Below are 144,179 nucleotides of genomic sequence, written 5' to 3' on the forward strand. Positions count from 1 at the left end.
TATCACATTGAATGGTGGTGCTGGCTCGAAGAGCCGAATGGCCTACTCCTGCACCTATTGTCTATTGTCAATTATCTATTTATCACAAGCTGGTGTAAAATAAAATTACCGGTAATAACTATTTCTTAAGATTGTTTGAATACTATCCCTTTTTTTAATTAATAATAAAATAAAATTAATTACTCTTTCTTGTTTGAATACTATCCCTTCTTTACCACAAAACTGGAAGTGCGAAATGGTGGATTCGATGATGCTATGATACAGTCTTACTATTAAGAAACAAGCTACTATGAAAGCCAGGATTTTGGGTTTAAGATCGGTGTGTGCGTAATGTTGCTGGGGAACTTGAGCAACTTTTATTTCAGAGATGAATTATCCAGAAAAAAACGATTTGCACGGGTTTCTCCTTTAATAGGTTGTCCTGATGATAAAACAGCTACCTGTAGGAACTCCTTTGTGACATTAGGTATTCTCCAGGTGTATTGTACCTGGCAAACAGCAGAAGAAACAGGTCAGACACGTTGCAAGCTAACGTTTGCTGGTGAGGCTCTGGTAGCCTTGGCAACCAAACTTAGCAAGATCAACCTCTGTAACGTCTCTGAGCTGTTTGCATTAGGGGTTATTTTCCAGTGTTTGAACTGATGGGAGACTTCACAAGGAGGCATTTCTGTCTCGGAAGAAAGGAAGCAAAGATGTGAAATGGTTGAAAAATCCAATGATTTGCAGAGTTGAGATGATTTAGTTTGCAATGAAATCCAGAGAACAAACCCACAGGGCAATAAATGATAATCGCCTTACAAATTCCTTTCTCCTTGCATTCCTACCCCAAGCCTGTTGACTGAGGAACTGCCATTGTCTCATGGTACCCTGCTTGCTCCTCTCTTTGCTTGCCAGCCAATTTGAATCTGGATTCGAGAGCGTCAGTAGGTGGGGGGGTGGGGGGTGGGGGGGGTGCACTGTGGGCAAGTTGATCCAGCAACCATACATAGCATTTCAGGGGCTCCTGGTATACGGAGGGTTAGGCTAACTTATGAAAAGGGATCTTCCTTTCACTATTGACTCACAGAGTCAGCGCAGAGGGTTTGGATTCCACATCGGTATAAACAAGGAGTCGCAGAGGCAATGAACCAAGATACAGCATCACTCTACAACTAGGCAGGGCGATTCTCTATCGCCTGCTGGAGGCCACATCTCCTGACTCAAATATGGTATGGAATCAAACCACCCGGCACTGAAGCTGCAGGTATAACATAACGGAGGCATCTAGATAATCCTTTGCATTGTGGTAAACTGAAATCTGAAAATTGTGAAGAAATTGTGTTTAGGGTGAATGAGTATCGGACTGAAGGATTGTCTTCACTCTGTACCACCTGTACAAAATTACTTGGTTTTGTGGCTTCATATATTCTTTACGGCGAGGGGAAGGGGGGGGGGACACATCTGTGCTATAACTCACCAGTTGGAGGTACATTGGCGGTGCCATGCACTTGCTTGGTGGTCATAGCATGGCATGGCCTGTTGCTTTAGTTTGAAACCATCCCAACATCATCTGAGCTTGGTGACCCTGTCAATACGAGCGTGATACTTCTGTTTCCTACAGCAGTGCATCTCAGGAGCAGTTTGGCTATTGATGGACCTCCTTTAACTCTTTCCGTTCGAGGATTGTGAGCAGAGAGTTAAGATACATCCCCGGATCTGGGTTCAAGTCAGATCCAAGGATTAGAAGGACCCTGCATTTCTCTCTCATCAAAATTAAAATGGGCAGTAATAACATTGGAAAATTATAAATTATTAATTTTCTGCATCATAAAAGATCAATTTAAATTTTTTTTTTTAAAGGGAACCAGGTTTGCCGTTGCTACTAGAGGATATTTCCCTTTAAAACAAAAGAAATTCTCTGAATGTTGGGCTCAAATTGGGAGGAATGTCAATGATTCAATTTGTTTCCACAAGTTTCAAAACCGGTTTACAGTCACCAGCCCCTCTTTACATTGAACTAAAATTTAATAAAAGCAAAGCTTTTTCTGTACTTATTTCCAGCTGAGTGCGGACACATGCTGTAATCTCTCAAACATTCACAGTTTCATTAAAATAAGCGCACACACTCACACACACACACACACTCCATTGAATTATTATTAGTTTAAAAAGCTGTTATTGTCTTCTGTACTCAGGATAAAATATAACGGTTTATATTTTATTTTACATGTTCAAGGACACATTTTGTCAAATAATTTCTTTTTCCCCCTCACAGTTAAACCAAATCCATCTTATTTTTTGCTCGTTTTCCAGTTCGGAGGTCATGAAAATGCAAGATTTATTTTGTGTAACAGAACTTACGAAGGCTGGAAGTGACTGGTACATTTGACACGGGGGTTGGCACTTTGATTTCTAACATGCACCTCAACAAATAACAGACCATTTTGCCATGCACTGCATGGTCTTGGTTGAATTGCACCAGACATTCACTTGCATTTGCGTTCACAGCATAGAAACTATATATTTTTTTCTCATTTTGAAAACAATTAAAAACAGTGAATGTGTTGCATTTTTTTTGGGAACAATTCAGTTTGCACTTTACATTCCAACATTGTTTGACACTATGTCGATGTATCTCAGCTGGCACCGCCCAGCTGTTAGCTTGGTACGGTACTTCTTACGATGTGTGGCAGGTTGAATATAAAATCTTCAGCATCTCATCCCAAAGGCACGGACGGCAGACTGAAGAATTCAACCCAAATGATAATGCTTGACTTGAAATCGAGAAAAAAAGGCATTGGATCTAGGGATGCTTTGGTGTTTTATATATAGGCTGGGAAAACAAATCTCTTATCTGACAAAATTATTATTTTTTTCTTAATATAAATGTTCTGAAACAGAATTATAACTTTTTATACACTTAAGGGGCAGAGCTCTGTGAAGCACTTGATTCATTTTGAGTGTGTGACCTGCTTGTGTCAACTCTCTTCTGAGGTTTACGGTAATACGTGGTGGCTGCAAAAAGAAAAGAAATAAAAAGTTAGCGATTTATCGTTACGTTTTTGCACAAGTTGAATTATTCATGGTTTGCCGTGGGTTAGGATGGCACGGTGGCACAGCGGTAGAGTTGATGCCTTACAGCGCCCGAGACCAGGGTTCGTTCCTGACGGAAGGGCCAGTTTCCGCGCTGTATCTTGAAACTACACTAGACCTACAGTCCTTGCCTCGTGAACTAATTTCATTCACACCCTCGACCAACACGAGAGGAGATGATGAGGAGATGGTGGGTGTTGTACAAGGCTTGCAAAGTTAGGGTGACAGGACAATTGTTTCTCAGCGGGTAAGGGATGCGTATCTAACCTTGTGCATATCAAGCCTTGTAACTATTCAGCCTTGAGATTTGAGCAAGAACTACCTCAAAGGGGATGTAACTGATTTGGGATGACAGTATCGAGCTGGGACCTGCAGATAAAGGCAGAGTGATCCATGGACTGCCTGCATCCTAGTGCGTGTGTGTGTGTGTGAGAACCAATTCAGTGGGCAGTGCAGCACACATCTTCCACACGTTAGTGTGTCAGGTGAAGAAGTACATGAGAGCTGAAAGATCTTAAAGGCCCTGTCCCACTTTCCTAAGTTACCCACAAACTCTCCCGAGTTTTTCCCTTGATTCGAATTTGGGAAATGTCTGTAGGAGTCCATAGCGAGTCCGTAGCGAGTCCGTAGCGAGCCCGTGGATATTTCGTAGCGGCTCGTAATGCCAGCCGTAGGAACTCGGGGCATCAGGTAAGTCGGGACGTTTTTTCAATATGTTGAAAAATGTCCACGAGTTAAAAAAATAGCTATTACTGTAATTCTCCAAATTCGAATCAAGGGGAAAACTCGGAAGAGTTTGTGAGTAACTCGGTAAAGTGGGACAGGGGCTTTAGGCTTGTACCACGCATGTGATTTTCATTTCTCATTGAAATTTCTTCAATGAGGTCGTGATTGGGCCCAGCCAAAGACACTAACGGGACATTCAAACACCGAGCACATTTTATTTTACTGATGTGGACACAGCCCGGACCATCACACAAACCAACCTCCCTTCCAATAACTCCATTTACACTTGACGCTGCCTCGGCAAGGCCACCAGCATAAGCAAGGACCAATATCACCCCGGCCATTCCATCTTCTCCCATCTCCCATCGGGTAAATGGTATAGAAGTGTGCAAAAACGCACACCTCCAGATTCAGGAACAGTTTCTTCCCAGCTGTTATCAGGCAACTGAACCATCCTACCACCAATTAGAGAGCAGTCCTGAGCTACTATCTACCTCATTGGAGACCCGGGATGGGAGATTGCAACCTTCAGGTGGTCCGCCCTGTTTCAACGAATGCAATCAACCTGGCGTGCACAATCAAATAAGATCAAATAGAACAAGTTGTCCTACAACTTTAGGCTGTGCACCCCATACACAAGATGATTGGAGACCCTCGGACTATCTTTGATCAGACTTTACCGGACTTTATCTTGCACCAAACATCATCCCCTTTATCATGCATCTGTACATTGTGGATGGCTTGATTGTAATCATGTATTGTCATTCCGTTGACTGGTTAACACGCAACAAAATCTTTTCACGGTACCTCAGTACTCGTGAAAATAAACAAAATGCAAACTCAAATTTGTACATGAGCTTGAAGTGTGGTCCTGACCCATGACGCCACCTATGCATGTTCTCCAGAGATGATGCCTGACCGCTGAGTTACTGCAGCACTTTGTGACGAGGTTTTTACTTACTGTCTATGCAGACTATCCTTGGCTGCTCCCACTGGCCATTTGGCTGACATTTGATGTTGGGGAAATGACGCTGTAGGAATCCGTTTTTACACTGATATCGTATCAAGGAATTAATTTCAAAACGCTCTTTCTTCTTTCCAAAGCTCTTGGCGTGTTTCACCTCTGGAGGTTGACCGCATGCGACTGGTTGGGGGTGGGGGAGGAGGAAACAAAGATCATTACTTAAAGAACCACTGATGGTTGATACTGTAAACTGAACCCACCTTAACCCACCATAGCTCAACTGGCATCTGTGTGTGTTGTGCTGCATTGCTTGCTGGCATCAACTTTCAAAAGAACATCTAACAGACAATAGACAATAGACAATAGGTGCAGGAGTAGGCCATTCGGCCCTTCGAGCCAGCACCGCCATTCAATGTGATCATGGCTGATCATCCCCAATCAGTACACCGTTCCTGCCTTCTCCCCATATCCCCTGACTCCGCTATTTTTAAGAGCCCTATCTAGCTCTCTCTTGAAAGCATCCAGAGAACCAGCCTCCACCGCCCTCTGAGGCAGAGAATTCCACAGACTCACCACTCTCTGTGAGAAAAAGTGTTTCCTCGTCTCCGTTCTAAATGGCTTACTCCTTATTCTTAAACTGTGGCCCCTGGTTCTGGACTCCCCAACATCGGGAACATGTTTCCTGCCTCTAGCGTGTCCACGCCCTTAACAATCTTATATGTTTCAATGAGATCCCCTCTCTAAACTCTGGAGTGTACGTCATATGTCAGTTCTGATGGATATTCATGATTTTGAGGGTGTCACGGTGACACAGCAGTGAAGCTGCTGCCTTACAGCACCAGAGACCTGACTACGGGTGCTGCCTGTATGGAGTTTGTACATTCTCCCTATGACAGAGTGGGTTTTCTCCGGGTGCATCGGTTTCCTCCCACAATCCAAAGACGTACAGGTTAGTAGGTTAATTGGCTTTGGTAAAAAATTGTAAATTATTGCGAGTGTGTGAGATAGTGCTAGTGTACGGTACAGGGTTATCGCTGGTCGGTGTGGACTCAGTGGGCCGAAGGGCCTGTTTCCACACTAAAGTATGTATCTATAAAGTCTAAATCTAATGTCTAAACTAAATCCCTTAGCCTCCATTTAAAAGCAAAGAAATCAGTTCTTATGATATCCCACGAAAGAAAAATCAATTAGTTCCTAGTGTCTCTAGTGTGTGTAGGATAGTGTTAATGTGCGGGGACCACTGGTCGGCATTGACTCGGTGGGCCGAAGGGCCTGTTTCCGCGCTGTATCTCTAAACTAAACTAAACTAAACTAATCAATAAACTCATTCCTGAATGTAGGTGTGTTGCCAAGTTCAAAATTGAAGCTAAATCAGTCAGATTGACAGTAATTATTTTGCCGTGATATATTGTATTTTATGTGATGTACCTGCGAGTTGACATAAATAGTAAAATAATCTGGGCATCTAACATCATACTCCAGCGCTTTGTGTTTATTTGTAAACCAGCATTTGCAGTTCCTTGCGTCCACAAGAAAGTATTCCTGGTGCCTACTAATATAGCATTTGTTTCATTTATTTTTGCTTGAGAACATTTTTTTTACCCTATCAAGGCCTCTACCTCATCTGTAAATAGATTTCTATGACTGACTCAAAAAGGCAGACAACATCATCAAGGACCCACACCATCCTGGCCAAGCACTCATCTCTCCGCTACCATCGGGCAGAAGGTACAGGAGCCTGAAATCTGTTACATCCAGGTTCAGGAATAGCTGCTTCCCCACAGCCATCAGGCTATTAAACTCGCCAACAAACAGCCTATTGAACTTTATCTGCTTATTTATGTGTATATTGAACTGAACTGTTCTGTATTTTTGCTTACAATACTCTGTTGTGCTGCAGCAAGCAAGAATTTCATTGTCCTATCTGAGACACATTACAATAAACTCTCTTGACTTGACCTTGGATCAGAAAAGTCATAAAGCCTTGAAAAGAATTAATATTATTCGACTTTTCAGTTAAGTAGGTTGTAACAAGGGACGAGTCTTTTGAAATGGACTCAAAGTTTTGACAAACTTTATTTCTTCTTAATGGTCTCAAAAAGGAACAGCCAGCACAAAAAAAAGAGAAAAAGAAGGATCAGAATTGTTAAATTAGGCCATTTTAGTGCTGTCCTTGTACCAATTATGAAAGAGTTCCTGACACTTCAGGTTCCTCGATAGTTTCTTGAAAGCGGCATCACAGGAAGATAGGGTGGTCAAAAAGGCTTTCGGCACATTGGCCTTCATCAGTCAGAGTACTGAGAATAGAAGTTGGGAGGTCATGTTATTGTTGTATAAGATGTTGATGAGGCCACATTGAGACTATTGTGTTCAGTTTTGGTCACCATGTGTAATGAATTTTGTCAAGCTGGAAAGGATGTAGAGAAGATTTACGAGGATGTTGCCAGAACTCAAGGGCCTGAGCTACGGGGAGAGGTTATGCAGGTTATGCAGACTTTATTCCTTGGAGAGCAGGAGGGTGAGGGGTGAACGTATAGAGGTGTACAAAATCATGAGTGGAATAGATCGGGTAATGCACAGAATCTTTTGCCCAGAGTATGAGAAACAAGAGGAGATAAATTTAATGTGAGGGGGGAAAGATTTAATAGGAACCTGAGGGTTAACATTGTTACACAGAGGGTGGTGGGTATATGGAATGAGCTGCCAGTGGAGGTAGTTGAGGCAGGTACTAATGTTACGTTTAAGGGACATTTGGACAGGTACATGGATAGGATAGGTTTGGAGGGATATGAGCCATGGCGGGAAGTTGGGACTAGTGCAGATGGAACATGTTGGTTGGCGTGGACAAGTTGGGCCGAAGGGCCTGTTTCCAAGCTGTATGACTCTACCACTCTCTATGACTCTACGACAAGCATCAATCTGAAATGGAGACCCAAGAGACTGCAGATGCTGGATACTTGCATCAAACAGAGTGCTGGAGTAACTCCGCAGGCCATGCAGCATCTCTGCAGGACATGATGGGTGATATTTCGGGTCAGAACCCTTCTTCAGAAGGATCTCTACCCAAGAGGTCATCTATCCATGTCCTCCAAAGATATTGCCTGACCGGTTGAGATAATGTAGCACATTATAATCTGAAATGGGATTTGGCACAAGAAGGCAGATAGTGAAATTGAAGGAGAACAATAAACAATGAGCTAAATGCATCTGTCATTGTCATTTTCTGAATAATGTTAGGATCGGGTCTGTTTTATCAGAGTGCCTTCATAAGTTCATAAGCTCATACGTTCTAGGAGAAGAATTAGGCCATTCGGCCCATCAAGTCTACTCCGCCATTCAATCATGGCAGATCCATCTTTCCCTCTCAACCCCAATTCTCCTGCCTTCTCCCCATAACCCCAGACACCCTTACCAGTAAAGAATCTGTCAATCTCCGCCTTAAAAGTACACATTGACTTGGCCTCCACAGCCGTCTGTGGCAATGAATTCCACAGATCCACTACCCTCTGAGGTGGAGCACAGGTGTTACAGTGCAGGTATAGCCTCCAGCTTACCTGTTCCCTTCTTGCACGTGTAAGGCAAGTGGTAGTTGCAGGGGACATCATTCCACTGGCCGCCCTCATGCCATATCATCACCACACAATCTTCGCCAGTGCTGAAGAAACTATCAGGTTGATTGGGCCGCCAGTTCTCGTACAACTGTTCGAGAGAAAGAATGAGTCACCTTATCCGGAATAACTAATATAGGATAACACAACGCCTATTTGTGGCTAGCTTCTTCAGTGATATTTCAATTAAGTTTGCTGAGTTAAAGATTTGATTATTTATTCACTGCAGATTCTTGACTTTCATTTGCCAAGGTTCACCATTTTGTTCTCATTTCTCCTGTGGGTAGCTTACATTTACTTTATAATTGAAACATAGAAAATAGGGGCAGGAGTAGGCCATTCAGGCCAGCACCGCCATTCAATATGATCATGGCTGATCATCCAAAATCAGTACCCCGTTCCTACTTTCTTCCCATATCCCTTGTTTCCGTTAGCCCGAAGAGCTACTGCATATCTAACTCTCTCTTGAAAACATCCAGTGAATTGGCCTCCACTGTCTTCTGTGGCAGAGAATTCTACAGATTCACAACTCTCTGGGTGAAAAAGGATTTTCCTCATCTCAGTCCTAAACGGCCTACCCCTTATTCTTAAACTGTGACCCCTGGTTCTGGATTCCCCCAACATTGGAAACATTTTCCCTGCATCTAGCCTGTGCAATCCCAGACCGGCGGTCTGCAGAGCTCCAGCTGGTGCGGCATCTACAGCCCGGGATCTCACGTTGGGGACCCGGGGGAAGAAGAAGCCATCACTGCCGGCCCGCGGCCAACTTCTACCGCGGGTCCGGCATGGACTTACCATCACCCCTGGAGGGGAGCTTCGGCCGCCGGCCCTGCAGTCTACGGTGCTTCTGGCTGCGGCGGGGACTTTAAATCTTGACCGCCGGCCTGCGGCCTACAACAACTTAAAGCCGCGGTCTCCGGTGAGGAAGAGCCGATCCTGGACTGACTCTGGACTCTGGTCCTGACCACGGGGGGGAAATGGAGGAGGACTGGCCAAATTTTGTGCCTTCCACCACAGTGATGAATGCTGTGGTGGATGTTTGTGTTACAGTTTTATTGTGGTTGTGTGTTCTTTATTATTGTATCGCTGCAGACAACCCAAATTTCCACCAGCCTGGCTGTGTGGCAATAAATTATATCTAATCTAATCTTAGGAATTTTATGTTTTATATCATCAAGGATCCCCACCATTTCTGCTACCGTCGGGCAGGAGATGCAGAAACCTCAAGTCCCACACCACCAGGTTGAGGAACAGCTACTTACCTACACCCATCAGGTTCTTGACCCAACCTGCACAACCCTAACCCGCAATGCACAATCCGAACGCACAACATTTAAGAGATAGGTCATGAATCCGCAGTCAAAGCTCACCAATGGGCTGGAATCGGTCCAACGGAAATCCCCCTCGATTGTCTTGTCATTCAATCCAACCCATTGATAATCCTGGGCATAACCTGCAGAGAGACAGCAAAGGGCACGTCTTACTTTGGCCAGTATTCGGCAGAAGAAATATTATGGATATACCTTTTCTTTCACTCTTGTGTTTAAATACGAATGTGTTCATGTACAGTAAGATTTCACTGAACTGTACGCAAGAGAGGAATTTCACTGTGACAAAGTACCACTGAACGCCAAATTTAAGAGTCAGTGCACAGATACCTCTTGACAGTAAAACACAAAGTCCTGGAGTAACTCAGCGGGTCAGGCAGCGGCTGTGGAGGGAATGGAGAGGCGACGATTCAGGTTGGGTCGGAAGAGGTATTTCTGCCTATTCCCTCCACAGATGCTACTTGACTGTTGACTTATTCCAGCAGTTCGTGTCCTCTTAAAGATGTTACATCTATCCGAAGCAGCATTGACCAAAGTAATGCAGGTAAAATAGAATTGACAATACGATTGAAGGCAAGAAGGGAAAATAATCATTGTATTGGCCCTAAAAATTGGCAATGAATATTGGAACAACTTGCACACATGCAAGAACATTTATGAAGCGTTTGCAACCTTTTGTAAGGAATTGTGCATTGTTGATGGAAAGGAAGTGCTTGGTGTGTGACAAAGCTGGTTGGAAGCATGTTCATTGATGGAAGAGAAGCGGACATTTCATTTGAGATTGGAGACAAAAGGTTAGGAACATTTAGAAGATGGAGGAGGCCAGATGAGAAGGTGCCGTGATATTAACAGTTTGAACATCACACGTGATCCTTACGATGCGTCAAATACAATGCGGACAATCGGCGGCTGGTCGAGAGCGAGGATGGATCCTGTGGCCGAATGAAGACCCTATGGTCCGATGCCTAGAGGGGAAGCTCGGAAACCCCGCTGCTGGTGACTACGGATGCGAGGAGTGGGCCGGTAGGAGAGGGAACTAGGTATTGCCTCCAGCACCATCAAGGTCGGCTGTAGGAGGTGCCTCTGATACACAGAGGCGGTCGGACGAGGAGAGTAAGTTGGGCCATGGGCCTGCAGCAGCCTGGGGCCTACCTGGATCGGGGGCACTCCAGTACTTCCTGTGGACTTTGGACTTTTTCTTTGTAAACGGCGCCAGAATATGACGACTGTGCATTTGTGGGTTGTGCCAAAGAATTTTGCTGTAGCAATACGTGGCAATAAAGAACCATGGCACGATTGAAATACTACTCACTGTTGACAAAGGCCTGTTCCTCCGGAGTGATAAGACTGGCCAGGTGAGCTTCGTGCTTCCTGCACTGGTGCTCCGCTTCCTCCCAAGTCTGTCTGTCAGCAAAGTGCTTGTAGCAGTGACCCTGAAACTTAGCCCAACCAACGTCACACTTCTCCACATCTACGGAGCAAAACGAGTCTGTTACACACCGCCTTACAACCCTGGATCGCTGGAGCTCAGTTCCACACTGGAGCATCATTCAGGAATTTGCTTTCAAAAATCATCATCAACAACTGATTACAGCACACAAAGCTCTCAGAAAATCATCCCCTTAAAACCAGGAAGATTTAACACCATGCTTTGACCTATACTGTGCTTGCGGTGTCACCCATTAATCTATGACATTGCTGTGATTGTACATAGTGCAATGTTTAGTCATCGCTTAAACCTGTTCTTAATTGACCTGTGGTTCGTGCCATGTTAGCCTGAGGTTCATTCACTTGAACAGTTTGAACGTGACTCATTTTCCTACCATTGCAATCACAGTTCCTACTGGAGGCTGTAACCTATTTCTGTGCTGGTCTCCAGGCACCTCACTCAGTTGCCACCCTGCAGAATTCTGCTTCCTTACGGTGTCGCACCCCTCCCCTTGTTCATGGAGTTGTAGGCTTTAGGTGTGAGTTGCTGAGAAGTGCTGCAAATCTCTGCCCTCTGTTGGAGAACGTCCAGCAAAGGAAGCACCCAGGGCTCCAATGTGACAGAGGGGGGGAGGGTCGGGAGGGAGGAGGAGGGGGTCTACCTGTCAGTCTGCTACTGGGCCAGGCCAAGATGGCCACTCGCGGGTCCAGGCAGCGGGCAGTCGACGGCTGCACAGCGGTCGGCTGCCTGCCCCTTTTCCGGGGTTACGTCCGTGCCACATGTCCCTGGAGAGGGAACACACACGCGGTGTCCACGGGGACTGTGGAGGCCTTCCGTGAACGTTGGTCACTGCGGGGAGGTCGAATGTATTGTTGATAAAAATGTTAATATTTTAATTTCATAACTTTGTTTGTAAACTGCCAATATAGGCATTCTTTGATCGTGTTGCTACTCTGTATTTTTGTTTGTTCTGAATAAAAGCATTTTGTATTAAAAAAAAAGGGCTCTAATGTGGAGAGGCTCCCTATGAGGTGTGGTGTTGGGGGGGTTGGGGAAAGTGGTAGAGTTGTTACGTGGTGTTTAGAGCTAGACGCTGGCTTGCACAGTGTGGGAACCATGCTGCCATCTCCTTGATCCATACTAGCTTCCTCCTTGTCGCCTCCACTCAGAGATGATAGGAGTTGCTGTGTCTCCCTCCCGTGCTTGTTTTCACGGAGAAAGCTCACCGTCGAGAAGAGCTGTGCGGACAAAGAGCAGAGGAGACAACAGCTTCCTTTACATCTCAGAGAAGACCACTGGATCTGAACGGTCTGAGGGCCAATACTGAGCAACGGTTCACATCCAAGTGCCGAGGGTTCAGGCTCCTTCTCCTTTAGTTTAGGTTAGAGATACAGTGCGGAAACAGGCCCTTCGGCCCACCGAGTCCCCGCCGACCAACGATCACCCATGCACTGGTTCTACCCTGCACACTCGGGGACAATTTACAGGAGCCAATTATCCTACAGACCTGCACGCCTTTGCAACGTGGGGGGAGGCCAGAGCACCCGGAGAAAACCCACACAGTCTCAGGGAGAACATGCAAACCCCCTACAGCCAGCACCCGTAGTCAGGATCGAACCCGGGTCTCTGGCGCTGTAAGGCAGCAACTCTACCGCTGCGCCACTGTGCCATTCCAATCAACCCAGCAGTTATCCCACGTGACCAACACCAGCCTCATTAGCACCCTCCCCACACGCCCATGGCTGAGTTCATTCCTGGCACCCATGATCACATTGAATGGCGGTGCTGGCTCGATGGGCCGAATGGCCTACTCCTGCACCTATTGTCTATAGCAGTAATGCAGCTCTCTACACATAATGTTCTAATAACACTTTCTAACATTGGTTCCATTATTCCCCTTGCTCCCAGCAATGCAGCCTGAAAGCTGCGAGAGAAGTTAGTCCATCGTACATCACCATAGTAATCGACAGTGTATACAACGATAATAGACAACACCCAATGAACACAGAATATAATCAGTAAAACACTGGAGAAAGTTATGAATTCATAACGAGGAGAAGAACTTCAAAACGTCAAGGAGTTTAAAACTTCAAGGACATAATCAGATCAACAGAAGGTTAATGTATTCGGTTAACACTGTATACCAGGCGTCTGCAAAAGTTGTTAAGGTTTATGGCAGAATTTTCACCTTGTTATGGCCTGAATTCATACAGACGCAAGAACTTAGGAATGCCCCTGATTGTTGCTTCTTGAACCCTGAAGGGCTGATTGATAATATCCCATGTATATCCCATGTACTTTGTGTAATGAAAAGACTGCACTCAAATATTTAACTTGTCTCCACATGCTTACGACATGGATCATGTGACTGATCCAAACTCGAAGATTAGATTAGTGGATGAACTGGAAGGAAAAGTGTGGAGATGAATAGATTCAGGAGATGGCAGGAAGAACAGGTTAATAATCATTCTGGGTATAACATTAACATAAACCGAGTTGCTGTCAATAGATATTACAAGCTGTCTGATCTTCAATTCTACTCAAATAAATGACGATTGTCAGTAAAACGGATAAACTCCTAGTTTTCAAGTTTCTTGTAACAACAACAGCTAAAAGACATTTGGATAGGAAAGGTTTAGAAGGCTGTGGGCCAAACGTGGGCATGTGGGACTAGCATAAATGGGGCATCTTGGTCGGCATGGACAAAGCTGGGCCAAAAGGCCTGTTTCCATGCTGTGTGACTCTATCAAGAATAGTTCATACGTTCATAAGTGATAGGAGCAGAATCAAGTCCACTCCGCCATTCAATCATGGCTGATCTATCCCTCCCTCTCAACCCCATTCTCCTGCCTTCTCCCCATATCCCCTGACACCTGCACTAAATCTGGCCAATCTCCAGCTTAAAAATATCAATTGACGGTCTCCGCAGACGTCTGTGCCCCTTCAAAGGTTAAGTGAATGACTCCTTCAAAAGATAAATGTTATCTATCTATCTTTGCAACAATCCAGCACCTGTTCACTTAACAAATTAAAAGTTTATTTGCTAACATTAAAGAAAATTGGGAGGCATCACAAAAGTGGCCAACTGTTAAATCTATTAACAATAGCTCCCACCTGTTTGGCAAGATTCCCAGAACCTCAGTGCAGCATTTATCAAGGAAACAAAGTATTAACCCAGTTAGTGTAGGAAGGAACTGCAGATGCTGGTTGAAACTGAAGATAGACACAAAAAGCTGGAGTAACTCAGCGGGATAGGCAGCATCTCTGGAGAAAAGGAATAGGTGACGTTTCGGGTCGAGACCCTTCTTCAGACTGAGGGTCAGGGGAAAGGTATAGATATAGATGTGTAAAACAAGAGATATAGATAGTATAAACAAGAGATATAGATGTGTAAAAAAGAACTGCAGATGCTGGTTTAAATCAAAGGTAGACACAAAATGCTGGAGTAAACTCAGCAGGACAGGCAGCATCTCTGAAGAGAAGGAGTGGGTGACGTTTCGGGTCGAGACCCTTCTTCAGAACCTTCTTCAGTCACCCATTCCTTCTCTCCAGAGATGCTGCCTGTCCCGCTGAGTTACTCCAGCATGTTGTGCCTACCCACAAGAGATATAGATGCTGATTTAGAGAGATATGGAACAAATGCATGTAAGATGTGCTAAAAACTAACGATGATAAAGGAAGCCTGCCATCGTTAGATGTGGGCCAAGTGAAAACGAGTCACAGACAATGAAACTCATCAGGAAGACATTGACAATGACTTGGGTAGGGGAGGGACGGTGAGAGAGGGGTTACTTGAAGTTAGGGAAATCAATACTCATACCGCTGCGCTGTAAGCTGCCCAAGTTAACCCTGTCAGTGCTGGAGGGGAAAGGACAGATACCAGGGTTGCAACAATCAGGGTTGGGCAAAACAGAAATCAAAACTGTAGGTCATGCGGCATCAGTGGGAGAGAGTAAACTGCTCTGATGGAAAGCCAGCGAGCTGACATAGTTCATTCTGTTCCATCGATTCAGCATGTCCCGTTTATATCTCTGCTCTTATCTCAGCTATCCTGTGTCTGCAGCGTTTTGCTTTGCAGAGAAGATATGCAGGAAGTAATTGAATTGTGGTGAAAATTTTGCCAAAGGGTCAACAAGCAATATGAAATGGAAAAAAAAAGTCAATTGTTACAAAGGTTTAAATATAAGTATCATTACAAAGATCTATGTGATCTATAATAGTTTGTTCACAACACATGATGTGGAAAAGGAGACCACTTATACCATTGAGGTTAGATTTTCAGGGAGGATTTTATCCTTAATGTCTCGCGTCAAAATAGTGCAGAATATTGATTGATTGATTGATTGATTGAATGAATGCAAGATACAGCATGGAAACAGGCCCCTTGGCCCTGAAAGTCCACACTGATCATCGATCCCCTGCTCTATGTTATCCCACTCTTGAACCTACTCCCTGCACCCTTTACGGAAGCCAAATAGCCTACAAACCCACACATATTTGGGATGTGGGATGAAACCGGAGCACCTGCAGGAAACCCACACGGTCATAGGGAGAACGTGCAAACTCCACACTGTCAGCACACGAGGTCAGGATTGACTTGGGCTCCAGCGCTGTGAGGCAGCAGCTCTACCTGCTGCGCCACAGTGCTGCCCTCATGTTTGATGGAAATAGTCTTGACCTTACCTTGATATTATTCATATATCTAACTAATCTAATTCTCAGTTTAATACAGCATGGAATGCTGGTTTAGTCATCCACTTAGTGAGTAAAGTGTGGATTCTATCTCAAAGATGTCAACTCAAGAGTTGAATTCAAAGGGAATAAAAAAATCTAATTTTGCATACTATGAATGCCAAAGGAAAAAGGGGAAGAAGCTCTGGAATACCAAAGCTGTGAGCAGATACGAAGATGGATACAATGAGGGGTTTGTTGGATCATTGACACCATCTAACACCATAATTCCACCCACTTCCTTCTGGGCCGACTGATCCGCAATAATCACGTGACCATTCTTCACGTACTGGTTTTAATTTGTGATTTGACGGAAGAGTTGTCTCAGCTAAGCCCAACCTTACAACATGCTACTTATGCAATTTCGGATGGTTGTCCCTTTACCTTGTAACCAAGCACTTCTACCTGTAGAATTGGGCTGAACGACTTTGATTATATGGAAGTCGGCATAGAGCAGAGAAATGTTGCATTTCTGTTCATAAGTGCTTCGTGTAATAAAAGATTTGGCTACTATGAATCACTGACAATATTCCAGGAGCTTTGGGAGGGATATTGAGACCCGCTCATTCAATGCTAATTTGAGGACATCTCCATTGCAAGGTGATGGTGAAGATATTGAATTTGAAGAAGAATTCCCTATTCCATTGTCAAATCTGCAGAGGTCAATGATATAAAGTGCCATCGTATTGTATCGTATCATATCACTTGGATTATTCTTGGTGTAATCTTATAAATGCTTCTGTGCAACATCCATTATCTACCTGCAAGGCTATCATAATCTGCCCCCTTCTTGAGCCAAGATTTAAACTCACAAAATTTAAACCGTATTGGTTTGTAGCTGGGATCTTCAATGTATTCTTGGCCATAAACTGAGATTGACACCTTCGAAGAAAAACCCACCAAAATTAGCAGGGCAGCAGTTGAGAAGAGTACGGCATTTTCGCATCCATACTGAAGCACTTCTCAATATTGTTATCAACTCATTGCCCTCTCTTGATCAGAGTTAACACAAATTGGACCACCGAGGAAAAGCTGGGAGAACATTTTCCCTTTCAGATAAATAACTCAATAATGTGTTCTGGCCTTTTCCTATCTCCAGTTCCCTCCCCTCTACTTTCAGTCTGAAGAAGGGTCCCGACTCGAAACATCACCCATCCTTTTTCTCCAGAGATGCTGCCTGAGCCGCTGAGTTACCCCAGCATTTTGTGCCTATCTTCAATAATGTGACTGCACCTTTTGTGGACTGGCTCCTTCACGCTTACTCTGCAATCTAATCAGGTTTTGCTGCAGAAATATCTGGTTAACATCATGGACAATATTGTCCATTTGAGATAGCTGTCTGTTTCTCTTTAAAGGAAAATCAGATGCAGAAGATGAAGTGACTTTGAATTAGACATCTAGTCTGTGTTGGCTAATGTTGTCCCACACCATCCTGGCCAAGCACTCATCTCTCCGCTACCATCGGGCAGAAGGTACAGGAGCTTGAAATCTGTTACATCCAGGTTCAGGAACAGCTTCTTCCCCACAGCCATCAGGCTATTAAACTCACCAACAAACAGACTCTGAAATGTAACAGCCTATTGCACTTTATCTGCTTATTTATGTGTATATTGAACTGAACTGTTCTGTATTTATGCTTACAATATTCTGTTGTGCTGCAGCAAGCAAGAATGTCATTGTCCTATCTGGGACACATGACAATAAACTCTCTTGACTTGACGACTTGACTTGAACGTTGGACAACATCCCAAACTTCTAAGCAACTTTAGGCATGGAAATGGATCGTTGCACAGAATTCTGGAGATCGAGTGAAATCTTGGGATGTTGAGAATTTAATATTTAGTTTAGTTTATTTACAGCATGGAAAGTGGCCCTTCAGCCCACCGTGTCCACACTGGCCACCGATCACCCGTTCTTTTTCACACAGGGAGTTGTGAGTCTGTGGAATTCTCTGCCTCAGAGGGCGGTGGAGGCCGGTTCTCTGGATATTTTCAAGAGAGAGATCCATAAGGCTCTTAAAGATAGTGAAGTCAGGGGCTATGGGGAGAATGCAGGAACGGGGTACTGATTGGGGATGATCAGCCATGATCACATTGAATGGCGGTGCTGGCTCGACGGGCCGAATGGCCTCCTCCTGCGCCTATTGTCTATTGTCATGCTAGTTCTATGTTATCCCACTTTTCCATCTACTCCCTGCTTACCTGGGGCAATTTCAAAGCTTTTCACTGTACCTCAGTACATGTGACAATAAACTAAACTTAACTAAAAAAATCCACACGGTCACAGGGAGAATGTGCAAACTCCACATAGATAGCACCAGAGGTCAGAATCAAACCTGGGTCCCTGGCCCCGTGAGGCAGCAGCTCTACCTGCCGCATCGCTGTGCCACCCTGAAAGCTTCAAGCCAGCCTGGAGTCAAACCTACGATCAATACATATGATCCATTGCCCCACTGGCCCGATACATATCCCAATATTCCTTCGGGCATATATTGGTTTGCACTTTTAAGATGAACACGAAGACTCTTTGCCCCAGCCAGGTTGACAATGTACAGCAGCCTCACTGTAAGCTGACTAGTAAAGGAATGGAGTGCAATGTGGAGTCCACACTAATGGTAGGATAGACACAAAATGCTGGAGTAACTCAGCGGGACAAGCAGCATCTGTGGAGAGAAGGAATAGGTGACGTTTTGGGTCGAGACCCTTCTTCAGACAGGGTTAGGGCTACTGATGGCAGGATTCCAGGTTTAATTGCTGCTCCCTTTCTTACCATGGTGATCTTAATTTTAGCACTTCTGGAGAAGTTGGGCATTGCAATTGGTTCAGTGCTCTGGTCCGAAAAGACAATTCAAAGGAAATACCAGGCATGGTCACCGTTGACAAAAGTAGTCTAACAGAGCAGGCATGAATCAGTACCCTTGGGAGAAAAAGGGACAAGTGTGTATTTGGACTGAGCGGAGTGGAGACACAAGTTCAAAGTGCAGTAGCTTATCTCCTTGTAATCCACCCCATTTGTCCTGTGGGACAAGTTTACCAATGAGTTTGTCAGAACTTCATGGGAGTTAAACCAAAGCTCTTTACTTTCTCAAAAGCCCAATGCTTGAACCATGGTTGAAGAAGGGTCTCGACCCGAAACGTCACCCATTCCTTCTTTCTAGAGATGTTGCCTGTCCCGCTGAGTTACTCCAGCATTTGGTGTCTAGCTTGAACCTTGGGTTCAGGCTGAAAAATGTGACAATCTGGAGTTCACAATAACTTCACACGTCATAGGAGCAGGACAAGGCCATTCGGCCCATCGAGTCTACTCTGTCATTCAATCATTGTTGATCTACCTATCCCACTCATGTCTTCTCCTCATAACCTTTTTACACCATTATTAGTCAAGAACCTGACAATTTCCGCTTTAAAATCACCCATAGATTTGGACTCCATAGCTGTCTGTGGCAATAATTTCCACAGATTCACCACCCTCTTGTTGCCCATATTCATCATCACACAGAAACTTACATTTCACAAACTCAAACTTGATTTGTGACAATGTTTCAGTGAAATTTCTGAGATGGACTGTAGCGAGTTTCACAGAAAGGTCCAAGATATTCATGGGCCTATCATTTTCCCCCAGGCTTGGTGCTTCATTGGAAACAATGGATGGTGTCCTTGCAATGAATCTAACGTATTGGGAAGTGTTTAGTTTAGTTTAGTTTAGAGATACAGCGCAGAAACAGGCCCTTCGGCCCACTGAGTCTGTGCCGACCAGCGATCCCTGCACATTAGGACACCATCCTACACCAGGGATCATTTATATTTATACCAAGCCGATTAGCCTACAAACCTGTACTTCTATGGAGTGTGGGAGGAAACCGAAGCTCTCAGGGAAAGCCCACACGGTCACAGGGAGAATGTACAAACCCCGTACAGACAAGCACGATATAGTCAGGATCGAACCCAGGTCTCCGGCGCTGTGAGTGCTGTAAGGCAGCAACTCGACCACTGCGCCACCATGCTGCATTAGGGCAGCAAGTTTTCCCATTGTTGTGCACAAACTATCGAAAAATCACAGTCAAGTCCCTAAGAAAGGGAAGAAAATGTTAATCAGGAAACTGAAATGAAACACGGTGGAAGTCAGACCCAGAATAAGTTGCCCAGGCTAAGTTGGGCGCGAGTTTGTAAGCTGTTAGTAGAATTAGCTGAAGCCTCTTTCTCGTACCAATTTCACAGAGGTTTCCTCCGTAGCTGGGCAGGCACAAGCATTTGAAAGAGTCGATGCCATCCATACAGGTAGCTCCATTCAGACAAGGGCTCGAATGGCACTCATCAATCTCTGCAAGAAATCAAGTTCCGCCATTAGGATTTCAAGCAGGGAATTCTTGGACGGGGTTGGGAGAAAGAGAAAGGGGATTTCTCGGCACACTTATCTGGAGGCATCCATTTGCTGCCATGATCGACTGCAATGTCGCAACTACTCTAGAGAAGCATGCTGAGCAATTGAAACCTGACATTGCTTCAGTGAACTTCTGAATGGGTCTATTATCATCATTTAGCTTCATTTAGTTTAGTTTAGAGATACAGCGCGGAAATAAGGCTTTCGGCCCACTGAGTCCGTGCCGACCAGCGATCCCCACTATCCTAGCTATCCTAACCCCACTAACACTATCCTATACACACCAAGGACAATTTGCATTTACACCAAGCCAATTAACCTACAAACCATTACGTCTTTGGAGTGTGGGAAGAAACCGGACATCCCGGAGAAAACTCTCGGAGGTCACGGGGAGAACGTACAAACTCCGTACAGGCAGCACCCGTAGTCGGGTTCGAACCTGGGTCTCTGGCGCTGTAAGGCAGCAACTCTACCGCTGCCTCACCGTGCCGGACACTCTGTCAAACTTCCCTTTTGGTTCCCCTAACATTTTATGATCTTGCTTGAGTTGTCCATTACACTTATTTTGTAGGAATTTGAAATGGCAACATGAGACTCCAAGTAGTTTGTTATGGGATAACCTGGCAAGAACTAATCGGATTCCTGTCTTTCTCAATGGAATATATACTTGGAATGACTTCTGACCATGTCATAGTCATAGAGTCATGAGTTTAGTGTTTATAGGCAAAATGGTCAGTATGGACATGGTGGGCCGAAGGGCCTGTTTTACTGCTGTACAATTCTATAACTCTGTCAACGTGAAGCAAACAATGAAAATCATTGGGCCTTGTCAAAATTGGAGACTTATTTTGGGGATGATGTTTGGCTCATCCTGCAACATGTTAAAAGCTAAATAACCTAATTCTTTCCTTGTTTATGTTTCTAACGCTACATTCAGCATGCAACTCCTCAGCAGCTTCATCATGCGTGGTTCAAGATGGAGGCCTGTGGATAAGTGCTCCCCTTTCATTAGTACCTGCTATAAGCAGAGGGTTACAGTTTTTGCAAGAGTCCAGGGATGAGGAATGTTGGGGCAGGAGCGAACATCGCATTCAAAATGGCACCCAGGTTACTCAAAATGGCGCCCAGGTTACTCAGACCTTGTGGCACTTGGGGGAGGGGGGGAATGCAGCAGCTAACTAGCAGAGCAACATTGTTTGAAACTGTAAAACCTCAGTGAATGACTGAAGCAAACGTTCAGGACCGAATGCAAAGGTTTTACAAAGGTACAGAGAAACAGTTGTTGAGCAAACTAGAGCAACTAGTAAAACAGTTAGTCTTCACAAATGTCAGAGCATTACACTGTTCTTCACAAATAGTTCAATCAACTTTGCTCCTCCATTGTGACAATTGCATTGGGTTTAATTGACCACATCATACAGTCCTATATTTGCAGCCAAAAGATATTGTGGGCATTCCGTATTTCCGTTTCACACAAACCTTGGTGTCTTACCCTGTAAAAATAACTTCAGATACAAATGTTAGACATGTTCATAACTTCATGTAAATGGAATGGATTGCAATGGGAAATCCCAATTTTCTCTGCAAAGGCACAGTTCAGAGCTGCAATCCCCAACCCAGTTTTACACCACATCTCAAGGGGTGGGAGATTGCAACCTTCACGTGGTTTACACCCTGTTTCGACTAATGCAATCAACCCGACGTGCACAAACAAATAGATGTAGTTTTTCGTGCCACTTGATCTGCAACTTTATTTTGAAGAAGGAGACCACATCTCATTTGCTTTTCCAGGACAGTGCAAGCGACAGTAGGAGTGACCTTCGTGTTCAGAATGCAGTGAGTTTGCGTAAAAGGTATCGTGGCATTGCTCGTGTGTGATACAAACAATGCGGAAATGATGGGTGGCTTTTCGTTAGTCCATTCCTCTCGTAAATCAATCTAAAGCATTGTCAAGGAGATACACGGAACTGCAGATGCTGTAGATGTCTAAACTCCAGCGAATACAGGCCCAGTGCCATCAAACGCTCATCGTATGTTAACCTACTCATTCCTGGGATCATTCTCAGGAATGATACAGAACAGATAGTAACAGTCATCCAACACGGACTACGTCCCTTCGGCCCACCTTGTTGTACCTATCCACGTGGATCCCACTTCCCCATATGCTGGTCTTGCCATTGCATTTTGGAAGAATTTGAGATAAACACGTATGAAAGGCCACATTTTGTGCGATCGAACAACTTCCCACTTGGCTGGGTATAGTAAGAGTTGGCTCACGTACCTATTTCACAATGCGTGCCTATCCATCCAACTGGGCAATCACACATGGAGCTGCCGTCTCTCACCACGCACGTTCCTTGGCCACAGGGGCTGTCTTGGCACGGGTCAGGGACAACTATGGAGAGACCAGGAAGATCACAGAGTGACACAGGTACTCAATATTTGGCACAGGCAATAACCAGGAGATCCAGGCACGTAAAACACAACTGCAACCAATCTCTTTATTACATCCAAATTAATTTTATTTAGTTTAAAGATACAATATGGAAACAGGCCCTTCAGCCACACCAACTTTATTTTAGACTTTACTTTAGAGATACGACGTGGAAACAGGCCCTTCGGTCCACCAAATCCACATCAGTGATCAGATGTACACTAGCACTATCCTACACACACTAGGGGCAATTTACAATTTACAGAAGCCAATTAACCCCAAAAAACTGCATGTCTTTGGAACATGGGAGGAAACCGGAGCACCCGGAGGAAACCCACGCGATCACAGGGAGAACGTGCAAACTCCACACAGACAGCACCCATAGTCAGGATCGAACCTGCGTCTCTGGCGCTGCGAGGCAGCAGCTCCACCTGCTGCACCACTGTGCCACCAAGTTGTTTGTCTCCAAGACAGAGGATGATGTGATCAAATGATTTGGTTATATTGAAAAGATGAACAGTCTGTGTGAGGTTTTTGGAGAAATCTTTTTTTTTTAATTCGGGGGGGTGGGGGAGGGGGGTGGGGGAGGGGGGTATGCGGGGAGAAGTGCTCAGTATTTGCGGTTTAAAATACTTGAGGCTATACTCTAAATTGCAAGTTCAGTTCTCAGGCTTGGATTATAGAGCAGACCCTTACTTCGGGAATAGGGAACTTTACGGATTCTTACTTAGGTGGTCGGACATGTGGAAAAATAAGATGGATTTGTGTAGAGCATGGAGGAAGATATTAATCAGGTCCCTATGAGAAGAATGAGTTAGAATGACAGATGAAGAGTGTGAATGCCTTGAGTTGATATTACTGTTCCCAAACACAACTTTAAAAGCTTGAGAATAGACACAAGGAACTACAGATACTGGTTTACTAAAGAAAAGACACCAAGCTGGAATGGGTACGGAAAATATTTACGAGGATGTTGCCAGGACTCGATGGGTCTGGGCTATAGGGAGAGGTTTAATTGGCTGGGACTCTTGTGAGCGCATATGTGATCTTATAGAGATGTATAAAATCATGAGAGGAATAGATCGTGTAGGTGCACAGAATCGAGGACCCGAGGACATAGGTTTAAGGTGAAGGGAAAAATATTTAATTGGAATCTGAGGGGTAGCTTTTTCACACAAATGGTGGTGGATGAATGGAACAAGCTGCCAGAGGAGGTAGTTGAGACAGGGACCATTGCAACATTTAAGAAATTGTTAGACAGGTACATGGATAGGACAGGGTTTGGAGCGATATGCTCCAAATACAGGCAGATGGGACTAGTGTAGTTGGGACATGTTGGTCGGTGTGGGCAAGTTGGGACTAAGGGCTGGTTTCCACGCTGTATCACTCTATGACTAAGTGCTGGAGTAACTCAGCGAGTCAGACGGCATCTCTGGAGAAAATAAATAGGTGATGTTTCGTGTCGAGACCTTTCTTCAGACTGTGTATTCCAAGACACAATTCTTCAAATGGAATCCCGACCCGAAACGTTACTCACCCATGTTCTCCAGAGGTGTTGTCTGACCCGCTGAGTTACTCCAGCACTTTGTGTGTTTTTTTTTAAAGCTTGAGATTGTGTTGTGAGTTGTACCTGATGATTCAGAAATCAGTGGCCTTTGTTTGAAACCAGGAGAGAGGACACAAAAGAGAGGCCAGGGATCTGTAACTTGCTGAGTGTGGTGTTGGTTGGGGAGATGGTGGGTGGACTGTAGAAAGGAGGCATAAATAATAAATGTCTATGCCAGGCATTGCCTGATATAATTTAAAGTATCGCATAGGTTATACTACTCAAAAAACAAATTGAACAAGATCTTCCCAACTGTCTCTCCTCTTTGTGATAAATGTCACTTTCAAGAAGCCACCCTAACTCACACCTTTGTAACTTCTGGATGGAAATATTCAATATTATTTCTAAAACACTTAAACCTCCATTGGAGCCAGATCCAAAACGAATAATATTAGGAATGTCAGAGGGCTGCGCTAATCTAACATTATTTCAAAGACGCTTCCTTGACTATGGTTTAATAACCTCAAAAAAACTTATACTTAAATTCTGGAAAAAGATAACAGTCCCTACAGTGAAGATGTGGATCACAGAAATGACCAAGACACTACATCTAGAAAAAATACGGCTTGTCTTGACTGACAAACCAGATACATTTTCAAAAATATGGTCTCCTTTTATTGAATTTCATCAACAACATAATGGTTGAACACAAATTCAAAACCGATGGTAGGGTCGGGTGAGCGGGCGTGTACGGAAGGGCAGTTGGATATATCTCCGCTTCTTTTTCACCTTTTCTAGTTCTGCTTTTTTTTCCTTGCTTTTTTTCCTTCTCTTCTTTCTTTCCTTTTTTCTCTTTTTTATTCCTATCTAGTTAATAGTCTGTAAAATGTTTAAAACTGAAGCTGTACGAAAATTGTATAACTGCTATGTCGATCTTTTGTTTTGTACAATTGCTTCTAACAAAAAAATAAATAAATAAATAAATAAATAAGAAATGTCTGCGATAAGGTGCAGACTAAGAGGAATTGGACGCCACAGATTGTGTTGAATTAAACGTTAATGAAAAAACAAAACATTGCGGCATATTGAACTCACATCGAGATTAACTGGTTGGTAACTACCTGATCTATCTTGAGGAGCAGAGAGTTTAGAAGTTGTTTAATAATGGAAAAATTGTAATGATTGCAGCATGAATATGTGATACAAAGTGCTGGAGTAACTCAGTGGGTTAGACAGCCCTTCAGCCCACCGAGTTCACACCAGCCATCGATCACCCGTTCAATATTATTCTACTTTCCCACTCCACACATTATGGGCAATTTACAGAAGCTAATTAACCATCCAAACCTGCACTAACATCCACATCAATGATGTTTCAGACTTTGGACTTTAGAGATACAATGGGGAAACTTCTACCCACCTTGTCTGCATCGGCCAGCGATCACCCCATGCCCTACACACACTAGGGAACTATTTACATTTTTTACTGATGCCAATTAACCTATGAACCTGTACGTCTTTGGAGTGTGGGAGGAAACTGTAGTCCCCGGACAAAACCCAGGCGGTCACAGGGAGAACGTGCAAGCTTCACATAGACAACACAGAGGTCAGGATCGAACCCGGGTTTTTGATGCTGTGAGACAGCGGCTTTACCAGCTATGCCACTGTTGACTCCCTAATATATGATGTTAGACACGGAATTATCCTCACACCTACAGCCATGGACCCTAGAGTGCAATGACAGATAGGGATTTTATTACCACCTGCACAAAGATGGTGCAAATTCCGTGATCATTTATTGGGATATGTTGGCAGAGAACTGGATGGGTGGCACGGTGGCGCAGCGGTAGAGTTGCTGCCTTACAGAGCCAGAGACCCGGGTTCAATCCCGACCACGGGTGCTGTCTGTACGGAGTTTGTACGTTCTCCCCATGACCACGTGGGTTTTCTCTGGGTGTTCTGGTTTCCTCCTACACTCCAAAGACGTACAGATTTGGCTTCGGTAAAAATTGTGATTTGATCCTAGTGGGTAGGATAGTGCTAGTGTACGGGGTGATCACTGGTCAGCGTGGACTCGGTGGGCTGAAGGGCCTGTTTCCACGCTGCATCTCTAAAGTCTAAAGGTGAAGCAGCGGCTCTTCCAGCATTAAAGCTTGAGTGCACTAAAAGCAACGACACCAAACTTCAGTGGAACTGAGTCCCAGAGCGATTTCAGTGCATCTGGGCTAATATTGAGTGCATGCACCAGAGAATGCATTTCTATGCAGTGGGGCTTAGAGTACATGCGAGGACTTTGATGATTGAATGTTTTCATGATCCCACATTTGGATACATTGATTTCAAGGAACTGAATGTCACGATGGGAACAGAATGAGCAGACTCTCGTCTGGTAACAAGCTTCTCTTTTCCATCTCCCTGTCATTGTACAGGCACGAGAATGAAGAGGATAACTAATTACCTGTCACACACTGCTGATCAGGCAACCGACAATGAAATAAACCGGCATCCCTCAACAAAGAGTAAATAAAGACAGGCAGGATCAGGCAGCATCTCTGGAGAAAAAGGATGGGTGAGGTTTCGGGTCGGGTAACTCTTTTCAGACATTCTTTTTCTCTGAGATGCTGCCGGACCCACTGAGTTACTCCAACACTTTGTGTCTATCTTCGGTATAAACCAGCATCTGCAGTTCTTTGTTTCTACAAACTCTGACCACAGAACCAGGCCCTTCAGCCCACAATGTCCGTGCCAAACATGGATGCCAAGTTCAACTAATCTCCTCTGCCTGCACATGATCCATATCCCTCCATTCCCTGCATATTCATGTGCCTATCTAAAAACCTCTTAAATACCACTATCACATCTGTCGCCACCATTCAATGGAGGCCAATTCACTGGATGTTTTCAAGAGAGAGATTTAGCTCTTAGGGCAAATGGAATCAAGGGATATGGGGGAAAAGCAGGAAAGGGATACTGATTTTGGGTGATCAGCCATGATCATGTTGAATGGTGGTCCCGGCTTGATGGGCCAAATGGCCTACTCCTGCACTTATTTTCTATGTTTCTATGTTCCAGATACCCACCACTAAAAAAATATACTCTGCACATCTTCTTGAAACTTTGGTCCTTTCATCTTACAGCTATGTCCTTGACATAGAAACATAGAAAATAGGTGCGAGAGGAGGCCATTCGGCCCTTGGAGCCAGCACCGCCATTCATTGTGATCATGGCTGATCGTCTCCAATCAATAACTCGTGCCTGCCTTCTCCCCATATCCCTTGATTCCACTAGCCCCTAGAGCTCTATCTAACTCTCTCTTAAATCCATCCAGTGACTTGGCCTCCACTGCCCTCTGTGGCAGGGAATTCCGCAAATCCACAACTCTCTGGGTAAAAATCATATATCAGACTTCACCTCGGCAGTACACAAAGAATCGCCACGTCTCTCGTGCCAACAAAGATTCAGAAGCTCTTAGTACAGTCTTATCTTCTTGCAGCGATGAACCAGGCCGCACTGGGTCCCCCCTTGTTCTCAGCGGCCCGTCCGCCATTCAGCTCCGCAGCACCTCCCAGGAGTTTTTTTGCCACTGCGCGGAGCATCCCGGGAGTCTTCTGCCAAACTTGTCTCCCAAACCAGCCAACACAAACCGTTTCCTAATTGTCCATCCAGACAGCCATGAGCAACAGCATGGTCAGAACATCAAGCCGGGAATGAATGTGTCAATTTGTGCCCTTTAGACAACTTCAATCTTCTGTCCTTCGTCATTCCGTAAATGATAGCGTACAGAGACAAGTGCGCGGGGTTTATCTCCAGGTTTGAGCAGTGCTGTGGAAGAACCAGTGAAGCTCCTCCTTCGTGCAAATTCAGCAGCCAAGGAGAAAGTGTGGAGGACTTCATTTGGGCTTTGGGATGTCCACCTTTGTGCCTATTTCATTCTGGACACCTACCTACCACTGAACGAAGCTGTTTACTCCAAATGTGATGAGTTAACTGCTCAAAGGAATTGAATATGTTTTAATTTAGAAACTTTGTTCAGAATGTTTATTTGGTGGCAGTTTTATTTTAGCCTTTTGGCCAAGTGGAAAGCAACAGCCATGATGAAGGGAGAGGAAGGTGTGGGTGGGGCTGTTGATAACCGGAAAATTGAGGATGTCACATCTAGAAGAGGGAGTCATAGAGTCATAGAGTCTTACAGAGTGGAAACGGGTCCTTTGGCCCAACTTCCCCACAACGGCCAACATGTCCCATTTACACTAGTCCCACCTGCCCGTATTTGACCCATATCCCTCGAAACCTGTCCTATCCATGTACCTGTCTAAACGTTTTTTAAACGTTGTGATAGCACCTGCCTCAACTACATCCACCTGTGCTGGACTGTTCTATAAAAATAGTGCTAGAGTAACTCAGCAGGTCAGACAGCATCTCTGGAGAACATGGATAGATGGCATTTCATAGAAACATAGAAACATAGAAAACAGGTGCAGGATGAGGCCATTCGGCCCTTCGAGCCAGCACCGCCATTCATTGTGATCATGGCTGAACGTCCCCTATCAATAACCCGTGCCTGCCTTCTCCCCATATCCCTTGACTCCATTAGCCCCTAGAGCTCTATCTAACTCTCTCTTAAATCCATCCAGTGATTTGGCCTCCGCTGCCCTCTGTGGCAGGGAATTCCGCAAATCCACAACTCTCTGGTTGAAAACGTTTTTTTCTCACCTCAGTCTTAAATGGCCTCCCCTTTATTCTAAGACTGTGGCCCCTGGTTCTGGACTCGCCCAACATTGGGAACATTTTGCCTGTATCTAGCTTGTCCAGTCCTTTTATAATTTTATATGTTTCTATAAGGTTCCCCCTCATCCTTCTAAACTCCAGTGACATATCCTCGCTGGGACAAAAGGTTCTCTGTCTACCCTTTCTATGCCTTTTATAATTTTATACATTTCTAACAGGCCCCTCAAACTCCGGCATTCCAGAGAAAACAACCCAAGCTTGTCTAACCTTCCTTATGTAATACTCTCGAATCCAGGCATCATTCTGGTAAATCTCTTCTGCATCTTTTCCAAAACCTCTACATCTTTCCTGCAATGGGCAACAAGTCTATATATAATACTTCAAATGCGACCCAACCAAAGGCCTCCAAAGGTGCAACATGACTTCCTGACTCTTCTACTCAATGCCCCGACTGATGAAGGCAAGCATACCATGAACCTCCTCTACCACGCTATCTACTACTAGTGCTGCCACTTTCAGGGAGCTATGGACTTGGAGCCCAAAATCCCTCTGGACATCAATGCTTTTAAGGGTCTTACCATGAACTGTATACTTTCCTCTTGAATTCAACCTCTGAAAATGTAATTAGAGTATACAGATATCCCACCGGTTAAAACACAATCTATTCTCTATGTCTTTTGGTACAGAATTTGCCATGCTCCGATCATGATTGAAAACGGTACTCAGGAGGAGAATATGAATCAAAGTGCTTAGTACCTTCTGCTGTTGTGGGCTCATCGACAATTGCCACAGTATCCGGTGAGATTTGAGGCGGAATTGTTGAGAGGAGGACAGGTGCGGGAGGTGTAACTGCTAGGACCTCCACAGTCTCTGGATGTTCTTCAGCCGTTGAGCTGTCTATTGATACTGAAGAAACCTCCTCGCTTTCACGCTGACCTTCCTCGGGCAGTTTGACTTCTACATGGGTTGTTTCCACAACCGTCTGTCTTGCAATGGAAGAGTCCGTAACACCAGGTGCTATGGGGACGGGCATAACGGAGGGTTCAGCAGGAACTTCAGGAGCTCCTGAAGGCTCTTCATCCTCTTCAGGATCTTTGCTAATGTCTATGATTCTCGAAGTAAAGATTGTCTGGGAAACTCCGGAAGGTTCGCCGCTAACCTCGTCTGGTTTTCCAGTGACGTCCAGCTCTCCGCTCACAACCGGAGTCCCAGATGGTTCCCCACTTATGTCCGGAGCGCCAGACGCCACACCGCTGACTTCAGGAATACCAGATGGCTCACCACTAGTATCTGGAATACCGGATGGGATCTCATGTATCTCAGGAACCCCGGATGACTCCCCACTTATGTCGGGAACGCCGGATGGGATCCCACTCATCACATCAAGCCCCGATGACTCTCCGCTTATATCGGGAATGCCGGACGGACTCCCACTGATCTCAGGCAGCCCAGAGGGCTCCCCGCTTAGGTCGGGAATGCCGGATGCTTCTGCGGATATTTCAGGGATCCCAGAAGGCTCCCCACTGGTGTCAGGAATATGTTCTTCAATCGGTCCCTTCCCCAACTCCACAAACTCAGTGGGCATCGTTGGGTACTGTTGGTCCTCTGTTGTAATGAGGACCACCCAAATCCCTGAAGCTTCACCACTTACATCCACAGCTTCCAACTTCTCCCCACTGCTCTCCGGCATTCCAGAAGGTTCTCCACTAAAATCAGGCATTCCGGAAAATTCCCCACTGATATCAGGTATTCCAGAGGGTTCCCCACTTATATCCAATATTCCGGAAGATTCTCCACTGACATCTGGAATTCCAGAAGGTTCCCCACTAATGTCAGGTATTCCAGAAGGTTCCCCACTTAGATCAGGTATTCCGGAAGGTTCCCCACTAATGTCAGGTATTCCAGAAGGTTCTCCACTTGTATCCAATATTCCAGAAGATTCTCCACTTATATCAGGTATTCCAGAAGGTTCTCCACTAATATCTGGAATTCCAGAAGGTTCCCCACTAATGTCAGGGATTCCAGAAGGTTCTCCACGTAGATCAGGTATTCCAGAAGGTTCTCCACTTATATCCAATATTCCAGAAGATTCTCCACTTATATCAGGTATTCCAGAAGGTTCCCCACTAATATCTGGAATTCCAGAAGGTTCCCCACTAATGTCAGGTATTCCAGAAGGTTCTCCACTAATATCGGGTATTCCCGAAGGTTCTCCACTTACATCTGGAATTCCAGAAGGTTCTCCACTTATGTCGGGTATTCCAGAAGGTTCTCCACTTACATCTGGAATTCCAGAAGGTTCTCCACTTATGTCGGGTATTCCAGAAGGTTCCCCACTAATGTCAGGTATTCCAGAAGGTTCTCCACTTGTATCCAATATTCCAGAAGATTCTCCACTTACATCTGGAATTCCAGGTTCCCCACTTATGTCAGGTATTCCAGAAGGTTCTCCACTAACATCTGGAATTCCAGAAGGTTCTCCACTTATGTCAGGTATTCCAGAAGGTTCTCCACTTACATCTGGAATTCCAGAAGGTTCTTCACTTATGTCAGGTATTCCAGAAGGTTCTCCACTTATGTCAGGTATTCCAGAAGGTTCTCCACTTACATCTGGAATTCCAGAAGGTTCTCCACTTATGTCAGGTATTCCAGAAGGTTCTCCACTTGTATCCAATATTCCAAAAGGTTCTCCACTTACATCTGGAATTCCAGAAGGTTCTCCACTTATGTCAGGTATTCCAGAAGGTTCTCCACTTATGTCAGGTATTCCAGAAGGTTCTCCACTAACATCTGGAATTCCAGAAGGTTCCCCACTTATGTCGGGTATTCCAGAAGGTTCTCCACTTATGTCGGGTATTCCAGAAGACAGTCCACTAATATCAGGAATTCCAGAAGGTTCTCCACTTATGTCAGGTATTCCAGAAGGTTCTCCACTTATGTCAGGTATTCCAGAAGGTTCTCCACTAACATCTGGAATTCCAGAAGGTTCCCCACTTATGTCGGGTATTCCAGAAGGTTCTCCACTTATGTCGGGTATTCCAGAAGGTTCTCCACTTATGTCAGGTATTCCAGAAGGTTCTCCACTAACATCTGGAATTCCAGAAGGTTCTCCACTTATGTCGGGTATTCCAGAAGGCAGTCCACTAATATCAGGTATTCCAGACGGTTCCCCGCTCACTTCAGCTTCTGGCAGAGGCGTTACATCAGCAGATCCTGGAAGAAAATACAAAAGGAACCTTAAATCACAGGCAAAATGCAGAGCAAACATTGCTTGTTTGGACACCATTCTAGACCCTCATACTTGTGAAGAAATACCAACAACATTCTCACCTGCATCCTTCATGTCATAGATATTTTAAAATAAGGATTACTTGAACATACTTTGCAATGAACTATTCTTCAAGTCAAGTCACTTTTATTTCTACAGCACATTTAACAAACAGCTCTCGTTGACCAAAGTGCTTTACATTGGTGGAGGTACTAACGTTATACAACAGTGGTTCATAGATGCATAAAAGTACATGCATAAATACATACATATAGCCCTCCCTCAGAGGACGTCAAGAAAGGTTTGAGAGTAAAGATGAGTTTTGAGTCTCGACTTAAAAGAGTCGATGGAGTTCTGATGCGAAGAGGGATGCTGTTTCACAGTCTAAGAGTGTTCTATGTTCTATCTTATACCCTCCAGAAAGCAATTAGTGACCTGGTGCACACCAGCAATAACTTTCAGTGAGATTGAACCAAATGGCGTGAAATGGGACTAGCCCTGAATGATAACTTGGTTGGTAGGGACAAGTTGGGCTGAAGGGCCTGTTTCCATGTTGAATGGCTGTATGAATCAATTGATCTGATCCAACTGCAGGTTCAAGGCCACGCATCTGACTCACATCCTTTAGCACTTAGCATTTAGCACATCCTTCAGCTAAATCAAGTGATATGGGGAAAAAAATCAGGAACAGGGTACTGATTTTGGATGATCAGCCATGATCATATTGAATGGCGGCGCTGGCTTGAAGGGCCGAATGGCCTAGTCCTGCACCTATTTTCCATGTTTCTATGTTTCTCTGTTTCTATCCCCCTTCTCCTATCACGGTCTCTAAGACAAGATAAAACCAGCTTCTATACGATAGAACATTATTTATCCCTGGAGGGATCGCATCTTATATCGTTATCTTGTCTTGGTCTGGTGTCTTGTCTTATCTTGTCCGGTGCTATCTATGCCAGGGGCACTGCTAGTTACTAGTCCGAAGGGGGTATTGTCATATCCAGCCCAACTAAAAACAGGTTCTGTTATTTCTTGTCATCTGTTATCATCTGTCTATTTCTTGGCCCATTGTTCATGTTCATAAATGATAAGAATTAGGTCATTACGGAGTAGACTTGATGGGCCGAAAGGCCCAATTCTTATCATTTATGAACATGAACAATGGGCCAACAATGGGTCAATCATGGCTGATCCATCTCCCCCTCGTAACCCCATTCTCCTGCCTTCTCCCCATAACCCCTGACACCCGTACCAACCATAGGTTAGAGAGCTCCAAATCCTCATATTTCTACAGATATGCCGCAGAAAGCATTTTATCAGGATGCATCACAGCATGCTTTGGGTACAGCTCCATCCAAGACCGCAAGAAATTGCAGAGAATTGTGGACGCAGCCCAGACCGTCACGCAAACCAACCTCCCTTCCATCGACTCCATCTACACCTCACGCTGCCTCGGCAAGGCCAGCAGCATCATCAAGGACGTGTCTCACCCCCGGTCACTCCCTCTTCTCCTCTCTCCCATCAGGCAAAAGGTATAGAAATGTGTACTTCAGTATACTGTAGACGGCTCAATTGTAATCATGTATTGTCTTTCTGCTGACTGGCTAGCATGCTACAAAAGCTTTTCACTGTACCTCGGTACACGTGACAATAAACTAAACTAAACTAAAAAATATGGTGACAGTTCATGCTCCATCATTCTTTCAGGCACTGAGTTTCAGATACCTCAGGAGCAGAATTAGGCCATTTGGGCCATCAAGTCTACCCCGCCATTCAATCCTGGCTGATCTATCCTTACCTCTCAAACCCATTCTCCTGCCTTTTCCCCATAACTCTTCTCATCGGTACCAATCAAGAGTCTATCTTTCTCTGCCTTAACAATATCCATCGACTTAGCCTCTACAGCTTTCTGTGGCAATGAATTCCACAGATTCACCATCTTGTCTCAACCTCCCCTCATTTTAAGCACCTCGATTACATTCCCCTTCAGTCTTTAACATTATAGCTGGCGGGCACCTTTAAAAATGAAGGGATGGATTTGGAGATATATAACGTGCAGCGTGTTAATGGTGGACAGTTCAGTTCCTCTAACATTGAGTGCTTAGACAATAGACAATAGGTGCAGGAGTAGGCCATTTTGCCCTTCGAGCCAGCACCACCATTCAAACTGATCATGGCTGATCACCACAATTAGTACCCTATTCCTGCCTTCTCTCCATATCCCTTAACTCCACTATCCCTAAGAGCTCTCTAACGCTCTCATGAAAGCATCCAGAGAACCAGCCTCCACTGCCCTCTGAGGCAGAGAATTCCACACACTCACAACTCTCTGTGTGAAAAAGTTTTTCCTCATCTCTGTTCTAAATGGCTTACCATTTATTCTTAAACTATGGCCCCTGGTTCTGGATTCCCCCAACATCGGGAACATGTTTCCTGCCCCTAGCCTGTCCAAAACCTTAGTCTAGTATATATTACTAAAAGTCTGTTCTTGACCGGTTCTGGCCATCTGCGCTGCAATTTCCGAGAGAACGCCGCCACCTACGGCCGTCATTTTTGGCCACCTTGCTCAGAGCCCCCCTCCACCGCATGTGTGCCGAGGATTTTTCCCGTCGATGAAAAACGACAGAGATATTAATGTTTTTACAAAATTCCCCATTCTCTCTGCTGCAGGGGGGAGGGACTATAAAACCAGGAAGTGGTGTGCCTCACAGTCTCTTCAAGATGGAGGAAGGCAGAGGGTCACATTTCTCTGAGCTGTGAATAACACTGAACACATGTCTACTCAAATGTAAGTGCCCTTAGTGGTTCTAAAATGCTTGCAGAATGTGTCTATTGGTTCTAAAGATTGCAAAAAAAGTGTCTATTGGTTCTAAATCTTACAAAAAAATGTCTATTGGTTCTAAAGCTTGCAAAAAAATGTCTATTGGTTTCAAAGCTTGCAAAAAATGTCTATTGGTTCTAGAGCTTGCAAAAAATGTCTATTGGTTCTAAAGCTTGCAAAAAAAATGACTATTGGTTCTAAAGCTTGCAAAAAAAAAATGACTATTGGTTCTAAAGCTTGCAAAAAATGTCTATTGGTTCTAAAGCTTGCAAAAAAAAAGTCTATTGGTTCTAAAATGGTTCATACTAGCGCTCCAGAAAGCCCCCCCCCCCCCCCCCCCCACTGGTCAGCAATATTGGAAGTGGTGCAGAGGTGGAATATTGCATTGGGGGACCAGCCCTCCCGTGTGAAGCTGGGACCCAACGGGTCCCACTTAGTCTAGTAATCTTATATATTTCAATAAGATGCCCTCTCATCCTTCTAAACTCCAGAGGGTACAAGCCCAGCCGCTCCAATCTATCAACATATGACAGTCCCACCATCCCGGGAATTAACCTCGTTGATCTACCCTGCACTCCCTCAATAGCACGAATGTCCTTCCTCATGTTTGGAGACTAAAACTGCACACAATACTCCAGGTGCTTGGTTGTAATAGCCCTGTCCCATGGTATGAGTTCATTCCAAGAGCTCTCCCGAGTTTAAAAAAAAATCAAACTCATGGTAAGCACGTAGAATGAACGTAGCGGGTACGTCGGAGCTCGGGGATGTCTCTTAGCGGCTCGTAACGCCACCGGCAGGTACTCGGGAAACGCGGTAAGCTCGGGAATACTCGAGAAGGTTTTTCAAAATGTTGAAAATGTCCACGAGAGCCCCGATTACCGACGAGCGGCCATTACCGTAAATCTCCGAGTTCGAATCATGGCAAACTCGGGAGAACTCTGAATGAACTCGTACAGTGGGACAGGGTTTTCTAGCTCGATGAATACCATCACCCTGCCTTCTCCTCAACAAACTCACCGGGTTCTGCTGTGGGAGTTGCCGATGGAAAGACGGTTCCAGCCTCTTCGGTTGTGATGTACAGATCTGGGATGGCTCCTGTGGTGGGCTCAGTAGCCTGGGGTGCTATCGATGATTCAGGGGGCAAGACCGCCACATGCGGTGCCACCTGGGTTGCTATGGTCTCTTCGATCAAACCCATGGTGGCGGTGGGCGGCTCAGCGGTCTCCTTGATGAAGAGATCAGTTCTGCCTTGTTCCGCCTCCTCAGGCCGCACGGTCCTGGCAACCTCGGGAGTCCACGTGACTTGCTCCACCAGGATCACAGGCACCGTCAGCTTCACCACCGCTGGCTCCTCCGTCACCACAGGGACAACGGTCTCTAAAACAAGGACGGGGACAAGACAACAGAAATTCGGGAGATCAATAGTTGAAGCATTACCGCAGAAAAACAGGGTGGCACGGTGGCGCAGCTGGTAGAACTGCTGCCTCACAGCGCCAGAGACCCGGGTTCGGTCCTGACCAACTACATCACTGCGCCAGAGACCAGGGTTCGATCCTGACCTCAGGTGCTGTCTATGTGGAGTTTGCACGTTCTCCCTTTGAGAATATGGCAATAAAACACTCTTGACTCTTGACTCTTGTTCCATACACTCGCCACCCTTTGTGTGAAAAAGTGACCCCTCAGGTTCCTACTAAATCTATAATTGAATTGATCAGACAAGGCTCGCTATGTAGATTGTTGGGATGAAGAAGATGTTTAATAGGGAGAGACTGGGCAGAGTGTGGATTTGTGAAGAGGGCCTGGAGAATGATGCAAGGGTCATTGTCATGGTTCTGTGGCTCTGTGGAGAATGGTTCTGTGTAGCTCTGATTAACGGGCTGTTCGCAGGGACACACATGGAGACATATATCGTGCTGCTGGAAACACCTTCGACTCAGTGAAAGACGCTCTTTGGTCGGCTTGGACTTTGTTGGCCTCCCAGCGGAGCGAGATGTCCATTGGGGAATGTTGCCGACTGGCCCGCTCTAGACGGCAGGTGTACGTGCTGAGGGACGCGCTGAAGCTCGGTGCAGCCAACGCCAAGGCTCTGTGGGGGAGGACCACAGCCTAGGGTCCTTCTGTTGCTGGACATTGGGGGCAGGGTGTGGTGGAGACACCCCTCAAACAAGGGAAGGGATATCACCCAGGCATGCAGAAACAGGGCCACAAGAGTGGCAAGGGTGATTTGTGTAAAGCTAAAGGGAGTTGTTAACACTACTGAGTATGACATTGAATGTATTGAATGTAACAAAGAATGTGTGAAAAGTTTTGTTTCGTATAGATTTTTAAATTGAGAATAATAAAAGGCATGGTGGCGCAGCGGTAGAGTTGCTGACTCACAGCGCCAGAGACCCGGGTTTGATCCCGACTACGGATGCTGTCTGTACGGAGTTTGTACGTTCTCCCAATGACCTGCGTGGGTTTTCTCCGAGATCTTCAGTTTCCTCGCACACTCCAAAGACATACAGGTTTGTAGGTTAATGGGCTTGGTATAAATGTATCAATGTAGCATTGTCCCGAGTGTGTGTAGGATCACTGGTCGGCATGGACTCAGTGGGCCTAATGGCCTGTTTCCACGCTGTATCTCTAAACTAAACTCAACTGAAATAAAGTTTATTTTTGACATAATAAAGTATTGGTTGATGGGGTTCAGAAGAATAAGTGTTGATGTCCTTGAGACATGTAAGATTCTGTGGGGGCTTAACACTGAGAGGATGTTTCCATGAGGGAGCCCATGTAGAAATAGGAAGCACGGTCCCAAGGCAAGTGGAAGCCCATTCAAAGTAGGAATTTCTTCCATCAGAGGGCAAAGAGTCAAGGATCAAGAGTGTTTAATTGTTATCTGTTCTGACAACAGAACAATGATAATCTCACTGGCTTTAACTTAACAACACTGTAGACACAATACATGTAGCTAGGATATAAGAAACAAAAAAAATCAATAAGCTAACAGCCACTCTGCCACAGAAAGTAGTTGAGGCCAGTTCATTGGCTATATTTAAGAGGGAGTTAGATGTGGCCCTTTGGCAAAAGGGATCAGGGGGTATGGAGAGAAGGCAGGTACGGGATACTGAGTTGGAAAATGATCAGCCATGATCATATTGAATGGCGGTGCTGGATCAAAGGGCCGAATGGCCTACTCCTGCACCTATTTTCTGTGTTTCTATGTCTATACGAGTGTAACTGAACAGCAACCCAAGGCAGCCCATAGGATTTCACAGACACAAAATGCTGGAGTAACTCAGCGGGATTTCATAGTGTTAAGGGCCTGTCCCAAATTTCACGACCTAATTCACGACCTCTGCCGAGTTTGCCCTTAATTTATACTCGCAGCATGGTCGTCACGAGGTCGTAGGAGGTCATAGGTGGGTCGTGATGCTAGTCGTAGGTACTCGTGGCATCAAGTAGGTCGGGACATTTTTTTATCATGATGAAAAATGTCCACGAGTAAAAAAGGTTGTGAATTAGGTTGTGAAAGTGGGACATGCCCTTTACTTTAACATAGGTTAGTGTTGAGCAGTGTTCAAATAAATGATGGATTTTAGGAAGAAGCTATTCTTGAACCTAATGGTTACCTTTTTTAGACTCCCATACCTTCTTCCTGACGGCAGGAGTGGTGAGGGTGGTGTAGGTCTTTAATGATGCTGGCTAACTTTTTGAGGCAGCATCTCCTGTACCTCCCTTTGATGGTGGGGAGGTCAGTACCTGTGATGGACCAGGCCGCGTCTACCACTCTCTCCTTCGTTCCTGGGCGTTTGTGGAGTCATTGTGAAGGAGAGATATTTGGACTATTGGGCATTCAACAGAGACAGGGAACAGCATTGACTGATTGGGATGAAGCCAAGATCACCTCAGCAACAATCTTATTGAACGGCAGAGTTGCTTTGAGGCAGCACCTTGTTTCTTCTGATCTTATGCTTTGTCTCAGGATGGAGATGCCAAAGACTAGAGGGCATAACTTTACGGTGAGCGGGGCAAAGTTGTAAAGAGATGTGCAGGGCAATTTGTTCACACAGAGAGTGGTGATGGAGTCAGATACAATAGTGAGGTTTAAGAGACTTTTAGAGAGGTACATGGATATGCAGGGAATGGAGGGATATGGATCACGTGCAGGTCGAGGAGATTAGTCGATTCTGACATTGTGTTTGGCAAAGACATTGTGGGCCAAATGGCCTGTCCCTGTGCTGTATTGTTCTCCGTTCTATATTGACCCAGACACCTGTCCCTTGGCAGTGGCTTGAGGGTCAGATATAGGATCATGTAGAACAGACTGCCCCATAAACAAGAAGCATGGGTTGGATGTACGGCAAACCTCACAGCCGTGTACTTCAGTTCCAACTCTGAAGACAGAATTACATCGGCACGGTGGCGCAGCAATAGAGTTGCTGCCTCACAGCGCCAGAGGCCGACCTTCAATCCTGACCACGGGTGCTGTCTGTACGGAGTTTGTACGTTCTCCCTGTGACCTGCGTGGGTTTTCTCCAGGTGCTCCGAAGACGTACATGTTTGTAGGCTAATTGGCTTGGTAAAATTGTAAAATGTCCCTTGCGTGTGATAGTGTTAGTGTGCATGGATCGCTGGCCGGCATGCACTTGGTGGGCTGAAGGGCTGGTTTCCACACTGTATCTCCAAACTTAACTAAAACTAAAACTGATGATAATTTTTCTCATTTTATTGCTTTTCTGAGCCACTTTGCAATTTATGGGAGTTGATTCAGAAAGAACTGGTACTGCATCATTTACTTGGCAATGGGTCTTCATTCAATGAGGTTGGATGGGGTCATAATGCATCAATTCTACAACGTGTTGTTAAAAGGATGCAGAGAAGATGTATGAGGAAGTTACCAGGGCTCAAAGGCCTGAGCTATAGGGAGAGGTTGAGCAGGCTAGGATTTTATTCCTTCGAGCACAGGAGCACGAGAGGTGATCTTGTAGCAGAGTATAAGATAATAGATATTGTAAATACACAGTCTTTTACCCAGATTCGGGGAATCAAGAACCAGAGGGCAGAGGTTTCAGGTTAGGGGGGAGAGATTTATAGGAACTTGAGGGGCAACATCTTTACACAAAAGTTGTTGTATATATATGGAACGAGCTGTCAGAGAAGGTAGTTGAGGCAGTTCCTATCACGATGTTTAAACAAACATGGATAGGACAGGTTTATAGAGTTACGGGTCAGATGCAAGCAGGTGGGACTAATGCGAATGGGACATACTGGTTGGCGTGGGCAAGTTGGGCTGAAGGGCCAGTTTCCACGCTGTGTGACTATGATTCGGGGTGGCACGGTGGCACAGTGGTAGAGTTGCTGCCTTACAGCACCGGAGACCCAGGTTCGATCCTGACTGCGGGTGCTGTCTGTACGGAGTTTTACATTCTCCCCGTGACCTGAATGGGTTTTCCCCAGGTGCTCTAGTTTCCTCCCACACACCAAAGACGTACAGGTTTGTAGGTTAATTGGCTTGGTAAAATTGTAAATTGTCCTTAGTGTGTGTAGGCTAGTGCTAGTGTACAGGGTAATCGCTGATCAGCACGGACTCGGTGGGCCGAAGGGCCTGTTTCCGCGCCGTATCTCTAAACTAAATTAAAACTAAAATTTAGGCACCATTTTCTCATTCTAGTGTAGATGGGGTATGTTGTTCGGCGTGGGCAAGTTGGGCCGAAGGGCCTGTTTCCACACTGTATGACTCTATAACTCTTTGAGTCTTCATCTTCCTTGTATTGAGTAAAGTGAATGGCACTTTGGTCTAACTCACCTCTGAAGCAGTAAACGTCGTAGCGTGAATGGGGGTCGGGGTAGCCGGTCTGATCCACGTTCAGGTAGATGGTTCGGACTCCGGCCTGCCCATTGCCGCAGTAGGGCCTAGGGGTTTGGATGGGGTACCTCACGCTACCATCCGAGATCCAGCCCGCGCGGCACCTGTCCATGCCCTGCTTCCACGCCGCGTACAGCTGCCCCGTGGTGGCCATCTTAGCGTTGTGGCTGACGCAGTAGTCAACCGCTTCATCGTACGTGAACCCATCAGCCACCGTCGCGTGGAATACCTTCCCTGTAAATCGCATGCAGAAACGGTGAGGCAAACTCAACAGGGTTTGGTGGATTAAGACTTATTCTACCTTTCTAAGAATATTTAATATATAGCATTATTGGGCAAATAGCATGCATAAAACTATCAAGGGCTTTCTCTCAATGCTGTTTGGAACGTATCGGGCCCTAAAGTAGGAGTATAAATAATCACAACTCTCCTTAGGCCAAGATTTGTCAGAGTTTTGCAAGTTCTAAGATGGTGCCAGAACCTGGCAACCACCTGTGTGCTGTTCCAGAAGGGGATATATATGGGACATCTATATACATCAAAAGTAGGCTTTGACTGGATAGCATGTGGAAGAAGCATTTCACTGCAGAAGCAAGGAAGTGCAGAAAAGGACACAAAGTGCTGGAGTAACTCAGCGGGTCAGGCAGCATCTCTGGAGAACATGGGTGGGTGACGTTTCGTTTCGGGTCTGGAAGGGTCCTGAGGCAAAAGATTACCTATCCGTGTTGTCCAGAGATGCTGCCTGGCCCATTGAGTTACTCCAGCACTTTGTGTCCTTAAACATTTTACTGAATCTCTGAACATGTGTATAAAATTATGAGAGGCACAGATAAGGTGAGATAGACAGCCAGAACTTTTTTCTCAAGGTGGAAACGTTAAAAAACTTTGTAGTAAAAGGGGCAAAATTTCAAGTAGATGTGCAGGCCAGGTTTTGGTCAACAGAGGGTGGTGGGTGCCTGGACCACACTGCCAGGGGTGCTGGTGGAGGCACCTGTGAAAGTGGCGTTTAAGAGAATTTTAGATCGGTACATGGGTATGTTGGGGTGGAGACATATGGGCCACAGGCAGGCAGATGAGGATAGTTTAACTTTGCACCAAGTAATGGGCCTGTCCCACTGTACGAGGTAATACAAGAGTTCTCCTAAGTTTTCCCCTGATTCGAACTCGTACGAGTAAAAAGTAACTAATTTTTTCATCATAAATATTTTTTCACTCGTGGACATTTTTCACAGTGTTGGTAAAATGTCACGAGTTTACCGGATTTCCCGAGTACCTACCGTTAGCATTACGAGCCGCTATGTGACATCCACAAACTCCTACGGACCCGCTACAGACATTCTCCGAGTTCGAATCAGGGGGAAACTCGGGAGAACTCTTGAATTACCTCGTACAGTGGGACAGGCCCTTAAGGCATAGACATGATGGGACACAAGAATCTGAAGATGTGTAATGTTGAGCAAAACTCAAAGTGCTGGAGAAACTCAGCGGGTCAGGCAGCAACCGTGGAGGGAATGGACCGACGATATCTCGGGTCGAGATGCTTCATCAGACTGCTCTTGACTGCTTCAAATTGAAGAGTCCCAACTCGAAACATCTCCCCTGATCACCACCAACCTTTGTTCCCCCACAACCCCTCTTTCTCTGCAAGTTTAACTGCGCTATTTTCTATATTTTTTCAGTTCAGAAGAATGGCCTAACTTTTTAGGCATTCTGATTCTCCTCTCCACAGGTGCTGCCTGGCCTGCTGAGTGATTACAATGTTTATTCATTTTACTTATGTTTTCCAGCATCTGCATTCGCTGCAGGTTATAAGACGGTGTCAGAATGTGGCGGCTCTCTGCGTGCTGTTCCAGAATAAGATCAAGTCAACTCATCTACAGTAGGATTTGGCTAGTTAGCATGCAGAACAAGCATTTCGCTGTAGAAACAAGCAGTGGCGTAGGGTGGGTTTTGCGCGCCCGGGGCAGTTTAAAATATTGCGCCTCCTCATTAGCGGTTTTTGGTCTCTTCCTTCGGGGGATGCGACTTCTTTTGTCGTATCCCCCATCTCCGCCTGCGTCGAGGCCTAATGGCGGCTTCAGAGCTGGGGCAGCGGTAGCGGCGGCTGGGACAGCGGCAGCGGCGACCAGTACTCGGAGCTGGGCAGCGGCAGCGGCGACAGTGGCAGCGGCGATCAGAACTCGGAGCTGGGCAGCGGCAGCGGCGGCTTTGACAGCGGCAGCGGCGGCTTTGACAGCGGCGGCCTGGCCTCGGAGCTGGGACAACAGCAGCGGCCGCCCGGCATCGGTGCTGGGATGGCGGCGGCAGCGGCTGGGACGGAGGGGCTGGATGGGATGGCGGCGGCAGCGGCTGGGACGGAGGCAGCGGCAGCGGCGGCCTGGCCTCGGAGCTGGAGCGGCGGCAGCGGCGACCTGGCCTCGGAGTGGGGGCAGCGGCAGCAGCCACACGGCATCGGAGCTGGAGCAGCGGCAACAGCGACCTGGCCTCGGAGCTGGGACAGTGGCGACCAGAACTCGGAGCTGGGGCACGTTCCGGCGGCAGCGGCCACTCGACCCGACCACGGGCCCAGTGGACGACAGCGGCAGCAGGGACAGTGGCAGTGGCCTCGGCGCAGAGATCGCTGGTTGGTTAAAATTGTTGGATACATTTTTAGGGGCGCAAAAAAATTGTTAGATAAAAAAAATTATAAAATGGCAAAAAAATTTACATTTTATTACAATCATTCAGGGGAAGGCTGCTAAAGAGGTGCAGCGTGCCTTTAGAACAATTTTTTTTGCCATTTTATAAAAAAAATTTATCCAACTATTTTTTTGCGACCCTAAAAATTTATCGCCCCTCTGCCCCCCCCCCCCCCCCCACGCTACGCCACTGGAAACAAGGAACTGCAGATGCTGGTTTACACAAAAGTGCACAAAGTTTGTTCTTAAATAGTTTCTTATCAGGGTTGACCAGACACAAAATGCTGGAGTAACTCAGTGGGACGGGCGACATCTCTGGAGAGAAGGAATGGGTGATGTTTTGGGTCGAGACCCTTCTTCAGACTGATGTCAGGGGAGGGCGTGGTACAGTGATAAAATGTAGTCGGAGACAGTAAGACTGGTGGGAGAACTGGGAAAGAGGAGGAGATGGAGAGAGAGGGAAAGCAAGGGCTACTTGAAGTTAGAGATTAGGTAGGTTTAGGCGGACTGAGCGGTTGTTTGAGGGAAAACCAATTCCGAGGTGCATTGTACCGTTTAGCGCCTCAATGTAGCAGTAGACATCATAAGTTTCTTCAGGGTTGCGAACTCCGTAGCTCCTTACACCGGGAAAGCCATGTTTGTCTCCAAAGCAACGCTCCCGGGGGTCCACCATGGGGTACCTAGTCAGAAGATATTTGGGAGATGAAAACCTTGCAAAGTTAACTCCTGGACAATAATAGATCTACAGATAAAAATTAAAGAGCAGTAAGGCTCAGCGGTAGGGATGGCTGATCGGATGATTTACTTCAGGGCACCTTTTCAATCTCAATAATCAATTATTTCAACAGATGCAGCAGGGAGGAAGTCTATTGGAAGTTCGAAGGTACACAAAAATGCTGGAGAAACTCAGCGGGTGCAGCAGCATCTATGGAGCGAAGGAGACAGTCTATTGGAAGTTGTTTTACATTAATTTCTCAGAGTTGGTCATTTTATTCGCTATTCCGAATTCTGGAACTTCATTGACTCAAGGAGTCATTCGGCACGCACATAGTGGGCCACAGGGCCTGTTCTTGTGCTGCACTGTCTATGTTATATGTAATAAGCAGGCTCATTCTCGAGGACAATTGGGGACAGGCAATGGATGGTGGTCTTGCCAGCAATGTCTAGAGAAGGGCAGAAGGTAATTTAGTGCTCGTGGGAAGGCCCATTATCAGGGGATGCACACAATGGGATGAAAGGCCTCTTCTTTTCCCACAGACCTTTACAGATCATTCAATGCCATCAAGAGAGAGCTAGATAGGGCTCTTAAAGATAGCGGAGTCAGGGGATATAGGGAGAAGGCAGGAACGGGGTACTGATTGGGGATGAACAGCTATGATCACATTGAATGGCGGTGCTGGCTCGAAGGGCCGAATGCCTCCTCCTGAACCTATTGTCCATTGTCTATTGTCTGGTATTAAGACAATAGACATAACTCTGTTATTCAGTGAGATTTTAAAAGCACATGTCTAAATTGAGACCTTTGTCAGTCACCTGATGCACTGTTTACTGCTGTATGCTTCTATCAGGTACTGTTGAAGCGCTGGGGGTGGTGAGGCCTAGCATATTCTCTGAGACCTCTGCAAAAACTCCAGCCAGGAACAAAATGATCCAGAATTTATGGTGTGGAACACTAAAAATATTCAGAGCCAACTTGAGATCGAGTACCACAATTTAAGAAATAGTTCCTCATTCATTCAGCATCTTTTTCAACAAAATATCACTTAGCAGTTTATAGTCGAGTATATTTTTGAATGAAGTATTTTTAATTAAGTATTTTTTTAATGAACGGGCGGCCATCTCAGTGGCGCAGCGGTAGCGTTGCTGCCCTACAGCGCCGGAGGTGCTTGTCCGTACAGCGTTTGTATGTTCTCCCCGTGACCACGTGGGTTTTCTCCGGGTGCTCCGGTTTCCTCTCACATCCCAAAGACATGCAGATTTGTAAGTTAATTAGCTTTGATAAATTGTCCTTCATGTGTAGGATAGTGCTAGTGTATGGGGATTGCTGGTCGGCGCGGACTCGGTGAGCCGAAGAGCTCGTTCCCTCTGTATCTCTCCGAACTAAGCTAAACTAAACTAAACGATACTGACTCTTGTAATGTACAAAACACAGCAACCAATTTGTGTACAATGAGTACCCATAGCACATAATTTGGCAATAACAAGATACTCTGATTCAGTCTGAGAAAGGATCTCTTCACAAAACGTCACCCATTCCTTCTCTCCAGAGATGCTACCTGTCGCACTGAGTTACTCCAGCATTTTGTGTCTATTTTGATTCAGTTCATTGACATTGGATGTAAATATAAAAAGGTATATATTTAGTTCTCTTGATGATTTTCAAAACATGGGATGGAAATATATGTGAATGGAGGGACAGATCACATGCTGGCAGATGAGATTTGCTCATCTTGGCATCATGTTTGGCACCGACATTGTGGGCCGAATGGCCTGTTCCTGAGTTATATTGTTCTGTGTTCTATGGTCTAGGTTTTGAGGGCAGGTGGCTCAGAGGTAGAGTTGCTGCCTTACAGAGCCAGAGAGCCAGGCTAGATCCTGATTACGGGTGCTGTCTGTACGGAGTTTGTACGCTCTCCCCATCACCTGGGTGAGATTTCTCCAGGTGCTAGGTTTGTAGGTTAATTGGCTTGTTAAAATTGTAAATTGTCCCTAGTGCGTGTAGGATAACGTTAGTGTGCGGGGATCGCTGGTCGTCACAGGCTCGGTGGGCCGATGGGCCTGTCTCCGTGCTGTATCTCTACACTAAACTAAACTAAGTAAGGAAACCTCAGAGTAGCTTCTCAGATGCATGGAGTAAATGCTTGAGGGGCTCTATGAGAGGAGGCTAAATCTCCTCACCTTCTCCAAAGCCTCCAAACCAGAAGCAGAATCAAGAAATCCTTTACACTCAAAGTTAAGTAAAATATTGAGCCAAAGTCTGGTTGCCAAGATATCAGGCAATGAAGAAAGCTAATGGAATGTTGGCCTTCGTAACACGAGGAGTAGAGGGGTTCTTCTGCAGTTGTATTGGTAAGACCACATCTGGAGTATTGCATACAGTTTTGGTCTCCTAATTTGAGGAAGGACATCCTTGTGATTGAGGCAGTGCAGCGTAGGTCCACGAGATTGATCCCTGGGATGGCGGGACTGTCATATGAGGAAAAATTGAAAATACTAGGCTTGTATTCACTGGAGTTTAGAAGGATGAGGGGGTACCTTATAGAAATATAAAATTATAAAAGGACTGGACAAGCTAGATGCAGAAAAAATGTTCCCAATGTTGGGCGAGTCCAGAACCAGGGGTCTTAGAATAAAGGGGAGGCCATTTAAGACTGAGGTGAGAAAAAACGTTTTCACCCAGAGAGTTGTGAATATGTGGAATCCCCTGCCACAGAGGGCAGTGGAGGCCAAATCATTGGATGGATTTAAGAGAGAGTTAGATAGAGCTCTAGGGGCTAGTGGAATCAAGGGACATGGGGAGAAGGCAGGCACAGATTATTGATTGGGGACGATCAGCCATGATCACAATGAATGGCGGTGCTGGCTCGAAGGTCCGAATGGCCTCCTCCTGCACCTATTTTCTATGTTTCTATATAACTTGAGTCTATAGCGTCTGATAGATACATTTTTTTGTGACGTTAAGGGTTATGCAGTCATAGTGCAAAAAGGAAGGACCTTCATTCCTTCTTCTCCCTGCGCCTATCGGGCAGAAGATGCAGAAACTTGAAAATATGCGCTACAAGACTCAGGAACAGCTTCTTCCGCTTTGATATCAGATTTTGAATAGTCCTTCCATGAGCCAGGGTACTGTCCCAATTTTCCAACTTTCTTCATTGTGGGCATTGGACTTTTTGTCTGAAATGGTTTAGTTTAGTTTATTTTAAAGATACAGTGTGGAAACAGGCCCTCCGGCCCACTGACCAGCGATCCCCGCACACTAACACTATCCTACACACACTCGGGACAATTTACATCGTTTTATATACCAAGCCAATTATCATACGAACTTGCATGTCTTTAGGATGTGGGAGGTAACCAAAGATCTCAGAGAAAACCCACGTGGTCACAGGGAGAATGTACAAACTCCTTACACATAGCACCCATAGTCAGAATCGAACCCGGGTCTCTGGCGATGAAAGTCAGCAACTTTACCACTGCGCCACCGTGCTGCCCCAGTCTACAATGCTGAGAAACACTAATCTGTCCTGGTATGTTTCTCTTCACTCTACTTGTTGTACCTCTGTCTGGATTGATTGTGTTCATGTATATCATTACTTGATTAGATTAGATAGCATCCTTACTCTCCCTGCCACCCTCTCCTTCACATGGTCTGGAGGTACAGCATAGAATCTGAAGTCATTGTCAAATATTCTTGTTCTCCCTGCTCCTATTGTGCAGAAGATGAAGCTTGAAAGCGCACACCATCAGAGTGAGGAACAGCTTCTTCCACTCTATTATCAGGCTTCTGAATGGTCCTTCCATAGCTAGCGTACTGTCCGATTCACCCCGTACCAAAGACATTGGACTTTGCCTTACAGGGGCGCCGCACGATGGCTGCCTCGCCAACGGTCTGTCTTAGTCTTTTCCTTGTGTTTTTAGTTTGTTGTAAAATGTATGTTTTAGTTTATCTTTAGTTTTGTATTATGTGGGTGGTAGGGGGGTGGTGGGGGTAACTTTTCTTATCTCTTTCCTCGTCGGAGATGCGACTTATTACTTGACGTATATCCGTCCGCACTGCGGCCTAACATCGTGGAGCTGGCGGCCTCTTGCTGGGACTTTCGGAGCTCCAAAACCGTGGAGCCTGCGGACTTTAACGTCCCGGAGTGGGCGATCCCTTTGCCAGGGGTCGGCCTTTGGTGCTCCAACTTGCGGGAGCTGCGGACTTTAACATCGTGGAGCTCGCTGTCCCTGGTGAGGGACCGATTTCGGATACTCCAAGCCGCCGGAGTTCGACCGCCCCGATGCGGGAGCTTAGACCACCCCGACGAGGGAGCTCGATCGCCGGCTGCGGATGGTTTGGCTCCCCCGACCGCGGGAGGGAAAAATATAAGACTTTATTGCCTTCCATCACAGTGGGGAATGTGGGGAAGCTGCTGTGGTGGATGTTTATGTCAATTCTTATGTAGTTGTGTGTCTTGTTGCATTTTTGTTATGACTGTATGGCAAATCAAATTCCTCATACGTTGCAAAACATACTTGACTAATAAATGACGATTATTATTATTATGATTACGAACCGATGCGCTACAATTCTATATTCTGAACTCTGTATCTTCCCCTTTGCTCTACCTATTGTTCTTGAGTTTGAATAGACTATATTTATGTATGGTTTATCTGATCTGATTGTATAGCACGCAAAACAAGAAGCTTTTCACTGTACCTCGATACACATGACAGTAGTAAACCTGAACGTTAAAATGGCCGCTGGCCACAGGAATTTTAGTTTGCGCAGTATTTGATGGAAAGGGGTTTGGAAAGTGGGGGGTTTACCTGACGGTCTGATCTGAGAGCCACCCTGCGTCACACTGGTTGTATCCTCGCTTGTAGGCTGCCTGGAGTTGCTCGGGAGAGGCAATAAAGGCATTATTTTCCAGACAGGCAATCTGCGCCTCGGTGAAGTTGAGGGAGTACCTGCTCGAAATAGCACGGTAATGGAAAACAACCCCTGTTATGGAACAAAGAGACAGGCATCGTCAACACACCGAATGCTGAGTTTCATTGTCTGTGTAACTCGTTGTCACCTACCGCACAGCCAACAATGGACCCTTGTGGGCTCCACCTTTCCTTGATCATCATTACTTTCTTGCATATCTCTCATTCATTTGTTCTATATATCTCTATATCACCATCTATATCTCTTGTTTTCTTTCCCTTGACTCTTAGACTGAAGAAGGGTCCCGACCCAAAACGTCACCTATCCTTGTTCTCCAGAGATGTTGCCTGACCCGCTGAGTTACTCCAGATTGTTGAGTCTGGAAATACTCAGCGGGTCAGGCAGCATTTGTGATGAATGAAACACAGAGAAAATTTCACATTGATGACCTTGTATCGGAGCTAGAAATGTTGACAGTTTCCCTCCCCACAGATGCTACCTAACCTGCTCGATGTTCAATAGAGGGTCAAGAGTATTTAATTGTCATAAGAACCAACATCAGAACAATGACATTTTTACTCGCAACAGCTTAACAGGCCTGCAAACACAGTTTAATATATAATAAACAAAATCTGTGTCACTGTGCTGCCCCAATGGAGAATGAGATCTGAATACAATATCTGTACATGGACCACAGATGGTAAAATCAGATTAAAACACATAGAATGTATTAGAACAAAAAATGACTGAATTTGAGTCAATCACTATGTTTAAAAGAAAGGCAATACATAAGAGAGGTTGGAGAAAGGGCAGAAAAATATAATTAACATTGTATGTTTCAAGGATAACAAAATAATTTGGTATAGTTCATTTAGTTTAGAGATACTGCGCAGAAACAAGCCCTTCCCCCCACCGAGTCCGTGCCGACCAGCGATCTCCACGCATTAACACTACCCTACACACACAAGGGCCAATCTACATTTATACCAAGCTAATTAACCTACAGACATGGAGGTCTTTGGAGTGTGGGAGGAAATCAAAGCTCTCGGAGAAAACCCACGTGGTCACGGGGAGAACGTACAAACTCTGTGCAGACAGAACCCCTGGTCAGGATCGAACCCAGGTCTCTGGCGCTATAAGGAAACAACTCTACCACTGCGCCACCCTGCCACCACCGCACTTAAACAAAGTCACAGTGAATGGTTTGAACTCACCAGTTGGAGCCATTGGGCTGATGGGACACAGAGTCACGCTCTGGTCCAATTCGTCCGTAATTGGGGTTTCCACGGCAGGTGGAGCTGCTGTCAGGACATCAGGCCGCGTTGCCAGGACATCGGGAGCCGCCGTTGCCTTGGGAACAAGCTCTTCAATGGTGGCGGGGGTGTGAGGTGGAACCTCAGTGACGCCCAGTCCCGCTGTGGCTGTCAGGTCTTCGATGGCCACAGAGACGGCGACCACACTCACGGACACCTCTGGGCTGGAAATCTCTTCGGTGGCGTTGACTAGTTCTTCTGGTAGGCCTGAAACGTTGAGTAGGACCATTCCCTCGGTAACGACTTCTTCAGGGGCTGGAGATATGGTCACCTCGGCAAATGGCAGAGATATTGGAGTGAAAGGGCTAAGTGTGAAAACATCTCCCCTTACTTCTTTCTGTTCAGTAGTCTTCGTGAAGAACACCTCCACCTTATCAGGTATGGTTTGGATGGTAAAGGCACTTCCTTCATCAGTAAATGCCCCCTCCGGCTCTGTAGCTGGGTAGACGAGTGGAGTATCCGTGAATGTTTCAACACCAAACTTGCCTGTTGAGAAATAACAGTGTGTGGACGAGATTATAAATGGGGAGAACATTACAAATGGGGGAAGTTGCACACACAAAATGGAGGAACAGCACCTCACTTGGGCACCTTACAACCCAGCGGTATGAATATTGATTTCTCTAATTTTAAGTAACCATTGCATTCCCTCTCTCTCCTCCCCTCCACCACCTTAGTCATCCTGCCAAGTTCCACTGGTCGCATCCATATATCCCTTTGCCATCGCCTCCCCACATGCAACAATGGACCATTGTGGACTCCACCTTTCCGTGGTCATCAGTGCTGGCTCTGGTTTTCATACCTCTAGTTTCCCGCTTCCCCTGACTCTCAGTCTGAAGAAGAGTCTTGACCTGAAACGGCACCCATTCCTTTTCTCCATAGATGCTACCTGCCCTGCTGAGTTACTCCAGCAGTTAGTGTCTATCTTCGGTGTAAACCAGCATCTGCAGTTCCTTCCTGCACAGAATACTCCATTGATATTTATCTCTGGAACTGTTGCGCTATAATGCTGAGAACTATATTCTGTACTCTGCATCTTACTCTTCATTCTCCCTATTGTACTTGAATTGGAGTGATTGCATTTATGTGTAGTATTATCTGATTTGATGGGACAGCATCCAAAACAAAGCTTTCCACTGTACCTCGGTACACGTGACAATAATAAATGTAAACTTAAAGCCAAACCTCAGGGAAGATGCACTAACATCATAGGAAGCATAGACTAACATCAAATTTAATTCTCCATCAATCAGTGGCTGATCAGAGGACAACATGACTTGCTCCATGGACTGTTAAATCTTCCATTGAGGTAGGAACCCAGGCTTAAACTGAGTGTACTTTTAGTTTAATTTACAGAAACAGCGCGGAAACAGGCTCTTGGGTCCACCGAGTCTGCGCTGACCAGCGATCCTCGCACATTAACACTACCCTACACACTTTAGGGACATTTACAATTTTACCGAAGCCAATTAACCTATAAATCTGTACGTCTTTGGAGTGCGGGAGGAAGCTGGAGATTCCGGAGAAAACCTACAGAATTCATGGGGAGAACGTACAAACTCTGTACAGACAGCACCGGTAGTCAGGATCGAACCTGGGTCCCTGGCGCTGTAAGGCAGCAACTCTACCGCTGCGCCACCGTGCCACTGTACTTGTATATTTCCAATGCTTTTGGACTCATTGTGATGGGAATGGTTTTGGAGGGGATTATAATAGAGAATGTACACGGGACCAAACGTGATGGTTGCAACTTGTGTGGAGCTGTGGGCAGCATTGGGACCTCTTGGCTCCATTGGTGCCTGCCTTCACTTTTTGCTGGTGGTTGGTGCTTGGGCTGTGGTGGTCATTACAAAACCCTTGGTTGAGTAAGCATCAGGCCTGACCCATTCATCAGTCACCAAGTTGTTCCGCAGGTCGCTGTTACATGCATCTTCTTCAAAACACATATCGACTGCCCTGTACAAAATACGTGAATTACTTTATCTACAGCTTTATTACGTGTTGGGTTCAAAAATTCCTTGCTCCTAACTAAGTTTTGGAGAATCATGGAATCGATACCATTACTCCCATTAAATTACTTCTCGCATCAAACCGATGTCAATTCTTTGTAAAAACGATCCTGTTCAGTTAGCACGTACCCTCGTGTTCTGCAGTTACTTTTCTTTCATGGACTTAGTGATAGAGTCATCCAGCATGGAAACAGGCCCTTCAGCCCAAGTTGCCCATGCCAGCCCAGATGCCCCATCTACACTAGTCCCACTTTCATTTGGTCCATATCCCTCTAAACCTCTCCTATCCATGAACCTGTCCAAATATCATTTAAATCAAATTATTATCCAATTCCTTTTTGAAAAAAAAGGGACAATTTACATTTATAGCAAGCCAATGAACCTACAATCCTCTGAGTCTTTGGAGTGTGGGAGGAAACCGAAGATCTCGGAGAAAACCCATGCAGGTCACGGGGAGGATGTACAAAGTCCATACAGACATCACCCATAGTCGGGATCGAACCCGGGTCCCTGGCGCTGTAAGGCAGCAATTCTACTGCCGTTGAATGTTGGGGATGTCCCACAGTCTCACTATTAACATCCCATGATACAGACAAAGACGTATAATATGCCGATAACTCCCCCCATTACACAGATGCTGCCCGACCAGTATTTTCTGTTTTCACTGGCACTCTCGTTGGCTTACCACTGAAGCAGTAGGCATCATGACGATCGCTGGGATCAGGGTAGCCAGTTTGGTTGGTGAATCGGTAGACAGTCCTGACTCCTAAAAGGTTGCCACCGCAGTTGAGTCTTCGGTTTGATATTGGGTATCTAACACTGCCGTCCGCGAGCCAGCCAGTATTGCACTGATCCATGCCACCCTTCCATGCCAAGTATAGCTGCCCCGTGGTGGCTAACTGGGCACCTTTATCAAAGCACGCTTCCATTGCCTCCTTGAAAGCATATCTTTCAGTGGTGGTTATGTAGAAGACTTTGCCTGGAAACAGAAAGACAAAATATCGATCAGTTCATAAGTTCATGTTCATAAGTGGTAGGAGCAGAATTATGCCATTCGCCCCATCAAGCCTACTCTGCCATTCAATCATGGCTGATCTATCTCTCCTTCCTAACCCCATTCTCACCACAACCCCTGAATCTATCTATCTCTTCCTTAAAAATATCCATTGACTTGGCCTCCACAGCCTTCTGTGGCAGTAAATTCTACGGATTCACCACCCTCTGACTAAAGAATTTCTCCTCATCGCCTTCCTAAAGGAATGTCCTTTAATTCTGATGTTGTGACCTCTGGTCCTAGACACTCCCACTAGTGGAAACATCCTCTCCACACCCACTCTATCCAGGCCTTTCACTATTCGGTAAGTTTCAATGAGGTGTCCCCTCATCCTTCTAAAATCCAGCGAGTACAGGCCCCGTTTAGTCATATCAATTCATTTAAAATTGCAAAACATTATTAGTACAGTACTACAATCGTTAACCCGGAAAAATATAAGGACCTAGTTACTGGAAAGTTACTAATAAGTAAGTGTATGGCACCCACATTCATAAGGGCATGAGATGGTTCAGTAGTTCACATAGATAGAGGAGAAGGGATGGGGGAGTAGGGTTAGTGGGGAGCCAGGGTCAGAGACTGGCCACAATGATAAATAAGTAGAAGCAAAGGGGCAAGGTTTGCCTTGAGATGATGGTTTTGGGAGAGGCTGGGTAGTGGTCAGTGAAGGGTGCATTCAAGCAAGAAACAATGGTTATCTTCATTGCTTCTTACGGCAGCCTTACTCTGAGTAGACCTTACATGGTTAGATGTGACACCTAACAGGTTAAGGGATGCGAACATGATTCAAGATACATCTGTGTGGAAGGAGAATGCATACAGTCAATTATCACTTTTATATGGAAGTTGAAGTCTTTTTCTGAGTTTTTTAGTGTCACTTAGTCACAGAGTCAAGGAGCATGCAAACAGGTCCTTCGGCCCAACTTGCCCATGCCGACCAAGGTGCCCCATCTACACTAGTCATAAGGTCAGAAGGTCATAAGTCATAAGTGATAGGAGCAGAATTAGGCTGTTTGGCTCTTCAAGTCTTCTTCGCCAGTCAATCATGGCTGATCTACCTCTCCCTCCTAACCGCATTCTCCTGCCTTCTCCCCATAAACTCTGACATCTGTACTAATCAAAAATCTACCTATCTCTGCCTTAAAAATACCCACTGACTTGGCCTCCACAGCCTTCTGTGGCAAAGAATTCCCCAGATTCGCCACCCTCCCATTTCCCTGCATTTGGCCCATATCCTTCTTTCCTATTCATCATTTATGCCTCCAGGTTACAGCTTGGATTCCCTTGAAACCTTTACTATCCGTGAACCTCTCCAAATGTCTATCAAATATTGGTATATAACCTGTCTCAGCTACCTTCTCTGGCAGCTCATTCCACATACCCAGCACCCGCTATGTGGAACGGCATTCAGTGGAATTTCATGGACCGGGCAGTGCCACCATGTTTAAGTGGAGAAGGCACTTGTCCACAATGAAGTGCAGTATCTTAATTTTATCTTCGGATTTGGATTTAAGATGTCCACAATCTTCCAGTGGGTACAGTCAAAGATCTGTATGACAGGTTTTTAAAACTGACATTAAGAATTATTTATTTCCTTTGAGGGAGGTTGACATGGTGTAATTCATTGTCAGATAGATCGGCAGGAAAAGTTTAGAGGGAATGCAAGAAAATGGGATAAATTTAGATGGGGCATCTTGGTCAGAATGGACTTTGGACTGAGGACCTGTTTCAATGCTAATATGGCTCCGTGACTCTATGAGGTAACTAGCCCCATAAGAATTATCCAGGCCATATGCTGAGATGACAACAAGTACGTATTAGTTCCGTTTAGTTTATTGTCACGTGCACTGAGGTACAGTGAAAAGCTTTTGTTGCGTGCTAACCAGCCAGCAGAAAGACAATGCATGATTACAATCGAGCCATTCACAGTGTGGAGATACATGATAAGGGAATAACGTTTAGTGCAAGGTAAAGCCAGTAATGTCCGATCAAAGATAGCTTGAGGATCACCAATGAGGTAGATAGTAGTTCAGGACTGCTCTCTGGTTGTGGTAGGATGGTTCAGTTGCCTGATAGGAGCAATGTTATGTAACTTGGAGATGAAATGCGATGAAGGAGTTTGTTCTTCTCATCTCATGTACTAGTTCTACACTCTGTAGCCACCAGTAGACCACCGCCACCACCCAGAGCAAATTCTGTCTCCGCGACACACGGATTAAGGGATCTCTTTCGATCTGTTTGTTGGCCGGACCATGTCACGATCACCATTAACCACATCAGTTCCCAGGGCCTGATACGCTCCTTCGATCTTCCCATTCTCCCCAAGAATCAAGGTTTCCAAACTGTGACCCCTTGTTCGATTTCACCCAGTGCTCTCTCCTGCCCTGTATTCTGTATTGAGGATAGACACAAAATGCTGGAGTAAAGCCCCTGTCCCACTTAGGAGACCTAAACAGCAAGCCAAGGTTTCCATGAGGTCACCGGAGGTTTTGGTCACTCTCCCTAATGGTCGAAAGTGGTTTCCGCGTGGTCGAGGCTTCATCTAGGTTGCTGCTATTTTTTCATCATGATTAAAACTGGCCTCGACTAAAAATAGGTTGCCTTTTTAAATTATTTTTTTTAATGATTTTTTAGTCGCATGTCTAGTCGAAGCCGGTTTTCTCAATAGTGAGGAAGGTTTTCAACATGTGCGTCGGAGGTGGTAGGAGGTTGCAGGTCACCTCAACCTTGAATTTTTTTTGGGTGACTGGCAGGGTCACCAGATGTTGCTGTTTAGGTCTCCTAAGTGGGACAGGGGAATTACACTCAGCGGGTCAGGCAGCAACCAGCAAGTTGTGTCTATCTTCGATGGAAACCAGCATCTGCAGTGCCTTTCTATGCATCTCCCCTGTAACGAGGATATGAGTCTGGATTTCATCAGGGAACAGCACAGTTCTTACCTTGTAAGTCTTTAGCAAAGCAATAAACGTCATAGGTTTCATTGGTGTCTCTGATGCCGTAGGATCTGACTCCTGGGTACTCGTCCAAGTTACCGTAGCATCCCTCGCGCGGATCATGAATTGGATACCTGGGAAAAGCATTGCAGAAACATGTCTCAGGGATACTGTTACCACTGTCTGTTTATTCTCTGTAAATATTGGAGCTCGCTGTAAAAGGTTGAACAAGGACAAGCAGGAACTAACAGTCTGCGGCCAGACCAATGTCCCCGTACCTCAAATTTTGGATTAAGTTCACGATTTGGACGGGAATCAGCAGCCAGTTGACCACCACCGCCCAGGGTAAATGCTGGCTCGCTCAAACACGCATTTGGGGGATCCCCCTCGATCGTGATTCAGTCGGGCCGACCCAATGCCACCTCACACAGGAGATACACACAAAAAAGCTGGAGTAACTCAACGGGTCAGAGAGTGTCTCTGGAGGAAAGTATGTTGTCTGTCCCGCTGAGTTGCTCCAGCTTTTTGTGTCCATCTTCGGTTTAAACCAGTGTCTGCAGTTCCTCCCAAAACACCACCTCACACAGAGCACTTGTGCCACATCAGTCCAGTGTGGGGTACAATTAAGGTTGGGAAAGGGGGAAGTACAACGGGATCTGGGAGTCCTTGTACATCAGTCTATGAAAGTAAGCATGCAGGTACAGCAGGCAGTGAAGAAAGCAAATGGCATGTTGGCCTTTATAACAAGAGGAATCAAATAGAGGAGCAAAGAGGTCCTTCTGCAGTTGTACAGAGCCCTAGTGTGACCACACCTGGAGTATTGTGTGCAGATTTGGTCCCCTCATTTGAGGAAGGACATTCTTGCTATTGAGGGAGTACAGCGTAGATTTACAAGGTTAATTCCTGGGATGGCTGGACTGTCATATGCTGAGAGAATGGAGCAGCTGGGCTTGTACACTCTGGAGTTTAGAAGGATGAGAGGGTATCTCATTGAAGCATATAAGATTGTTAAGGGTTTGGACACGCTAGAGGCAGGAAACATGTTCCCGATGTTGGGGGAGTCCAGAACCAGGGGCCACAGTTCAAGAAAAGGGAGTAAGCCATTTAGAACGGAGACAAGGAAAACTTTTTCTCACAGAGAGTGGTGAGTCTGTGGAATTCTCTGTCCCAGAGGGCGGTGGAGGCCAGTTCTCTGGATACTTTCAAGTGAGAGCTAGATAGGGCTCTTAAAAATAGTGGAGTCAGGGGATATGGGGAGAAGGCAGGAACGGGGTACTGATTGGGGATGATCAGCCATGATCACATTGAATGGGGGTGCTGGCTCGAAGGGCCGAATGGCCTACTCCTGCATCTATTGTCTATTGCCTATTGTCTTTCTGATTGGAGGCTTGTGCATTGAATGGTTTTGTGAAGTATTGCTCCTTGATGTCCCCCATTCCGCAAAGGATAGACTTGGAGGAGTGTGTGGCAGACACTGCCCGGACCATCACAGGTACTGAACACCACAACGTTAGTGGACACTACCTCTAAAAGGCAGCCAGTGTCATTAAAGACCCAGACCACACTGGCCACACTCCCACTTCACTCCTACCATCGGGAAGAAGGTAAAAGAGTCAGAAAACTACGACCACCAGGTTCAAGATTAGCTTCTTCCCAGCGACCATCAGGCTCTTGAACACTACACAACACTAACCTCAACGATGATCTACGGACAGTCTTTGGTTGCACGAAGGACTTTGTCTTTCACATTACTATTGGGAATATTAAATTTTGAATTTCTGTTTATTATACATTATCTATGAGTATTGAGTTTACAAGCCTGTTATGTTGCCACAAGTCGGAATTTAATTGTTGTGTTGTCGGTACATGGTGGCACGGTGGCGCAGCGGGAGACTTGTGGCCTTACAGCGCTTGCAGCACCAGAGACCCGGGTTCCATCCCAACTACGGGTGCTGTCTGTACGGAGTTTGTATGTTCTCCCCCTGACCTGCGTGGGTTTTTCTCCGAGATCTTCGGTTTCCTCCCACGCTCCCAAGACGTGCAGGTTTGTAGGTTAATTGGCTTGGTGTAAGTGTAAACTGTCCCTAGTGTGTGTAGGGTAGTGTGATTGTGTGCGGTGATCGCTAGACGGCGCGGACTCGGTGGGTCGAAGGGCCTGGTTTCCGCGCTGTATCTCTAAACTAAACTTAAAACACTTCATTCCAGTCATTGTCACTGAGAGAAGTCCAGTGTCCAGTGTCTCTTCAGAGTTTCCTGCAAGTGGTTTTATAGACATATGATGATTAAACACTCGTGAGTCTTGAGGTTAGTGGGACAAAAGATGGAATTGGTCCAGACCTTACAGTTTGGTCAGCCATCCATCCTGCATCACATTGATCATAGCCATCATCGTAAGCTGCTTGCAGTTGGTCTGGGGTGGCGATGGTGGCAGTGTTGTCAACACAAGCCTGCTGGGCTTTGTAGAAGTTGAGGGTGTACCTGCTGGAGATGGCACGGTAATGGAAAATGATGCCTGGAATCAGAGCAGAAAAGACACGTCACAAACACCTTCTGGAGTTAAACCAATGCATTAATAAAAGGCTGCCTGCTGTTTATCTGAAGCGTGTGGCTCTCACTGTCCATTGTGCCTCATGTTGGGCCTGTCCCACTTATGCGATTTTTGGGGCGATTACAGGCGACTGCCACAATATTTGAAACATTTTCGGCGACATTGGCAACAGTTTTTGCTGCCGTAGGTTGTTGTTGGTTGCCGTAGGTTGTTGTTGGTTGCCGTAGGTTGTTGTTGGTTGCCGTAGGTTGTTGTTGGTTGCCGTAGGTTGTCGCCAGGTGTCGGAGGTGAATTCCATTAAATCTAGTCCCTGGCGGTCGCTAAAGAGTCGCCTTAAAAAGCCCTGTCCCACGGTACGAGTTCATTCCAAGAGCTCTCCCGAGTTTGCCCTGATTCAAACTCGGAGATTTACGGTAATGGCCACTCGTCGGTACTCGGGGCTCTCGTGGACATTTTTCAACATGTTGAAAAATCTTCACGAGTATTCCCGTGCTTACCCGCCATTAGCGAGTCTTCCCGAGTACCTGCCATTAGTGTTACGAGCCGCTAAGAGACATCCCCGAGCTCCGATGTACCCGCTACGTTCATTCTCCGTGCTCACCATGAATTTGATTATTTTAAAACTTGGGAGAGGTCTTGGAATGAACTCATACCGTGGGACAGGGCTTTAAGTGGGACAGGCCCTTAAGTATGCTTGTCAAATAGACCTGCAATTGATGCTAAATGATAATACCACAGACTAATTATAAACATTAAAACACAGTCGGATTAAATATAACATTTGTAATATTAGATTGTATGCCTTGTTGTCAACTTCCCCTCTGCTAACAATGAACCATTCTACATAAACTCCTCACATCGTGGGACAGGCCCTTAACAATAAAGAGTATTAAATAAAAACAAGATGTTTACCTTTGACAACCAGCTCTACGACATCCTGGCTGTCCTCAATCCCGTGCATCACCTCACAGCGGTACATTCCTGAGTCGCTGGACAGCACTTTATCCAGTTCCAAGGTGGCATCGTTGGGGATATCAAGGTAACTCGGGAGCTTGACTCGCCCTTTGTACTCTTGGCTGATCTTGACTTTGCCAGACGTCGCCACGACGATGACCGTCTCCTTCCCGCCTTTGGCGATCTTGGTCCATTTGATCCTTGGCTCCAGCAGAGATGCCAGCGGAGAGTCGGCGGAGAGCGGCGCGGAGGTGAGGAAGTAGCAGGGGAAGGCCACGGAGCTGGCGAGCACAGCATTCAGTGGGGACTGCGAAGCAATCTTCACACTCAGTGCCTTGGCATTATCTGGCAAACACGGGGAAAACAAACAGGACACCTTCTCAATCTGGGAATGGGCCGCATGATCACCATCACACTAATCACTCACACGTTGTAGGTGTAGAATCCGCCCATACGACCCATCGAGTCTACTCCACCATTCAAACATGACTGATCTCTGCCTCCTAATCCCATTTTCCTGCCTTCGCCCCCATAACCCTAAGGATTTGTCTACCCCTGCCTTAAAAATATCCACTGACTTGGCCTCCACAACCCTCTGTGGCAATGAGTTGCACACATTAACTACTCTCTGACTAAAGAAGTTCCACCTCACCTCCTTTCTGAAAGAGCGCGCTTTAATTCTGAGGCTGTGAGCTCTGGTCCTAGACTCTCCCACCAGTGGAAACATCCTCTCCACATCCACTCCTACAAGGCAAAACCAGGAGGCAGCTCGAATGCCGGTGTAACATCACTCCCTGACGAGCTCAATGCATTTTACGCACGCTTTGACAGGGAGAATACTGATGTGCCTTCCCGATCCCCCATTCGCTGCGATGGCATTTCAGTCTCAGTCACAGAGGCCGATGTCAGGAAATCCTTCAGAGGGGTGAACCCCCGAAAAGCACCTGGTCCTGATGGTATACCCGGCCGTGTTCTAAAAACCTGTGCGGACCAACTGGCGGGAGTTTTTACGGACATTTTCAATCTCTCACTTCTGAGGTCTGAGGTCCCCACCTGCTTTAAAAGGGCATCAATTATACCGGTGCCCAAGAAGAGTAAGGTGACATGCCTCAATGACTATCGACCAGTGGCACTAACGGCGGTGGTGATGAAGTGCTTTGAGAGGTTGATCATGGAGCAAATCAACTCCTACATCGACAAAAACCTGGACCCACTGCAGTTCGCGTACCGCCACAACAGATCAACGGTGGATGCGATCTCGCTGGCCCTCCACTCCGCACTGGACCACTTGGACAACAAAAACTCATATGTCAGGCTGTTATTCATTGATTACAGCTCGGCATTTAACACAATCATCCCCTCCAAACTGGTTACCAAACTCGCAGAACTGGGTCTCTGCGCATCCCTCTGCAACTGGATCCTCGACTTCCTCGTCCACAGACCACAGTCTGTTCGTATTGGTGGAAATGTGTCAGCCTCAATAACAATCAGCACGGGAGCACCTCAAGGCTGCGTGCTCAGCCCCCTGCTGTACTCACTCTATACCCATGACTGCGTAGCGAACCACAGTGCGAACTCCATCATCAAGTTCGCTGACGACACCACTATTGTGGGGCGTATCACTGATGGGGATGAGTCAGAGTACAGAAGAGAGATCGAGCAACTGTCCATATGGTGCCAGCGCAATAACCTGGCCCTCAACACCAGCAAAACCAAGGAACTGATTGTGGACTTTGGAAGGAGTAGGAGGGGGATCCACAGCCCCATTTATATCAACGGGTCGATGGTTGAAAGGGTCAAGAGCTTCAAATTCCTGGGCGTGCACATCTCTGAAGATCTTTCCTGGTCCGAGAACACTAATGCAATCATCAAAAAAGCACATCAGCGCCTCTACTTCCTGAGAAGATTACGGAGAGTCGGATTGTCAAGGAAGACTCTCTCTAATTTCTACAGGTGCACAGTCGAGAGCATGCTGACCGGTTGCATCGTGGCTTGGTTCGGCAATTTGAGCGCCCTGGAAAGGAAAAGACTACAAAAAGTAGTAAACACTGCCCAGTCCATCATCGGCTCTGACCTTCCTTCCATCGAGGGGATCTATCGCAGTCGCTGCCTCAAAAAGGCTGGCAGTATCATGAAAGACCCACACCATCCGGGCCACACACTCATCTCCCTGCTACCTTCAGGTAGAAGGTACAGGAGCCTGAAGACTGCAACAACCAGGTTCAGGAATAGTTACTTCCCCTCAGCCATCAGGCTATTAAACCTGGCTCGGACAAAACTCTGATTATTACCAACCACTTTCTGTTATTTGCACTATCAGTTTATTTATTCATGTGTGTATATATTTATATCATGGTATATGGACACATTTATCTGTTTTGTAGTAAATGCCTACTATTTTCTGTGTGCTTAAGCAAAGCAAGAATTTCATTGTCCTATACAGGGACACATGACAATAAACTAACTTGAACTTGAACTTGAACTCTATCCAGGCCTTTCATTATTCTGTAAGTTTCAATGAGTCCCCCCTCAACCTTCTAAACTCCAGTGAGTTCAGGCCCAGTGCTCACAAACGCTCATCATATGCTAACCCACTCATTCCTGGAACCTGTCGCATTCTCCTTCCTTCCTTTCACCACCAGTGTAGTGTTGCATTGTGCAGTGACTACAACATGCACAGTTGCAACTCACCAAAGCATTCTCCCCCACCACCCATTGTTTTATCTGTACTTTTTTACCCGGGAGTTCCCCCCCACCACGGGTACCATGTAATCCCGTGCTACCTGCTCCATGGTCGGATAGTCGGCGACTAAACCGTCTCCCCCAGCTGGTTTGCCAGGTGAGGAGGGGGCTGTGGACCCCCAGCAGGGCCAAAAACAAGACCTGTCAAAGGGTCTAGCGAGCCAACGGCCATCCACACTTCAGTAGAAGTTGCGATCGCTGTCGTACACAGCATTGTAGGGAGCGATGATAAAGCACACACACACCAAAATCCTACACTTCCAGTGTCGGAAGTCCGCAGGAAGTGGAGGACAGAGATGTGGGGTGCGTCCGTCACCGTTCCCGTCGGAAACCAGTGCCACAGCGTCGCTAATGTTTTCAACGATGTTGAATTAATGAATTCTCCATAGTTGTGACACTGCACTCTGTTTATTTTCTCTTTGGTCCGAGCTGATATTCTCGAGGGTGGTATTATTTGCATGGATAACACGCATAAAACTATAATGGACCCACTTCACTCCCATGCAGTAGATCTCATGCTATCCAGTTAACCAATAACATTACCAATGGCAACCTATTGAGGAGGACAAGAACACCAGTAATACCAAATAATGAAAATGCTGGATAGAGTGGATGTGGAAAGGATGTTTCCAGTGGAGTGAGAGTCTTAAACCAGAGGGCACAGTCTCAGAATAAAAGGACGTACCTATAAAATGGTGATGAGGAGGAATTTCTTTAGCCAGAGGGTGGTGAACCTATGGAATTCATTGCCACGGAGAGCATGTGGAGACCAAGTCCTTAGGTATTTTCAAAACAGTGATTGATAGGTTCTCGATTAGCAAGGGTGCCAAAGATTACGGGGAGAAGTTAGGAGAATGGGGTTGAGAGGGAATGAGCCTCATCGGCCATGATCAGACGTGATGGGCCAAATGGTCTAATTTTGCTCCTATGTCTTATGATCTTATGATGTCATGGACTATCCCGACTTGGACATGGATCGCAGCTTCCTCACCATTGCCGTGTCAAAGACCTGAGACCCCTTCTCCCATCAACACTGGGGATACTTTCACAACACGTGTGGGTAGGAAGGAACTACAGAGGCTAGTAGTTCATACACAGGTTCTCTACCTATCCTAGGTCATCTATTGCCAGCTCTGATTTATTCTGGCCTTTTCCTACCTCTAGTTCCTCCCCCTCTACTTTCAGTCTGAATAAGGGTCCCGACCCGAAACGTCGCCCATCCTTTTGCTCCAGAGATGCTGCCTGACTCGCTGGGTTACCCCAGCACTTTGTGTCTGTCTTTCACAACACAGATGGCCTCAGTGTAAAAAGTAAGTTCTCTACCAGCTTCTCAAGGGCAGTCGGGGTCGGTTAATCAATAATTGCCAGTGGCATTACTGATGCCCATAAATCATGTACAGAATGAAAAGATCTGGTGTGACAATTAAAAAAAACCATTTGCTACTAATATCCAGACACTTTCATGATGTATCGATTTGGAGCATCCTTATATTGGTTAAAGGTAGAACAGTGCAGCACAGGTACTGCCCTTCGGCCCATAATGTCTGTGCTGAACTTGTTGCCAAGACCAACTCTTATCTCCCTGCAAAGAACTCATATCCCTTCATTCCCTACATGTTCCTATCCAAATGTCTCTGAAATGCCAAAAATCGTATCTTTCTCCACCACCAACCTCAGCAGCACTTTCCAAGCACCCATCACCCTCTGTGTAAAAAAGCTTGACCCTGGACATCTCTTTTAAACTTTGCTCCTCTCACTTTAAAGCTACGCCCTCTAGTATTTGATATTTCCATCCGGGGAAAACAAGGCTAGTTCTGTCTCGCCTATCTGTGCCTCTCATTTTTATGTTATCTACTTCAATCTGGTCTCCGCCTGACATCCGGCAAACCAGAGAAAATAATTCAAGTCTGTCCAACCTCTCCCTGCAGCTAATCCCTCTTATCTCAGGCATCGCTCTGGTTAACCACCTCTGCACCCTTTCCAAAGCCTTCACATCCTTCCTGTAATGTGAAGGCCAGATCTGAGGGCAATACTCCAAATGTGGCCTAACCCAAGACCTACAAAGCTGTATCATGACTTCCTGACATTTACACTCGTTGCCCCAAGCAGAAAGCAAGTACACCATACATGAACACTACTATTAAGCAGGCCCTTCCTTAAAATGCTAAGAAGTTGGCAAAAATAAGTTGTACTGGTGGCTTCCCAGCCAAGGAATGCAAAAGGCTTGGCATAGGCCAAAGGCACCTAGGCTCCAGTTAAATATATATTGTGGCTCAGGATAGATTTATCATTAATCTACAGTCCGATCTAAAAAGGACATCGATGAAGTTTGAAATGACCCCAAGAAGTGTGAGGACTATGTGGTCGGTAAGTTTATTCGCAATGACATTTTTGAGGTACTTTGACCTCAGTGCTAGATTTAGATGTAACATTTATTACGGATTCAGTTAAAACAATAATGTAACAATTGAGTTGACGGTATAGAATCAGTAATCCATGACTTACCGGAAACTTCAACAGATATAGCTGCTGCGATCACCCGCAAACAGACAAACACTAAAAGCAGAGTGGTCATAATTTACCTGGAGAAAAGAAAGTTACAAAGTTAGTTTGTGTCATTATTGCAGAACAAATATTAATGAACGTCAAAGACGTTCTGGAAGGCTGGGAGAATTAGAAGATGTTGGCTACTTTAAGGCGTCATCTCATTGGCAATATACATCTAACGGGCGATAGATGGGGAGGGATACGGCATAGAAACAGGCCCTTCGGCCCACCGAGTCCACGCCGACCATCCATCACCCATTCACACCAGTTCTTTTTTTTTTAAATACACTCTTTTATTGCCATAAAATGGGTTTCAGGTATAATGCTATATGTATACATCATCCACATATGTTTGTCTTGAATTGCCTCTTTTTGCGATTTGGACAAACCAAATATAGAAACAGGAACACAGTAAAAACTACAACCACTTAGTGATCCTTTCTTTACCATATAATCAAAAATGTGTTCACACTAGTTCTGCGTTATTCTCCATTCCCGTCCGGTAGTTTACGGAGACCAAATGCACGTCTTGTGGGACGTGGGAGGAACCCAGAGCACCCGGAGGAAACCCACACAGTCACAGGGTGAACGTGCAATCTCTACACAGACAGCACCCGAGGTCAGGATCAAACCCGGGTCTCTGGGGCTGTGAGGCAGCAGCTCTACCGGATGCATCAGATGTCGGAGCACGGAACAAGATTTGAAGGAACCAAATACAAGATTGATTTTATAATTAGATTTCTTGAAAAAGGACACACAGTTTCAGAAGGGAACTGATAATGTCCCACTACATCAGTCACCAGTCATCAGCAACTTGTGATTGATTAATTTGTCAGAAACATTGTTTGCTTGAGGATTAAGATTATGAACGTCGCAGAATTAAGCAAGAACACCCACAGAGGGTCAATCAGTGCAGGTTTGGTATGTTACGTTTAACAACATGGAGCTGGGGTTTAATACTGGACCATGACTCCTGTGCACATGGTTTATGAAAGAACATTACACTAGTCGTATCTATTCCGGATGTGCACATTTGGAAGTTCTTCAGCAGTAGATGGACAGCACCATTGTCATTTTGTTTAAGAAGGAACTGCAGATGCTGGAAAATCGAAGGTAGACAAAAATGCTGGAGAAACTCAGCGGGTGCAGCAGCATCTATGGAGCGAAGGAAATAGGCAACGTTTCAGCTAAAACCCTTCTTCAGACCATTGTCATTTTGCTACGCTGAAGGCATTTACCAGCTTCCATTCATTGTTATTGAAACTATTTCATATATTGTTTAAATGGTTTACAAAATTCAGCATGAGGGATAACATAGAATAGTACAGCACAAGAACAGGCCATTCAGCCCACAATGTCTGTGCCAAACGTGATGCCAACTCTTATCTGCCTGCGCATGATCCATATCCATCCATTCACTGTATATCAATGTGCTTATCCAGAAGTGTCTTTAATGCCACTATCGTTTCTGCCTCCACCACCACCCCATGCAGCACATTCCAGACACTTACTACCTTCTCTGTAAAAAGATATAGTTTTAGTTTTTAGTTTTAGAGATACAGCGCGGAAACAGGCCCTTCGGCCACAGGGTCCGTGCCGACACTATCCTACAACCACTAGAGACAATTTTTACATTTACCAAGCCAATTAACCTATAAATCTGTACGTCTTTGGAATGTGGGAGGAATCCGAAGATCTCGGAGAAAACCCACGCAGATCTCGGGGACAACGTACAAACTCCGTACAGACAGCACCCATAGTCAGGATCGAACCTGTGTCTCTGGCGCTGCATTCGCTGTAAGGCAGCAACTCTACCGCTGCGCCACCGTGCCGCCCATTTGCACCACACATCTCCTTTAAAGTTTGCCCCTCTCACCTCAAAGCAGTGCCCTCTAGTGTTTGTTATTTCCATCCTGGGAGGAAGATTCTGACTGTCTACCTGATCTATGCCTCTGATAATTTTATATATTTCTCTCGTGTCTCCCCTCAACCTCCACTGTTCCAGTGAAAACATTCCAAGTCTGTCCAGCATGGGGTGAAAGCCGGAACTGGGTACTGATTTTGAATGATCAGCCATGATCATACTGAATGGCGGTGCTGGCTCAAAGGGCCGAATGGCCTACTTCTGCACCTATTTTCTATATTTATAACCTCTCCCTGTAGCTGACGCTCCCTAGACTTGGCATCAATGCCCTAACCAATGAAGGCAAGCTTACAACTTATTTACCCCTCTGTTTAAGAAGGAACTGCAGATGCTGGAAAATCGAAGGTAGACAAAAATGCTGGAGAAACTCAGTGGGTGAGGCAGCATCTATGGAGCGATGGAAATAGGCAACGTTTCGGGTTGAAACCCTTCTTCAGACTATTGTGAGGGCGGGCGAGAGGAAGAAAGGAAGAGGTGGAGCCAGTGGGCTGAGGGAGAGCTGAGAAGGGGAGGAGAAAGTAGGGACTACCTGAAATTAGAGAAGTCAATGTTCATGCATAAACATTTACCCCTCTCTTTACCCCTCTCTCTCCTTGTGTTGCCACTTTCAAGGAGTTATGGATTTGGGCCCCAACACCCCTCTGCACATCAATGCTGTTGAGGGTCATGCCGCTAATTGTATATTGTCCCCTTACATTCATCCTTCCAAGTTTCAATACATCACACTTGCTCAAATAAAACTCCATCTGCCAATTCTCTGCCCATTTCTCCAGCAGGTCTCTATCCTGCTGTACACTTTGACAGCCTTCCTCACGATCCACGCCCACAGCAATCCCGGTGTCCTCTACAGACTAACTACCCAACCCGTCTATGTTTACATCCTAGATAGATACACACACACTAATGATCTGAGCAAGTCACAGGGAGAGAGATGCTGAGTGACTCAATAGTGAGCAGAGGGGAAGCAATGGGGAGAATGTGCAAACTGCATCCGAGGTCAGGATCGAACCTGAATCTCTGGCGCTGTGAGACAGCAGCTCTACCAGCTGTGCCATCCTTAACTCTCCTCTTCTCTTCATCTATATCATCTGACCTGGTGGAACTCCAGCATTTTCTGTTTATATCCCAAGTAATTTAGTCAAAACATCCACTCACTCATTGCAAGGTTTTATTCAAACCTGTTCTTGGTATTCATCAGCTACTTTGATTCAAGTGTTCCTGTCTGAAGGTGCCCATTGACTGAGCACGGAATAGCATGCAGAAACTCCCTCTGGTGGCTGAGTATCTACACAGCAGGCGGGATGTCTTTAGCAGCTCTTGGCTCAGTCTGCAATAGCTTAGCTTAGGTTAAACAGGTAAATTAGCTCCCGGGGTAATGTTAGCTTAGAGATATAGCGTGGAAACAGGCCCTTCGGCCCACTAACTCCATGCTAACCATCGATCACCCATACACTAGTTCTCTGTTCAACACACTAGGGACAATTTACAGAGGCCAATTAACAATAAACCTACAGTTTGTGTGTCTCCCTGTGACCCCGTGGGTTTTCTCCGGTTTCCTCCCACACTCCAAAGACATACAGGTTTATAAGTTAATTGGCTTCTGTAAAGATTGTAAATTGTCCTTGGTACACAAAAATGCTGGAGAAACTCAGCGGGTGCAGCAGCATCTATGGAGCGAAGGAAATAGGTGACGCTTCGGGCCGAAACCCTTATTGTGTGTAGGATAATGTTGGTGCATGGGTCGGTGCGGATTCGATGGGCTGAAGGGTCTGTTTCCGCGCTGTGTCTCTAAACTAAAGTAAACTAAATATACATCAGTGACCCTTTCTCCATGCTGTTGGCAAGGGGCAGGCATCTGTGACAGCAACTATCAGCTCTGAGCAGCGCCTCACTCATCTACCTCCATTCCTTCCTCTGGCTTCACTTTCCGTGCCTCTTCTATCCTTATTGCCTCCTCTTACACTTTTCATCTTTGGCCTTTGTCCAGCCATTAGCCTATCACCAAAAAACCCTCACACCTGTATCCACCTATCACTCACCAGACTTTGTCCCACCCTTACCTCTTGTCCAGCTTTCTCCACCCACACCCCACTGCAATTGGTCTGAAGAAGGGTCCTGACTAAAAAACGTTACCTATCCACGTTCTCCAGAGATGCTGCCTGACCCGCTGAGTTACTCCAGCACTTTGTGTGTTTTTACAGTATAAACCTTCTACTATGCATTCACAAGAATTTCCAGACATTTCTTATTCAGGTACAAAATACATCACAGACTAAAGAAAATGTACTTCTCGCTGGGACGTGCCATTTGTTTTGGCCGACCTCGCAGTCTGTTGCAATAGAGTCATAGAGTCAAACAGCACCTACACCAGTCCCACCTGCCCGCATTTGGCCCATAACCCACAAAACCTTTCCTATCCATGTACCAGTCCAAGTGCCTTTTAAATGTTGTTATAGTACCTGCCTCAACTACCTCCCCTGGCAGCTTGTTCCATACACCCACCACCCTCTGAGTGAAAAAGTTGCTCCTCAATTTCTTATTAAATCTTTCCCCTTTCACCTTAAACCAATGGTCCTTGGTTCTTGCTTCCCCTATGGGTAAAAGACTCTGTGCATTCACCCTATCCATTCCCTTCATGGTTTTATATATCTCTATAAGATCACCCCTCAGCTTCCTGCACTCCAAGGAATAAAGTCTTATGCTGACTAACCAGCTGTTTCCAGTATTTTCATTTTTCTTTTATCTTATGGAAGGGCATATCTTTAAGGTGAGAGGGCCAACGTTTGAAGGAGGTGTTTGGGGGAACGTTTTTTGAGTGGTGGGTGCCTGGAATGTGCTATTAGGGATGGTGGTGGATGAATGTATCATGTACAGGCATTGGTTTAACTTGGCATTGTGTTCACATGGACATTGTGGGCCGAAAGGCCTGTCCCTGTGCTGTACTGTTCTATGTTCTCGTATTCAGCCCAGAGAATAAATAATGTCACAGTTTCCACTCTCATCTAAAGGGTGACATCTCCAACAGCACATCTCTCCCTTCGTATTGGAGTGTATGGGCGGCACGGTGGCGCAGCGGTAGAGTTGCTGCCTTACAGCGCCAGAGACCCAGGTTCAATCCTGACTACGGGTGCTGTCTGTACGGAGTTTGTACGTTCTCTCCGTGACCTGCATGGATTTTTTTCCGGGTGCTCCGGTTTCCTCCCACACTCCAAAGGCGAACAGGTTTGTAGGTTAATTGGATTTGGTAAAAACTATGAAATGTCCGCAGTGTTAATGTATTGTGTGCTAGTCCTAGTCGTCAAGGACTTGGTGGGCCGAAGTTTTTTTAGTCGGGACCCATCTCTAGGGTAGATAGGGTGAATGCACAGAGTATTTTATCCATAGGGGAAGCAAGAACCAAGGACCATTGGTTTAAGGTGAGAGGGGAAAGATTTAATAAGAAATCGAGGAGCAACATTTTCACTCAGAGGGTGTTCAAAAGGGAACTGCAGATGCTGGAATATCGAAGGTACACAAAATTGCTGGAGGAACTCAGCGGGTGCAGCAGCATCTATGGAGCGAAGGAAATAGGCGACGTTTCGGGCCGGTCTGAAGAAGGGTTTCGGCCCGAAACATCGCCTATTTCCTTCGCTCCATAGATGCTGCTGCACCCGCTGAGTTCCTCCAGCAATTTTGTGTACCTTCACTCAGAGGGTGGTGGGTGTATGGAATGAGCTGCCAGAGGAGGTAGTTGAGGCAAGTACTATAACCGCATTTAAAAGGCACTTGGACTGGTACATGGATAGGAAAGGTTTAGAGGGATATGGGCCAAATGCGGGCAGGTGGGACTGGTGTAGGTGCTGTTTGACTCTGTGACTCAATTGCAACAGACTGAGGTCAGCCAAAACAAATGGCACGTCCCAGCGAGAGGTACATTGCCTTTAGTCTGTGAGATATTTTGTACCTGAATAAGACATTTCTGGAAAGTCTTGTGAATGCATAGTTGAGGGTTTATACTGTAAAAACACACAAAGTGCTGGAGTAACTCAGCGGGCCAGGCAGCATCTCTGGAGAACGTGGATAGGTAACGTTTTTTTAGTCGGTACCCTTCTTCAGACCAATTGCAGTGGGGTGTGGGTGGAGAAAGTTCCACGCTGCATCTCCAAACTCTGAGCTCTAAATCTGGGCTATCACTCTCAAGCCTCTGCATATTCATACTTTGAGGCAAAACCTGCCTCATCAATGGATGTCAGGGGTTATGGGGAGTAGGCAGGAGAGTGGGGTTGTGAAGGAAAGATAGATCAGCCATGATTGAACGGCTGAAGAGACTTGATGGGCCGAATGGCCTAATTTTGCCCCTTTCACGTGAATATGGTTTACTGCCATCTTAACAGGCAGTCAGAGGGTTATAGCAAATGAACCAAGAGATGTCCAATGACCACTGAAAGAGGGATTGATGCATCGAAAGTGAACTTGCACCTCCCTTTCAAATCTTGCATCTACATAAGAAGGCTTTATGCAGTATCCTCAACCCAGAAGGAGCATGGCAAGACCGACTGCAAAATAAATATTTGACGGAGCTACTGTCAGCACCATTTCCGCACCTTGGTGCCCAGAGCCCAGACTCAGAGCGGCAAGGGAAGAGAGGTCCCATGCAGACGGACAGAGAGAGTTGGCATCACAGGAATCTAAATAAATACTTCTGTGTACTTTGTGTTTTTCCAGCTGTTTTAGGTGAAAAATTCCATTAAATCCTGATTCAGTTTTGGTCTCTTTTTAAATACTGGCCCTTTATGCAATTTGTTTATTGTTCAAAGCTCTGGCCAGAAGCATAAAATAAGAATTTAATGGTAAATGGATTGCATTTAACAGGGAATAAGGAACAGAGTGGTTTATTCAACCCTGTAAAATCTAACAGTAATTCACTGATGCTTCTTGCTAATACACTGGATGTGAAGGCGACTCTATCTGTACCCCTCTGCTTCTCCGTACCTTCCCTAACTCGGCTGAGATAGCCCCACGACTCCATCAGGGAAGGTTTCGTGGGAGATACAAGGAACTGCAGGTCACGCAGCATCTGTGGTGGGATTGGATAGGCGGCATTTTGGGTCGAGATCCTTCTTCAGGCTGATTCGAAGAATGGGAATTTGAAAACAGAAGACGAGTTCCAACCCAAAATGTTGCCTCCTCGGATGCTGCGTGACCCGCTGAGTTACTCCAGCATGTAAGTAACTTTGTGCTCAAGGTGCGGGTCAAACGCAAGCGAATGGGATTCCCTCTGGTTGACCACACGGTCGGCATGGACAAGCTGGGCTGAAGCGTTCGTTTCCGTACCGTATAACTTTACAGATTCAGATTCAGATTCAGATTCAATTTTAATTGTCATTGTCCGTGTACAGTACAGAGACAACGAAATGCATTTAGCATCTCCCTGGAAGAGCGACATAGCATATGATTTGAATAAATATTTACATTAACACTAGGGTTCATCCTTAAATACATTTTCCTGCCGGAGGTCCTCGGAGAATGACAAGCAAACGTTTATCCATCAAACAGGACATCCCATGCTCTCTCGCCGACCCAAAGGACACTGGGGACAACTTGGGGAACCAAAACACCACGGTGGTTGAGATGATGTGACTTGGCATAAAGCAGGAATGGAGTGTGGGATGGTTTGTCCTGGTGCTTTAGAACAGGGCAATAATGTGGATGGGTGGTAGATGTTTAGTGTGGACTCGATGGGCTGAAGGGATGATCTTTATGTACTGTATCTCCCTCTATCTCCCTATTGTAGGATAGAGAGAGAATATCTCATGGTATAAATGTGTAAGAAGGAACTGTAGATGCTGGTTTCATTCGAAATAAAGCTTGAGTAACTCAGCAGGTAAGACAGCATCTTTGGAGAAAAGAAATAGGTGATGTTTCGGCTCGAGTCCCTGTTTCAGACTGCGAGTCGGGGGAGAGGGAGACAACAGATATAGACGGTGACATAGAGAGATATAGAACAATTGAATGAAAGATATGCAAGAAATTAACGATGATAAGGAACCAGTTATATGTGGGCTTAGGTGAAAACAAGTTACAGACAATGAGACTAAAAAAATAAGGGGGGACGGAGAGAGAGGTTTGTAAGGGTTACTTGAAATTAGAGAAATCCATATTCATACCGCTGGTTGTAAGCTGCCCGAGCGAAATATGAGGAGCTGTTCCTCCAATTTGCGTTTGGCCTCACTCTGACAATGGAGGAGGCCCAGGACAGAAAGGTCAGTTTGGGAATTGGAAGGAAACTGTGCCCAACATGAATCAGAAGGTCGTTCCCTGACCGTTGCGGTTTGAGTGCTTGTAAACTGGAAACCTGAAGCAGTCTAGTGCAGCTGTTAAATACTTCTTGATGTACCAAAGGCTCCAGGCAACATTCGTACGTCAGCACCATTGATTTCCCCCTGTAATAACATCTAAAGCAAAATTAATCTGACACTAACAGGATTCTCTTCTGCTAAAGATAGGCACAAAGTGCTAGAATAACTCAACTGGTCTGGCAGCACATCTGGAGAAATTGGCTAGGTGACATTTTGGGTTGGGACCCTTCTTCAGACATGTTTGAACGTCACCTATTCCTTTTCTCCAGAGATGCTGCCTGACCTGCTGAGTTACTCCAGCACTTTGTGTCTATCTTTCAGAGTGTGGACAGTGATGTAGGGAGATATAGAACAAATACCAAACACAACCCATCCCACATCCCACATCCCACATCGTATGAAGCAGGGTCTCGACCTGAAACGTCACCTATTCCTTCACTCCAGAGATGCTGTCTGACCCGCTGAGTTACTCCAGCATTTTGTGTCTATCAGTACCTTCTCTCTAGCCGTTGATTTTGTAATTAATTTAGCAAAAAACCTTAATTAAAAAGTGCGTAGATAGTGCTGGAATAACTTGTTGAACTGTTTAAGAAAGAACTGCAGATGCTGGAAAGATCGAAGGTAGACAAAAAGCTGGAGAAACTCAGTGGGTGAGGCTGCATCCATGGAGCTAACTTGTTGAACTTGTATCTGATCTTTGATTTAGTGGGGAAAAAAATTAAATTCAAATTTGCAGTTGGAAATTAAAACTTGCAAAAAAAATAAATAGCAAATAAAGTTAACACCTATAACAGTGATCATAAATCTGCCAGCTTATTGTAAAAAAATCGCGTCACCTCTTCTCACCTGAGAGGCCTCTTCTCACCTCTGTGTGGGCTGCCTCTCAATTTAGCCTTCACTTTAGACTAGAGATGCAGTCCGGAGAGAAGCCTTTCGGCCCACTGAGTCCGTGCTGACCAGTGATCTAACACGAACACGGTCCTACACTGCCCTAACCGTGCGTCTTTGGCGCATCCGGAGAAAACCCACGCGGTCATGGGGAGAACGTACAAACTCCGTACAGACAGCACCCGCAGTCAGGATCGAACCCGGTCCCTCTGGTGCTGTGAGGCAGCAACTCTACCGCTGCGCCACCTTGATACCCCAAATGTGTTCTGATATCACTGATGGTCAGATTTCACGCAATTGAGGTTGTGTCTTGCCATTAAAATCCATGTCCTGACAGTGAATAACTTTGCTAAGTCTGAAGAAGAATCTCGACCCGAAACGTCGCCTATTCCTTTTCTCCATAGACGCTGCCTCACCCATTGAGTTCCTCCACCATTTTTGTCTACCTTTGATTTTTCCAGCATCTGCAGTTCTTTCTTAAACTTTGCTATACATATCTGCAACAGTTGAATTACTTTGATGAATGAACTGAAACACAGATTATTAATACATGTATAAAATAAAGGAGCTTTTAATAATATCGTAGTTATTGGGTCCCATAGGAAAGAGAGACCTCAGCGTTGTCGAGTTTCGCATCCAGTTTGAGGGTGACAAACTGGGGTTTGAAACTGGTGTCTGAAATGTAAATAAGAGCAATAACAATGACATGGAGAGAGCATTGGTGAATGTGGATTGGGAACAGAGACCTGTGTGTATGACGGTACATCAGCAGATTTCAATGATCTGAAATCTGATTGATCCCTGGGATGGCGGGACTGTCATATGAGGAAAGATTGAAAAGACTAGGCTTGTATTCACTGGAGTTTAGAAGGATGAGGGGAGATCTTATAGAAACATATAAAATTATAAAAGGACTGGACAAGCTAGATGCAGGAGAAATGTTCCCAATGTTGGGCGAGTCCAGAACCAGGGGCCACAGTCTTAGAATAAAGGGGAGGTCATTTAAGACTGAGGTGAGAAAAAGCTTTTTCTCCCGGAGAGTTGTGAATTAATGGAATTCCCTGCCACAGAGGGCTGTGGAGGCCAAATCGCTGGATGGATTTAAGAGAGAGTTAGATAGAGCTCTAGGGGCTAGTGGAGTCAAGGGATATGGGGAGAAGGCAGGCACGGGTTATTGATATTGGGACGTTCAGCCATGATCACAATGAATGGTGGTGCTGGCTCGAAGGGCCGAATGGCCTCATCCTGCACCTATTTTCTATGTTTCTATGTTTCTTTGAAGTGTCATCTATCCATGTTCTCCAGAGATGCTGTCTGACCTGCTGAGTTACTCTAGCACTATTTTTATAGAACAGTCCAGCACAGGTGGATGTAGTTGAGGCAGGTGCTATCACAACGTTTAAAAAACGTTTAGACAGGTACATGGATAGGACAGGTTTCGAGGGATATGGGTCAAATACGGGCAGGTGGGACTAGTGTAAATGGGACATGTTGGCCGGTGTGGGGAAGTTGGGCCAAAGGACCCGTTTCCACTCTGTAAGACTCTATGACTCTATGACTCCCTCTTCTAGATGTGACATCCTCAATTTTCCGGTTATCAACAGCCCCACCCACACCTTCCTCTCCCTTCATCATGGCTATTGCTTTCCACTTGGCCAAAAGGCTAAAATAAAACTGTCACCAAATAAACATTCTGAACAAAGTTTCTAAATTAAAACATACTCAATTCCTTTGAGCAGTTAACTCATCACATTTGGAGTAAACAGCTTCGTTCAGTGGTAGGTAGGTGTCCAGAATGAAATAGGCACAAAGGTGGACATCCCAAAGCCCAAATGAAGTCCTCCACACTTTCTCCTTGGCTGCTGAATTTGCACGAAGGAGGAGCTTCACTGCTTCTTCCACAGCACTGCTCAAACCTGGAGATAAACCCCGCGCACTTGCCTCTGTACGCAATCATTTACGGAATGACGAAGGACAGAAGATTGAAGTTGTCTAAAGGGCACAAATTGACACATTCATTCCCGGCTTGATGTTCTGACCATGCTGTTGCTCATGGCTGTCTGGATGGGCAATTAGGAAACGGTTTGTGTTGGCTGGTTTGGGAGACAAGTTTGGCAGAAGACTCCCGGGATGCTCCGCGCAGTGGCAAAAAAACTCCTGGGAGGTGCTGCGGAGCTGAATGGCGGACGGGCCGCTGAGAACAAAGAAGGACCCAGTGCGGCCTGGTTCATCGCTGCAAGAAGATAAGACTGTACTAAGAGCTTCTGAATCTTTGTTGGCACGAGAGACGTGGCGATTCTTTGTGTACTGCCGAGGTGAAGTCTGATATATGATTTTACTGGATTGTCTGCAAAAATAACGAATTTCACTGTACCTAGGTACATGTGACATTAACGTTTCACAGAATCGTTGAACCATTGAATCATCAAGCAGGAGTTCCATCCCGTCTGGCGTTGCAGATGGAGGGGGTGGTGGGCTGATCATGAGATGTGATGTGTAGAGGAGGACTGGGCAAGATGGAGCCACTTCCTTCAGCCCTGGCTCTTCGGCAATAAACTAGAGATGCTGCCTTACAGCGCCAGAGTCTCGGGTTCAATCCTGACTACGGGTGCTGTCTATAGGGAGTTTGCACGTTCTCCCCATGACCTGTGAGGGTTTTCTTCGAGTGCACAGGTTTCCTCCCACATTCCAAAGAAGTACAGGCTTGTGGGCTAATTGGCGTGGGATGGCCCCACACTGAAGTGTCCACGTCGTGGGGCTGGAAACTGGAAGTATCCTGAGCTCATTCTGCTACCACCATCATCTATTGCGACAAGTGATGGCTCCCACTGATTGTCGCCGGAAGCTTGAATCCTTTTCAGGGCGGACGATGACAACGAGGTCAACATTTGAAACATGGAAGATAGACACGAAAGAAGAGGAAGGCTTGGTATAATAGTAAATTATCCCTTGTATGTGTAGGATAGTGTTAATGCACTGGGATCGCTGGTCGGTGCGGATTTGGTGGGCCGAAGGACCTGTTTCAGTGCTGTATCTCTTAAACTATCTCCAAACTAAACTGAACTTCGATCCAGGGACCCCAGCAGTCCTTCCAACTGAGACATGCACCTCCTCCAACATCTACTGCATCTGGTGAGTCGGTTTTACAGGACATCTCTCTTCCATTCCCCCTCTAGTCTCAAGGCTTCCTGCTCAGCCTTTGAAAACCTTCAACCCTGGTCACTCCTTCTTCCACCTGTTTCCTTGACGTTAAAGGGCTTGTTAGTGGACATCCCCTTTAAGAAATGGGACTGGCCTTTAGCTGGGGGCTTTCCGCTCATGTTACTGCCCTTACGTTGAAGTAAACAGCTAGACAGGTGCATGGATGGGACAGGTTTGGCTGGATATGGGCCAAACGCGGGCAGGTGGGACCAGTGTAGCCAGGACACGTTGGCCGGTGTGGGCAAGTTGGGCCGAAGGGCCTGTTTCCATGCTGTATCACTCTATGACTGATGGGCGTTTGACGGCACTGGGCCTGTACTATCTGGAGTTTAGAAGAATGAGGGGGGGCCTCATTGAAACTTACTGAATAGTGAAAGGCTTGGATGTGGAGAGGATGTGGAGAGGATGTTTCCACTAGTGGTCATAATCTCAGAATTAAAGGACGTTCGTTTAGGAAGGAGATGAGGAGACATTTCTTTAGTCAGAAGGTGTTGAATCTGTGGAATTCTTTCCCACAGAAGGCTGTGGAGTCCGTCAATGGATATTTTTAAAGCAGAGATAGATAGAATACTGATTAGTATGGGTGTCAGGGGTTATGGGGAGAAGGTAGGAGAATGGGGCTAGGAGGGAGAGATAGATCAGCCATGATTGAATGGTGGAGTAGACTTGATGGGCCGAATGGCCTGATTCTGCTCGTGTCACTCATGACCTTAGGACTCTATGACTCTATGACTAGGCAGCTAACGCTGGCCAGACGACCCACTCCTCCCGATCAACGTGGGCCATTCGCGACTCACGATCACGCCACCTGTTTCCGGAGGTTGTTGAATTTGGCTCTGGGGATGCTTTTCCTTCGGAGAAAAGCATCTAGACATGCAGACATCTTGAATGGCTTTTGCTAAAAATATGAATTTGATTAGTTTATTCCAGTTTATTCAAAGGCTCCTGTGAATCAAAGAATGCCACTGAATGCCAAAACTTGTTTGGAAACATATTATTCTCCAGGGAAGTTTTCAAAATTAAATTCAAGATGGGAACAGGGGCTATTGGGGTGTTTCTGGGACGGGCAGCACAGTGGCGCAGTGGTAGTGAGGGTGTCTCACAGCGCCAGAGTCCCGAGTTCAATCCTGAATACCGGCACTGTCTGTATAGAGTTTGCACGTTCTCCCCATGGCTGTTAGGGTGCATCGGTTTCCTCCCACACTCCAAACACTTAAAGGCTAATTGGCCTGGTATAATTGTCCCGAGTGTGTGTCAGATAGTGTAAAGGGCCTGTCCCACTGTACGAGGTAATTCAAGAGCTCTCCCGAGTTAAAAAAAAAATCAAACTCGTGGTAAGTACGTAGAATGTACGTAGCAGCTACATCGGAGCTCGTGGATGTCTCGTAACGGCTCGTAACGCTAACGGCAGGTACTCGGGAATCGCGGTAACTCGTGAAGTTTTTTCAGCACTGTGAAAAATGTCCACGAGAGCCCCGAGTACCTACGAACGGCTATTACCATAATTCTCCGAGTTCGAATCAGGGGCAACTGGGGAGAACACTTGAATTACCTCGTACAGTGGGACAGGCCCTTAAGTGTGCGGGGATCGTTGGTCGGCGCGGACTCAATGGGCCAAAGGGCTTGTTTCCATGATGTATCTGTAAACTAAACAGACTTTTGATCCACCTCTCCAGGAGACACTGGATCAACTTGGTTCCTGAATGTGATTACCTCAGCCATGTCGTCTAGTCTAGATCTAAAGTCTAGTCTGGAGATACATTCATCAACATTAACAATTTGGACATGTGAACATCACAATTGCAACATTTAGACAGGCACATGGATAGGATAGAATTAAAGGGTTATGGGCCAAATGCAGGTGGTACTAGTGTAGATGGGGCATGCTGGTTGGTACAGGCAAGTTGGGTCGAAGGGCCTGTTTCCATGCTGTATGACTCTATGACTTTAACCAAGGGTGCATGCACAGTTAAATGGAGGATTCATGATTCAATGAGGTAATCGCCTCAGAATTAAAGGACGTTCCTTTAGGAAGGAGATGAGGAGGCATTTCTTCGGGACAATAAAATATTGACTATCAGAACTGCCTAGAGGGATAGATTTAATGCCGTTATATTTCCTTCAGATTTTGCCTCAGGATAATCGAAAATGCATCACAACCCATTAACTAATAATTTGTTTACTATTTTTAAATATTCTGCGGACAATCCCAGGGTAAACCATCCCAATTTTTTGTGATATGGATGATAAGGTGAAAAAATCTTTTGATCAGCCAACAATGCAACTGCCAACCATCAGTCTGAAGAAGGGTCTCGACCCGAAACGTCGCCAATTCCTTCTCTCCATAGATGCTGCCTCGCCCGCTGAGTTTCTCCAGCATTTCTTGTCTACCATTGCAAAAGAACTGCTGAGGTCCCTGGATGGAGGTCACTCTGTCTCGAGGTACTTTCCCTTGCAACCACAGGAGGTGTAACACCTGCCCTTGATACCCCCTCCTTCATCTCCATCCAGGGCCAACAAGAGTCCTTCTGCACAATGGCGAGACCAAGCGTAGACTCGGCGACCATTTCGCTCAACACTTTCACTTCCCAAGGCCTACGGGACCTCCTGGTTGCTCCAGCCACTTTAACCTCCCTTCCCATTCCCATGCTGGCCTTCCTGTCCTGGACCTCCTCCATTGCCAGAGTGAGGCCACACATGAATTGGAGGAACAGCACATTGTATTCCACTTGGGCAGCTTACAAACCAGTGGAATTAATATTGAATTCTCTAATTTTAACTAACTTCTACAAAAACCTCCCTCCCACCTCCCCCTCTTCCGCAACCCCCCATCCCCCCCTTCTCCACGAAACGTTGGCTAACTAGTTCCATTGTTCACAACCATGTATTCCTCGTGGGCTCAACCCTGTCTCTATTCAACAGTCAGCCTTTCGGGGAACCTCCTTGCCCAAGGACATGTGTTGCCGGCCCCGAATTGCCCTATGTTCCCCCCCAGTATCCCCACTACAATCTGTCTGAAGAAAGGTCCCGACCCGAAACGTCACGTATTCCTTTTCTCCAGAGATGCTGCCTGACCCGCTGAGCTCCTCCAGTGGTTCTCTTTTTATTAAGTACATTCATGCAAACTAATCACCAATCCCTCTGTGTGTGTTTGTAATTAATTGTTAGCCCATGACACCACTTGCGATTGAAACAACACATCGCTTGTTATTGCAGCTAGGATGAGGAGCAGGGATGACGAAGATTGTGTCAAATGGGAGCCTGGTTTCGGCAACAGGACAAGGAGGACGTTTCAGATCGGTTCCCTTCTTCAGACTGATTGTCGTGGGTGGGGGGGAGTGGGGGGTAAAGCGTAAGTAATAGGTGAACACAGGTGAGGGTGAGGGTATTTCTTGATAAGCAGATGGTTGGACAAAGGCCAGAGATGAAAAAATAAGGTGTGACAAAACCGTTTAAGAGTTGTAAATTGTGAAGCCAGAGGAAGGAGTATTGGTGATGGGGGAGGGATAGAGAAGAAATAGGTGCAAGGCAAGAGGGGGCACAGGGGAGGTGTAGGTGAAGATACGCGGGTGTGGGGGATAAAGGGGAGGTTGTTAGAGGTTACCTAAAATTGGAGAATGCAATGTTCATATCATTGGATTGTAGGCTTTCCCAAGTGGAATATGAGGTGTTGTGTTTCCTGGAAACATAGAAATATAGAAAATAGGTGCAGGAGGAGGCCATTTGGCCCTTCGAGCCAGCACCGCCATTCATTGTGATCATGGCTAATCATCCACAATCAATAACCCAGGCCTGCCTTTTCCCCATATCCCTTGATTCCACTAGCCCCTAGAGCTCTATCTAACTCTCTCTTAAATCCATCCACTGCCCTCTGTGGCAGGGAATTCCACAAATTCACAATTCTCTATGTGAAAAAGTTTTTTTCTCATCTCAGTTTTGAATGACCTCCCCTTTATTCTAAGTGTGGCCCCTGGTTCTGGACTCCCCCAACATTGTGAACATTTTTCTTGCATCTAGCTTGTCCAGTCCTTTTATAATTTTATACGTTTCTATAAGATAAGCCCTCATCCTTCTAAACTCCAGTGAATACAAGCCAATCTTTCCTCATATGACAGTCCCACCATCCCGAGGATTAGCCTTGCGAACCTACACTGTACTGTCTCAATATCAAAGATGTCCTTCCTCAAATTAGGAGACCAAAACTACACACGATACTCCAGATGTGGTCTTATCAGGGCCCTGTACAACTGCAGAAGGACCTCTTTACTCCTATGCTCAAATCCTTTCATTATGAAGGCCAACATGCCATTAGCTTTCTTCACTGTTTTGTGTGTGGAGAAGGCCCAGGATAGAAAAGTCAGTAAGGGAATGGGAAGGGGAGTTAAATCGTCATCATCGAGAGATCCAGTAGACCTTGATGAACCGAGCGCGTTTATTCAATCTACTGCAAATGGCTATTGCATTTAAAGGCAGACATACCTATATCATAGAGTCATCGCGTGATACAGTATGGAAACAGGCCCTTCATAAATACTGCTTTGCACTCACATAACATTCACAAATGTATGTAATCTGCATTAAAATAGCTCTTTAATATACAAAACAGGCATTTATTTTGGCTTTTTGAACATGTAGTAAGCGGCCGTTTCGGAACTCCAAGCCGCTGAGAGCATCCTTCCGATGCCGGAGTTCCATCATCCCGGCGAGAGGGCCTGAAACATCGGTCCGCCATTGCGGCAACTGCGAAGGCCTCAATAAGCCCCGACTATGGGGGAACATGGAGGAAGTGGACTGAACTTTGCTGCCTTCCCTCACAGTGGGAAACGTTGATCCCGCTGTGGGGGGATGTTTTTTTATGTTTAATGTTAAATTCTATAATGTTGTATTTATTTTATTTGTTTGCTGCAATGGCAACTCAAATTTCACTGCACCAATTGGTGCATGTGATAATAAATGTCTTTTGTCCTTTGAGTAAGGGCCCACTGTTTTGTGAAATAATGATATTAGACCTTTAAATTCCACCTGACAGGGCAGGCTAGACCTTGGTTTGTTGTCATGTACATTTGATGTGTAATGTTGTACTGATAATGGCACAATAATATGAAAAGGTGAACATATTCCAAGAAAATTGATATCAAAGGCAAGGTCGGACTCTCAAGGGTTGAATCCTACAGTAGACTACATTTCACGATCCAGTCTGATAACTTAGTGAATACTGTCTTGTCAAATGTACCACACCTCAAATAAAATGTTGAACTGTCAATGAAAGATACGTCTAGGGTCGTAGAGTCATATTGCCGAGAAACTGGCGCTCCAGTTCAAATAACCATGTTGACCATCACGTCTTGCCGCAACTACCCCACTTCCCAGCATTTGGTCTCCAGCTAACTGTGCCTCAACCCAAAGAAAAACTCCAAGCAACTTATGACCAGAAATATCTGCAAAGAAACTCCCGCTTTGAATAGGAGACTTCATTGACTTCCTCCAAAATTATGCAATGACATAGAGCAAATGCAATTCCAACAGCGATACCTTCTGTGGAACCTACTCTGCATCTAAGGCGTGGGTAGTATCAGTTAGTTAGCTTGCAATGATGAGATTTGTATCTGTCTCCTAGTGACACTTTGCTAATTTTTCAGTAAAACCTAATCTTAGTTTGTAATTTTTCTGTCAGGTACGAATTCAACTTAATGACTCTTGTGCTGACATCATAGGCACGGGTATCCTTTTATCCCTGCAGTCAGTTGTAAGAATGGAGATTGTATCTCTTGCCCAGTAACTAGTTTAAGCTTTGCAGATAACTTGTGTCAAGGGTTGTCAGCATGCCGCCCATCCTCAATTCAATCCAGTTGCAATGTCCAATCTATCCGTACAAAGACACCCATTTGTCTAATTCCACCGGGGTGGAAGATTGCAACCCTCACGTGGTCCACCCTGTTTCGACTAATGCAATCAACTCGACGTGCACAAATGGAAGATCAAATAGAACAAGTTGTCCAACAACTTTAGGCTGTGCACGCCACACGAAAGAAGAAGTCTGGTTCCACCCATTTTGATTGTGTTACATCTATATATTGAAGTTGGTTGGTTGATCGATTGATGGATTGATTGACCAATCGATTGATTGATTGATTGATTGATTGATTGGTCATTTGATTCATTGATGAATTGATTGACTGGTTGACTGATTGATTGATCATTTGATTGATTGATTGATTGATTGATTGATTGATTGATTGATTGATTGATTGATTGATTGATTGATTGATTGATTGGTTGATTGATTGATTGACTGACTGATTGACTGATTGACTGATTGATTGGTTGGTTGATTGAGCGAGCATGGAAACAGGCCCTCAGCCCACCGAGTCCATGCCAACAATTGATACCCCATTTTTACATCTAGTACCTTCAGACAAAAAACATTTACAGAGGCCAATTATCCAAGAAACCCATTAGTCTTTGGAATGTGTGATGAAACCGGAGCCCCTGGAGGAAACCCACACATTCAGAGGGAGAACATGTAAACTCCACACACGCAACACCCAAGGTGAGGATTGAACCTGGGTCTCGAGATGTGAAGCAACTACTCCACTCACTGTGTGGTATCTCATCCACATGCAAAGATATCTCATATATGTCACAATTTGACTGGCAAACTCATAACTCAACAAGACCAATGCTGACACACGAGTGTTTTATACAGATTATCAGTAGAAACTCTGGCTAATCCTTCCAATTTGACCAGCATTGCTTAGATCAATATCAATGTCCTTAATTTCATTGAAAACCCAATATTAATAATAAATTAAATTCACACTTGTACAATTTGGACCCATTATCTTCTGCACATGGAATTTACCTGTTGCATCAAGGGGCTTATCCCAAATTTACATATGACCTGATACTACGACTTCATATCAGTGTCAAGCCAACTATATATTCGGTCTGGCAGAAACATCCCATTGACAGGGAAAAATGAGATTTAGAATAGTTTTCATTGTACAGTTTAGAAGCGAAACAATACCCAACTCTAGTGTGTATTTCTTTGTAAGAAGTGTCCTGTGTTTAAACTTTGACTTTGAGAATTATGAAATGTCAAACAGTCTCGTGCCCAGAGTAGGGGAATCGAGGACTCGAGGACATAGGTTTAAGGTGAATGGGAAAAGATTTAACAGGAATACGAGGGGTAATTTTGTCACTCAAATGGTGGTGGTGGGTGTATGGAATGAACTGCCAGAGGAGGTAGTTGAGGCTGGGACTATCCCAACATTTAAGAAACTGTTAGACAGATACATGGATTGAACAGGTTTGGAGGGATATGGGCCAAACGCAGACAGGTGGGACGAGTGTAGCTGGGACATGTTGGTTGGTGTGGGCATGTTGAGCTGAAGGGTCTGTTTCCATGCTGTATGACTGTGACTCTAAAACCTCAAACAGTAGTAATTTGAGCAGATGTTGAGTTTAGTTTAGAGATACAGCATTGAAACAGACCTTTCGGCCCATCGACTCCATGCTGACCATCAATCACGCCCAAGGTACAGTGAAAAGCTTTTGTTGCATGCTAACCAGTCAGTGGAAAGACCAAACATGATTACAGTCAAACCATCCACACTGTACAGATACAGGATACAAACTACAAATGCACATGTCTTTGGGATGTGGTAGGAAACCAGAGCATCTGTTGGAAACCCACATGGTCACAGGGAGAACATGCAAACTCCACACAGACAGCACCCGAGCTCAGGATCGAGTCGGGATCTCAGGAGCGGTGAGGCAGCAGTTCTATCACCTGCAGTTCTATCACGTGTCGCCGATAAGCCTTCCCAAGCCAACCCGCGTGTCATCGTCAGACAGACAAAGACGTACATGTTTGTAGGTTAATTGGCTTGGGTTTGTATACTTGGTATACTTGGTATAAGTGTAAATTGTCCCTAGTGTGTGCAAACTTGTGTTAATGTGCGGGGATTGTTGGTCGGTGTGGACTGGTTGGGCTGAAGGGCCTGTTTCTGCGCTGTATCTCTAAATTAAACCAAACTAAACTAAACTAAAAAACGTTTCCTAGTATTCGGGAAATCTTATATTCATTTCCTAAATGTTGTCATACTTGCAAATAGTTATTTCAGACATTAGTGCCGAAAATTCCACGGCTTTAATCGCCTTGTATAACCCAGAGAGCAAGGCGATGATGACCTGTGCTTATGGATTGGAGTTAACTATCTAACTTCACCGGCATAATCATTTCAGAAGACATTGTGTTTGGGGTGGCGTGGTTGAGTTGCTGCTTTACAGCGCCAAAGACCGGGTTTAATCCCGACTATGGGTGCTGTCTGTACGGAGTTTGCACGTTCTCCCCATGACTTGCGTGGGTTTTCACCGAGATCTTCGGTTTCCTCCCACACTCCAAAGACGTACAGTTTTGTAGGTTAATTGGCTTGGTATAAATGTAAAATTGGCCCTAGTGTGCGTAGGATAGTGTTAATGTGCAGGGGTCGCTGGTCAGTGCGAACTCGGTGGGCCGAAGGGCCTGTTTCCACTCTGTATCTCTAAACTAAACTAAATGAAAAAAGATTGTCATATTGACTGAACCTTTGCATTAGGTCTGACAAGCTCATAAATTTGAAAACGTCAAGCAGACGGTGTTGAAGGCCGTTAGAAAGAAGTAGACAACTGGAAAAATGTGAGTCTTTTCAGTGATGTCAAATGGGTGTGAGGGAATCAGTCCTCACTTTAAACTCCACTAACTTCAGAGGGACCATATATGTAGTAGACGTGTTCACCAATGGCTAATGCCCAGTGGGAGAGACCAGGGGCAAATGTGAACCTTACAATGGTTGTTCGTACAGAGACTAGCTGACTCCTAGCCTGAAAATAATTCCCCCATCCCACCTCACTTGAGCTGTAAGGAGAGGTTGGACAAACTTGGATTCTTTTCTCTGGAGCATCTGCGGCTGAGGGGAGACCTGATAGAAGTATGAGAGGCATAGGAGATGTGGACAGTCAGAACCTTTGTTCCAGGCTGGAAATGTCAAAGGCTAGAGGGCATAGCTTCAGACTGAATGGGGCAATGTTTGAAGGAGATGTGTGGGTTTTCTTTACACAAGGGGTGGTGGGTGCCTATAACTAACTGGCTGGGGTGGTGGTGGAGGCAGATACGATTGTGGCATTTAACAGACTTTCAGGTATGGATCATGTGCAGGCGGATGCGATTAGTTTAGCTTGGCTTGATGTTCGGCACAGACGTCGTGGGCCCAAGAGCCTGTTCCTGTGCTATTCTGTTGTGGCAAAGAGTCTGTTTCCATGTTGAATGACTCAATGGTATTAAATGTTGTAGGTTTTGTTTATCCCGACTGGCACATTGCTAACGTTTGATCCTGACCATCAACATTCTTGCAGGGTTTGACAGCTGACTAAGCCACGGAGGGTGGTGAATCTGTGGGGTTTGTTGCCGCAGAAATGTGTGGAGGGGAAGTCAATGGATATTTGTAAAGCAGAGATAGATAGATTCTTGATTTGTATGGGAGTCAGGAGTTATGGGGCGAAGGCAGGAGAATGGGGTTAGGAGGGAGAGATAGATGAGCCATGATTGGATGACGGAGTAGACCTAATGGGCCGAATGGCCAAATTCTACTCCTATCACTTACGACCTTATGAGGGCGGTGGAGGCTGGTTCTCTGGATGCTTTCAAGATAGAGCTCTTAGGGATAGTGGAGTTAAGGGATATGGAGAGAAGGCAGGAACAGGGTACTGATTGTGGATGATCAGCCATGATCACATTGAATGGCAGTGCTGGCTCGAAGGGCCGAATGCCTTACTCCTGCACCTATTGCCTATTGCCTATTGGCCGTAAGATTTATCTGGTTGTTAAAGTGATTTTGATCTGTTTCGCGAGCGAGTTGAGCTCTGCTCCTTCCTTCTCCCGTTCCATCTCTGTGTACTGGTGTTTGCCTGCAGAAGTAGAGGCTTTGCTAATGTTGATCGGGACAGCCAGGAAGCTGTCCTTGGCCAATCCACAATCCTGGACTTACCGTGTCGGCAGCAACGTGTGTGGCACAAAGCTGCTGGCAGGAAGTTCCGGCCGATATCTACCGCAATGGTTAGAGCTATGGTTTTCAAAGTGGTTCGGTACAGTTTTTGTAAGTCATGCTTTTGTTTAGTGTAATCGGGCCACTGTTCCTTGGGTGTTCGGCAGGACTTGCAATACAGCGACTGATGTTTTCTGTTATCCCTTTTGTAGTTTTTATCTACTTTGTCCTTAAATATTGGCATTGTGGGGTCCATAATTTAGAATAATTATCCCGCAGATCTTTAAGTCAATGAGATTACTTTTGGACCAACAGTGGTTCCTCTCCATTGAGAAACATCTGAATGAATCTGGTAGCCACATCCGTTCCACATGTCCTAAGTGATGTCGAGGAAGAACAAGGACAGAATCCCCGCCAATTAAGAGCTTTACTCTAAGTCGCTTGTAGTTCAGATTTGCAATTAGGAACCACATCCTTTCAAACTTGTAAAGTGACTTAATTTTTTTTTAAATTGACGATGTTTAATGTGACTATGTGGAAAATTATTTTTTCCTCCTGTGGTTTTTTAAGTCAGATTTTATGTCCAGTCGCACGAAGACCGTGAAATAAGATCAATTTCATGACAATCATTGGCATATACCAGAGTGATTTGACACTCACAAGCATGCGAGGTTTTGCAAATCAAACTTAATTTAAAACAGAGATACAAGGAACTGCAGATTCTGGTTTACAAAAAAAGACACAAAGTGATACTCAGAGGTTCAGGCAGCACCTGTGGAGAACATGGATAGGTGAGCTGGGAGGCATTTTCAGACCAGTCTAGAACACAGGGCATGGAAGAAGTTTTGTGAGAAGCAGTGGATTGCATGTAGGTCCCAGAGAGCCTCAATGGAGCATCTCGTCCCGAAATGTCAGCGATCCATGTTCTTCAGAGATGTTGCCTGACCTGCTGATTTAAATCAGTGGGATGTAGAGACATAGAAAGCAACACAAAAACATAGAAAGTAGGTGAAAGTAGGTCCTTCGAGCCGGCGCTGCCATTCAATATGATCATGGCTGATCATCCAGAACCAGTGCCCTCTTCCTGCTTTTTCCACATATCCCTTGATTCCGTTAGCACTAAGAGCTATATTTATCTCACTCTTGAAGGCATCAATACATGTGAAGGTAACTGGAGCACTCGGAGGAAACGCAACACGGTCACAGGGAAAAAGAGCTCAAACTCCACACAGAGAACATCCGAGGTCAGGATCGAACCCGGGTCTCTGGCGCATGAGGCAGCTCTAACAGCTGCTGCGCCACTGGGCTTCCCCAGTATTAGCAAGTCCTTAGTTGACAAGGACTATTTATGGAAATAAATACAAAAATAAAACATTCTAATTGAATCAGAAAAACGTGAAGGGAATTTTAGGAATTCCAACCAATCCATTTAGGTCTCTTAGGATTGGGTGTCATGGTGACCACAACTCTAAAGCCCTTCTAAAACTCAAAGTGCCTCGTATTCCAGATTAGACTAAAAAGGTTTCTGCCATGTTACTCTCTTAGTTGTGGAGAGCTGTTGAGTAAAGTGTCATATAAATGTATGTTTAGTTAGTTTAGTTCAGCATGGAAACAGGCCCTTCGGCCCACCGAGTCCGCGCTGACCAGCGACCCCCGCACATTATCACTACCCTACACACACTAGGCACAATTTTACATTTACACCAAGCCAATTAACCTGCAAACCTGTATGTCTTTGGAGTGCGGCAGGAAACGAAAGATCTTGGAGAAAACCCACGCAGGTCACGGGGCGAAAGTACAAACTCTGTACGGATTGGCGTGCGTTGTTAGGATCAAACTCGATTCTCTGGCGCTGTGAGGCAGCAACTCTACCGCTGCACCACCATGCCGCCCTTGTTGTTATTTTATTAGTTACGGGGCTGTCAGAGAAAGAAATAAAGATAAACCTGCAGTCCTCCTGGTCAGTGGTGAGAGTGAGGGGCTACCCTGCTGGAAGTGGAGGCAGGAACTGTTTATTTGTCTGTAAACCCTGTGTGTAGACTAGTACACGTAAGGTGTTCTTCCAGCTTATTCTTGGCCAACTTACATCACATGGAAAGACTCTCCAGCAGAAGTCAAACCTCTCAGGTTTGGGGGCGGCACAGTGGCGCAGCAGTAGAGTTGCTGCTTTACAGTGCTGGAGATAATAGACAATAGGTGCAGGAGTAGGCCATTCGGCCCTTCGAGCCAGCACCGCCATTCAATGTGATCATGGCTGATCACCCCCAATCAGTACCCCGTTCCTGCCTTCTCCCCATATCCCCTGACTCCGCTATTTTTAAGAGCCCTATCAAGCTTCCTCTTGAAGGCATCCAGTTTTTATTTTTATTTTTTTAATTTATTTTTAACCTTTACCAATTTTTATTTAGCCACAAATCCTCTACAGTTGTACCAGTTTACAGCAACTTGTTTTTTTTCCCTTTTTCAAAGAAACCAGGCACAAAGTTTGAAAAGTTTCACATTAGATTCACCTTGTCACTTCAATCACAATCAAGTTAACACCGCGTTTAAAATGACAGTCCCGAAACAGAGTCATGATTTTAAAGGGAAACCCCATCAAGAGAAAGAAAGGCATTCAAGAGCACTGGAGTTGAAAAGAAAGGTGGGCACACTGTTTTCCTGAGGTCTGGCGCTTTAGCTGCATTTAGATGTGCGTTCGACCCGGACTATGGATGCTGCCTGTACGGAGATTGTACGTTCTCCCTGTGACCATGTGGGTTTTCTCCGGGTGCTCTGGTTTCCTCCCACACTCCAAAGACGTATAGGTTTGTAGGTTAATTGGCCTCTGTAAATGATCCCTGGTGTGTGTAGGATAGAACTGGTGCACAGGTGATTTCTGGTCAGCTTGGACTTGGTGGGCCGAAGGGCCTTGTGTCTAAAACGAAAACTAAAAAAATAAAAACTCAAGAAACGAGAGAAAGAAAGACAGCAAACCATGCAGACATAGAAGAAATGAGCGGGTGCACAATAGTGTGAGCATATTCCCATGATGGCATATGCCAACACCATATGGACAAGATGCCTATCCATGTTCTCCAGATGCTGCCTGACCCGCTGAGTTACTCCAGCACTTTGTGTCCTTTTGTGCAACCTAGCATCTGCAGTTCCTAGTTTCTACATTTCAACATGATGTTAAAGTTGGGTTACGTTCCCTTCACTACCTACGCTCTCGACTCAGGATTCCTTTCCTGAACTTTTCAATGTAACCAACTCTCTTCTCTTTTAATAGACATAAAATTTAAAACTTAATCATGTATTGTGGATGTTTCACCTTATGAGAATCAGTGTAAAGTTACGTTTTATTACTATTATACTGCATTGCACAGTTTATATGTGACTGGCAAGTGCAAGTGCAAGTACAAATGCATAAACACAAGTTATTATTGTCGCTCAACATCATCAAGGTCTAATTTCAGTAGTACCTTTTCTCATGTTGGTCTTTCTCCATATCATGTTCTTGTTGTGGTCAAGATGTGACTTCATGGTCAGCAAAGTAGTAACTCCAGTTGGACATACTCCAGAAGACTTCACCCCACATCTTATCTCCAGATCATAGAGTGATACATCATGGAAACAGGCCCTTCGGCCCAACACGTCCATGGTAAACATAATAATGGCCCATCTAAGCTAGACTCATTACCCAGCTTTGGCAAATGGGACCAGTTCTAAAACCTTTCCAATCCATGTACTTGTCCAAATGTCTTTTAAATGTTGTTATAGTACCTTCCTTCACTACATTCCTTGACACCTCGATAACCCATCAATCACCCTCTGAATGAAAAATTTGCCCCTTCAGGCTCCTATTAATTCTTTCGCCTCTCACCTTAAACTTATGTCTTCTGGTTTATAAGTCACATCACCTGTTAAATTAACCTCTATTCTGGTGACAACCAACAAACATAAGTTCTCCAAACAATGGAGGTAAAAGTGATAATTTTCATTCGCAACTCTGGGTTTGCTCAGAATCGTCTGCTGTGATACTAATCTTCAATTCACAAAGACTGTGTGATCCTGTAGAACTGAGAAACTGCGAACACAATCACAACGTCCAACCATTTCTGCTTCCACCATCAAGACTATGGGGTACAGCATGCATTAACAATGTAAAGGGTGATATGCAGTGGAGAAAAGCTGTCAGTGTAGGTGTGGCCCTTAAAACAATCAGAGCATTTGTAAATTAAATCTCATTTGCCAAACTATACTTAGATTAATTCCCCAGTTAGAGGGATATGTAAATTCTGAGGGCGGCACGGTGGCGCAGCGCTAGAGTTACGGCCTTACAGCGCTAGGTTCGATCCTGACTACGGGTGCATGTATGTAAGGAGTTTGTACGTTCTTCCAGTGACCTGCATGGGTTTTCTCCAGGTGCTCCGGTTTCCTCCCACACTCCAAAGACGTACAGGTTTGTAGTTTAATTGGCTTGGCATAATTGTAAATTGTCCCTAGTGTGTAGGATAATGCTAGTGTACGGAGATTGCTGGTCGGCGCGGACTCAGTGGGCCGAAGGGCCTGTTCCCGTGCGATATCTCTAAACGAAACTAAATAATTTATCGATTATCAATCCAATTCTTAGCTGTTGATAGCCCACTTCTAGTTTTTTTTTTGTTTTGTTTTTTTTTTGATAAATTTTATTAGAAGTACGGTAAGTTACAATAATACACAACACATATGTCTTAATACATTTTTTTGTACCGCTTCATTTTTTGAGCTTTAAGAAAAAGATAGAAGTAAAGGAAGTAAGGAAAGTGCGCAAGAGTCGTGAAGGTGCAAGAGAGTGTTGAGAAAAGAAAGCCCCTTAGAAAAGAAGTTAGAGAAGGAAGTAAAGAAAGAAAGTAGACCCTAGAAAAGAAGGAAAAAGAAAGGAGAAACAATCGCTCTATTATAACATTAAACTCCGCAGAAAGGGGACTACCAACCAAGTCTGTTTTTGTTGTTTTATCCTGGTACCATTTATTTATTTATTTATTAAAAAAATTACTATTGCACCTCATGCTTGTAATAGTTCCAAAAACGTAGACCACGTCTTTTGGAATTGGTCTGCTTTGCCTGCTAAGAGGAATCTCATCTCTTCCAGATGTAGTGTTTCAAACATATTTGATATCCACATTTTTATTGTTGGTGTGGGCGCATTTTTCCAGAATTTAAGTATGAGCTTTTTTCCCATTATTAGCCCGTAATTGAGTAAATTCTTCTGAAACACGTTTAGTTCAGGGTTACCTTCCGATATTCCAAAAATGATCCATTCTGGTTTTGGTACCAGTTTTATTTTGATTAATTTTATAAAGATATCAAATATTTCATACCAGAATTTTTGGATTTTTGTACAAAAAAACAAAAGAATGCGCTATGGTAGCTCCTTGACACAGACATTTATCACAGATGGGTGAGACATTAGGGAAGAGTTTATTTATTTTAGTTTTTGAATAATATAGTCTATGTAATGTTTTGAATTGGATGAGAGTATGTCGTACGTTGATCGAACATTTATGCACCTGTAGTAAGTGATTATCCCAGCTCTCTTTTGAAATTTTTATAGCTAATTCTTGTTCCCAGTCTCTTCTAATTCCATCAGTTGTGGGTATTTCTATGTTTAAGATGATGTTATATAGGTACGATAATAGATTAGCTGATTCCGCCTTTGTCTTCATCAAGTAAGTCGGTAGGCATATTATGATAGTCTTTTGTATATTTTTTCAGATAATCGCGAATTTGAAGATATTTAAAATATTGATTATTTTTCAAATTATATTTCAGTTGTAGTTGTTGAAATGATAGTAATTTTCCCAATTCATACAGATCTTCTCGTTTATGTGTCTGCTTATATGGTAATCTGAAAATCTGTCTTTGAGTTCTGACGTTAATTCAGTTTCTCTCTCCACGGATGCTGCCTCCCCTCAAGCGTAAATAAACAATCATATGTTTTTATTGAAATCTATTTTAATATTTCTGGCTAATTTTAGACCCAATGCTTGTACCAATATGGTGGGTGGCTGTGGACGGATGTATTTCATAATGACATGTGAAAATGCAAACATGTTTTAAGTAAATGGAAGAAACGCTAAAAGGCCAGGTCAATGTTTCGCCAGGAAAATGGTGTGTTCTTGCAATGACCTCAATCATATAGAACCAAAACATAAATATCCGCTTGTAGCACTTAAGATAACCTGTAACTTTTATGACATGTTTGAACGCTTAATTTTCCCTGTGCATGTAAATAAACCAGGCAGTAGATTTAGTAGAGAGAATTAAACAGTGGATCTTTACATGCTGTGCTAATGTTATATTTCGTCGCAACAAATTGGCTTTCGTCAGATCCTGCCATGATGTTCGATGGTTTTGGCACTTTTGATGTACCTCATCTTGTATAGCGTCATAGAGTCGTACAGTGTGGAAACAGGCCCTTCGGCCCAACTTGCCCACACCGGCCAACAATGTCCCAGCTGCAGGAGTCCCACCTCCTCGCGTTTGGTCCATATCCCTCCAAACCTGTCCTATCCTTGTACCTGTCTAACTGCTTCTCAAATGTAAGGATAGTCCTAGCCTCAACTACCTCCTCTGGCAGACAAAAGTGCTGGAGAAACTCAGCGGGTGCTGCAGCATCATAGATGCAGCCGCACCCACTGAGTTTCTCCAGCACTTTTGTCCACCTTCAATTTTCCAGCATCTGCAGTTCCTTCGTAAATACCTCCTCTGGCACCTTGTTCCATACACCCACCACCCTTTGTGCGAAAAAGTTACCCCTCGGATTCCTATTAAATCTTTTCCCCCTTCACCTTAAACCGATGTCCTCTGGTCCTCAATTCACTCCATTGGACTACATGTTTTGTCTGCCTCAGTGGCCAACACCACTCTCTGACACACCTCCCCATTGTGGAGTGGGAGTGCCGACATATATATTTTTAATCTAGCTGACTGCGGCTGGAGGATCATCGGTAGTGGGCCTCCACTGTCACTGCTGGTGTTTCTCGAGGACCTACTTCCTTGTCCACATTCCACGACCACCACCCACACGCTGCTCCTCCGCACAAGGTCCAAACACACGATTAAAGTCTGAAGAAGGGTTTCGACCCGAAACGTTGCCTATTTCCTTCGCTCCATAGATGCTGCTGCACCTGCTGAGTTTCTCCAGCATTTTTGTCTACACACAATTTAAGCTGCCGCCTAACAAAACTCAGCTCCCCAGCCTCCCCTTCCATCACCAGGTTTACAGGCTGATGGTCTGACATCAAGTTTCAGAGAAGGACTAACTTCCCTCAGCTAATTACTGGAACACTAAAGCCATTGTCTTTGGTGTAGGAAAAAATCTGTAGATACTGGTTTCAACCGAAGATAGATACAAAGGTACACAAAAATGCTGGAGAAACTCAGCGGGTGCAGCAGCATCTATGGAGGAAGATAGATACAAAATGGCTCGAAGGGCCAAATGGCCTACTCCTGCACCTATTGTCTAAAATGCTAGGGTAACTCAGCAGGATAGGCAGCATCTCTGGAGAGAAGGAATGGGTGACGTTTCGACCCGAAATGTCACCCATTCTGTTTCTCTAGAGCTGCTGTCTGTCCTGCTGAGTTACCCCAGCATTTGTATCTCTTCCATTGTCTTTGGTGCCTATCAAAGAGCCCTGCCCTAGTCATCGGCTCCATCCACTTCCCTGGGACTGGTGCTAGGGAGGAGCTTCAGCCCCTGTATCGGGGCTAGGACCACATATTCCTATATTCTGAAGCTATCCGATTCCCTGCTTTAGCTTAACCTCTGCTGTCCTGCCTTCACCACGGGGATTACCCACAGGTAAAGTATGGGTTCCGTTATTACAGATGTCCGAAGTTGATTTTATCTGTGTCGGAACATACACAAAATCACTCCATATGGTGACCACACCTCCCCAACATTGCAACGATTCACATCAAAAACAAGCAAGGCTGATAACAAAGAACAGTTGTTAAAAGTGTAGGGAGGGAGCGGGGGGGCGGAGGGGAGAGAGGGGGGGAGGGGAGGGGAGGGGGGAGGAGGGGAGGAAGGGAGAGGGGGAGGGAGAGGGGGGGAGAGGGGGGGAGAGAGAGGGGGGGGAGAGAGGTGGGGGGGAGAGAGGGGGGGAGGAGAGGGGGGAGGAGAGGGGGCGGGGAGGAGAGGGGGGGGGGGAGAGGGGGGGGGAGGAGGGGGGGAGGAGAGGGGGGGGAGAGGGGGGGGGGAGAGGGGGGGGGAGAGGGGGGGGGGGAGAGGGGGGGGAGAGGGGGGGAGAGAGAGGGGGGAGAGAGGGGGGGGAGAGAGAGGGGGGGGATGAGAGGGGGGGCGAGAGAGGGGGGGAGAGAGGGGGGCGGGGTAGAGGGGGGGGAGGAGGGGGGGGAGAGGGGGGGGAGAGGGGGGGGAGAGAGGGGGGGGAGAGGGGGGGGGGGAGAGGGCGGGGGAGGGGGGGGGAGGGAGAGGGGGGGGGGGGAGGGGGGAGAGAGAGAGGGGGGGGAGAGGGAGGGAGAGGGGGAGAGAGAGAGGGGAGATGGGGGGAGAGAGGGGGGGAGAGAGGGGGGGAGAGAGAGGGGGTGAGAGTGGGGGTGAGAGGGGGGGGGAGAGAGGGGGGGGGGGGAGAGAGGGGGGGGGGAGAGGGGGGGAGAGAGGGGGGGGGGGGGGGGGGGGGGAAGAGGGGAGAGAGGGAGGGAGATAGGGTGAGAGAGAGGGAGAGAGGGAGGAGGGGGGGGGAGAGAAAGAGGGAGAGGGAGGGAGAGAGAGAGAAAGAGGGAGAGGGAGAGGGAGGGAGGGGAGAGAGGGAGAGAAAACGAGTACTACTGTTAATAGGAATTAAAGTATGTACAATGTTGGACTTTTGGATGTAATAATATTAAGGGAGCTTGTTTGTATGGAGGGGAGCTGTTCATAAGGTGGGTGTCTGTAACCCGGCGATCCACAACTGACCTTGCACATTCTATTTTCCAAATGGTTGAGGTCATTGAAAGTTCTGCTGCCTGGGTCCAATCTCTCGTCGAGTTGCTCAGTTCACCCAGCACCTGCGGGTTAGCCGAGTTACATCGACCCCTGGCTTGTAACATGTTCACCAATGTTTTCAAATCCCTTCACCCGTCCCTGTCCCGCTAGCTGTCTCCAGTCCTGCAGCCCTCCAAGATATCTGCACGCCTCCCAAGTCTGGGCTCTTGAAAACCATTACGTTTAATTTCTACGCCTTCAAACATCACGACCCTCAACTCTGGAGAGCCCATCACAAGCCCATCCACCTGCCGGCCCCTTCATTCTTCCTCTAAGAAACCACTAAAAACAAAGCTATTTGATGAAATAATTTGTTTGCCCGCACATTATATAATTGGCTTAACGTCAGATATTAGTTCCGTGATGCTCCCGGGAAGTGTGTGGCGTGAAACTTCATTAACCACGTGTGGGAAGGAACTGCAGGTGCCAGTTTAAACCGAAGAAAGGCACAACGTGCTGGAGTAACTCAGCGGGTCAGGCAGCATCTCTGGCTTGAATGAATGGGCGACTTTTCGAGTCTGAAGAAGAAGGGTCTCGACCACAAATGTCACCCATTCCTTCTCCAAAGATGTGCTGCCTGTTCCGTTGAGTTACTCCAGTTTTTAAAAATGTCAAACTTCATTAACCCGTTCAGTGCCCCCCCCCCCCCCCCCGCCGGGTATATACTCAAGTCATTGCTAATAGTGGGGCAAAAAACAACAACTTGGCAGTGAACAGGTTAAAGATATTTACATCGACTGATTAGCTGAATGCCAAACTTGAAACCAATTTAAGAGATGCATCGTTTGCTTTGTAAGATTCTCCCCAATACAGAAGTACCTGATATCATAAGTGATCTAAACTAGGTCGGATGCAATGCCATATTCGAAAAGAAAAAAACCCCATTCTCGCTAAATCAATAAAAAGGAAGAAACATTAAAAGCCAGCAAAACTCCTTCAAGCTCCCTGACAGACCCTAAATTGAATCATCGTCTTACACTAGTTCCAGCGGGGCAGTTAAAATCTCTCCGTAAAGGCTGTGGAGGAGGTGACCGATATCAGATGTGGTCTGTGATGAGTTTATTGATCTCACATTTGTTATCAAGCATCACAGAGCTATGAAAGGCACATTTGGGCAAGTGTGTACTTGCTCACGGTTCAGGGACTGGAAGTGTACATTAGCCCAGGACATGGTGAAACACAGGTAGACAAAAATGCTGGAGAAACTCAGCGGGCGCAGCAGCATCTATGGAGCGAAGGAAATAGGCAACGTTTCGGCCCGAAACCCTTGAAGGGTTTCGGCCCGAAACGTTGCCTATTTCCTTGAAGGGTTTCGAACCGAAACGTTGCCTATTTCCTTCGCTCCATAGATGCTGCTGCACCCGCTGAGTTTCTCCAGTATTTTTGTCTCCCTTCGATTTTCCAGCATCTGCAGTTCCTTCTTAAACAACATGGTGAAACACAGCTTGATTGCATTTGGAAACGAACCCTACTTATCTGAAGGGACTTTTTGAAAAGCCTGCACTCAATCTGTCCTTATTCACGGGCTGAAGGATATTTACTTGAGTATTCAAGATTCAAGTATCAAGAAAATTCATTGTCATGTGTCCCAGATAGGACAATGAGATTCTTGCTTTGCTTCAGCACAACAGAACATAGTAGGTATGAATACAGAACAGATCAGTGTGTCCATATGCCATTATAAGCATGATAAATTGATAATAAACCAACTAAAAGTAAATAGGGTTTGTTATAGGAGGAAAACGGAATTGCAAATGTTGGATTCTTGGGCAAACAAAAAACAATTGCTGGAGGAACATAGACAGACCACGTTTCGAGGCGGGACCCTTCCTCAGACGGAGGGGAAAGGACACGTATTCCTTTCCACAGAAACAGGCATCGACAAAGGTGAGTGTAAAAAAAATTGAGGTGAAATATTTTTTTTAAATTAATGCGTTCATGGCCATTGCTGGTAAGACTGGATTCACTGTCACCCACCCAAACTTGTCTTGCACTAAATGGTTTGCCGAGACATTTCAAAAGGCAATTAAGAGTTGACATGAAAACAGACACAAAAATGCTGGAGTAACTAACTCAGCTGGTCAGGCAGCATCTCTGGCGAAAATGAACGGGTGATGTTTCGGGTCGAGACCCTTCTTCAGACTGAGAGTCGGGGAGAGGGAAACGAGAGAGTGTGGACATATGAATGGGGAGAAGGCAGGCACGGGTTATTGATTGGGGATAATCAGCCATGATCACAATAAATGGCGGTGCTGGCTCGAAGGGCCGAATGGCCTCCCCCCTGCACCTATTTTCTATGTTTCTATGAATGGAAGATATGCAAAAAGTAATGATAATCTAAGGGAAGGTGGAGCCGGCAATGGTCCATTGATAACTATGGGGTGGGTGATAACGAGTTATACAGGCACTAAAACTCAACGGGATGCTGCTGATAGTTTTAAGGTGGAGGAGAGCAGGGGTAAGGACCCCACAAATGTACAGAAGCACACATACAAATGATTGCCCAGAACATTAAGAACACACACATCCACATTTGCCAAATAGAAATCCCTGAGCTCACCCCTGTAGAAACTGGTGAAGGATTGTACATATTTTTCCCCTTAGCGATAATAGTGATCCCCGTTCGGTTTTAATCTTGGCTAGTTCACAGCCTTAACTATTGATCGCGGCCATAAAAGGAGAAATATTCCCTCTGTCACCATTAAGGCGCTTATTTAAAAGGCTGAGCAATTGCAATTTCCTCATCATCCTTCATGCTATTCTATCCCACACGCCAGCTGATTTATAACGCATTTTACTTGCAGTCGTTTAGATTGCTTTCCCTTGAACTTTGTCTCGGTGGCCACCTCACAAAAAGTCCCTTCAGATCAGTAGCGTTCATTTCCACCGAGACCGACACTGTGTAGCAAGAGGGCGTGCACACAAATGGAAAGACTGATTTTTGTTTTTGTACAAAAAAATGTAAACTTAAGGTTTCCGTTTCTGCATTGGGTTCGGGGTTGGGGTATTTTTTCTGTGTAAAAATAAAAAATCCAGCCCTTCATTTTCCTGGCTTCGGCAATCCGTCCTTGCTCTGTATGTGGTCCAACGCTCAGATGAAAACTACTTTTGTTACTTGCTGTGAGTCTCGCTGGAGTGACATAGAGGCCAGTGTATTAGACTTAGAGAATGGTGAGACCAGAAGGGAAGCCAGGCGTCATCTGGTGGCTGAAACGCCGCGCACTAACTAACTGACTTACTAACTAACTCACGGTCGCTGAGGAAGGGGAAAATTTGAGTGTGTGATTCACCACTGATATCATTCACATTCATCGGTCACGGTGGCACAGCGGTAGAGTTGCTGCCTTGCGCCAGAGACCCGGGTTCGATCCCGACTACGGGTGCTGTCTGTACGGAGTTGGTACATTCTTCTCCCCGTGATCTGCGAGGGTTTTCTCCGAGATCTTCGGTTTCCTCCCACACAGATTGGCTTGATTAAAAATGTAAAAATTGTCCAAGTTGGCGATATGCAGATTACTGCCCTGCCGACTACACCATTCAGAATATTCAGAAGAAGATAATCAAAACGTGCACTTAAACATTGTGTTTAAGAAGGAACTGCAGATGCTGGAAAATCGAAGGTAGACAAAAATGCTGGAGAAACTCAGCGGGTGAGGCAGCATCTATGAAATAAAAATATTTCCTTCGCTCCATAGATGCTGCCTCGCCCGCTGAGTTTCTCCAGCATTTTTGGCTAACTTAAACATGGCTTATTATTTTCTAAGCGTGATAAATTAATAATAGATCAATTGAAAGTAAACCGATTTTGTTATTCTTTCTTTTTTTTTTAGTTTAGAGACACAGTCCCTTCAGCCCACCAAGTCCACACCGACCATCGATCACCCGTTCACACCAGTTCTATGTTATTCTACTGCACACTTGAGGGGCCAATTAACCGACACACCCGCACGTCTTTGGAGTGTGGGAGGAAACCGGAGCGCCCCGGGGAAACCCACGCGGTCACAGGGATGAACGTGCAAACTCCACACAGGCGGCGCCCGAGGTCAGGATCGAACCTGGGACCCTGGCGCTGTAAGCGCTGAAAGGCAGCAGCTCTGCCATTCATTTTCCCCTGACAGTTTAAAACATTGTTAAAACAACTTTCTCTTCCAACGGTGTTTAAAGTTCAACACTGAAGGCAAATTCAACATTGCAAGCTAAAATCATACACGGGTCTATCAAACCGCCACACACAGCATTCATCTCATCCGGCAATATTTGAACATCTGTCTGAGAACAGAGATCTTTAGGTTGCTGCAGAGTGCACAGTGCGCCTAACACTGCCTCCACTGTGTCCTCCGTGTTTGTACAGGAATGTCAGACTCTCCTGACTAGCCAACATTATCAATCTATTTCTTCCTCTCTGCATCGTTCCAAACATGAAAGTATCAGACCATGGAAACAATAATCATGCCAGGGCCGTTTAAATACTGCATTGATTGTTATCAGACATCCTGAAGTTAGTCACCGAGTGTCAAACAGCATCTTAAGTTGTCCGTAACACAATCCAACGACTAAACGACTTGCTTTACAACCCGCGCGGTTCGAGGGTTCAATATTAAGTAGAACAGATTAATTAGCTTTTCTCTGGCATAATCGTTATTACATTCTCTCTCACACACACACACACACACACACACACACACACACACACACACACACACACACACACACATACACACACACATCTGGAACAGAAGCATTTCAACATCCAGTGAAATATCTAGCACATGCTGTTTTCGAAAAGCCTCTATCGTTAGGACATTGTTTGCTTTTCTTCAATCTCGCCCGCGCTCAAAAGGCTAGTTACCTTGAACAATTCAGTGCTGTTGTCGAGAAATGTGAAAAGTACCATACACCTTGCAGAGAGACTAACTTCGTTTTAAAATCTTGGATCCCGGAGCTGGTGGACACTCTCCTCGGTTCGTTCCTTCCGTCCGTGTTTTTTTTTTTGGTTGGTGTGTGTTTTTCCTTTTTTGTGTTTTTTGTTGGGGGGTTTTTCCGCTTGTCCTTCTGATGGGTTATCCGTGTCCTGGCAGACAGGATCCTTGAGAGAGGCAGAGAGGGAGACAGCGCAGACTTCTCCAAGCCTAGATCAGGAGCCACACAGAATGGGCAGAGGCTGAGAACTGGGATGCAAAAAGGCTCCTCCTTAGCAGCCTCTGGGTATCTTCCCCCCTGTGCTTCGAAATGACCAAATTAGTCGTGGATCCGCCTCCGTGGGTCGCCGGCTGGGGTCCAGGGGGTGGCAGCTGTAGATCAGAGCCTGGAGGTGGGACACACTGAATCACAGAGTAGGTGGGGTAGAAGGGGTGGCAACATCTTCTTCAGAATACCACAAGGCGAGCACACAGTCCAACATCCACTGTGACTAATGCATGAACGTGACTGCCTTAACTCTCCACCTGAACAAATATAGTTTTAAAGTGATTGTCACCTTTTCCTACCCGATTGGAAAAAACCCGGAATCAAAATCTTCGGTGAAGTACACATTCGTTATTTAGGAAGGGGTAGGACAATAATTCACGCTCATTGTGTGGGAGGGGGAGAGGGGGGGAGGGGGGGGGGGGGGGGGGGGGGGGGTGGAGAGAATTTCAGCAGCAGGTTTTTTGTCACCTGGCACTTTGATCTTTGAAACAGAACTTTGAACAACTGCAGACCATTGAGAAGAGTCGTTTGTTTCTGGGAGCAAGGAGTGTGTGGGGGGTGTGGAGAGGGAGGGGGGGTATGAGGTGGGGGAGCGAGGGGCAGGCATTGCCAAAGGATGGGAGGTGAGGTGATGAAGTAAAGAGGCTGGCAGAAGGCGAGGGGGGGGAAGGAGGTGAGAAAGGAAAACTCAGGGGACCATGACGAAATGTGTGGGGAGGAACTGCAGATGCTGGTTTACACCGAAGGTCGACACAGAATGCTGGAGTAACTCAGCCGGACATGTAGCCCATCTCTGGAGAGAAGGAATGAGTGACATTTTGGATCAGCTGAAGAAGGGTCTGATTCGAAAAATCAGCCATTCCTTCTATCCAGAGATTCTGCTTTTCCCAGTCTGGGCTTATACTGTACTGTACATGTACTGTACTAAGTTCCCCTGTACTGTACTAATGTGTAGGAAGGAACTACAGATGTTGGTTTAAACCGAAGATAGACACAGAATGCTGGAGTAACTGCGGGACAGGCAGCATCTCTGGAGAGAAGGAGAGTTAGATAGAGCTCTAGGGGCTAGTGGAATCAGGGGATGTGGGGAGAAGGCAGGCACGAGTTATTGATTGGGGACGATCAGCCATGATCGCAATGAATGGCGGTGCTGGTTCGAAGGGCTGAATGGCCTCCTCCTGCACCTATTTTCTGTCACAGTCTGCCCTCTCCTCATTCTCATCCAATTCACCTCCCAGTACTTTTCCCTCCTTCTCTTCGCCTGCCACTCCCCTCTCATCAGCCCAACTCTCCTCACCTGTTGCATTCAGTTGCCTCTGATCATCAATTAACCCGGTATATAGACTCTCCTCACCATTCACCAAGTGCCAGATTGTTCTCAGCATTCATGCAAGACTCTCCAGCGATTTCCCGACTGCCTACACGGATTCTAACCTGCCTGCCCCTCTTCGGAACCCTCGCTCATTCCTGAGCCTCTGTGTGAGTACGGTGTACCCATTCCTGTGTTACTACTCTGTGTTACAGTATCGTAATAAAGTTCATTACCAACTATACCTGCCTGATTCTGTGCTGCTATTGGGTCCAAGCTATACCCGTTACAGTACAATCTGGCCAACAATGGACTCAGCGCACACAACGTCTCCGTCAAACCGCTTCGAGAGGATTGAGCACACGCTCCTGCAGCACGAAGCTATGCTCACTGCCTCCAACTCCGAGGTTCGACAGGCTGTGTCAAGCCAGGAGCAAGCATTGGTTGCACTAGCCACCCAGGTCCAACAGCTGACGACCACCCTCGCCCAGGCTACACCCCATGCTTCGCCTCCGGCTCCGACAGCACCAGCTCCCGGTCCGCCAGGACCATCACCTGAGCCCCGGGTGGGAACCCCGGAGTGCTACGCTGGAGACCCGGAGGGCTGCAACCTATTCATCACAAACTGTTCCATTCTCTTCGCCCTGCAGCCCTACACCTTCGCCCAGGAAACGACGAGAGTGGCGTTTACCATTAATCACCTGACTGGCAGAGCTCGGCTGTGGGGAACGGTGAATGGGAGCGACGCACGCCGGCTTGCTCCTCTTTCCAGGCCTTCGCCGCGGAGCTTCACAAGGTGATCGGTGAGGTTTCGATGGGTCCGGACGCTGCGGGAGGTCTGCTGGGGTTGAGCCAGGGGAACCAGAGCGTCGCTGACTTCGCCATCAACTTTCGCACCAGGGCCCGTCAGAGTGATTGGAACGCCCCGGCCCAGTGTGACGCTTTCTTGCTGGGCTTGAATGACTATATCAAGGATGAGTTGGTGTCCCAAGAGCTTCCTTCTTCTCTGGATGGGCTTATCGAGCTAACGACCCATCTGGACTGACGCATCCTGGCGAGACGTCGGGAGAGGCGACAGGGACAGGCGGACCGCCAGCTATCCACCCAAGCTCGTTTTCCTCCAGAGACTGGACTACCCTCGTCGGGGCAACCGTCGAGGCAACCCGAACCCATGCAGGTGGGTCGCACCAGTCTCACCCCCGAGGAACGGGAACGTCGGCGTCGGGGGAACCTCTGTCTCTATTGTGGCCTGGCGGGTCATTACATCTCCAAGTGTCCAGTAAAAGGCCAGACTCACCAGTAGCGGAGGAATTACTGGTGTCGAACTTCTGAACTTTCCTCTGCCCGACGCCCTCTTTGTCATGCCCGTCTGCTGTTGTCTGATGGTTCTCACACTCTCGCCACCTTCATAGACTCTGGTTGTGACATTAATCTTATGGACAAGGAACTAGCCCGCCAGCTAGGCATCAGTTGTGTTCCCCTGCCTGAACCTGTTCCCGTCAACGCCCTCGACGGCCATCTCCTGGGGACTGTTTCTCACCAGACGGTCCCAGTGCGCATGATCCTGTCTGGTAATCACCATGAGACCATCCATTTCCTCATCCTGCAGTCTCCCCGTCTTCCCCTCATCCTGGGTTACCCCTGGCTTCGGCGACACAACCCCAACATCGACTGGAGGACGGGGGTCATCTTGGTTTGGAGCCCTTCCTGCCACCAAGTGTGCCTGAAGCAAGCCACAGCTCCTCAACCGGCCACCTGCTCCAGTTCTGCTCCAGATCTGACGGGGGTCCCAGCCGAGTACCATGACTTTGGGGAGGTTTTTTAGCAAGTCTAGGGCCACCTCCCTTCCTCCTCATCGGCCCTATGACTGCGCCATAGACCTCCTGCCTGGTTCTGCTCCTCCTAGGGGTCGCCTTTACTCCCTGTCCGCCCCTGAGAGAGGCGCCATGGAGAAATACATAAACGACTCCTTGGCTGCTGGTCTCATCCGTCCCTCCTCGTCTCCTGCTGGGGCTGGGTTCTTCTTCGTGGAGAAGGACAAATCTCTGCGTCCCTGCATAGATTACCGGGGGCTCAACGGCATCATGGTGAAGAATCGCTACCCTCTCCCACTCATCTCCTCTGCTTTCGAGCTCCTGGAGGGGGCCACCGTCTTTTCGAAGTTGGATCTACGCAACGCCTACCACTTGGTCCACATCAAAGAGGGAGATGAGTGGAAGACCGCCTTCAACACTCCCACGGGACATTATGAATACCTGGTGATGCCCTTTGGCCTCACCAACGCCCCGGCCGTCTTCCAGGCTTTGGTCAATGACGTTCTCAGAGACATGTTGAACAAGTACGTGTTCGTCTATCTTGATGACATCCTCATCTTTTCATGGACCAAGGAGGAACACGTACACCACCTCCAGGCAGTTCTACATCGGCTCCTGGAGAACTCGCTCTTCGTTAAAGCTGAGAAGTGCGAGTTTCACTCCACGTCCGTCTCCTTCCTAGGATACATCGTTGGCCAAGGGAACATCAAGATGGACCCCGCCAAGGTCTCTGCTGTCACCACCTGGCCTGTTCCTGACTCCCGCAAGCAGCTCCAAAGGTTCCTGGGGTTCGCCAATTTTTACCGACGGTTCATCCGTGGCTACAGTACTGTGGCCGCACCCGTCACGGCACTCACCTCCTCCAAGGTTCCGTTCTGGTGGTCTGCCGCGGCCGACGAAGCTTTTCTGACACTCCAGACACGGTTTACATCAGCCCCTATCCTCCAAGTTCCGGACTCAGAGAGACAGTTCGTGGTGGAGGTGGACGCCTCCGACTTGGGGGTGGGAGCTGTTCTGTCCCAGCGGGCTGCCGGGGACCAGAAGCTCCATCCATGCACCTTCTTCTCCCGACGCCTGACCCCTGCTGAGAGGAATTATGACATTGGCAACCGAGAACTGTTGGCGGTTAAGTTGGCGTTGGAGGAATGGCGTCACTGGCTGGAGGGAACCGAGCAGCCTTTCTTGGTTTGGACTGACCACAAGAACCTTGAATACCTCCAGTCAGCCAAGAGGCTCAACTCTCATCAGGCCCGCTGGTCTCTCTTCCTCACCCGCTTCAACTTCTCCCTCTCCTACCGACCTGGGTCCCACAACGTGAAGCCCGATGCCCTCTCTCGACAGTTCTTGGCGAAGGAGGAGCCTGCCTCTGGCCCCAAGACCATCCTCCCGTCCTCGCACAGGGTTGCCTCCCTCACCTGGGAAGTGGAGGAGAAGGTCAAGGCGGACTTGGAGAACCAGCCGGGACCAAGCGCATGCCCTCCTGATCGCCTGTTTGTGGTTTCTGCCCTGCGGTCCGACGTCCTTCAGTGGGCCCACAGCTCTCGACTCACCTGTCATCCCGGCATTCAGCGGACCAAGGAGATGGTGCTACGGAGGTTCTGGTGGGCATCGCTGGAGGAGGACACTCGGGAGTTTGTCAACGCCTGTCCCGTTTGCAACCAGCACAAGGTCTCACACCAAGCTCCTGCGGGTCATCTGCTTCCACTGCCTGTACCCCATCGACCATGGTCCCACATCTCCCTGGACTTTGTTACCGGCCTGCCCCCATCCAGTGGTCACACCACCATCCTGACTGTGGTCGATAGATTTAGCAAGATGGCTCACTTCGTGCCCCTGCCCAAGCTTCCGTCTGCCAAGGAAACTGCCAAGCTCATGTTACTCCACGTCTTCAGGCTCCATGGTCTCCCCGTCGATGTGGTCTCCGACCGGGGACCCCAGTTTGCCTCTGTGTTCTGGAGGGAGTTCTGCATGCTTGTGGGGGCCACCATGAGTCTGACGTCCGGATTTCATCCCCAGTCCAACGGCCAAACTGAAAAGAAGAATCAGGAGATGGAGACGGCGCTGTGGTGTATGGTGTCCAAGCATCCCTCCTCCTGGTCCCAGCAGTTGTTGTGGGTGGAGTACGCCCACAACACCCTGACAAGCTCGGCCACTGGGCTCTCCCCTTTCCAGTGTGCCTACGGGTTCCAGCCTCCACTGTTCCCGGCGCTGGAGAAAGAGGTTTCCTGTCCGTCCAGGTCTTCATTCGTCGCTGCCGCAGGACGTGGACCCAAGCCAGGGCGGCTCTTCTCCGCTCCGTGGACCGTTATGCCACGGTTGCCAACCGTCACCGCACCCAGGCCCCCACCTACCTCGCGGGCCAGAAGGTATGGCTGTCGACCCGGGACCTTCCCTTGAGGGTGGAGTCCAAGAAGTTGGCACCCAAGTTCATCGGTCCCTTTGAGATCCAGAAGGTCATCAACCCAGCGGCTGTGAGGCTCAAGTTGCCTCGTTCCATGCGGGTCCATCCTACGTTCCACGTGTCCAGAGTAAAGCCAGTCCAGGAGAGCTCCCTGGTCCCCGCAGTCCCTCCTCCTCCACCTCCTCGTCTCATCGATGGAGGCCCCGCCTTAACGGTGCACCGCCTCCTGCGCTCCCGCCATCGCGTGAGGGGTCTCCAATACCTGGTCGATTGGGAGGGTTACGGTCCAGAGGAGAGGTCCTGGGTTCCTGCTCGACACATCCTGGACGCCTCCCTCATCAGGGAGTTTCACCGGCGTCATCCCGACCAGCCGTCCAAGTCCGCCACTCCTAGAGGGGTCGCCGCCCCTGAGACTCTGTCCCCTCTTCCGTCTGAGGCGCCCAGTGACGACGAGATGGAGCTTTCCTCTAATGCTATGGAGGAGGATGCGGACATGGATGTCTCGGACGAATATTAGCCCTCCTCTGGTCCCCCTCCTCCCACCCAACTCTGCGTGGGATTGGGTTTATTTTCTTTATTGTTTTTTTTTGTTTTTGTTTTGGGACGTCAGGAGCCGTCCCTTGAGGGGGGGGTTCTGTCACAGTCTGCCCTCTCCTCATTCTCATCCACTTCACCTCCCAGTACTTTTCCACCGGTCCCTCCTTCTCCTCACCTGCCTGCCTGCCACTCCCCTCTCATCAGCCCAACTCTCCTCACCTGTTGCACTCAGTTGCCTCTGATCACCAATTAACCCGGTATATAGACTCTCCTCACCGTTCACACAATGCCAGATTGTTCTCAGCATTCATGCAAGACTCTCCAGCGATTTCCCGACTTCCTGCCTGGCTTCGACTCTCCTTTCGTCTGTCCCTCGCTGGTTTGTTTGCATCGTGTGTTGGATCTCCTGGTTACCGGACCTTCCGCTACCCCGACTACGTCTCCTGCCTGCCCCACTTCCGAACCCTCGCTCAATCCTGAGCCTCTGTGTGAGTACGGTGTACCCATTCCTGTGTTACTATTCTGTGTTACAGTATCGTAATAAAGTTCATTACCAACTATACCTGCCTGGTTCTGTGCTGCTATTGGGTCCAAGCTATACCCGTTACAATTTTCTATGTTTTTATGTTTCTAAGGAATGGGTGTCACGGAATGACATATTTTTCTGTCTATCTTCGGACCTGTACTAAGTTAACTGTACTAAGTTATCTTCTACTGTACTGTAAGCGTACTGTAATACACTGAGTACACTGTACACTGTGGACGGCTCGATTGTAATCATGTATTGTCATTCTGCTGACTGGTTAGCACGCAACAAAAGTTTTTTACTGTACCTCGGCACACGTGACAATAAACAAAACTGAACTAAACTCCAACTGATTGCGGCTGGTTCTGGTGATGAAGGTTTGTGCAACACCCTTCATTGTATTATCCGCGGCAGTTCAGCTGGGAGGTTGATCTTGCTCTTTACTTTGAGCTCAAACCTCTAGCAGGAAACCATCAGTCATAGTGACACACTATGTTCCATCCCCATGTAGCACAGAGGCACAATTCATGAAAGACAGGCACAAAATGCTGGCGTAACTCAGCGGGCCAGGCAGCATCTCTGGATAGAAAGAATGGGTGATGTTTCGGGTCGAGACCCTTCTTCAGAAAGTAGAGTCCCTGCACGTTATTAGTCTGGACCTATGTTGCTTTTAGCAGTGAGTGTCTAACCAGAGGGGCAGCACAGTGGCACGATTGAGTTGCAGCCTTGTAGCGCCAGAGATGTGGGTTCAATCTTGACTATGGGTGCTGTCTGTATGTCCCTCCTGTGACCATGTGGGTTTTCTCCAGATGCCCCTGTTTCCTCCCACACATTCAAAAATTTGCTTTGATCTGTTGTAAAATTGTCCCTAGTGTGTGTAGTTTAGTGTATAGTGTGATCATTAGTCAGCGTGGACTCGATGGGCTGAAGGGCCTGTTTCCCCACTGTATCTCCAAACCAATGTAAACTAAGCCAGCCGTTTAGCTTTCATGATCAATTTGTCACAAACTCCTCCACATTTTTGAGGTTGAAGCGACCTGCCATAAAATATTCCCTCGCGTCCATTGACTAAGGGAGGAGCAGCCTTGGTGGTTGAGTGAAAATTAAAGGCAGGCAGTGTGACCAGAATACCTGATCAGTTATTCACTTGCTCACTGTGTCTGGGGTTTATCTATAAGACACCACGTCAACCCTTCCTTCTTCAGTGGAATTTACAACATAAAATGTGAACCCTTCATAAAGGTGAGTCTCAAACACTGTTCACTTTGTGGATCCCAAATCATCTCCAATTCCATTGAAACACAAATGTTTACCATGTCCTAATTCCTCTGTTCTGCACTACTACCTGCTAAACCATCAGAGATCACGCATAAATTGGCGACATTTATCTTGGCCACATTTATTGATGGCCACCCAACAAATTGTTATCACGTGTCTTGACAGCAACTCTCATTATCCCATGTCTCTTCCTGCCACCATCCTTTTCAATGAAAGAATAATGCACTAATGATTTCAATTTAATTTCTAACACCAGTTCACACAGTGCGCTGGAGTAACTCAGCGGGGTCAGGCAACATCCATGGAGGGAATGGGCAGGTGACTATTCAATGGGGACCCTTCCTCAAACAGATGAGTTTGAGGCAGGGTCCTGACCCGAAACGTTACCTATACATTCCATACATGGTTTGGGTTGGGACCCTTCTTCAGGCGGATTGAAATATTGCCTCTCCATTCCCTCCACAGATGCTGAAGATAGACCCAAAGTGCTGGAGCTACTCAATGGGTCAGGCAGCATCTGTGGAGAAAAAGGATGGGTGACAACTGAGAGTAGAGGTTGGAGGGGGGGGAACTGTCGGTAGGAAAAGGCCAGTAAACCGGTTGTCCTGCCTCCACCCATTAGTGGGTGACTAATGGCCAAGAGGGCTTTTGGTTCATTGGCCTTCATCAATCAGGATATTGAACATGGAAGTTGGGATGTTATGTTACAGTTGTGCAAGACATTGGTGAGGCCCCATTTGGAATATTGTGATCAGTTTTGGTCACCCTGCTAGAGGAAGAATGCCATTAAACTGGAAAGAGGGCAGAGAAGATCTACGAGGAGGTTGCCAGGACTGGCGGGGCTGAGCTGCAGGGAGAGTTTGGACAGGCTAGGACTTTATTCCTTGTAGTGCAGGAGGCTGAGGGGTGAACCTTCATTGCACGAGGAACTTTGGACTTTGTTTTGATTTTTATACTTTGTTGGATTTTTATTTATTGAACTTTTTTTAAACGTTTCTTTATTATTTTACCTATTGAATAGAGTATTTGCAAACCTGTTGCGCTGCTGCGAGTAAGAATCTCATTGGCCGTTACGGTACCTATGACAATATAGACTCTTGAGTTTCACTGGAAGTGGTGTTAGGATAAGTGGTGATGACCAGAAGCATAGGCGGCAACGAATAAAAATGTCAAGGAGTTTTGTCCGCTTTTGGTGGGGGTAGGAAGGGATTGTAGGGGAGTTCCTGAGCCCATAGAAAGGGCCATCAATCTATCGTGAGACTGATCAAACACAACATTGTAAATTCTGATATGGGGAGTGGTTAGTAGTGGTGAGGTCACTATATTAAAGGTACATGCACATGTCATCTACATCCTTCCCCTTGGGAACAAAAAGCAACACAGTGGTGACGGGGCGACCACGTCTCATACGCTACGAGCAGGTAAGCAAACAGTTAAACAAACAGTTGAGCAAGCAGCTAAGCAAATTCACCATAGCGGACAGGCGGCTTAACCAGCATCACTGCAGCTTAACCATCTCCCCCCTCTGCAGGAAGAGCAGGGGCCGGAGCGGGAGCGGGCGACCGAACCGGGGAACCCGGAGGAGAAAGAGCAGGCGGAGCCAGAGGAGGGGATGCAGGCGCAGCAGCGGGTGGACGGGCAGGGGAACGAGGGCTGCCAGGCGGAGAGCGGGGCTGGAAGAGCTGAGATGGCAGGGACCGAGGCATGCGTGGGGCGGCAGGCAGTGTGGCGGACAACGGAGGGGAGAAAGGGTCGGCAGGCGGTGGTGGGAGCTCGTTGACAAGCCGCAGATGTTGGCGGGACCGGCGGTAGATGGTACCGTCGTGGTCGACCAGGTAGGACCGCGGCGAACCAGCATCACCGACGACGGTGGCAAGCTTGGAGTCATGAACACACTGTGTCTTTACTACTATTTATTGATAATACACAAACGTTGCTGCCCTAGCTGTACGTGGTCTGTCACAGGAGCTAGAGAGAGATCAATGGGTGGGGAGGTTGCAATTATACTTCTGATATGGGGAGTGGTTAGTAGTGGTGAGGTCACTATATTAAAGGTACATGCACATGTCATCTACAAACATCAGGATCAGGTCTACCATTAGCTGGGCCTCAGGGTGTTTGTGTTCAACGATCATCCAAACCAAGTGGTGGACAAACCAAAGATAAGATTCAAGAGAACAGAGTATACAATAAAATGGAGGCAGGATTTTTTTTTCACATTGGTATTAGTTTATTTTGTCATATGTGCTAAGATACAGTGAAACACTTTCTTTGTGCTGTCCAGTCAGATCACAATATACACTAGTACAACAAGTCATGTACAAATACAACAGGTGGTGCAAAGAGAAGGGGCAGCATGGTGGTGCAGCGGTAGAGTTGCTGCTGCACAGCGCCAAACACCCGGGTTCGATCCTGACTATGGGTGCTGTCTGTACGGAGTTTGTACGTTCCCCCTATGACCTGCGAGGGATGTCTCTGGGTGCTCCGGTTTCCTTCCACATGCCAAAGACAAATGGGGGTAGGACTTGACAAGCATAGGCTTCTTCCTATCCCTTTTCGAACGAGTCTAATGTGTATTATGTTGAAATTGGCTTTTGATTTTTGTATGTGCATATATGTTGTGTATACGTGTGTATGTATTTATGTATATATATGTATATATATAATTTTCCTTTTATTTATTCATTTTCATCTTTTCTTTTTTTTTTAATCGTTCGAAATAAAGATATCATAAAAAAAAGACGCGCAGGTTTGTAAGTTAATTGGCTTTAGTAAAATTATAAATTGTCCCTAGTGTGTAGGATTGTGTTAGTGTACGGGGATCACTGGTCGGCACAGACTCGGTGGGATGAAGGGCCTGTTTCCGTGCTGTATCTCTAAAGATTTAAGTCTTAAGAAAAATATCAGAGTGCAGTGTTACAGTGTTATAGCATTACGCTTACAAATAAAGTGCGGGTAAGAAAAAGCGCAAGGGCGCCAATGAGGAAGGTTGGGGGATCGGGACCACACCCTAATTTATGAGAGGTCCGTTCAGTAGCCTGATAACAGTGGGGAAGAAGCTGTTCCAGAAGGTGGTGGTACGTGCTTTGAAGCTTTTGTTTCTTCTGCCTGACAGGAGAGTGGAGATGGAAGAATGAGTGGTGTGTAAATGGTCCTTAATTATGTAGACTGCTTTCCCAATGCATCGTGACATGTACATGGAGATGATGCAGGGAGGCGAGTTTGTGGGTTTGTGTGATAGACTGGGCTACAGGCTGGAAAGTGGCAAAGTTCACAAAGTGGTGGTACGTTGGCGCAGCCGTAGAACTGCTGCCTCGCAGTGCTAGAGACCCGGGTTCAATCCTGACCTCGGTTGTTGTCTGTGCGGAGTTTGCACGTTTTCTCTGTGACTGTGTCGGTTTCCTTGTGATGTAATGAGGTGAACTTCACACGCAAACTAGAGGAACATTCTGCTTGTGTAACTTACAACTAACAGTATGAACATTGAATTCTCCAATTTTTATTACCAAACCTACCAAAACCCCCCCCACCCACCCATCCCCCCCATCCCCTTCCCTATGCCCCAACTCCATTTGCACCTATTTCTCCCATTCCCCATCCTCCTGTCCTCTTCCATCTATGTTCCTTCCTCTGGCTTCACAATTCGTACCACTTTTATGCTTATCCCACAATTTTTGTCTCTTAAACTCTGGCCTTTGACCAACCATGTACCTATGAAAAACCCCGCTCCCTCTCATCCTGTTTCCACTTATCTGTTGTCTTGCCCCCACCTCTTTTCCAGCTTTCTCCACCAAACACCCCCACCCCCGCTCACCGCCCTCTCGTTCCACAATAGGTCTAAACAAGGTTCCCGACCAGAAACGTCACCTATCTACGTTCTCCAGAGATACTGCCTGACCCGCTGAGTTGCTCCAGCACTTTGTGACCAGCTCCTGATTTCATTCCTTCTGCGATGTGCCAGAATTACACTGATAGACACAAAGTGCTGGAGTAACTCAACGGGTCAAGCAGCATCTCTGGGAAAAAAAGGAAGCGGTGACGTTTCGAATCAAGACCCTTCTTCAAACTGAGAGTCAGGGGAAAGGGAAACGAGAGCTATTGAAGGTACATCGGACAAATGAATGAAAGATATACAAAAGGCAGCGATGTTCAAGGAAAGGTGGAGCCCACAATGTTTCATTGTTGGCTGTGGGATAGGTGATAACGAGTTATACAGACAGCGAAACTCAACAGCACGGACAGTGAAACTAGTACACGGACTAGGGTGGGGGAGGGACAGAGAGAGAGTGGATGCAGGGGTTACTTGAAGTTAGAGACATCATGATCATACCGTTGGGTTGTAAGCTGTCCAAGCGAAATATGACAATTACACTGATAGATGCAAAACCCAGCGGATCAGGCAGCATCTCTGAAGAACATGGAGAGGGGATTTACGTTTCAGGTCTGGATCATTCTGCAATGACACCAGCCTTCTCTTTGCTGAACCTAGTTCTTGCTTCCAGTCTTAAATTTATTTATTCTGTTATAATTAACTGCAGATCGTGAAGCAAAAGTACAATCCAGGCAAGATCAAAAAGATAACCGATTGTAACCAAACTATTTTAAACTCCACAGTCTCCCCTTTGTTGCCCTGTGTGGGCTGGTATCAAAGGAAGTCAAGTTTCATTACAGTATTTCAATTCTTTCAAATGACTGCTCATCAAAACAGTTTTTAGTAATGCCTTCTTTTCCAAAATGTATGTTCTCACTCCCCACATCCCGGGGAGAGCAGGGAATTACTATTGACAACAAAATTTAGGGTCAAAAGTCATAAGAAATTCTTGACGAAAATATTTCCAAGCAAATCAGTCGGGGATGATTGGCTTCCTCCTGCACCTATTTGCTATGTTTCTATATTGGGGACGATCAGCTATGATCAAAATGAATGGTGGTGCTGGCTTGAAGGGCCGAATGGCCTCCTCCTGCACCTATTGACTATGTTTCTATATTGGGGACGATCAGCTATGATCACAATGAATGGCGGTGCTGGCTCGAAGGGCCGAATGGCCTCCTCCTGCACCTGTTTTCTATGTTTCTATGAACCAGCAGATCTGAGTCTAGGGAAGCACTGGACTAGGAAGAGTGTTACAGCTACAGGGACTGTCAAACCACAGGATATACTTCTATCTAAAGTATACAAAGTTATGAGAGGCGTACAAAGCGTAGACAGTCAGAAACCATTCCCCAGGGTGGGAAAAGTCACCGTGGGCCCATCAGTTAAAATTCTGAAGAAAGGTCTGAAGAAGGGTCTCGACCCGAAACAACATCCATTCCTTCTCTCCAGAGATGCTGCTGCCTGTCCCACTGAGTTATTCCAGCATTTTGTGTTTATCTTCAGTTAAAATTTTGAATTGGGGTAAGTTCAAATTTGATGGTATTAGGCAGGTCAAGTTTTGACCACCGGGTGGCGCCAGCAATGGCCGCCTCGCCAACAGTCTATCTTGTCCCTTCCTTCCTTATTGTTTTTTAGAATGTGTTTAATGTAGGTTTTAGTGTTCATTAGCTTGTTATACGTGTTGGGGGGGTGGGAGGTGGGGGAAACTTTTTTTTAATCCTTTACCTCGACGGAGATGCGATTTTTTTCCATATCGTATCTCTGTCTTCACTGCGGCCTAACATCGAATAGCTGACGGCCTCTGCTGGTGACTGACTATGGGAGCTCCAACCGCAGGAGCCTGCGGACTTGACATCGTGGATCTCGTGGTCCCTGGTTAGACCCCGACTTCGGAAGCTCCAAGCCGCAGCAGCTTCGATCGCCCCGACGCGGGAGCTCCGATCGCCCCGACTGCGGATGGTTCGACTGCCCCGACCGCGGGAGAATAAAGAAAATAAAGATTGGACTTTATTGCCTTCCATCACAGTGGGGAATGTGGGGAATCCGCTGTGGTGGATGTTTATGTTAACTTTTATGTAGTTTTGTGTCTTGTTGTTTTTTTTTTGGTATGGCTGCATGGTAATTCGAGTTTCACTGTACCTTAATTGGTACACGTGACAATAAACTGGCCTTTGTACCTTTGAAGTTGATTGGAGTAGCTTATCTGCAGGCAATGGAACGTCTGGAAAGTGGAATGCTTTTAAAAGTGTGGTGACAAACGTTCAGAACATGCATGCTCCTGTTAGAGCGAAGGGCAAGGCAGGTGGGAGGAAGGAAGCTTGGATGATGAAAGAAATTGAGGCTCTAGTCGGGAAAAAGAAGTAGGCATGGGACAGTTAGTGGAAGCTGGGATCAAGTGGAGGAGCTTCGGGAACCGAGGAGCATAAGCGGGAAATCAAAAGGGCAAATAAGGGGCTCTGGCCGATAATATAAAGGGAAATCCAAAGAGATTTTCAAAGAACATTAATGGAAAGAAATTAACCTAGTTTAGTGTAGTTTACCTCTGTTCATAAGATAGCATATTGAATGGAACTCTTTGACAATCACTACCACATGCAAATTCTGAAGGTCTGATTTGTTTTGTAATATTAACACGCACACTACTCGGTTGCCGCAACTATCTCATTCCATGACTTGAAGTATCATTTCATTTTTGTTTCAATTGCTTATCTTCAAATCTTCCTTCAAGATTTGGCAGAACGAACGTCCTCCGTGTTCTGAGTCTTTTATGCATTAGGATCTCAGCAGAAGTAGTACCTGTCATGATATGAGATATGATCATAGACTTTAGAGATACAGCACAGAAACAGGCCCTACAGCCACCGATTCCGGGCGACCAGTGGTCACCCTGTACACCAGCACTATTCTCTACACTAGGAACAATTTACAATTTTACCCAAGCTAATTAAACTACAAACCTATGCATCTTTGGAAAGTGGAGCACCCGGAGAAAACCCACGTGGTCACGGGGAGAACATATAAACTACATTCAGACAGCACCGGTAGTCAGGACAGAACCCGGGTCTCAGGCGCTGTAAGGCAACAACTCTACCGCTGCGCCACCATGCTGCCCGAACCGCACAGAGTTGAGTCAGAGGTTTGTTACACAATATCTCATCGCCGAACTTGAGCACCTTTCTAACACTTGCACTTCGTCAACAATTCTCACTGATCCAAGATGGCTCCCAACACCTTTGTGCTGGTCACAAAGTGGATCTGCGATCGCGCATTCCAATCGCTCCATTCTTTTAAACCTCGACTCCAACAGCAGCATTTCTTACTTTAAATATGATCTTCTTAATCTCCTCTCAGATCTATCAATTCTCCGACTCTTGGACCAGCTTTGATCGGACTTTACTGGCTTTATCTTGCACTAAACGTTATTCATGTTATTCCCTTTATCATGTGTCTATACGCTGCGGAGGAGGACTCTATTGTAATCCTGTATTGTCTTTCCGCTGACTGGTTAGCACGCAACAGAAGGTTTTCACTGTACCTCGGTACACGTGACAATAAACTAAACTGACCTAAACTCAATGACCTCTCAGCTGCACCATCTGACATGGAATGAATTGGTGAAATAAGTGTTTACTTTGTTTCATGATACACTCAAGTATAAATGAGCAAAACAAGTCGACTTTCAGAGAATGATTCTTCTGGTAAGCCAGAACAACATGTCCCGTTCAATCATTCATTTTGTAATGATACACGATCCAACATTTAGCGAGACGAACTGTAAGTACCAAGAAGTTATTGGTCCCTTTCTCGTGTTCATCAATGCATTCTCTTTGGAAAGTCATTCGTTTTTTTCCAATGCAATAAAAATGTCTTTTCTTTCACAATTATTTCCATTTTTCCTTTGACTGGTTGCAATCCATTTGCATCTATCTCTAGACCAAAATAACTCCTCTTTGTGCACACAAGCATATGAATGGACACTTGCTCCTTTTGAGCTTCACACTGTGCTTGTGTGATTGCCCCAAACACTTCTAGTATTCAAGGATTCTTTTCTCTTATGGCCATTTGGTCATGGTTTTCATTTAACAGACAGCAAACTATATTGGCCAGAAAGTTTCAGAAGGGATAAGAGTCTAAGGTCAGTTTGGGAAGAATGGTTGTGAATACTGAACTAAAGACAAGGGTCAAGAGTGTAAAACTTGGAGGTGTTATATTTGAATGCACGTCGTATACTGAGCAAAGTCGATGAGCTTTTAGCACAGTTAGAACTTGATTGGTACGATGTTGTGGGCATCACGGAAAGACGGCTGAAATGATCAGAGCTAGGAGCTGAACATCCAAGGCTACGCATATTATCGAAAAAAAACAGGCATGTGGGCAGAGGGGGTGGGGTGGCTCTGTTGGTAGGGAATGAAATTCAATCCTTGGCTAGGGAATGACACAAGATCAGTGCAACACAGTGGCGAGGTGGCAGAGTTGCTGCCTCGGTCCGAAACGTTGGGCCAGAGATCCAGGTTCGATCCTGACTATGGCTGCTGTCTGCACGGAGTTTGTACGTTCTCCCTGTGAAGGCGTGGAATTTCTTTGGGAGCTCTACATCCCACGGACGTGCAGGTTTGTAGGTTAATTGGCTTCTGTAAATTGTCCCTAGTGAGTAGAGTGGAACTAGTGTACGGATGAGCACTGGTCGGCATGGACTTGCTGGGCTGAAGGGCCTGTTTCCTTGCTGTAACTCTAAACTAGAACTATACTAAAACTTATCTAGAATCCTTGTGGGTAGAGTTAAGAAACTGCAAGTGGAAAAAGACCCCGGTGGGAGTGATTGTGTACTTGCAGCTGAGGTGTGGGGATTTTCCAGAAACACTGATCTCTACATCCACTCACTGGGGTCTACAAACATAACACCATTAGACGGACTTTCCCTCTGAACTAGACAATTGATGATTCAGCTATCCTGGGAAATAGGTTCTGATTTTCTCTCCGGTCTGTGCCTCTCATAATTGTATATGCTTCTGTCATGTCTGCTTGCAACCTCCTGCAAAAGCAATCCAAGTCTGTACATCGTCTCCTTGTAGATAATGTCCTCTAGTCCATGTATCATTCTGGCATGGGGTTTACAAGCTCTCGTTGTGACAGTGTCCGCCCGTATCCCAAAGATACATGGGTTGGTAGGTTAACTGGTTGCGGTAAATTGTTCCTAATGTGCACCTGAGTGATAGAATAGAGTCACAGAGTTAAAGAGTTATACAGCATGGAAACAGGCCCTTCAGCCCAGTTTGCAACGCCAAATAAAATGCCCCATCTACACTATTCCCACCTACCCAAGTTTGGCCCAAGTCCCACTAAACCTTTCCTGTCCATGTCAGAATACAGAATCAGAATGCCGTTTATTGTCATTTGAACCTAAGTTCAAACAAAATTAAGTTTCTGCAGTCATACAAACAAGAAAAAAACCAAGACACACAATGAACACAATTTACACAGACATCCATCACAGTGAATCTCCAAACACCTCCTCACTGTGATGGAAGGCAAAGTCTTGTCTCTCCCCTGATCTTTATTCTTCTCCCGATGTTAAAGCCCCCGGCAGGGCGATGGTAAGTCCCGCGGACATTAAAGCCGCGCTGGGCGATGTAAGGCCCCGCTCCGGATCGCCTTAATCCCTGCGATTCGGGTGGGAGGTTGCCGTTGCGGAAGCTCCGAAAAGTGGTCTCCCACCAGGGACCCGTGAGCTCCCGATGTTACCGTCCACAGGGCCTGCAGCTGGAGCCTCCGAGCTCCGAAGTCGGGTCGCAGCCGCGCACCACCACAGCTCTCCACGCTCCGAAGTCAGCCAGCACGACTGGAGCCCTCAGGTCGTTCCGGTTGGAGGCTGCCCCATGGTGCTAGGCCCCAACGACAACGGAGACCCGACAGGAAAAGGGCGGGTCCCCATACAGGGAAGAGATCCCCCCCCCCCTCATATACACAGCTAAAAATAATATATAAACTACAACCAAAACATACACTTAACAGGACAAAAAGAAAAAAAAGACAGACAGACTGCAGAGGCCGCTGTCGCGAGGAGCCACCATCTTGTCTCTGTCCACATGTCTTTTAGATGTTGTTATTTTACCAGCCTTAACTACATCCTCTGGCAGCTCATTCTATACATCTACTGCACCACCCTCTGGGTGAAAAAGTTGCTCCTCTGGTTCCTATTAAATCTTTTCCCTCACATATTAAACTTCTGCTTTCTGGTTCTTGATCCCTAACTGGGTGAAAGACTCTCCCTATCTATTCCCCTTATAACTTTTATACCTGTATAAGATCACCCTTCAGCCTCCTGCGCTCCAAGGAATAATGTTCTATCCTGTCTAACTTCTCACTATAGCTCAGCCCCTCAAGTCTTGGCAACTTCCTTGTATATCTTCTCTGCACTCTTTCGAGCTGAACGACATCCTTCTGAGAGTTATGCCCCCTGTCCCACTTAGGAAACCTGAACGGAAACCTCTGGAGACTTTGCGCCCCACCCAAGGTTTCCGTGCGGTTCCCGGAGGTTGAAGGTGGTTGCCGGAGGTTGCAGGTAGTGGAAGCAGGTAGGGAGACTGACAAAAACCTCCGGGAACCGCACGGAAACCTTGGGTGGGGCGCAAAATCTCCAGAGGTTTCCGTTCAGGTTTCCTAAGTGGGACAGGGGCTTAAGCAGAAAGCTGAACGCAATCTGCAGGAGTTGCTGGGGATATGCGGAGAATAAAATGGGATTAGGGTAGGATTAGTATAAGTAGGTCTTAAATGGTTGGTGCGGACTGAGTGGGCTGAAAGGCCTGTTAGCATTGAGGGTAATAATGATTTTAGTTTTAGTTTGGTTTAGTTTAGAGATACAGTGCAGAAACAGGCCATTCGGCCCACCGAGTCCGCACCGACCAGCGATCCCCGCACATTAACACTCCCCTGCACTCGGGACGATTTTTACAATTTATACCAAGCCAATTAACCTACAAATCTGTACGTCTTTGGAGTGTGGGGGCAAACCAAAGTAGAAAAAATTGCTGGAGAAACTCAGCGGGTGCGGCAGCATCTATGGAGCGAAGGAAATAGGCAACGTTTCGTCCCGAAACGTTGCCTATTTCCTTCGCTTCATAGATGCTGCTGCACCCGCTGAGTTTCTCCAGCAATTTTGTCTACCTTCGATTCTCCAGCATCTGCAGTTCCTTTTTGAACAGATAATAATAATAATGGATGGGATTTATATAGCGCCTTTCTAATACTCAAGGCGCTTTACATCGCATTATTCATTCACTCCTCAGTCACACTCGGTGGTGGTAAGCTACTTCTGTAGCCACAGCTGCCCTGGGGCAGACTGATGGAAGCGTGGCTGCCATTCTGCGCCTACGGCCCCTCCGACCACCACCAATCACTCACACACATTCACACACATTCACACACAGGCAAAGGTGGGTGAAGTGTCTTGCCCAAGGACACAACGACAGTATGCACTCCAAGCGGGATTCGAACCGGCCACCTTCCGGTCGCCAGCCGAACACTTAGCCCATTGTGCCATCTGTCGTCCCATGATAAACCAAAGTTCTCGGAGAAAACCCACGCAGGTCGTGGGGAGAAGGTACAAACTCCGTGCAGGCGGGATCGAACCCGGGTCTCTGGCGCTGCAAACGCCGTGGGGTAGCAACTCTACCGCTGCGCCGCGCTGCCGCAGATTTAGCGTAAAACCGGCTGTCCAAACGACTTTTAGATTAGAGGCTCAACAACCAATGGGGGGAAGAGTGCGTCAGGCTGGCTCCCTGCGCTGGAAGCAAACTCTCTCGCCGCGGGGCAGAACAGGCTCCACATTTAACTGCAACACCACAGCTTTCTCCTTTTCAGAGAAGAGCTCTGATTTTCCAGTAATACTGGTGACAGAAAGCTCTCTGTGCCCCGTTCCAGCCTGGAATGTGCCAGATTTTAACATTATCAAATAGGGTTTATTTTAAAAGCTGCACCACCCTGAAGAAATACTGAGCTTAGGCGAGCAGGAGACACAGGGAGATAGTGTATCAGTTCATGGAAGGGCGGCATTCCAATTTTCCTTCTGAGGATAAAGATGCGGATATGAGGATTCTGAGGATAATGGATAATGACACCTCCGCTCAGTCCGCCTCAGCCTATGTAATCTCCCGGTTGCTCAACACTTTAACCCCCTCCCATTCCTACACTGACCTTTCTGTCCTGGGCCTCCTCCACTGTCAGAGTGAGGCCAAACGCAAATTGGAGGATCAGCACCTCATATTTCACTTGGGCAGCTTACACTCCAGTGGTATGAATATTGGTTCTCTAACTTCAAGTAACTGTTCCTTTCCCTCTCTCTCCTTTTCTCCTCCACCCGAGTTCTCCGACTAGTTTTACTGTCCTCCTCATTAAATGTTTCTGATTGTATGCCTCGTTGTCACCTTCCCCTCTGCTAGCAATGAACCATTCTACATTTCCTTATCAGCATCGGCTTTGATCGGTCGTTTTCACACCTTACCTTTCCACATCTAAAGACTACCCCTCCCCTGACTCTCAGTCTGAAGAAGGGTCCCGACCCAAAACGTCACCCATCCAGAACCATGGTCCACAGTTTAAGAATAAGGGGTAGGCCATTTAGAACGGAGACGAGGAAACACTTTTTCTCACAGAGAGTTGTGAGTCTGTGGAATTCTCTGCCTCAGAGGGCGGTGGAGGCAGGTTCTCTGGATACTTTCAAGAGAGAGCTAGATAGGGCTCTTAAAGATAGTGGAGTCAGGGGATATGGGGAGAAGGCAGGAACGGGGTACTGATTGAGGATGATCAGCCATGATCACATTGAATGGCGGTGCTGGCTCGAAGGGCCGAATGGCCTACTCTTGCACCTATTGTCTATTGTCTATTGTCTGCCTGTCCCGCTGAGTTACTCCAGCATTTTGTGTCTATTTTCCACGCTTGCTGAGAGATGGATTCCATAACCACCAGATGAGGGCCAGTACATTGGCCAGGAGGTCGTCCAACACAGTAGTAAATCCTGTTGAGTTCATGGACTACCTACAATGAAGTCTGTTTTAGTTCCACGCTGGCCTACTCCTTCATCTGGTTGATTATTGTGCTCTTCATGATCTTCGTGCTGAGCAACCTGGGGCTCGAGTGGATCGGGCGCCGCTCCACGAGCTCGAGCACGTGGACCAGACGCGGCCTGCAGTGGCACAGAGTGGCGGAGCTGTGGTGGAGGACGCCTAAAACTTTGCTTGGCCAGGCTGACCCTGAAATGCTGCCAGGACAACGGGCGTCTATGGCCAGTTGCACAGTGCAACTTTTACCTTAGAAATGGATAGGCCAGGTTTGGTGGGATATGGGCCAAACGGGACTAGTGTAGATGGGACATGTTGGCCGGTGTGGGAAAGTTTGGACAAAGGGCCTGTTTCCACACTGTAGAACTCTAAAAACCTGGCAACTCTTGTATATTGTCTCAGTGAACTATTTCTACACAGTTTCTATGTAATCTAAGATTGTGCTTATATGTGGTAATACTTTACTGAACTGTATGCAATAAATAAAGACTTTCACTGTCCCGCGGAACATGTGGTAATATAGAACCATCAAACATTATTTGAACATTGTATTCTTTATCCAGTGACATAAGAAGTCAATTATATTAATGTTTCCCAGAGAGTCATCAGTAAATTCCATTCGGATCAAGGTTTGGACCTTGTTTCTGTCACTGAACCAGTGGCTAAAACATACAACAGTACCAGCACAGGAAGAGGCCCTTCGGCCCACAATGTCCACGCTAAACAATAGACAATAGACAATAGGTGCAGGAGTAGGCCATTTGGCCCTTCGAGCCAGCACCGCCATTCAATGTGATCATGGCTGATCATCCCCAATCAGTACCCCGTTCCTGCCTTCTCCCCATATCCCCTGACTGCTATTTTTAAGAGCCCTATCGAGCTCTCTCTTGAAAGCATCCAGAGAACCTGCCTCCACCGCCCTCTGAGGCAGAGAATTCCACAGACTCACCACACTCTGTGAGAAAAAGTGTTTCCTCGTCTCCGTTCTAAATGGCTTGCTCCTTATTCTTAAACTGTGGCCCCTGGTTCTGGACTCCCCCCAACATCGGGAACATGTTTCCTGCCTCTAGCGTGTCCAAGCCCTTAACAATCTTATATGTTTCAAACAAAATACCACACTAATCCCCTCCATCTGGATGTGATTGATACTCTTCCATTCCCTGCCTATCGAAGTCCCTTTCTAAAAGCCTCCTAAACACCACTATCGCATCTGCCTCCACCACCACACCTGGCTGTATGTTCCTGACACCCACTGTGTACAAAACCCTGCCCCACACATCTCCTTTAAACTTTGTCTCTCTCACCTTAATGTTCTTCCTCTGGTCTTTGACATGCCCATCCTGGGTAATAGCATCTGACTGCATACCCTATCTATGCATTTTGTATATTTTTGAACTTTTATCAGGCCTCTGATGTCCATGTGAAAATAATCCATGTTTTCCAACCTCTCCTGATAGCTAATACAGTCTAATCTAGGGAGCATTCGGAGAAACCTCTTCTGGACCCTCTCCAAAGCCTCCACATCCTTCCTATAATGGGGCGACCAGAACTGAACACAATATTCCAAATGAGGCCTAATCTAAGTCCTATAAATCTGCATCATGTATTCCTGACTCATACTTACAGCCTCTACTGAAGAAGGCTAGCACACCGTATGCCGTCTTTACCTTCATCTACTTGTGCTGCCACTTTGAGAGAGCTGTGGACTGGGATGAGCATTTAATTAAAGCACAATATTTTTCCAAATAGGGGGGCGCAGTGGCACAGTGGTCGAGTTGCTGCCTTACAGCGCCAGGGACCCCAGTTCGAACCTGACTACGGGTGCTGTCTGTACAAAGTTTGTACGTTCTTTCTGTGACCCCGTGGGTTTTCTCCGGGTGCTCCGGCTTTTCTCCCACCTTCCAAAGACGAGCAGGTCTGTCGGTGAAATGGCTTCTGTAAATTGTCCCCAGTGTACGGGATGCTCGCTGGTCGACGCGGACTCTGTGTGCGGAAGGGCTGGTTTCCACGCTGCATCTCTACACTAGGCTACATGTATCCGTCAGTGTACACACCTTTTTTGAGGACCTGCATTAAACTGATCGATGGAGAGCTGACAACAGGTTTATTTTGTAGAATCTCATTCACCCCAAGAACTGGATTGCCTCCATTCAATTCTGTTTACAGCTTTCCAGCTGTCAGAGAAAGAGGGGGCTTCATGAGACCTGTCTGTGATGGATTCAAATCCTGAAATGAGAAAGAAGGCACTCCTTGTCTTTGAGCTGACAAGTAGACCATTTATTGGGGTCAAGCAAGTATCAAAATTGGAATTTAAAAATAAAATAATGTTTTTAAAAAAACAAGACGAATATTCTGCAAAGTTTACCTTGCGCTTCAGAAAAGTCTATAATCTGCAGAGAGGAAGAAATATAGTAGTTGAAACATTTTTTTAATTCATCCGTGGAGTACGGTAATCGGTGGTCCGGCCAGTATGTAATGGCCATTGCTAACTTGTTGCAAGGTGGAGCAGCGGTAGAGCAGCTGCCTTACAGTGCTAGAGACATGGGTTCAATCCTGACTACACGTGCTGTCTGCACGGAGTTCGTACGTTCTCCATGTGATCTGTTGGGTTTTCTCCGGGTGCTCCGGTTTCCTCCCACACTCTGAAGATGTACGGGTTTGTAGGCTTGGTGGGGGTGGGAGATTGCAACCTTCCCGTGGTCCGCCCTGTTTCGACGAATGCAATCAACCTGGCGTGCACAATCAAGTAAGATCAAATAGAACAAGTTGTCCTACAACTTTAGGCTGTGCACCCCATAGGCAAGAAGAAGTAGAGTAGGCTTGGTAAAATTGTAAATTGTCCCTAGTGTGAGTAGGATAGTGTTAGTGTGTGGAGATCGCTAGTCAGCGTGGACTCGGTGGGCCGAAGGGCCTGTTTCCGCACTGTATCTTTAAACTAAATTATACTAAACCGGCTTGAATAGATAGTTCTGAGTTGCCTTCCTGAAGCACGGGGTGCTCTTATTCACAAGAGATTTTTGATAAAATTGAACACTTTCCAAGACCATTTCAGGGTGCAATTGGTGTGGATCAAAAAGCAAAATACTGCAGATGTGAATTTAATAAAATGAACATAAAATGCTGGAGTTATTCAGCAAGTCAGGCAGCACTACATATCAGGTTGATGAGTTTCCTTCAGAACTGGGAAAACAATCGATATTAAGTTTTAGTTTTAGCTTTGGAGATCTATCATGGAAACAAGCGCTTCGGCCCACCGAGTCCCAGCCAAATAGCAATCGGCCGTACATTAGTGTAGGAAGGAACTGCAGATGCTTGTTTGAACCGAAGATAGACACAAAAAGCTGGGGTAACTCAGCCGGACAGGCAGCATCTCTGGAGAGAAAGAATGGGAGATATATCGGGTCGAGACCCTTCTTCAGTCTACTTCAGTCTACTAGTTCTATCCAACAAACTAGAAGCAACCTCCAAACCCGCATGCCTTTGGAATAGAGGAAACCAGAGCACCTGGTTTTCCCAGCTACACCCTATACACCAGGGGCAATTTACAGAAGCCAATTAACCATCAAACTTGTTCTGCTTTGGAGTGTGGGGATAAACCAGAGCACCACGCTCTCAAAGGGGGAATGTACAAACTCCGTACAGACAGCACCCGTAGTCGGGATCAAACCCGGGTCACGGACACTGCAAGGTAGCAACTCTACTGCCATGCCACCATGCCGCCACCGTTGTGAGATCAAATAACTGTTGTGAGTTCAAATCCTGTCCCAGTCGATACGATAGAATCCCAAAATGTCCCTCGTGATCATAAGGCTTAACATTTTATTCAGCCCTACATTCCATATATGATCCAATGTGTGAGTGCTTGTGTACACTGCAGTGCATAGCCTTGCCGGAAGGATGCCGAGATAGAGGGTGGCATCTCTCCAACACCACGATGGCGCTGTGGTAGAGTTGCTGCCTTACAGCGCTTGCAGCGCCAGAGACCCGGGTTCGATCCCGACTACGGTGCTGTCTGTACGGAGTTTGTACGTTCTCCCCGTGACCTGCGTGGATTTTCACCGAGATCTTCGGTTTCCTCCCACACTCCAAAGACGTACAGGTATGTAGGTTGGTGTACGTGTAAATTGCCCCAAGTGTGTGTAGGGTGTGTGGGTATCTTCCTGCACTGAGATCAAGTCTGTTACTGACCAGTTGGTTATGATTTGTGTTCATTCAACATTCAGGTAGAAAGAGCACAAGGCTATTAAATTAAATCTCACGTAGACAAAAATGCTGGAGAAACTCAGCAGGTGAGGCAGCATCTATGGAGCGAAGGAAATAGGCGACGTTTCGGGTCTTGACCCGACACATCACCTATCCATGTTCTCCAGGGATGTTGCCTGAGCCGCAGAGGTACTCCAGCACTTTGACTCTTCTTTTTGTAAACCAGCATTCGCAGTTCCTGTATCTCCTAATTTTCCAAAAGATTCAGTCTTTTTTTGTGAGATAAATGAACAAAATTACGTCTTATTTGTAATTAGCTGCTGTAGTTACACATAAATAAACTAGTGACATTGTGCTGAAAAAAACATTTCTCCCAACTCCATATTCCAGTCCTCAGTGTGTCTGTATAACACCAGTCAGGGCAATTTACAAGTGATGTATGTTCTGCATAGATTCTCAACGCATATTTAAAAACCTTGAAGTGTAGTTGCATCCAAGTTGTTTTCTTTCACATTTGAGTTTGAATGTTCACTTGTATGACAGGTTGTGGTGTTATTAACCCAGGACACTAGATGGAGCACTTCAAGATGGAAGAGAATTCTCGTTTACTTTTCCTCCTCTTCCTCCTCGATGACAAGTTTAGCATCATCCTCTCTTCACAGAAGAGTTTTGTGTTAGTTGGTATTGGATCAGTGGGCAGGGACAGCATATGTACTGTTAAGCCCCTGTCCCACTTAGGAGACCTAAACAGCAACCTCTGGTGACCTTGCCCTCCCGCCACCCAAGGTTTCCATGAGGTCACCGGAGGTTTTGGTCACTCTCCCTCATGGTCAAAAGTGGTTTCCGCGTGGTCGAGGCTTCATCTAGGTTGCTGCTATTTTTTCATCATGATTAAAACCGGCCTCGACTAAAAATAGGTTGCCGTTTTAAAAGTCGATCATTTTTTAGTCGCAGGTCTAGTCGAAGCCGGTTTTCTTCATAGTCAAGGAAGGTTTTCAACATATGCGCGGGAGGTGGTAGAAGGTTGCAGGTCACCTCGACCTTGATTTTTCTTTGGGTGGCGGGCAAGGTCACCAGAGGTTGCTGTTTAGGTCTCCTAAGTGGGACAGGGGCTTTACTCTTAGAGGCAACATCATCACCAAACTCCTCAGGGTGGCACAGTGGCGCAGCAGTAGAGCTACTGCCTTACAGTACCAGAGGCCCGGGTTCGAGCCTGACTACGGGTGCTGTCTGTACGGAGTTTGGACATTTTCCCTGTTACCGCATGGGTTTTCTCTGAGTGCTCCGGTTTCCTCCCACACTCCAAGGGACATACAGGTTTGTAGGATAATTGGCTTTGGTAAAAATTGTAAATTGTCCCTAGTGTGTAGTGTTAGTGTATGGGGGGGATCGCTGGTTGGCGTGGACTAGGTGGGCCGAAGGGCCTGTTTCCGTGCTGTATCTCTAAACTAAACTAAGGTAAAATTGTGTGCTGGAAGGAACTGCAGATGCTGGTTTACACCGAAGATAGACACAAAATGATGGAGTAACTCAGCGGGACAGGTAGCATCTCTGAAGAAAAGGAATAGATGACATTTCGGGTCGAGACCCTTCTTCAAGAAGTAGAAGGGTCTCGACCCAAAACTTCACCTTTTCCTTTTCTCCAGAGATGCTGCCGGACCCCCTAAGTTACTCCAGCATTTTGTGTCCATCTAAGCTAAGACGATGTTTATCCTGGACCTAGGACTAAACAGCCCTCTCTGTCACTGGACCCTTTACCCTTTGACCACATTCAGTAAAGGATAGGTGACAAAACACCCTCCACAATAATTATTAATAATAAGAATTGTCGCGGGGTGACGCCTGTATGGTCGTGAGTAGCCGCCCAAAGAGTCGTACTTTTTTCTAGTCGCCGCTGGATTTTCAACATGTTGACATTTTTCGGTCACCTGCTGCGACTATGATGGGTGACGGTAAGTCGCCGAAAAAAATTGCGTAAGTGGGACAGGCCCTTTACTATACTCACTGTGCACCGAGGCCAATTTCTGCTCAATCTACGTTTGCAGATGACACCACTGTGGTGAGCTGGATCTCAAACAACGGCGAGATGGAGTACAGGGATGACAGATGGCACAATGGGCTAAGTGTTCGGCTGGCAACCGGAAGGTAGCCGGTTCGAATCCCGCTTGGAGTGCATACTGTCGTTGTGTCCTTGGGCAAGACACTTCACCCACCTTTGCCTGTGTGTGAATGTGTGTGAGTGATTGGTGGTGGTCGGAGGGGCCGTAGGCGCAGATTGGCAGCCACGCTTCCGTCAGTCTGCCCCAGGGCAGCTGTGGCTACAGAAGTAGCTTACCACCACCGAGTGTGACTGAGGAGTGAATGAATAATGCGATGTAAAGCGCCTTGAGTATTAGAAAGGCGCTATATAAATCCCATCCATTATTACAGGAAACAGGTTGAGAGTTGAGCAACATGATGCCAAGACAACGCACCTTTCCCTTAATGTCAGCAAGACGAAGGAGCTAGTTATTCACTTCAGCAAGCAAGGTGGGAGTACGTGAGTCACAAACGAAAGCTTTTCGCTGCGTTTCAGTACAGGTGACAGTAATAGACTAATACCAGTATGTGCACGCAAAACATATCACCCACATATGTGAAAGCAGTGACTGGAGAAGATTTTTAAATTCATTCAAGGAATGTGGGCTTGGCGGACTGAGCCAGCATTTAATGCCCATCCCTTGTTGCCCTTGAAACTGCCGTGGTCCATGAAGAGTGGTGCGTTTTCGGTGCTGCCAGGCAGGGACTTCCAGCATCGTGACCCAGACACACAGAGATACATTCCCAAGTCAGGGTGGTGTGTGGCTCAGAGGGCGAGCTCCACGTGGTGGAATTCCCCCTGCTTTTGCTGTCCTTGTCCTTCTCGAAGGCAGTGATGGGTTTGGAAGGTGCTGAACAAGGAGCCCTGCAGAGGCTGGGTTGATGATGATAATACAGGTTCAAATCCCATCAGGTGGTGCAGCGGTAGAGTTGCTGCCTAACAGTGTCAGAGACCCGGGTACATTCACCCCGTGACTGCGTGGGTTTTCTCCGGGTGCTCTGGTTTTCTCCCACATTCCAAAGACATACATGTTTGGAGATTAATAGGCTTCAGTAAAGTGTGTAGTATAGTGCTCGTGTTGGGGTGATCGCTGGTCGGTGAAAACTCGATGGGCCGAAGGGCCTGTTTCCATGCTGTATCTCTAAATAAAAACAAAACAAAACCATCATGGCTCTTGCAATCTTTAATTCAGTAAATGCATCAACAATATCAGACATAACTGCGTAAAAAACAGACACAAGGAAATGCAGATGCTTCTTTAAAAACAAAGGCACAAGGTGCTGGAGTAACTCTCCCACCCGCCCCCCCCCCCCCCCCCCACACCCTCCGCATCACAATCAGTCTGAAGAAGGGTGTGTGGGCGGCACAGTGGCACAGCTGGTAGAGCCGCTGCTTCACAAAGCCAGAGACCCAGGTTCGATCCTGACCTTGGGTACTGTCTGTGTGGAGTTTGCACGTTCTCCCTGTGACTGCATAGGTTTCCTCTTGCTCTGGTATCATAAGGTTCATATATTGTTACATACACCAATTGGTGTAGTGAAATTCACTGGCCAGGTCAGTCATACAATTTAAATAAGCAACAGACTCAAAAAACACATTTTAACATAAAACATCCATCACAGTGACTCCTATACATTCCTCACTGTGATGGAAGGCGAAATAAAGTTCATGTCCTTTCCTTTTGTTCTTCCTTGTTCGGGGGCCTCAAGTCCCCCGTTGACGGGATGGTCTTGAGTCGCGTAGCCGGCGGCGTTCGGGCCCTCCGCGTCAAAGCGATCTGCTCCCGCATCGGGGGGGATGTCAGCCCCCGCGCCGGGCGATCGAACCTCGTGTCGGGTCTAGACGAGCCGTCTGCGGCATTGGAGCTCCCGACTAGCCTCTCCCGAGACTATGAGCCCTTGATGGTAAGTCCGCAGGCCGCGGTGGGAGCGATCCCTGGCAAGGGATCCGCTCCGATGTTAAGACCAGCACCCGATGCTAAGACCGTAGGGCTCACGGCATTCCAAGGCAGCTCCCAGCTCCAGCGATGGTAGGTTGCAGAGCCCGGAGAATGTGATCCGGTAAATGATCACATCTGCTGGAAGGTAAAAACCTGAAAAAATGTTCCGCCCTCCCCCCACATAAAACAAACAGAACATTAAAACAAACTTCAAACTTTAAACAAACGCTAAAAATAACAAAAAGGATGAAAAAACGAACAGACTGCAGGCAGGGCTGCCAACTCTCTCCTCCGGCACCCCCTACAACCCAAAGGTGTGCAGGTTTGTAGGTTAATTGGCCTCCGTGTATTGCCCTGAGTGTGTAGGGATGAGAAAGTGGGATAACATAAAACTAGTGTGAATGGGTAATTGATGGTCGGCATGGACTTGATGGGCCAAAGGACCTGTTTCCATGCTCTATCTCTAAACTAAACTATAAATAAACTTATGGTCCTGATTCGAAACGCCACCTATCCATGTTATCCAGTGATGCTGCCCTGACCCACTGAGTTACTCTATCATTTTGTGTAAAACCTGTTTGATGTTCTGATCACCATGAAACAGGGCTGCCAACATTGGGTGAGAGTTGGGAGTGAGAAATTGCGAGAGACCAAGCCCGAGGGAGTATAGCGACCGGGGGGGGGGGGGGGGGGGGGGGGAGGAGAGTGTTCCCCTCCCATTGGTACGGAACATTTGCATTTTTCAGCTTGAAATTGTGCAATATGGTGCGAGTCTTTTAACTTACACTTGAATGCAATATATATGCTTTAAATTGGATTGGAGCGTTTTTGAAAGGGGGAAGGCTGTGCGATCACTGATCACTGGCCTTGGGGGTACCTGGTGAGGGAGTGGAGCAACCGAGTGGGTAGAGGGTGTGGAAGAAGGGTGTCCCCCCTCCCAGGGTAGGAACTTTTTGAAATTTGATGTATTAAAATCATGTTTTAGTGCACTGTAGAAGTATGATCTCAATGTTTTTTGTTTGAAGCATTTTATGAGGTAACTTTTTAAGGGGTAACTTTATCCACACAAAGGGTGATGGGTGTATGGAACAAGCTGCCAGAGGAGGTAGTTGAGGCAGGGACCATCCCAACATTTAAGAAAAAGTTAGACTGATACATGGATAGGACAGGTTTGGAGGTATGGACCAAAAGCAGGTGGCGTAGCTGGGACATGTTGGCGGGTGTGGGCAAGTTGCACCGAAGGGCCTGTTTTCACACTGTATCACTCTATGACTACATTATACCTCCACCATGCATGAATGCTTCAAAATCAAGTGGTCGAGTTTTATTGCCATATACTCAAGCATAGAAACATAGAAAATAGGTGCAGGAATAGGCCATCGGCCCTTCGAGCCAGCACTGCCATTCAATATGATCATGGCTATTCATCTAAAATCAGTACCTCTTTCCTGTTTTTTCCCCATATCCCTTGATGTCGTTAGCCCCAAGAACTAAATGTAACTCTCTCTTGAAAACATCCAGTGAATTGGCCTGCACTGCCTTCTGTGGCAGAGAATTCCACAGATTCACAACTCTCTGCGTGAAGAAAGTTTGTTCTCATCTCAGTCCTAACTGGCCCCCCCTTTATTCTTAAACTGTGACCCATGGTTCTGAGCGCCCCCAACATCGGGAACATTTTTCCTGCAGTTACAGTAAGTGAAAATCTAGCAGGCAAGCAGGATGCTTTCACCAACCACCCCCATTTGAAGTCCACTATCTTCCACCGTATCTACCCAGTGCTTGGTACTTACTTCCAGCAGCCACTGGTTGTCCTCCAGGATGCACCGAGCCGCAGCCTGATCCATGCCGGTCACCTGGGCGAATTCGGCACAGAGACTCTCACGGCAGCGGCGCAACGCTTCGACGCCTCCGACGGCCCGGGACTCTTGCACTGAGGCTGCTCCATGGCCGGAGCTGCAGTGAGCGACTCGCCAGCCCGGAAAACACTCTCCAGCCCCACTCCCCGTCCGCATCTGTCCCCGCCGCTGCTTCTAACACCCGCGGCCCATGCAGTTGATATGAGTTTTGAAATTTTCGTTGATCACAGAATTTCTCACAACAGAGCGAGAGAAATTTGTGATCAGCGTGAGAATTTGGTGAAATGCGTGATTCTCACGCTCAATGCATGGGAGTTGGCAGCCCTGCCTCTCTATCCCCCTCTCCCTCTCCCCCTCTTCTCTCCCCCTCTCTCTCTCCTCTCTCTCTCTCCCCTCTCTCTCCACCTTCCTTTCTCTCCCCTCTCTCTCTCCCTCCCACCTCTCATCCCTCTCTCCCCTCTCTCTCCCCCTCTCTTCCGCTCTCTCTCCTCTCACCCCCCCCCTCTCTCCCCCTCTCTCTCCCCTCCCCCTCTCTCTCTCTCCCCTACCCCCCTCTCTCTCTCCTCTCCCCTGTCTCACCCCTCTCACTCTCCACTTCCCTCTCTCTTCTCTCTCCCCCTCTCTCTCCCCCCTCTCTCTCCTCTCTCCCCTTCTCACCCTCTCTCCTTTCTCCTTCCCTCTCTCTCTCTCTCCCCCCCTCTCTCCCGCGTCTCTCTCTCCTCTCTCTCTCTCTCTCTCTCTCCCCTCTCTCCCCCTCTCTCTCTCGCCCCCTCTCTCTCTCTCTCCTCCTCTCTCTCTCTCCCCCCTCTCTGCCCCCTCTGTCCCCCCCCTCCTCCCTCCTCTCTGCTCGTCACCCTCTGTCCTCTCTCTAGCCCCTCTCCCCTCTCTCACCTCTCTCTCCCTTCCTCTTTCCCCTAAATCTCTCTCCCCTCTCTTTCCCCTAACTCTCACCCCCCCCTCTCTCTCTCCCTCCCCTTCTTCTCTCCTCTCCCCCTCTTCTCATCTCTCTCCCCTCTTCCCCCCCTCTCCCCACCCTGCTCTCATTTCTTCTCCCTCCCCTCTATCTCTCTCTCCTCTCGACACCTCTCCCCCCCTCTCTCCTGTAGCTCCTCACCTCTCTCTCTTCTTCTCACCCCCCCTCTCTCTCTCATCCTCTCTCCCTCTTCCCCCATTTCTCCCTCCACCGTCACTCTCCCCCTGGGCTCTCGCTCCCCTCTCTCTTTCTCCTCTGTCTCTATCTCCTCTTTCTCTTTGCCCCCTTCCTCAGCGCTCTCTCTTTCCCCCCTCTCTCCCTCTCTCTTTTACCACCCCTCTCTCTTCCCCCTCTCTCTCCCATTCTCTCCTACCCTCTCCTCCCTCTCCACCCCCTCTCTCTTCCCTCTTTCTTCCCTCTCACCCCTCTCACCCCTCTCTCTCTTCTCCCTCTCTCCCACCTCACTCTCCCCCCCTCTCCCTCTTCTCTCTCTCCATTCACGCCCCCTCTGTCTCTCCCCTCTCTCTCCTCTCACCCCCCTCTCTATCCCCTCACTGTCTCCCTGTCTCCTTCCCCTCTCTCTCTCTCCACCTCCCTTTGAGAGTCTGTCCCTTCGGCACAGAGACTCTCGCGGCAGCAGCACAACGCTTCCGACGGCTCCGCGGCCCGGGACACTCGCACTGTCCGGAGCTGCTCCATGGCCAGAGCTGCAGCGAGCGACTCGCAGCGCCGCAAACACTCGCAAGTCCCGGCTCCCCGCATCTGTTCCCGCCGCTGGTTCTGCTCCCATCCCTCCCGCAGCCCCTGCTCTCCAACACCCGCGGACCATGCAGTTTATCCGAGTTTTGAAATTTTCGTTGATCACAACATTTCTCACCACTGAGCGTGAGAAATTTCTGATGAGTGTGAGGGCGTGAGAGTTTGCTTGAGGGCGTGAGTCTCACGCTCAAAGCGTGAGAGTTGGCAGCCCTGATGAAAGCTGCACTTACTCAGTCTGGCCTATATGCACAACTTCAGGCCTCTGAAATAACTGAGGAAACTGGCCAGTGGTTTTTGGTTTAGTTCCACTTTTGTGATACAGCACGGAAACAGGCCCTTCAGCCCACTGAGTCAGCGCTGGCCAGCGATCCCCGCACACTAACACCATCTACACACACTAGGGACAATTTACAATTATAACAAGCTAATTAACTTACAAGCCTGTATTCTTTGGTTTATATGTCTGTCGTGATTCTTGAAGTCAGATCCAAAGACGTGAAGGTTTGTAGGATAATTGGCTGTGTATATGTAACATTGTCCCTGTTGTGTGTAGGGTCGTGTTAATGTGCGGGGATCGCTGGTCGGTGCGGGCTCGATGGACCGAAGGGCCTGTTTCCGCGCTGTATCTCAAAACTAAACTAAAAGAACTGAAAGATCACCATCACCTCCTCAAGGGGAACAGGGATGGAGTGATGGCTTTGTCAGTGATGTGTTGAACTATCACCTGAGAACAAGTAAATGAATGACCATGCAGGACAAAAACTACAAAGAATATTATGGTTGTCTACATGTGGATTCAACCTAATGATACCACTAGCCTAAACCAAAGGGCCCACAGAAGCAGTCTGCGATTAAAAAAAGTCACAAAAGCCCATTCAGTGACTGTGCTGTGTACGTATCAGTAGACTTCCCCTGTCTGAAGATAAGATTCCATAGTGGCCGTCAGTTTTCAGACATCAAATGTGATGATAGTATTTAAAACAACTTGTAATTGTCTCAGCTATCCGAATTTTCAGATCACTTTTAGAGAAAAACAAGATGTAAAATACATATAATAAAGAATAATTAAATTGCAATATGTATAAATTGCCATCAGGATAAAATGCTTGCACAGTATAAATGTGTGTGTGAATGAAACATTTTAGATATTGGAAAGAATGAAGTGTAGATATGTTCTGTTACTTGTGGGGACATACATGTTTGTAGGATAATTAGCCTTGGTAAACATTGTAAATTGTCCCTCGTGTGTAGTGTAGTGTGGGTTAATGTATGCGGGGATCGCTGGTTGGCGCCGACTTGGTGGGCCGAAGGGCCTGCTTCCGTGCTGTATCTCTAAACTAAACTAAAGTAAAATTGTGTGCTGGAAGGAGCTGCAGATGCTGGTTTACACCGAAGATAGACACAAAATCTCTGAGTAACTCAGCGGGACAGGAACATCTCTGAAGAAAAGGAATAAATGACATTTCGGGTCGTGACCCTTCTTCAAGAAGTAGGTGGGTCTCAACCCAAAACGTCACCTATTCCTTCTCTCCCGAAATGCTGCCTGATCCCCTAAATTACTCCAGCATTTTGTGTCCATCTAAACTAAGACAATGTTTTTCCTGGGCGTAGGACTAAACAGCCCTCTCTGTCACTGGATCCTGTACCCTTGTGGGGAATTGCACAACAAGGCAATCTTGGAAAATTCCCTTCACAGTAGTATTTGCAGTGAGTTTGCAGTGCATTAAAATAACCAACTCTGTAGAACTCATGTACTTGGATCAGCTTCATTTTTACCCATTTTACCCATGTTTAATTTAGTTTTGTTTATTATTATTATCACGTGTACCGAGATACAGCGAAAAGCTTTTTTGTTGCATGCCATCCAGCCTTTTCACTGACTGGATGGAACAAAATGAAAAAGCAACAAGAATACGATTACAATCATGCTGTCCACAGTGTACAGATACAGGATAAAAAATATAACCTTTACTGCAAGATAAAGTCCCGTAAAGTCCGATTAAAGATAGACCGAGGGTCTCCAATGATGTAGATGGGACTCAATACAGATAAGATAAGATAAGATAGAATTTATTTGCCACACAACCAGGGTCGGTGGAATTTGGGTTGCCAGCAGCGATACAATAATAAAGAACACACAACCACAATAAAAATGTAACACAAACATCCACCACAGCATTCATCACTGTGGTGGAAGGCACAAAATTTGGCCAGTCCTCCTCCATTTCCCCCCAGTGGACAGGACCAGAGTCCAGAGTCAGTCCAGGATCGGCTCTTCCTCACCGGAGACCGCGGCTTTAAGTTGTTGTAGGCCGCAGGCTGGCGGTCGAGATTTAAAGTCTCCGCCGCAGCCAGAAGCACCGTAGACTGCAGGGCCGGCAGTCGAAGCTCCCCTCCAGGGGTGATGGTAAGTCCATGCCGGCCCCACGGTAGAAGTTGGTCGCGGGCCGGCAGTGATGGCTTCTTGTTCCCCGGGTCCCCCACGAGGGATCCCGGGCTGTAGACGCCACACCAGCTGGAACTCTGCAGACCGCTAGTTGGTGAGAGGATGGTTCAGTTGCCCGATAACAGCTGGGAAGAAACTGTGGATTGCTAAATCTCAATCTGATTGCCAACTTTCTATTGATTGATCAGTGACCTGATAAAATTCAATGACCATACACCAATACACAACAGAATTCATTGGACGCATTTGAACGTAAACATATCAACATCCAGTTAAAGATTCTCTTCTGGCGAAACAAGGAACTACAGATGCTAGAATCTTGAGTATAAGTGCTGGAGTAACTCAGCAGGACAGGCAGCATCTCTGGAGGACATGGATAGGCGACATTTTGGGTCAGGAGCCTTCTTCAGATTTTTTCTTATTGTCTCTCATCTACAGGATAATGTGCTCACTTTCCCAGCTTGCTGTTTCTCACTCTGTTTTTCACCTTTGTCTTAGTCTAGACATTTAAACTTTAGAGATGCAGCACGGAAACAGGCCCTTAGGCCTACTGAGTCCGCACCGACCACACTAGCACTATCCTTCACGCAAGGTACAATTTACAATTTTTTTTACCGAAGCTAATTAACCTGCACATGTTTAGAGTGTGGATGAAACCGCACCCGGAGAAACCCTCCCGTGCCATTACATGGGAGAACGTGCAAACGCCGTACAGACATGCGGGTTTGTAGTTTAATTGGCCTCTGTAAATTAGCTCCGGTGGGTAAAGAGTGCTTGCAAACGTGGGAAAAGTGTGAAGCAGTTATAAGGTCAGATTGCATTCGGTGGGCCGAAGGGCCTGTTTCCATGCTGCGTCTATAATAGAGTCATGGATTCATGCAGCATGAAAACAGGCCCTTCAGCCCAACTTGACCATGCCGATCAAGATACCCCACTCTATTGGCCCATCTATCATATCATATACTTATTAAATGTATCATATCATATTGTGTGAAGGATAGTGCTAGTGTAAGCTGTTGCTCATGCGCAGTGCTGCAAAGGCAGAATTTCAGCTGCCTTCAACTCTCCCTGTCATTGACTGCTTGAAGCAGCGCTGACAGCACGTGGCCTGCACAGACCTTCGCGTGTTACAAGTACTGCGGATGAAAGGCACGGAGAATTATGCCTACCTAAGAGATTGATCTCTTAGATAGGCATAATTCTCCCATGCCTTTACTATTTATATTTAATAATTACCATTTTATAATTTTAGTTAGGGTAGGCAGTGCCTACCTTGCCTACCCTGATGGCACGTGCCTGTCTTGTATGTACGTGTGTATGTATCTATGTGTCTGTGTATTTGTATCTTTGTCAAAACGCTACTCGGTAGCGCTGAAAAATGTCCACATTCTTACTCACATTTTCCCCATCCACACCATAATTAGGTTCCCTTCAGATTTGATGCTATATTTCACAAATTATTGATGATTAAAGTTTAAAAAACCCCAACTTTGAGAAGAATAACTGACTCTGCTTTGTGACTTGTCTGACATCACAATGGCAGCTCACAGTCATCTAATCACAATTGGAGCACATTTACATACGCTGCCAATGATGTCACAATGGGATTGTAACCCTCCTAGCACTAGCAGGCGCAAATGCATTTTTCTTAAAGTTACAGTACACTCATTTTTTTAAAAGTTTCAAATGAGGGAGTGTGAATAAGGCGAAATGAGCAGCCCCTAGGCAGTTGAGGGCCATGGGTGTGGTGCAATATTGCGTTGGGAGAACGGGTTACATTGGGGCAATGGGTGAGTGGTGGAAACGGGTTGCGTTGGGGAAACAGGTGAACAGGATTATTACATTGGGGGAAAGGGGCCCAACGGGTCCCACTTGGTCTAGTATCCTTCTAAAACTTTCTGATGCATGTACCTGTCCAAATGTCTCTTAAATGTTGATATAGCACCTGCTTCAACTACCTTCTCTGGAGCTCGTTCCATATATCCATCAACTTCTGTGTAAAAAGGTTGCCCCTCAGATTTCTATTAATCCTCACAATCAATCAATCCATCAACCAATCAATCAATCAATGTAGAATGTGTAAGAAGGAACTGCAGATGCTGGTTTAAACCGAAGATAGACAGAAAAAGCTGGAGTAACTCAGCGGGACAGGCAACATCTCTGGAGAGAAGGAATGGGTGACGTTTCGGGTCGAGACCCTTCTTCAATGACCCAAATTGTTAGCCATTCTTTCTCTCCAATCAATGTAGATTAACTGACTACTGTAAATTATCCTTGGTGCAGGTGTTTGGTTGCCAAATTGGAAGAGTTGATAGGCAGGTGAGGGGAATTAGGTTGCATGGAAATAGATTAGAGTAAGTGGGATTGATGGGAATACACTGGTGATGGCATAGACTCGATGGGCTAAATGGCCTCTATCTCTGTGTAAGTAAATACATGACTACATATTCTGGACGGTCTACAGCAGGTGGCTTGTTGATGAACAAATAGGTATTTTCTGACTCAACGATGAGCTGAATTCCCTTGCCTTCCAGCTCCATAGAGGACTAGCTCATAGTCTCATCCAAAATAGCCCAGGAGAAACAGTGAGATTGTATCCAGTGTGCTCTGTCCTTTTTTTAGATCAGGAAACGCACACTGGGCTATCTATATACTCATGTCAAGAAAATCTAATGATACTATTCAGTGTGAATGACTGGTTGTAAATTTGCAGATGTACTAATCCCAAAATAGGGCTAGAAGCACTGAGATTACTTTTGAATGAGTCACGCGGTGAACCAACTAGTGTGAAATCAACAACATTCTGCCATGAATCAGCGTCCTGAATGTTTTTGTCAATTAACAGGCCACATTGTAAAAGTATAAACAGCTATAGGTCATTGCGGATGTGATCTGGAACACACTGCCTGCCTAAGGGTGCTGGCAAATAGATTTAGTGGGTTGTAAACGAATAGAATGAACATTGATTGGAAAGAACAGGGAGGCATAGTTTTCTTTATTTTATTTTTTTTAAATCAAATATAATTTATTTAATTACGATCACGATACGAGGCAAAACCGTGGTAACACGCCCGCCACCATAGTACAAAATCACAAAATTATCTAGAAACTACATTTTCAAACAACTACCTTACAAATATACTAAATAACTACTATACAACTATGTCCCCCTCTAACACCACCCAGGCGCGGACGTAACCCCGGAAAAGGGGGTAACCCCGGAAAAGGGGCAAGCATCTCGCTCGGGCAAAGCTCTCTTCCGGCTGGCGCCCTTTCTCGCGGATGGCCAGCTTGGCCCACAGGTGGCACAGTGGTGCAGCCAGTAGAACTGCTGCCTCTCAGCGCCAGAATCCTGGCTTCAATCTTGCCGTCGGTGCTGTCTGTGTGGAGTTTGCACGTATTCTCTGGGACTTCATTGGTTTCCTATGGGTGCTTCGGTTTCATCCCACGTCCCAAAGACACACAGGTTTGCAGGTTAATTGACCTCTGTAAATTGCCCCCAGTGTGTAAGGAGTGGATGAGAGAGTGGGACAACATAGAGCCAGTGCGATCAGGTGATCGATGGTCGGCATGGACTTGGTTGGCTGAAGGGCCTGTTTCTATGCTGTATCTTTCAATCAACAGGAGCGCATCATGTATTGTCTTTCCGCTGCTTGGATTGCACGCAACAAAAGCTTTTCACTGCACCTCGGTATACGTGGCATTAAACTGAAGTAAACAAAACTAAAGAGAACCGATTAGATTGTTATGCCGGGAGCCAAATAACCCTGTAAAGATTTGATGAGTCATATTCATAGTCATAGAGTGATACAGTGTGGAAACAGGCCCTTCAACCCATCTTGCCCACACCGGCCAACATGTCCCAGCTACACTAGTCCCACCTGCCTGCGCTTGGTCCATATCCCTCCAAACCTGTCCTATGCCCATTTACCTGTCTAACTGTTTCTTAAACGTTTGGATAGTCCCAGCCTCAACTACCTCCTCTGGCAGCTGGTTCCATGCATCCACCACCCTTTGTGTGAAATTGTATCACATGTGAAGAGAAAGATTTAAATAATCCCAAGATAAGGCCTCCGTGGCCTTACCTAGATGTTTTATCCCTGTTGTTTATTTCATACCTTTGCAACATCATTCAGTTTCAGCCATCCCCAGATTAGATGCTGAAATCCTCATCTAATTTGCTTCAGCTCCAGACTTCTTCATTCCAATGGCTGCCCTGGACAGTGTAATATGAAAAATGTGAAGTAATCCAAAAAATCTGCTCCCTGCATTCTAACTCGTAACAAATCCTAATGGAGACACAATGAACTACATATGCTAGACTCATGAGCATATTACAAAGTGTGGCAGTAACCCAGCAGGTCAGGAAGCATCTGTGGATGGAATAGACAGGCGACATTTTGAGGATGAACACACAATGCTGTGGTAACTCAGTGGGTCAGGCAGCGTCTCTGGAGAGAAGGAATAGGTGATGCTTTGGGTCGGTCAGAAGAAGGGTCTCGACCCGAAACGTCATCTATTCCTATTTTCCAGAGATGCTGCCTGACCCACTGAGTTACCATAGCATTGTGTGTATATCTTCAGTGTAAACCAGTATCTGCAGTTACTTCCTACACAGGCGACATTTTGAGTTGTGAATATTCTTCAGGCTGATTGCAGTCGGCAGGGAAAGCTGGAAAGGAGGTGGGGTGGGACAAAGCCTGGCAAGCAGTTAGCACTGTCCAAGTCATGCTTGCATGTAAAAATTCTCACACGTTTCCAAATGCCTCTGAGTCTCTGTGTTCATCTCCAGCGTTAAAGCTCTTTATCATCACTATGTTACTCGTGTCTGTCAGCCACCCCAAATTTAAAATCTCCACCATTAGAGAACATACATTCAGGAGCGTTCCCTCCAATTATCATTGTTCTTTTAATTTGCTTTCAACCCCTCAGGAAAAATCGCGCTCTTTATCTGTCCGAATATCCCCCTTTACAACTCTGTGGCAGAATGTGTTTGATCGTGTCTGTGGATGACACACTGGTGCAGCTGGTAGTACTGTTGCCGCCCATCTCAGAGATCCCGGATTGATCCAGGCCTCGGGTGCTGTTTGTGTGGAGTGTGCACGTTCTCCCAGTGACTGCATGGGTTTCCCCCGGGTGGTCCGACTCCCTCACATCCTAAATGTGTGCACGTAGGTAGGAAAATTGCTGCTAGTTTGTCGGTGTTTGTAAAATATGGCAGGGGTTAATGGGAATGTGAGGAAAATAAAATGGGATTAGAATAGTATATTTCTTAACAACCAGGTCACAGGCCATTTCACCCTTCAAATATAGAGACGTCAAGAGTGTTTTATTGTTAAGTGTCCTGAAACGGAACAATGAAATTCTTACTTGAAGTAGCACAACAGATATATATTTTTTAGTTTAGTTTAGAGATACAGCGCGGAAACAGGCCCTTCGGCCCACCGGGTCCGCGCCGTCCAGTAATCCCCGCATATTAACACCATCCTACACCCACTAGGGACAATTTTTACATTTATCCAGCCAATTAACCTACAAACCTGTACGTCTTTGGAATGTGGGAGGAAACTGAACATCTCGGAAAAAACCCACGCAGGTCACGGGAAGAACGTACAAACTCCGTACAGACAGCACCCGTAGACGGGATCGAACCCAGGTTTCCGGCACTGCATTCGCTGTAAGGCAGCAACTCTATCGCTGCACCACCGTGCCACCCAAAACACTGTAAAACCCATTAGTAACAAAAAACAGTTCACTATATATATATGTGTGTATATGACCTGCTCCTCTTATATATATTTATATATATATTATATATCTATATATATATATGTGTGTGTGTGTGATAAATATATATATATATATATATATATGTGTGTGTGTGTGTGTGATAAATATATCTATATATATATATGTGTGTGTGTGTGACTGCAGATATTGGTTTAAATCGAAGATAGACACAAAATGCTGGAGTAACTCAGCGGGTCAGGCAGCATCTCTGTAGATAAGGAATGGGTTACGTTTCGGGTCAGACTGAAGAAGGGTCTCGACCCAAAGCGTCACCCATTCCTTCTATCCAGAGATGCTGCCTGTCCCGCTGAGATGCTCCAGCATTTTGTGTCTATCTTATTTCTATATGTATATGAAAGAAACAGACAATTAAATGAACAATAATAGCTTCAATAATAATAGCTTCATAAATGATGCCCCAAGTCTATATAATTCGGAGCCTATTTGGAGGTTGTAGTGCTTGTGATGTAGGGAACCAACTGCCCACTAAAGGGCCTGTCCCAATTTCACGGCCTAATTAACGACGTTTTTTACTCGTGGACATTTTTGATCGTGCTAGAAAAAACGCCCCGACCTACTTGTTGCCACGAGTACCTACGTCTAGCATCACAGCCTGCTACGACTTACCTACCTCCTACGTCCTCGTGACGACCATGCTGCGAGTATGAGTCAAGGGCAAACTCGGCAGAGGTCGTGAATTAGGTCATGAAAGTGGGACAGGCCCTTAATTCTCCCTGTAATTTAATCGCCCTGGATTGGGGCAAATGGGCTGGCATGGACTTGGTGGGCCAAAGGGACTATAACCATACCATATGACTATGTTTCTGTGAAGTGCCTGAAAAATTTGTGCTGTATTGAAGGCACTACCTACAAATATGTTGTTGCTGCTGCTGTGTTGGTGGCACAGAACGCTAGGAAGTTCACTGCTTTGCCTGAAGCAACAACCTTTCCTCACATTTTCCCCTCACCTCTTGTTAGTGAACTCGTTCAGCTATAAATTGCATTATTTTTTCAGGAGCTTTGGGGACTTTACAAGCCTGTTACCCACTCCATGTATAATCACCACCAGTAACTGAAAGGCCTTTTTCTCTTTAATGGCCGCACAGCCCTGCATAACACCATACGATCACAGTCCCATCTTATGGGGACTCTGTAACCATTGTGGAATTCTCTGCCACAGAGGGCAGTGGAGGCCAATTCACTGAATGTTTTCAAGAGAGAAAGGGTAGAACTTAGGGCTAACGGAATCAAGGGATATGGGGAGAAAGCAGGAACGGGGTACTGATTTTGGATGATCAGCCATGATCATATTGAATGGCGGCGTTGGCTCGAAGGGCCGAATGGCCTACTATTTTCTATGTTTCTATGTTTAACATCATCAAGATTTTTCATCAAAGATAGATACAAAACTGCTGGAGTAACTCAACGGGTCAGGTCAGCATCTCTGGAGAAAGAGAATGGGTGACGTTTTGAGT

The 144,179-nt window shown here is 46.4% G+C and overlaps 1 protein-coding gene and 1 long non-coding RNA gene across 6 annotated transcripts; one reads left to right on the forward strand and one right to left on the reverse strand.

Annotated features, from left to right (window-relative positions):
• Positions 1-1,835: 1,835 nt before the first annotated feature.
• Positions 1,836-101,892, reverse strand: acan (aggrecan). 4 transcript variants are annotated; one of them, XM_033050486.1, is made up of 21 exons: positions 101,526-101,892; positions 65,249-65,325; positions 59,960-60,346; positions 58,837-59,011; positions 56,506-56,633; positions 53,201-53,494; positions 50,408-50,992; positions 49,091-49,265; positions 44,114-44,241; positions 40,824-41,117; positions 36,050-36,409; positions 32,031-32,159; positions 31,375-31,610; positions 29,703-31,257; positions 22,520-22,633; positions 20,065-20,178; positions 11,011-11,169; positions 9,741-9,823; positions 8,317-8,461; positions 4,760-4,942; positions 1,836-2,994 (listed from the first exon to the last, which is right to left on the reverse strand). In XM_033050486.1, the coding sequence occupies exons 2-21, from the start codon at positions 65,316-65,318 to the stop codon at positions 2,900-2,902; spliced, it is 5,409 nt and encodes a 1,802-aa protein (XP_032906377.1). In that variant the 5' UTR covers positions 65,319-65,325; positions 101,526-101,892; the 3' UTR covers positions 1,836-2,899. The 4 variants fall into 4 exon arrangements, with proteins under 4 accessions (XP_032906377.1, XP_032906375.1, XP_032906374.1 ...); XM_033050484.1 differs by having other exon boundaries at positions 29,703-31,287; XM_033050483.1 differs by having other exon boundaries at positions 29,703-31,610.
• LOC116991671 lies at positions 30,767-32,081 on the forward strand. 2 transcript variants are annotated; one of them, XR_004416861.1, is made up of 8 exons: positions 30,767-30,812; positions 30,963-31,094; positions 31,155-31,244; positions 31,392-31,421; positions 31,512-31,601; positions 31,722-31,751; positions 31,842-31,931; positions 31,992-32,081. It is a non-coding gene; the product is annotated as an uncharacterized LOC116991671 (long non-coding RNA). The 2 variants fall into 2 exon arrangements; XR_004416862.1 differs by lacking the exon at positions 31,392-31,421 and having other exon boundaries at positions 31,155-31,214; positions 31,422-31,601.
• Positions 101,893-144,179: the final 42,287 nt, after the last annotated feature.

Source organism: Amblyraja radiata, chromosome 34 (assembly GCF_010909765.2).
Source record: "Amblyraja radiata isolate CabotCenter1 chromosome 34, sAmbRad1.1.pri, whole genome shotgun sequence".
Classification (NCBI taxonomy): Eukaryota; Metazoa; Chordata; class Chondrichthyes; order Rajiformes; family Rajidae; genus Amblyraja; species Amblyraja radiata.

Excerpts from the sequence above, each read along its gene's own strand:
- acan (XM_033050483.1), bottom strand. The coding sequence starts at position 65,318 with ATGACCACTCTGCTTTTAGTGTTTGTCTGTTTGCGGGTGATCGCAGCA. Across the intron at positions 41,118-44,113 it reads CTACATTGAGGCGCTAAACG|GGAAGGTATTCCACGCGACG; the intron begins GTACAATGCACC and ends TGCGATTTACAG. Across the intron at positions 9,824-11,010 it reads GGAACAGGCCTTTGTCAACA|GTTATGCCCAGGATTATCAA; the intron begins GTGAGTAGTATT and ends GTCTCTCTGCAG.